The 138,487-nt window shown below is 32.4% G+C and overlaps 6 protein-coding genes across 11 annotated transcripts; 4 read left to right on the top strand and 2 right to left on the bottom strand.

Moving 5' to 3' along the window:
- The first annotated feature begins 17,518 nt into the window (after positions 1-17,518).
- LOC134706398 (glycoprotein-N-acetylgalactosamine 3-beta-galactosyltransferase 1-like) lies at positions 17,519-30,826 on the top strand. The gene is made up of 5 exons (XM_063565305.1): positions 17,519-17,883; positions 24,800-24,846; positions 27,415-27,678; positions 28,621-29,285; positions 29,879-30,826. Coding segments are annotated over exons 2-5 (1,077 nt in total). The 5' UTR covers positions 17,519-17,883; positions 24,800-24,845; the 3' UTR covers positions 30,026-30,826.
- A 7,478-nt stretch (positions 30,827-38,304) lies between these two features.
- On the top strand, positions 38,305-46,760 carry LOC134706397 (uncharacterized). 2 transcript variants are annotated; one of them, XM_063565303.1, is made up of 7 exons: positions 38,305-38,489; positions 41,705-41,876; positions 42,813-42,949; positions 44,040-44,152; positions 44,689-44,826; positions 45,266-45,380; positions 46,104-46,760. In XM_063565303.1, exons 2-7 carry the CDS (start codon positions 41,728-41,730, stop codon positions 46,670-46,672), a joined length of 1,221 nt encoding a protein of 406 aa, XP_063421373.1. In that variant the 5' UTR covers positions 38,305-38,489; positions 41,705-41,727; the 3' UTR covers positions 46,673-46,760. The 2 variants fall into 2 exon arrangements, with proteins under 2 accessions (XP_063421373.1, XP_063421374.1); XM_063565304.1 differs by lacking the exon at positions 38,305-38,489 and adding an exon at positions 38,542-38,647.
- An 11,348-nt stretch (positions 46,761-58,108) lies between these two features.
- On the bottom strand, positions 58,109-61,784 carry LOC134706396 (uncharacterized). Its single transcript, XM_063565302.1, has 2 exons — positions 61,073-61,784; positions 58,109-59,141 (listed from the first exon to the last, which is right to left on the bottom strand). The coding sequence occupies exon 2, from the start codon at positions 59,122-59,124 to the stop codon at positions 58,381-58,383; it is 744 nt and encodes a 247-aa protein (XP_063421372.1). The 5' UTR covers positions 59,125-59,141; positions 61,073-61,784; the 3' UTR covers positions 58,109-58,380.
- Positions 61,785-62,936: 1,152 nt separating this feature from the next.
- LOC134706395 (uncharacterized) lies at positions 62,937-71,096 on the top strand. The gene is made up of 8 exons (XM_063565300.1): positions 62,937-63,055; positions 65,473-65,567; positions 65,849-66,000; positions 66,945-68,151; positions 68,357-68,491; positions 68,872-68,970; positions 69,734-69,825; positions 70,298-71,096. The coding sequence occupies exons 1-8, from the start codon at positions 63,024-63,026 to the stop codon at positions 70,649-70,651; spliced, it is 2,166 nt and encodes a 721-aa protein (XP_063421370.1). The 5' UTR covers positions 62,937-63,023; the 3' UTR covers positions 70,652-71,096.
- A 4,128-nt stretch (positions 71,097-75,224) lies between these two features.
- Positions 75,225-87,182, bottom strand: LOC134706394 (protein disulfide-isomerase A4-like). The gene is made up of 11 exons (XM_063565299.1): positions 87,028-87,182; positions 86,133-86,247; positions 83,466-83,588; positions 82,696-82,778; positions 81,751-81,889; positions 81,160-81,362; positions 80,518-80,673; positions 79,799-79,947; positions 79,075-79,231; positions 78,180-78,416; positions 75,225-77,920 (listed from the first exon to the last, which is right to left on the bottom strand). Exons 1-11 carry the CDS (start codon positions 87,107-87,109, stop codon positions 77,511-77,513), a joined length of 1,854 nt encoding a protein of 617 aa, XP_063421369.1. The 5' UTR covers positions 87,110-87,182; the 3' UTR covers positions 75,225-77,510.
- Positions 87,183-108,516: 21,334 nt separating this feature from the next.
- LOC134706392 (protein AF-10-like) lies at positions 108,517-130,610 on the top strand. 5 transcript variants are annotated; one of them, XM_063565295.1, is made up of 16 exons: positions 108,517-108,761; positions 108,880-108,959; positions 110,368-110,422; positions 111,397-111,506; positions 112,227-112,330; positions 112,791-112,884; positions 113,739-113,852; positions 115,013-115,512; positions 116,359-116,423; positions 119,934-119,997; positions 121,666-121,748; positions 125,078-125,165; positions 125,771-125,859; positions 126,491-126,660; positions 127,490-127,556; positions 128,115-130,610. In XM_063565295.1, the coding sequence occupies exons 1-16, from the start codon at positions 108,641-108,643 to the stop codon at positions 128,231-128,233; spliced, it is 1,923 nt and encodes a 640-aa protein (XP_063421365.1). In that variant the 5' UTR covers positions 108,517-108,640; the 3' UTR covers positions 128,234-130,610. The 5 variants fall into 5 exon arrangements, with proteins under 5 accessions (XP_063421365.1, XP_063421366.1, XP_063421367.1 ...); XM_063565296.1 differs by lacking the exon at positions 119,934-119,997 and adding an exon at positions 118,296-118,359; XM_063565297.1 differs by lacking the exon at positions 119,934-119,997 and adding an exon at positions 116,580-116,643.
- Positions 130,611-138,487: the final 7,877 nt, after the last annotated feature.

The following is a 138,487-nucleotide window of genomic DNA, read 5'->3' as shown; positions in this document are numbered from 1 at the left end:
CCTGAAATTTTCAGATGAATCAGACAACCTGTTGTTGGGTTGCTGCCCCTGAATTGGTAATTTTAAGGAAATTTTGCTGTTTTTGGTTATTATCTTGAATACTATTATAGATAGAGATAAACTGTAAACAGCAATAATGTTCAGCAAAGTAAGATTTACAAATAAGTCAACATGACGGAAATGGTCAGTTGACCCCTTTAGGAGTTATTGCCCTTTATAGTCAATTTTTAACCATTTTTCGTAAATCTTAGTAATCTTTTACAAAAATCTTCTCCTCTGAAACTACTGGGCCAAATACTTTCAAACTTTAACTGAATGTTCCTTAAGGTATCTAGTTTGTAAATTGTATCCGAAGTTATGATCTATCAACAAACATGGTCGCCATTGCTAAAAATAGAACATAGGGGTCAAATGCAGTTTTTGGCTTATAACTCAAAAACCAAAGCATTTAGAGCAAATCTGACTTGGGGTAATATTGTTTATCAGGTCAAGATCTATCTGCCCTGAAATTTTCAGATGAATCAGACAACCTGTTGTTGGTTTGCTGCCCCTGAATTGATAATTTTAAGGAAATTTTGCTGTTTTTGTTTATTATCTTGATTATAATTATAGATAGAAATAAACTGTAAACAGCAATAATGTTCAGCAAAGTAAGATCTTCAATTAAGTCAATTTGACCAAAATTGTCAATTGACCCCTTAAGGAGTTATTGCCCTTTAAAGACTTTTTTCACAATTTGTTCATCATGTTGACTTACTTTAAAAAATCTTCTCCTTTGAAAAAGCTGTATCAATTTCAGCCAAACTTAGGCTAAATGAGTTTCAGAGTATCTAGTATAAATTTTATATTTTATTTCCTTGTATTTCAAGAAACATAGCTCCTATGGCTGAAATAGAACATAGGAGAACATGATTATTTTTTTTGGCTTTTGAAGAAATAGGACGATCCAAAAAACATTTAAATAAATTGAAAAGCCAAAATAATCATTGATGAGAGATTTAACCAAAAGAATTAAGGTGAGCGATTCAGGCTCTTGAGAGCCTCTTGTTAAGTTTAACTAAGGTTTATCCCGAATAATCGTAAACAAATTTAGGCCCAATCCTAAATCCCCGGTATGATAATAAAACTTATGTATAGTATTTATTGTTAATATGATATCGTTCAAATAATGCATGAAATATTTGGCACTGGACTCATGACTCTTGTTTGTATGTCTTCACTTTAGTAGTGATGCTGGAAATCTAAATTTTATTAAAATACCTGATAACGAGTTTATGATTTTAATATCTTTTAAAATATTGAAAAAAGGAAGTCAATTCTTTTAAAATCCTACCTTGCAGTATTCGCGGATTACAGATGATTTCCTAATGCTTGCAAAGTAAAACTTTGGTTGGCTTGCTTGCTTTGTTTGTGTATAATTGTTAATACAAGCTTTGTAAATAAGACTGACATCTTTAAACAATATGTATAGGCATAGTTTATCCTGAATATATTATATTTGAATTTAATTTGGTGTTATCCTATTGTAAACGCTTAATCCAACTGAACTAGAATTGTTTGTACATGTATGTGCGCTCTTAACGAGCATAATACTTGCAACTGGAGTATAAGCAATTTCAGTCAAAAGTCGATTTATATGTTACAGGTTAAATTTGCAATAACAAACGGCATTGAACTAACTGATACTAATAAATGATCACTTTATCAACTGTGTCCCCCATTATAAAATTGCCGTAAACGTTATTGATTTTATTCATGTATTAGCGCTAAAAGACGTGAGACGTCCTGGCGTTAAATAGTGGACACGCTTTGGCGAATAACAATTATCGGACACGTTTGGGGGTTATAAAATCAGACACGTTTGGGGAATATTGGATATTACGGACACGTTTAGGGAGAATAGACACGTTTGGGGGAATTAAGGTTAAAACTTAGTTTGATTGGACTAATATGTACGCATTGGTTCAAGAATTAGAATAACATTCTTTTTCATTGTACCAATTATTTTTAAATATCGGTTGGAAAATGAATTGGAAATATTTCAATCATTGAACGTTGCGCACGATGTTCCTACAACACGACGTCAAAGAGAGTTTTTATTTCTGAAACTTTTGACGTACATTTATTCAATTTGCAAGTTTCATTTGCTTTTTTACTTTTTTTTTATTAAGTTGGTTGATTCTAAATATGTCTCTATTTATTTTGTGATGTCTATTTTCCATGAATTTATATACCTCAAGTTGTGGAAATCGATTAAATAATGTTTACCCTTAATTCACCTTAAAATGTTGTATTGTCGTAAGTAATGAACTTGAAGGAAGGAAAAATGGGACAGAAGTATACGGTTTTCAATAAATGAATTATAAAAAAACTTTAATCGCAGACTGATAAAGATGCATGGTGCATATCATCTGTCATTGTAAATTTTTCATATCTTGATTCAACCCTTATACAAATAGATGTATATCCGACATTCTGCAAATAAATAAAAAGATATGTACCCTTGATTAATTTGAATTGAATTGTATTAAAAATTTGCTTGACACATAACTTGTCGACATACAACCATTAAATAAAATTATAATATTGAAAATATATATCTTTAAAATTATTTTCCCAGTCATTTGAAGTTGCTTATTTTAAAATAAACTAATCTTCTCCTGAATCGTCCGTATAATACGGGGATGCATTAATTTAATGAAACTGTTTTTGTCGCTGTTTCCAATAAGTCTTTCAGTTTCCTCCGTTTCTTGCACAACATGCACCGTGTTTTTTTTTCGATAACCAGCATTTTTTTTTTAAATTTCAACACGCGATTTGTTTTAAGTATCAGGAATATACAATGGAACAAATTTTGCTCATGTAACGTCAAAAAATAAAGCGTTTGGATTTTTCGACGTTTGGACAAAATGGCTACCGTTTAGTAATGTTTCGTGATTCGTGTTCTTTTCTTGTATCTAACTTTTGTTTTGGTGAATTATAAATTACTTATTGAAATATCAGGTAAAAAACCCGCATAAATTGCTTGGACAAATGAAATATCCACTTGGACAAGATGGCTACCGCTTGAAAAACGACTGTGTAGAGATGGTTTTATAGAATCTACAATTTTTGAACTCACGAACAATACGGCAAATGTTTGTTCTTTCGGTAGATTTTTTAGACATTTTTAGCTATGTCTACTTATATAACTACTTTTCAGACGTTAAGTCCACGAAAAACGTCATTGGACATTTTTCTTATTCAAGCTTAATATACAGCCACCGAGTCAAACGAAATTCGACAAAAAAACGGCTTTAGTTTAACCAAGATCTTGACACACTTCGTTGCTTCTGTCAAGTTTCGGGAGAATCAGAGAATAAGAAATAGGATCAATATACATAAGAGATAAAACAGTCAAAAATGTAACGTTGGACATCCGTTTTTCCACATAGCTTTGTTGTTTTAATCCTCAAATATACTAGTTATTACTAAACATATGATTAAGAGCTATAAGAACATAAAGGAAAACATATATTGAATTAGTTTTAATAGTGGTTAGTGTTTGTTGACATGTTATTTTGTTTTGCGGAGGAAATTTCGAAGATTCTGTTTTCAATCATATGGGTTGTAGGAACAGCTAGCGTGACGTTAGTATATACTAATCAATATATAAGTCCAACAAAAATGCTCTTAGTGCAGTGTGGGAAAAAACTAATACCGATAATTGTAATTTTTGTTTAGCACATTTAATGTACAACATCTTGTACTTGGATATAAAGTCACATATAGTAAATATTATTTTTTGGATTATCTAATCACGATACTTGGTTTTCTCAAGTTATAATGTGTTTTCGAACAGAGAACACGCAATGTTGTAGTCTAAAGTATTTTTGAAAACGAATTTAGTAAGAGAATAGACACTCAAGAGATATGCATAAAAACTAAAAAAAAGGGCTGGTACAAAAACAAAAAGAGTATAAAGAAATTTGGTCTATTTTTTAACAGACTAATTCCAATGAATTCATGACAATGGTCATACGTATTGTGTCACCACAACATATTCAGAAGTTCGTGAAGCTGCCCGGCAAATAATTCATGGCCCAGTATCAGCATGTTTATACAACACATTTGTATATAGATCTACGAATACCGACGGACACATTGACGATGGGTACGATGACGACAGAGACTACGGAAAAAAATCAAAAATACTTGACTATCTAAAAGAAATAGATGCATCTACCATTACTATAACATCCTCACGTACACCGCCATCTGGTACAACAAAGATAGGTTCAAGTAAAAAACAATATCGTCTTGGATGGATTAAGTTCGGTTCTCCGCAAAATGTAGAAAATCAAACTTTATACTAATAAACTGTCGTCGGAACTCTTTTGAAAAAACCCATTGTTTTACATAAATAAGGCCGTTAGTTTTCTCGCTTGAATTGTTTTACATTGTCTTATCGGGGCCTTTTATAGCTGACTATGCGGTATGGGCTTTGCTCATTGTTGAAGGCCGTACGGTGACCTATAGTTGTTAATGTTTGTGTCATGTTGGTCAATTGTGGATAGTTGCCTCATTGGCAATCATACCACATCTTCTTTTTTATATGAAGTAAAGCATGCTGAAAGCTATTTTTTCTTCTTCTATGTTTACAATTTGTTAGATATTATATATTTAGTTTCATGCGTTCTCTTTTAAAAGTCTATATATTAACAATTTTCAAAGTATCTCAAGAGTTTCCATTCTCTATTTTATTTAAATACTATATATTAATTTAACAGCTTCCTATAAAGAACTAGAGATTTATAAATCAACGAACTTCAAATGAAATGATTTAATCGGTCATTTGTATGCTGGAGTTTCTTATCGACAACATATTTGTTGAGTTTGGAGGTAGACTTTTCCAACAAATTGTCGGCATTCCTATGGGAAAAAACTGTGCGCCTCTTCTTGCCGACCTCTTCTTATTTTCTTAGTTTCTCCAGACACTTGTCAAAAACAAGAGGATTAAAGAAGCCAGATTATTTAATTTCACTTTCAGATATATTGATGATGTTGTTTCCATAAACAATCCCAACTTTTCTGAGTGGGTTCCATTGATATATCCCCCAGAACTAGAGATTAAAGAAACAACGGACACAGCTTCCTCCACCTCATTTTTAGACTTATATCTCGAATTTGACTTACACAGTCATCACAGTACCAGAATCTATGACAAACGAGACGATTTTAATTTTGAAATTATAAATTTCCCCCACCTTAGTAGCAATTTACCAACTTCACCTGCATATGGGATATATATTTCCCAACTTATTCGATATTCAAGAGCTTGCAGCTCCTACTCAGACTTTGCAAAACGTCACCAGTGTCTAAGTAGAAAGTTGATGAACCAGGGGTATTTCAAAGAACGTCTCGTGCTTCTTCTAAAATAGTTCATCGGAAGGTACCAAGACCTTGTTGATAAATATTCCGTATCAACTTCTCAAATAATACACGATTGTCTTGATGTATAGATTCTGCGTACTGATGTTGTTTATCATCTTAACAATATGTTTTATTGTTCTTTCATGTGTCTTTGTTCTATTATTAATATTACTTTTACTGTCGAATGGTTTTATGAGATATCCGTTTCACGTGGCTCGGTACTTATACATTTTGTCAATGTGTTTATATTGGCTTCAATTTTTTGGTAGTTTGTTTTGTATATGCGACTCTTTGTATTTCTTTTGTTCTTATTACGTGACTCTGTACTTTAAAAGATCCCGTCAGTATTATTTTGGTCAATTATATGTCATTATGATATATTTCTATTATGAATTACTATATACGTTGAACCACAAACGTCAACAATCATTCAACCGCGTAGTGGAATCAACCATTTTTGGATTCTCATAAATTCTACCTATAACTTTTGGACTAGTTTGAATCTCGGTCTATTTCTGTAATTTATTCTTACATACTTTTATTTTTTTAACCCTGTATGCTTACATTGCCTATGTTAATTTTAAAACTGTTTGTATGCACATTGAACGACAAATTTATGTGACGTATAAAAAATTTCTGACGTCAAACACTCAAATCAATCAATGTGTTCGTAGATAGATGTTTTTGTCACGTGTTCTGTTAAATTGTCCCTTTTAAAATTGTTATACGATGATGACTAATGTACCCATATTTTGACTATTTTATTAATTGTGACTGTTTATTTAACGCATCATGTAAATATAACGGAATTTGATGAGACTGTTATCAAAGTGAGAGGGTTAGCGCTATAGAACCAGGTTTAATCCACCATTTTCTACATTTGAAAATGCCTGTTCCAAGTCAGGAATATAACAGTTCTTGTCCATTCGTTTTTGATGCGTTTTGTTATTTGATTTTGCCATGTGATTATGGACTTTCCGAATCGATTTTCCTCTGAGTTCAGTATTTTTGTGATTTTACTTTTTTGTAGATAAGACTACAATTCATGAAATCTAAATGTACATAGAACTATATCCGATACTATATTTTGATTAATGTCACCATAATTTAAAAAATACATGCAGCGTATATTGTGATTTTATATAGCATAATTTACTTACGCAGACATCATGAATGTAACCATGTTCCTTCACAGGGACTCGGTTAGCAGATTAAAATTTTGTTTATCAAACAGTTTTAACTAATGGGATCATCCTCTTGAAATAATGATATTCTATTTATTTATTCAAATCCTTTTTTGTAGTTCCTGTTTATTTGTTTTACTTTATCAACAACTTTTTTTTATCTTTGGCATCAATATTTCTTCGTTTTCTAGCAATGTGTAGTTCTCTATCCCTATCCGTATACTGGAAAAATTCTAAAGGGTCAGGGATCTAAGTCATCATTTTGATAGACAACATCATTCGTGCGTTTAGGGGCATCGTCAGTTCCATTTCAATGTTGAGCGTGTGGTTAGAAAATTATAATACTATATTGCACGATTTATTCGGCAGACTAAATTCTCATAATTGACAATCAGCACTGCTGTCATTAGGGAATTGTGCTTAAGTACCTACGGGACAAAAATTATTTCTAGTTTATTCTGCACAATGCCGATCACTTAGAAGCTTAATGAACGTTGATAGTGCAGGGATACACTCTCTATCTGGTAAATGAAGTCACAGAGGCGCGCCTACCATTTGTAATGGACGAGTATTTCCGGTGACGGATGAACTCGAAAGTGGTCTATTGCCTTCCCTACTTTGAATAAAAAACAATAAAAACTATTTTAAATAACTAACCCATTTTCTTCCTTATTAATTCTTCTGTCAGATGCATGCAGTGATTTTCCGATCATCAAACCTCTTACTCAAAGGTTAAAATATTCAAATTTCCCGGCGAAAGAAACGCAACTGGCAAATGTGTCGTTTGTTCTTCTTTGTAAACGGATATGGATAGAAAACGAAGAAATATTGATATCAACGTTTAAAACGTTTATAATATTAGTGTAATAAACAAAAATAATTGAAAAACATTGATTAACCAATATTTTATCTGCTAGCCAAGTCCCTGTCTTCCTTGTGAATTACTATAATCCCGGGAAAGATAAAAATCATCATTTTTCTTTGTTGACACTATATTAACATAAATTGCACATACACACGTGAGAATAAACATCTGGTATTCTATCAAATGAATCCTCCTCATTTTATTTTTTTGGAAAGTACAACTTAAGTACAACCTTTTCCCCAGCAAATGTTGATGATAAAAAATGTATTTGTATACCCATTCATCGACAATAATCATTTTGTACGTTTTGCTCCCATCTCACATCTATAGAAATCCAACCTGGTATGCAAAGAACTATCTATTTATGAATCTACACTTTATTTTAAAATAGATATTTGCCTTATATAACTGTGACCAATATATGAACATCGACAAGAAAATGTAAACGAAATGTAATGCATACAAGTGTAAGGTCAGATAGTTCATTTATGTCTCACCATACAAACCGCAAACATAAAATATTATAAATTAATGATGCCATTATAAAAAGAATACGAGAGACTGGATAAAAAAAAAAGATAATAATAAATATCAATGTACAGCTAGATTTTAAAATATACTAGTATACAATTGAGAAAAAAAGGTTTAATGATGTAAAAAATACGCCTCGCTGGGCGCAGCTAGATACTACCGCAGAGGTCAAACCCTGAACAGTTGGGACAAAAGTGGACGCAATATTCGCATTTGATATAGGTCTGAATTCGGATTGTTATTAAATATATGACACATAATAGGTTTCTGACACAGAATTACCGTAGTCAAAGAACTTAGAATTGGATATATCATTTGAATCTATTTCAAATTTTATGATTTTGTGCAATACACTATGCTGTTGCGAAATGTGTATAAAAATCTGAACTAATTCCGCTATTTGTTTTGCTGTAGAGTAAGACACTTGTTACAGGCAGAAAATAAATTTGAAGTAGAGAAAGCCCATTTAAGAGTTGTAGACAGTAATGAACAGGTTTAGTTTAAACATATTTATTTATAGTGGATTGGGAAACAAGTTTTGCAACTTATATTAATCCCTTTCCACTTTGCGGGTGCGAGTGCTGTCTTGTCCTCAAGACCATACTCGCAAACGGTGTCAAGGGAGAGCCGAAAATTGAGTTACTGAAATTTTCGTCCCAAACGGGAATCGAACCCGGAACCTTTGTGTTAGTAGTCCGATGCACTAACCACTACACCACGGCTCCTGGTAAGAGACTCGGAGTCTCATGAAAGGTTGTTGGATAAAAAAGAGGGCATGTTAGCAGCATTCAATGATCAAATGGCAAAAATGCGTAAAGAGTTAGATAAAGTTGATAGGTCGAAATTTCTTTACTATAATTGTGGTTAACCCGCGGTCACATTGCTAGAAATTGTCATGCTCCTAGGATTGGAGACATAATAACAAAGTATCGCCTGGACCTTCGGTTAGGCGTACGGATAACCGTAGTCGTATAAATGAATTCCCTGCCAAGTTTCTTATTGATACAGGAGCTACAGTTAATTAGGTGACGGATACTCTTTTTGAAAATTTAAGTCCCATGATAGGCCAATGTACAGCAGGTCACTCAGAAAATAGGGAGTTTTTACAATTATTTGTAAGGCACTATTTTCTGTTAAGCTTGCTAGTTTTCACACTGTCATTGAAGGTGTGATAGCAGGTTTGTCAAGGGAATGTATTCTTGGACTAGATTTTCTGCAAACAAACCGTTGTAATGTTGATTTAGGCAATAAAGTAAAAGGGAAATAGATAATCAACAGATGCCTTTGTTACTACAGGGAAAGTTATGTGATTATCGTGTGGCAGTCAAAGATTAAGTTTACATAGCCCCAAGGTCCGAGGTAGTAATTCAAGGTGATGAAGAACTGAACTGTGATTCAGCTGACTGGTTTTATTGAACCCAATGAAGAAATTCTTGATCGAGTAAAGGGTCTTGTAGGATAGTCTGTTGTAACGTCTGACAGTTCATGTTAGGCTGTTGAAAATAAGTGATAGTGTCCAAGTATTACAAAATCTTGTAATTTTCACATCAGTAACATTTGGCGCTTTCCCAGCTATATAACAACATCCGCTTGCAAGACACTAGTGAATAGTATAGTTACATCCACACTTGATTATGGGAATATTCTGCTGAACGGTATTAACAAAACTACGATGAACAGATTACAAAAGGTACAAAATACAGCAGCTCGTCTTATCATCAGGACAAGAAAACATGAACATATTACGCCGATACTTGCCGATTTACATTGGTTACCCGTCCAATATAGACCACAATTCAAAATACTTACTTATGTGTACTGCGCTTTGAATGGCATTGGTCCTGCGTACATTCGGGAACTGGTCAATTTGCACGTACCAAATCTATCTCTGCGTTCAAGCACAACCAAACTACTTACCGTTCCAAAAGTGCGGACAAGGACGTACGGTGAAAGACAATTCGATTGGGCAGCGTCATCTCTTTGGAATAATATCCCGAACAGTTTTCCTTTAAAAATGTCCTGTACCAAGTCAGGAATATGGCCATTGATATATTATAGTTCGTTTCTGTGTGTGTGTTACATTTTAACGTTGCGACGTTTGTTTTCTCTTATTTTGTATTGTAAATTCACATTGCGATAAGACGTGTCACGGTACTTGTCTATCCCAAATTCATGTATTTGGTTTTGATGTTATATTTGTTATTCTCGTGGGATTTTGTCTGATGCTCCGTCCGTTTTTGTGTGTGTTACATTTTAGTGTTATGTCGTTGTTCTCCTCTTATATTTCATGCGTTTTCCTAGGTTTTAGTTTGTTACCCCGATTTTGTTTTTTGTCCATGGATTTATGAATTTTGAACAGCGGTATACTACTTTTGCCTTTATTTAAGACAATGCAAGTCCTTAGAGTGTTTTAAATCCAAGCTAAAAACTCATTTTTATTGCATTGCTTTTTAATCAGACTTTTCCTTTCTCTTTTACTGGTTTTTACTAGTTTATGTAGTTTTGTATAAACTTTTCATGCATTTTGTTTGTGATTTTTGCTTGTTTTGCATGCTTTTAACCTAGATTGCTATAATTTTTTAATTTGTTGTTTTACAATGTTTTTTTTTTTTAATGGACCTTTCTGTATTATAATAGGCATTTTTGTTTTATATTTTATGTTAGTACTTGAATCTAACACAGTATATTTTTTATGTTTTTGTCCTTGATTTTGTTTTTATTAACATGCTGAATGTACAGCTCCTTAGAGTTATTTTTATTTTTTATATAGGGCGCTCTATAAATTTTCATTATTATTATTATTACAAGTCGGTACTGTGGTGGGAAATTTCAGTGGGCCTGAAGTGGTAAGTCAGGTAGACAATGACAATGATTGTGCTTTTGATAATGAATTGGAAAAGTTATTCGATAGATCTAGTGAGAATCTTGGACATGGACAAAACGGCAAGGTCAACAGAGTTGTTATTGGAATTCAGCATCTTTTTGCCGATCGGATTTGAATCTTGGACAAATATTGTGTAACACAAGATTGACACTGGTGCTGCAAGGCCAATACAGCACCCACCACGGCACACCCCAATAGGTATTAGTGAAGAGGTAGGTCATCATATTTACGATATGTTGAAATGAAACATTATTGAGACTTCGGAAGGACCATGGTTCTCCAGTATAGTTTTGGTTAGAAAGAAAGATGTGACAACTAGGTTTTGCGTAGACTATAGAGTATAGACAGTTAAACGTATGTACCAAAGACGCTTATCATTTGCCCCGAATGATGATTCGCTGGAGCAGTTGTCAGGAAACAAGTGGTTTTCTACTTTGGATTTATGTTCTGGTTAATACCAAGAACAAATAAAACAATCAGATAGCCATGAAACAGCCTTTGCCACACGGAAGGGTATTTATCAGTTTCGCTGTACTAGTATGCCATTTGGTTTGGTAAATGCCCCTGCCACCTTTCAGCGTCTTATTGAGAATGTTATGGCAGGGCTCCAATGGGACATTTGTCTCATATATCTAGATGATAGCATAGTTATGGCTAAGAATTTTTGATGAAATGATAGATGATATACGCAAGGTTTTTGTAAGGCGAGAGCTTAAACTCAAACCCCAAAAGTGTATTTGGTTTGCTTATAAGGTTACTCGGACATGTTGTTTCAGAATCCGGTGATGCTACAGACTCCGATAAAATAGTGTATTAAGGAATGTTCAGATCCCCAGAACGTAACAGAGCTCAGATCCTTTTGTGTGGTTATTATCACCGGTTCATAATATTTTTAACAGATACGGCTAAGAGGTTACACCAAACGACGCGAATTTCTGTGGACAAATGATAGTCAGGAGGCTTTTGAAAAGTCAAACTAGTCAGTGCCCCAGTCCTCATGACTTCTCCTAAACATGTATTCTTGATACGGATGCAAGTAACAGAGCGATAGGTGGTGTTTTTTTTCACAGGTTATTGATGATGAGGAACATGTTATTGCATTTGGGACCCTTTCAAAAACAGAGCACCGGTATTGTGTTACCAAACAGGAACTTCTAGCCGTGGTCCATTTTGTTAAACATTTCCGGCATTTCTTGTATGGTAAGCGGTTTATTGTAAGCTTATCATTAGATTAAAAAAAAACTAAGGGCATCTGGCCCGTTGGCTTGAAGTTATGTTCATACGATATTTTTATAAAGCAAAGACCAGATACCAAACATCTCAATGTCGATGCTTTTATTCGTTTCCTTGTAAGCAATGTGGCTTTGTTGACAACTTTGAAGCAGTTTGCCTAGTCAATTCGATCAAACTTCAGGGGGCAAGGATGATTATCTTGAGCTAGATATACGATAATTACAAGAAACAGACTAGGATTTACAGACTGTCATATGATGGTGTACTACAGACTCAAAACATTCATAATAACAAACCGGCAAACACGGTTGTTCAGTCCCTTTGGTCCCAGTGGAATGTTATAATTGTTCAAGATGGTAAATTGTTTAGGGATGACCCGAAAAAAAAAAGAAAACAAGTCGTCATACCAATGAAGGAAATACGTAAAATTCTTTTTTTTTTCATCAAAACTAAGTTTTATTAACATATTTACATTTGTTAATATATACATCAAATACCGGTACCTTATCCCGGCCTCGTTAACATTAGTATATAGCATCTATAATGGTTAATTATGTTAGTACACAAATTTTCACTAATCCGGATATAACTCATGTCTTCGCCTGAATGATTTTCTACACAAAGATCTTTGTTTACATAGAAGGTAGATAACAAGTGCAGTGCATATAAGGAATATTTGAGTTTGCTCATGATAATATGACAGCTGCTCATTTTGGCATTAAGAAAACTTTGGGAATTTTTTTATTGGCCAGGTGTTCTACGAGGTTCTACCGAGCATTTCCCCGCGTTTCGTGCCGAATACAAAAAAAGATCATAATTCAAGACACTATACGTGTATTGTTTTTATACTTAAATCGATTAAAAAACAAGAGTGCACACACTGAAATGTCTCGCCTTCCTTACTAATCATTGATATTATGTTGATAGACCTAAATATAAAGCTTTATTACAACTGTCACATTAACTCAAGATTAACCAAGAAAACCAAAACATTGATCAATGAACTATGAAAATGAGGTCAAGGTCAGATGAACCATGCCAGGCAGACATGTACAGCTAACAATTCTTCAATACAACAAATAAAGTTGACTTATTGCTTATAAAGTAAGAAAATCAGACCAAGACACAAACACTTAACACTTAGCAATGGACCGTGAAAATGAGGTCAAGGTCAAATAAAACCTGCGTAACAGCCATATAGATAATGAAATATTTCCATACACCAAGTATAGTTGACCTTATGTATAAAGTATTAGAAAAATAGACCAAAACTCAAAAACTTAACTTTGACCACTGAACCATGAAAATGATGTCAAGGTCAGATGACACCTGACAGCTAGACATGTACACCTTACAATCATTCCATACACCAAATATAGTTGACCTATGGCATATAGTATAAGAAAAACAGACCAAAACACAAAAACTTAACTATAACCACTGAACCATGAAAATGAGGTCAAGGTCAAATGACACCTGCCAGTTGGACATATGTACCCCTTACAGTCCTTCCATACACCACCTTTACCAGACCTATTGCTTATAGCATCTGAGATATGGACTTGACCACCAAAACTTAACCTTGTTCACTAATCCATGAAATGAGGTCGAGGTCAAGTGAAAACTGTCTGACGGGCATGAGGACCTTGCAAGGTACGCACATACCAAATATAGTTATCCAATTATAGTACTAATAATAAGAGAAAAAACATTACAAAAATTCTCAACATTTTTTTTTCAAGTAGTCACTGAACCATGAAAATGAGGTCAAGGACATTGTACATGTGACTGATGGAAAGTTCGTAACATGAGGCATCTATATACAAAGTATGAAGCACCCAGGTCTTCTACATTCTAAAATATAAAGCTTTTAAGAAGTAAGCTAACGCCGCCGCCGCAGGATCACTATCCCTATGTCGGGCTTTCTGCAACAAAAGTTGCAGGCTCGACAAAAAATTAAAAACATGTAACAAACATTGTTAAAAAAAAGTGTTTGGAATTCCCTCTTTGGGTACCATTTTGAGGTATTTCCTATGGCAAGCCGTTGTGGAATTATTTCCTTATTTATTAATATTACAAATAATAATTAATATTAATAAATGTTTTTTTTAATATTAAAAAATGATTTATTAATATAAAAAAAATATTATTTAATATTAATAAATGATTTTTTAACATAAAAAATGATTTGTTAATATTCAAAAATTATTATTTAATATTAATAAATAGGATCTATTTTTTAATACGAATATTATCTTTTATATTAATAAAACGATTTTTTAATATTAAAAAATATTTTTTTGATATTAAAAAATAATTTTTTGATATAAGTAAATAAAACCTATTTATTTATATTAAAAAATGATTATTTTTTAATATTGAAAAAATATTTATTACCTTTAAATATTTTAAATAACAAATAAATGTTTCATCATTTGAACAGAAGAAACCAACCAATCAGTAATATTTTCATATTAAATTTTTTATGAAAGTAAATATGACTGTCTTTATTACTTGTATGTGCTACATTTAAAGTTAAGCTCATAATGTAGTATATAAAGCCATTCAATTCAAAATGTCATCTTTGCACAATACTTAACTACCGAGGCAGTCCGCCAAAATCCTGGTTTTTGGTACTTCAGACAACCTTCGACCCCTAAGCCAAGCCCTATAATCGCCGATGGAACTTTTTACGCTAGAACATTACTATTTGAGCAGCTTTACACAATTCATGCACAGTGACGGATAAAAAAAATCATAAGAGGGGGCTCTCTGAACATTAATATTCGCTTCCAAAGCCCGAAATTAGAGCAAAAATTAGCTGAGCAAATCGAAACTGAAAACTTATTCTTTAACTCACATTCCTAAAATCAGCCCAATATCTGAAAGCGTTTAGTAGCAACATTCCAGCAGCACCTGCATAAGGGGTATATATCTCCCAATTGATACGATATTCCCGTGCTTGCATTTCATATCATGATTTTCTTGATAGAGGGTTACTGCTCACAAGGAAGCAATTAAACTAAGAGTTTCAAATGGTGAAGTTGAAATCATCCCTTCGTAAATTTTACGGACGCCATCACGAGTTGGTTGACCGTTATGGAATAACCGTTACACAAATGATATCGGATATGTTACTTACGTCGTAACTACAATCTCCTTCCCTTTCATGATAGTTATCAAAAGTACCAGGATTATAATTTTATACGTCAGACGCGCGTTACGTCTACATAAGACTCATCAGTGACGCTCAGATCAAAATAGTTAAAAAGCCAAATAAATACAAAGTTGAAGTGCATTGAGGACCCAAAATTCCGAAACGTTGTGCCAAATACGGATAAGGTAATCTACTCCTGGGGTAAGAAAATCCTTAGTTTTTCGAAAAATTCAAAGTTTTGTAAACAGAAAATTTATAAAAATGACCATATAATTGATATTCATGTCAACACCGAAGTGCTGACTACTGGGCTGGTGATACCCTCGGGGACAAAACGTCCACCAGCAGTGGCATCGACCCAGTGGTGTAAATAGTTATCAAAAGTACCAGGATAATAATTTTATACTCCAGACGCGCGTTTCGTCTACATAAGACTCATCAGTGACGCTCAGATCAAAATAGTTAAAAAGCCAAATGAATACAAAGTTGAAGAGCATTGAGGACCAAAATTCCGAAACGTTGTGCCAAAAACGGCTAAGGTAATCTACTCCTGGTGTAAGAAAATCCTTAGTTTTTCGAAAAATTCAAAGTTTTGTAAACAGAAAATTTATTAAAATGACCATATAATTGATATTCATGTCAACACCGAAGTGCTGACTACTGGGCTGGTGATACCCTCGGGGACAAAACGTCCACCAGCAGTGGCATCGACCCAGTGGTGTAAATAGTTATCAAAAGTACCAGGATAATAATTTTATACTCCAGACGCGCGTTTCGTCTACATAAGACTCATCAGTGACGCTCAGATCAAAATAGTTAAAAAGCCAAATGAATACAAAGTTGAAGAGCATTGAGGACCAAAATTCCGAAACGTTGTGCCAAAAACGGCTAAGGTAATCTACTCCTGGGGTAAGAAAATCCTTAGTTTTTCGAAAAATTCAAAGTTTTGTAAACAGAAAATTTATAAAAATGAATGTGACCTACCGAATTAGACTATTTAACTGGATTTGATATCACATAAGCAACACGGCGGTGCCACATGTGGAGCAGGATCTGCTTACTCTTCCGGAGCACCGGAGATCACCCCTACTTTTTGGTGGGGTTCGTGTTGTTGATTCTTTGGTTTTCTATGTTGTGTCATGTGTACTATTGTTTGTCTGTTTGTCTTTTTCATTTTATCTATGGCGTTGTCAATTTGTTTTAGATGTATGAGTTCGACTGTCCCTTTTGTATCTTTCGTCCCCCTTTTAGAAAAAAATCCGTATTACTGTGATTTTCAACAATTTATCAAATTCTAGTCCGTAATGTCGGCAAAAATTAGCCGAGCGGAAAGAAATTTAAACTTGATCTGTAGCTCATCGTGGATAACTGACATGCCAAAAATCAGCTCAATATCTGAAGGCGTCAAGATAAAAACTCCGTGTAATGGTTTGTTGCAGAATAACAGAATGACAGAATTAGGGAATGACGGACAAGGGTAAAACTATATGGCACCGACAACTTCGTTGCGGGACCACAAAAAAGCTCCATATCATTGACAAATCTCTTCATGAATAAATGTGCAACTGATATTTTCTATCCAATTCACATTTTAATTAACGGTTAAAAAACTTGAAAGTACTTTAAAATGATTTGCATTACATTAACTTAATGTCAGTTGCACATTCTAAATGCTATGCTAAATAATACTACAGACAATCTTATCCGGGTATAATTTTCAGTCTTATTTTTCACCTGTAAAATCCTTAGTTCTTGATTACCTTTGATTTCATCTATCCAACTTTTTTTTACCTGTACTACCAATAATTTTAAAAAGTTGAATAAATGAGAATGAACCGTACAATCGGTACACTGATTTTCTGCAATATCAAAAACAAACCGACACGTGAATAAACATTGTTCAGTTACTCATTAATTTGTGGTTATTTTTCTATAATATTTATAATTTATGCATCAAATGTCAATCTGTACCATTATATACAAACATTGTTTATAAAACAGCACCCTTCTGGTCATTAGTGGCATATATAAATCCTGAGTATACTGCGAAGTCCTCTGAGGTAGTAGTCTCTAGACGTAGTAGTTATAAAATAACATGTATTTGTATGTTTCATAATGTACTGAAACCTTCCTGATGTCTTAATAACTATCTAAACACTTCCTAGTCTACACTTGCATAAGGTAAGAACATACGTAACTCGATAATTTTATCAACTTGATTTTCATTGATTTTTACAGTTTTTATTAATTAATCTACAATGGGATATTTGGAACTCATTAACCAGTACGTAACTCGATAAAATCACCGAATTTTGAGAATTTGAATACGACTCGAACATGTATATATATATGTAGGATTCAAAAGTCCGATGGTACTCTAAAGTGCGATGGTCACGCACTTTACGCTAAAGTGCGGTGGCTGTTTGTTCGCTAAAGTACGATGGTCTATCACGCTAAAGTGCACTGGACTAAAGAGTAATGTGTAATATGTGCATAAGTATCCTTTATCCTGTTAGCTAACGGATACATTGAAATCATTATTTATGTTGCAGTTTACTTTGCCGTCCCCGTTTAAATATTGTCGATGTTAATAAAAAGAAAAGTCGGTAAAATAAAGGTAGGTTATTGTCTGCTAAAAATAAGAAGGAATTTTGTATTTGTAATTTACAATGACGACTTTGAGAGGAGATGTTCACATTAGTGATAGACTGTGTGAACGGTAAGCTACACCAATTATCCAAATATGTGATACCGGCCTGAATTAAATAAAACATATACATTTTAGTCACACCTAAATTACCATTTTACGTGGTCCTTCTTCCTAGTTTAAAACAATGATCACTAAAGACTACCGGTAATTATAAATCCTATCAAATATGTCATACAACCTTGTACTAGCCTATTACTGCGAGTGCTCTCAGATCTGTTCATTGTGTCTTTTTGTGTCGGGATGTATAAGTACCCGGCCACGTTCACTTGTATTTTTGTCCATCTGATGAGTTAAGCCTTTTTCAACTGATTTGTATAGTTCGTTCTTATGTTGTACTGTTATACCACTGTCCCAGGTTAGGGGGAGGGTTGGGATCCCGCTAACATGTTTAACCCAGCCAAATTGTGTATGTATGTACCTGTCCTAAGTCAGGCGCCTGTAAGTTAGTGATTGTCGTCTGTGTATGTGTTACATATTTGTTTTTCGTTCATTTTTTTTTACATAAATAAGGCCGTTAGTTTTCTCGTTTAAATTGTTTTACATTGTCTTATCGGGGCCTTTTATAGCTGACTATGCGGTATGGGCTTTGCTCATTGTTGATAGCTGTTCGGTGACCTATAATTTTTAATGTCTGTGTCATTTTGGTCTTTTGTGGAAAGTTGTCTCATTGGCAATCATACCACGTCTTCTTTTTAGCTCACCTGGCCCAAAGGGCCAAGTGAGCTTTTCTCATACTTGGCGTCCGTCGTCCGTCGTCGTGCGGCGTTAGCTTTTACAAAAATCTTCTCCTCTGAAACTACTGGGCCAAATCAAACCAAACTTGGCCACAATCATCATTGGGGTATCCAGTTTAAAAAATGTGTGGCGTGACCCGGTCATCCAACCAAGATGGCCGCCACGGCTGAAAATAGAACATAGGGGTAAAATGCAGTTTTTGGCTTATAACTCAAAAACCAAAGCATTTTGAGGAAATTTGACAAGGTGTAAAAATGTTTATCAGGTCAATATCTATCTGCCCAGATGAATTGGACAATCGGTTGTTGGCTTGCTGCCCTCCAATTGGTAATTTTTAAAGAAATTTTGCCGTTTTTGGTTATTATCTTGAATACTATTATAGATAGAGATAAACTGTAAACAGCAATAATGTTCAGCAAAGTAAGATCTACAAATAAGTCAACATGACCTAAATGGTCAATTGACCCCTTAAGGAGTTATTGCCCTTTATAGTCAATTTTTAACAATTTTCATTAATTCGGTAAATTTATGTAAATTTTTACCAAATATTTTTCTCTGTTACTAATGGGCAAGGTTCATTATAGATATAATTGTAAGAAGCAAGAACGTTCAGTAAAGTAGGAACTTCAAACACATCACCATCACCAAAATACAATTTTGTCATGAATCCATTTGTGTCCTTTGTTTAATATGCACATAGACCAAGGTGAGCGACACAGGCTCTTTAGAGCCTCTAGTTTATAATCGCAAGAAGATTATTTTTTTTAATCCGTGTTCTTTAATACTTTAAGCCCTTTAACTTAACCCTGTAGTCCATTGCACTTTAGCGTGATAAACCATCGCACTTTAGCGAAAAAACAACCATCGCACTTTAGCGTGATACACCATCGTACTTTAGCGTAGACCATCGCACTTTAGCGTGACCATCGCACTTTAGAGTCATACATATATATATCTTTATTCTCTCAAACAAAATAACAAAGGTATAGATATAATATATGTTGAATTCGTAACTTTTTTTATTTGCCTAAATTAACGTGTCTAAATTAATCTTATGCTAAGAATAATTGAAGGATAAAAATAATAAAATTGATGGTCATTTGTGTAATTATGATCAGGTTTCCATTGTAATTGAATAAGACATAGACTGTATAATTGTCAAACGTTTTTTACTACCTCCCGCTAATTAAGAAATGAAAAAGTTCTATTAAATTTATATTGAAACTAGAACACACCCGCGAATTCGCGGGCATTCAGAGCGTGGTTTGAAAGTATGTAAAGTGCTGCAGGACGAATTTTGTAAAAGATTTAATGACTTGAGAATTTCAGGAAAAGTATCATAAGTCATAGGTACTTGGGGACAGGAAAATGTATTTTTTCCTTCCTTTATTTCCGAAATTCCCATTTGTTTGGGTTTTCCATTAATCTAATTATCAACAGTATGAACATTCTAGTCAGGAGCCTTTAATTCAGTGGTTGCCGTTGTTTATGTGTTATATATTTGTTTTTCATTAATTTTTTGTACATATATAAGGCCGTTATTTTTCTGATTTGAATTATTTTACATTGATATTTCGTGGCCTTTTATAACCGACTATGCGGTATGGGCTTTGTTCATTTTTTGAAGGCCGTACAGTGACCTATAGTTGTTAATTTCTGTGTCATCTTGGTCTCTTGTGGAGAGCTGTCTCATTAGCAATCATACCACATCTTAATTATTTTTGTGATCAATGAATTTTTGTAAAAGATTTAATGACTGGAGAATTTCAGTAAAGGTATCAAAATTCAAATGTATTTTGGGACAGGACAATTCCTCCTCCTTTTTTCTCCCAAATTCCCATTTTTTTCTATTAATTTTAATAACACATGAATAATTTTACCGCTTATCTGTATATATTTTGAACATTCATTACTTTAAATAAAGAGTATTTGCTTTTTTACTTTCAATTCTCAATAGTTTACTAATCAATCCACGGCGGTCTTTGATACATTATACAGACCCTCTCTATTTAATTAACTTTGTGACCACCGTGGATAGTAAACTTGAAAACGATATCAGATAGAAAATAAACTTTATTCGTAGTATAACAGAAAAAACGCAAACCGGAAGTCTTATCTGACTTAAAATTTCATCCAAGGACGGAAACAATATCCGGATGCATTTTTTTCTATTTTCTCCCAAAATAACTCAATCTAAATAATCATATGAATGGATGACAAATGCGACTTTGCACTGTACCTATAGGACACAGAGGCATGATGATTTATTTATTGTGAAAAGAAGAGAAAACACACAAAATCAGGTCTTTCCGTTTAATAGTATAGATGATGATTAATTTATTGTTGAAAGAGGAGAAGCGACACACACATTTTGAGACTGCATTAATTTCTATATGTTCGGGTTTTTTCGAGAGCACTTTGTGGTTTTGTAGAGTGATAATAGAAATTTCCTTGTATAGCTTAAAATGTTATGTGTCAGGTTATTTACGTTTAAAACAATAAAAATGGTTTTTATTTGCATTGAATTTTAAAAAGGTTGATTAAATTACAGTTATAATCTAGAGAAGTAATTTTTAAAGTCAGGACTACCTATAGATAGATGTGGTATGAGTGCCAATGAGACAACTATTTATCCAAGTCACAATTTATAAAATAAACAATTTTAGGTCAAGTTACGGCCTTCACCATACCTAGTTAGTTTTTTTTCTAATTTTCGTTAAAACCCCCGAATCATTTGTTTAAAAATACGGACAGTTTCACAGTTGCTCTCGAAAAAAAACCCCAGACAATGCATTTATAAAATATACGGAAATTGTGCTTCTTTGCTGGCCTAATCATGTATAGTAATATTCAAAATAAGATGGGTAGTCCTATATAACAATACATTATAATACTGACGAAAAAGCACTAACTGTTAATTGAATTTTTCGAAAAAAACTAAGGATGTTCTTGTCCCAGGAATAGCCGTATTTGACACAACTTTTTGGAATTTTGGATCCTCAATGCTCTTCAACTGTGCACTTTTTTGGCTTTAGAACTATTTTGATATAAGCGTCACTGATGAGTCATATGTAGACGCGCGTCTGACGTACTAAATTATAATCTTGATACTTTTGATAACTATTTACACAACTGGGTCGATGTCACTGCTGCATGATGGACGTTCCGTCCCCAAGGGTATCGACCAGCCCAGTAGTCAGCACTTCGGTGTTGACATGAATATCAATTATGTGGTCATTATTATAAAATTCCTGATACAAAACTTTGAATTTTTCGAAAAATCTAAGGATTTTCTTGTCCCAGAATTGATTACCTAAGCCGTATTTGGCACAAATTTTTGAAATTTTGGATCCTCAATGCTCTACAACTTTGTACTTGTTTGACTTGTAAAACTATTTTGATATGAGCGTCACTGATGAGTCTTATGTAGACGAAACGCGCGTCTGGCGTACTACATTATACTACATTTGGTGACTATGTTTAACGCATATATCCCATCGAACTAGAGATAAAGGATAATACAGATACAGTTAAGTCGGCCTCATATCTTGACTTACATCAAGAAATTGACAATGAGGGTCGGTTGAAAACAAAACTTTACGACAAAAGAGATGATTTCAGCTTTCCAATTGTGAACTTTCCATTTTTAAGTAGCAACAATTCCAGCAGCACCTGCATACGAGGTATATATCTCCCAATTGATACGATATTCCCGTGCTTGCATTTCCTATCATTATTTTCTTGATAGAGGGTTGCTGCTCGCAAGGAAGCTATTAAACCAAGAGTTCCAAATGGTGAAGTTGAAATCATCCCTTCGTAAGTTTTACGGACGCCATCACGAGTTGGTTGACCGTTATGGAATATCCGTTTCACAAATGATATCAGATAACTACAACCCCCGACCCTTTCATGAATGTGACCTCCCGAATTAAACTATTTCCCGGATTTTTTTATCACATAAGCAACACGACGGATGACACGTGTAGAGCAGGATCTGCTTACCCTTCCGGAGCACATGATATCACCCCTAGTTTTTGGTGGGGTTCGTGTTGCTTATTCTTTAGTTTTCTATGTTGTTTCATGTGTACTATTGTATGTCTGTTTGTCTCTTTCATTATTAGCCATCGCGTGGTCAGTTGATTTTCGATTTGTGAGTTTGACTCTCTCTCTGTGGTATCTTTCGTCCTTCCTTTAGTAAAGGCGGAATTGTATGTTTAACGTATTTGCTGCGACTTTTCTGTTTGTAATAGGTCATTTCGGCTGTAATTGTTAGCACGCGCAAACCCGTTATCTATGTCCCGTTTTTTATAACCTCGTTTGGTAAAGATCCGCGAAGTTCCTGTAACCGTTTAGTTACAGCCTCCTCAGAGGAGCAAATGAGAGCTTAACTGTACGGGATGTACAGTGTTCGGGTGACAGTTTTGGGGAGTTTATATAAAAGATATTTTAGAGCCCGTTTCAACGATGATGTTAACATGAAATAGATTGAATCCCAACAAAAATGGGATGATTTTATCAGACATGCAAACAACGCCCACCAGTCAATTGAACTTACATGTGAAATTTCCGACTCTAAAATATCTTTCTTAGGCACAACTATATCTATTAAGGACGGTCTTATATCAACAGACCTCTACTAAAACCTACAGATAAACACCAGTACCTTTCTCCTTAAAGCTGTCTCCAAACACTGTACAAAAGTATCCCGTACAGTTAAGCTCTCAATTTGAAACGGATTTACTCCTCTGAGGAGGCTGTCAGGATATTGTTTTTTGTTGTTTTTTTTTACTAAAAGAGGTTATTAGAAATGGGACATATATACGGGGTGTATGTACTTACAATAACAGCTGCAATGACCTATTACAGTACAAACAGAAGAGGCACAGCAAACAAGTTCCGTTTGTTTTAACATACAACCCTGCTAATACTAACCTTTCACTTTTAAGCAATTAATTGCCAACCACCCAAAATTATCCAAGATCTTTCCCAAACCTCCTGTGTTATATTTTCGGAGATCAGCAAGTCGAAAAAGCCTTCGACGTCTCCCCAAATGAACAGCCAGCTGCAGAAAGGTCGTGTGGTTACAGATGAAGTCTGACTTGCCAACAAATACTGAATACTCAAACACTTACTTGCCACTCCTGTTGGTCTTTGTACACCTAATTTTGCAATTTAACTTCCAAAACCAAGAACTTCAATGTCAATGTGGACTACAGTATAATGGCGAGACAGAACAGCCATTCAACTAACTCATAAATGGTCATCGAAGTGACTACACCTGCAAGCCCGACCTCCCCGTAAGTTGTCATTTGGAATCACCTAGGCACGCCAATGCTGAATTCAAAGACCTGACCATCACAATTAAAGGGCCGACAGACTAGCCCAGTAAAAGTTTTGGATAAGAATGCTAAGGACAATTTCCCCAGAGGGCTTGGATGAAAAAACAGAGAAGGAATCACTCATTTTCACTACCATCACTCATTTTCCTTCCATTACTTGTTTTTAGAAGCTCAGGCTTCTGTACTGGACTTTTACAGTTTAAAGGATGTTTTAATTATACCAGTTTAAATTACACGGGTTCTATTGATTTGTGAGGAATGTAAAAGTATGTAGTCACGTTCAATTATTTGTGATATTGTTCACTTTAAGACTTGTTATATGTATATATATTTGTGTTTAATTATCAACTTATCTCTAAGAGACTGGACGAAGGTGTCTGAAATATTTGGATTTATGTTGATATACAGATGTAGATCGATGTCTTTGTTAATCAATGTTATAGAAGTTTTGCCACAATTTAAAAAAGGTCGTTATGTATATTTCACTGCAAGTCCATATTTTTTTTATCAGGACTATGCAGTACACAATCTATCATTTATCTATTTGATCCAGCCAAGTACAAAAACTAACGATTCCCTTATTCCAATATGTATGCTATAACAAACCTATACAAACATATATGAATAACAGTCTTTTATCTATTGTCTTTTCTACTATAAAATGATTTTTTTTTTATAACATATTTTACGTTATTGTTACTAATTATATAAGGACACCCATGACGTTAATGACCCTATTATATTTTCAGATGACGTGATATCGTATCAGCAATTCGTCGCCTGGTAAATTAAACAAGTATGTATTTTATAATGATGGATTTAGAAAAAGAGTGAACTTTTGTTTTTAGTTAACATACTTTTCAAATAGGAAAAGCACAATTACAACACTAGTCAAAACAACAATGGTTATATTGAAAATGATGATAATTTTACTATGAAAATAAAACTGAAATAGTTTAATTTGAAATGCGTAAGAAATCATTTTACTCAGCATGCTTCAACCAGGAATGACAGGTTACACTTGTCATTAGAAATGTGATAATTGGCATTAAATCATAAGAGAGATGCGAGAGTTACAAAACTGGATATATAACTTATAAATAAAAACAGCAATGACATTGCACACAAAGAAAAAAGACGAAAGAACAATTAAATAGCACATATAGGGAAAGCGGTAGTATTACATTTTCCCAGCATTAGGTTGGCCTTTTGTGTACCCAAGACAGGGCGTAGGAAGTCAACTTAAGAGCGCTGTGATTGGATGTAAGGGTACAATATATTTTTTATTTATCTATGAATAACTGCAGTGTGTAAATTTACAATATAAATTTTAAAACCTATTGAAATATTTTCTAGAGAATTATTCGAAAAGGCTTCCAAAATTTCATAAATTTGGTGTAAAATGACGGTGGGCATGGATAACATAAACCAGCTCCGTTGGAAATTGGTCATGATACTATTTGGCTTCAATTTTTAGAATACAGTAATAAAGTACTAACACCACACATAACTGTTTTATCCAGGTTTTTATTATAAAAACTTGTAAATTTAGAAAATGTTAGTATTGTGGCCTATGGCAGAATAAATAGTACCGTTTTCCCTATAACGAACAACAAAACTAAAATCTGCTCAAAACGAACAAAATTGGTTTCCGGAAAATTTTCAAATTAATGCTTTCTACGTCACCATTCAGAATTATTGGTTTAATATCTTCCTTATTAGCAACAACCCTATATCAAGGTACTCCTGTTATAAAGTGCAAGCTCTGGAATAGTGTATCCGAAGCACGCCTCCAGGTGCGGGAGTTTCTCGCTAGCATGCATTCAAGACCCATTAGTGGCCTTCGGCTGTTGTCTGCTCTTTGGTCGGATTGTTGTCTCTTTGACACATTCACCATTTCCATTCTCAATTTTATCAGCAAGGAAATAAATGCTTCATATGTAATCTCTGCGAGAGATAGAAATCCAAAGTTCGCAATAGGTCATCTCAAATATTTACAGCAATTAAATAACTGATCACACTGAATGGAAACACCATCGATACACCTCTAAATAAGAACAGTGACACTAAATGGTTGAGCAAAATTGAATTCGTTATTCTAATAGTTTAATATTGAGATAAGACGTGGCACGGTACTTGTCTATCCCAAATTCATGTATTTGGTTTTCATGTTATATTTGTTATTCTTGTGGTGTTTTGTCTAATGATTGATCAGTTTCTGTGTGTGTTGCGTTTCGGTGTTGTGTCGTTGTTCTCCTCTTATATTTAATGCGTTTCGCTCGGTTTTGGTTTGTTACCCCGATGTTGTTTTTTGTCCATGGATTTATGAGTTTTGAACAGCGGTATACTACTGTTGCCTTTATTTATTACTAATGAGTGACTAAATATTCGAAAAATATAAAATAGCAATAATACCGAACTCCAAATAAAATTAAAACCTGAAAGTCATTTATCAACGTATAATCACTTGTTCCTCCTGTGAAAAATAAAATCTCAAAAATACTGAACTCCGAGGAAAATTCAATCGGAAAGTTCCTTATCACATGGCAAAATAAAATGACAAAAAAACCCATTAAAAACCAATGGACAACAACTGTCATATTTCGGACTTGGTACATGTACATGAATTTTCAAATGTAGTAAATGATGGATTGAACTTGGTTGTATAGCGCTTAACCTCGCACTTGTACGACAGTCTAATAAAATTCCGTTGTAAACAACTGCAATGTAAATTGAACTAGGTGTGTTGTGTATGATGTACAAATACACAGAAAGGGAAGATAAGAACGGGCACGTTAGAAAAAATGTAATGTATACGATGAGGGTCACGATTACTCCACGCTAAAATGCTCCTTGAGCAAACTTTCTCTGTAATCCTTTCGTTGTCCGTTGCAAGGCAAGGTGTTCATCTCAACCATACGAGCCTCTTTTCCAGTGATAGTTTTAACGTTAACCCTTCATCACCCGTTATTAAACATACAAATAACAAATAAAATGTGGTATGATTGCATAGGAGAAAACTAACCACCAGAGATCTATTGACGTTGAGGTTAGCAACTGTAGATAACCGTCGAACTTCAACAATAAGCAAAACATTTACCATTGAAAAACTTACCTATAGTATTTGAAGATCATGTGTTCTCGCTTTATTTGCTTTATTTTCGCTTTACTCTACACAAATGTCTATCTGCAATTTCTTCCCAAAATTGATAGTTTCTTTATCATGATTCCTAACACGGAATTTAAACATTTAAAATTATTTAGAATAAAACTGATTAATGTCTTACTGTCAGCTTTGATATACAAATTCATAAATTGATATAAAGCATTGAATATGATAAAGTTATCAATCTTGCATTTTTAGTGTTTGGAGAAACAAATGCATCCAGAGGTACTTTTGTATTTGGTATCCTCTGTGGATTTGGGATATCATTCTTGTTACTAGTAACTTGTTTCTCGTCTTTGAGCACATTAAGGAAGACAAATACACCAAACACATTGAGATCGTTTCTTGATATTCGTTCAAGTATGCAAGTGATGACAAACCAAAGGGATATACATGATATAATGGAAAGAAATTTGAGACCTATAAAGCCAGTATTAGTTGATGATAGCCATTTTCATCACGGTAAGTTTATTAATTTTGAATCACGATAACAGGGTCTTAATCACCATCCTCTTACTAAATATTGTTTTGTAAGCATCTTCATTCAGATGTGTGTTTTTCGTCAGATATCTTAAAATTTTAGAATGTAACATTTAGATAATGAGATTTATTTATTCCCTACGCAACGAAGTTGCGGATGGTATAATGTTTTTGACCAATCTGTCGGTCCTGTTTTTGTCACTGCAAATCCTCTTAAACTGCACAATAGAGTTTCATGAAATTTTGTAGATAATTGGTTAAAAGCGTCCGCGTGGAGACCGTGTATATTCAATATTAGGCTAGTAGGGAGGCGGGGCTTAATTCAATACACGGTCAGTAGTGGATTAACGACTTTTGGACTGTTTTATTATTTAAAAGTATTGAAAGTTCTGTTTAATTATGTTATATCAAAGTTGTTGATAATAAATAGTTATTGTTTGCATATATTTGAAGAAGTTTCTTAAAATTGGACACTTGAACACTTTAATATAGAAACAGGAAGATGTGTTATGATAGCAAATGAATGACTGCTATGCTGGTGATACATTCGGAACACAAACCAACAGTGCTATCGACCCTGCTGTGATGGTGATACATTCGAAACACCAGCTAATAGTGCTATCGACCCTTCTATGCTGGTGATACATCCAGAACGCCCACTAATAGTGCCATCGACACAGCATTTGTATAAATACACGACACATATACTAGTCTTATATTTAAAGCTGGACCAGCATTTCAATTACATAACATATCATCAGTGGTGCCTGAATTATAAACAGTTGAAAGTCAAATAAAGGTAATGAAACTAATTTGAAAAAACATCAAGCTTTTACCAGTAGGCTTCTGACGAGCTTCCAAAATGTATGTTTTCCTTATTCTGGTAAATTTTAGTCTTTTTCTAAAATCTTTTATTCATTTCAGATGATAATTCGGTAGCAAAGTACCTTGAAAAGAATATCCGAGTATTATGCTGGGTTATGACTGGCCCACAGAATTTAGATAAAAAAGCTATACACGTAAAGCTAACATGGGCTAAAAGATGCAACATTCTTATTTTCATAAGTTCTGTTACAAATACTAGTTTCCCTACTGTTGGGTTAAATATATCAGAGGGACGGGAACATCTAACTGGTAAATCTATGCAAGCTTTTCGATATGTATATGAACATTATAAAGATCAAGCTGACTGGTTTATGAAAGCAGACGATGATACGTTTGTCATACTAGAAAATCTTAGATATTTTTTGAAAGATTACAATCCAAGTGACCCAGTTTATTTCGGGCAACTTTTTAACTTAAAAAACTTTGTTAAACAAGGTTATTATAGTGGCGGTGCTGGTTATGTATTGAGTAAAGAAGCATTAACTAGATTAGTTGCTAAAGGGAAAAACAAAACATTATGCCAACAAGATGGTGGTAATGAGGACGTAGAAATTGGAAGATGTTTGGAGAATCTTGGTGTTAAAACTTTAAACTCGACTGATGCATTAGGAAGAACTAGGTTCCATTGCTTTAATCCAGAGACTCACTTATTCGGTAAATATCCTGATTGGTTTGTTCAACGTGACGCCAGTGGTGCTAAAAAGGTAAGTTACAATACACCTAACCAAAATGTATTACATATATTAATAAAGCATAGTCGAATCTTCTTCTTCTTTCATGGTTAGGTTTTTATTAAATAAATATAAGCGAACAGCAGAACTTGACAAGTACAAAGTGTATTGTATTCTGAATATGTTAGACAGTAATCAGTTTTAATGATTTTTTATGTAAAAATACGAAGTGAAGTCAGAAAAAAAGTACAAAACTTTGATTGGATATTATCATATGAAATTTAGTTTTTATACAAAACTCATCAAAGATGTTATGTTAATAAACGTTTACGCCAAACAGTTTTTGATTTTTTTCCTGTGTGTGATGCATCGTCGTTTGGTTTGTTTTTCACTTTAGTGTTTCTTTTGTTTCGTTGTCTTCCTCTCATAGTTGATGTGTTTCCCTCGGTTTAAGTTCGTAACCCGAATTCGTTTACTCTCAATCGGGTTATGACTTTCGAACAGCGATATACACTGTTGCTTTTAATTGGCACTAAACTTCCCAACTTGGTATTTAGCTGAACATTGAATACATCATTTTATTGTGTATAATACAAGGTTTTAATAATCTTTTATTGTTTTTACAGGGAACAGAGAGTATGAGTGACTATGCCATTTCTTTTCATTATGTGCCTCCACAAAAAATGTACGCATTAGAGTTTTTCGTATACCATTTACGTCCATATGGAATACAATCAGGACATCAGCATCTGAATTTGCTCGATGGACGTTGATTTCTTTAGCGGAGCTTATCAAACTTAATTTAGTTAAAACTAGTTGGAATAAACATTAAAAGATAAAAATGTCGTATTGGTTTGATACAATTGAGTTAACCAACGAATTATTTACTCGATTGCAGTAATTTACAGACGGTTTAGATGTACGTTTGTTTGACCATTGACCAAAGTTACGGGATTTGTAAAACTGTATAACTTTAAAAATCGAACACAATATAAACTACAAACTGAACAATTTACCTAGTCTAACGTGTACATATTATGCAACATGTATTAAGTGCTGAAATCGATTACTATGCATTCATTATGATGTGTGGGATACCAATTTTGTTGGTACATAACACAGTTTTTCACTTTTTCAGGCTCATGTGAAAAAAAAAGTAAAATCACAAAAATACCAAGCTCCGAGGAAAATTCAAAAAGGAAAGTCCCTGTCCAAATGTCAAAATAAAAAGCTCAAAAACATCAAACGAATGGACAACAACCGTCATATTCCTGACTTGTTACAGGCATTTTCTTATGTAGAAAATGGTGGATTGAACCTGGTTATATAGCTAGCTGAACCTCTCACTTGTATGACAGTCGCATCAAATTCCATTATTTTGACAACGTTGTGTGAACAAAACAAACAGACACAATAGGTTGAAATGTCAAAAATAAGGGTGCAGCAGTCAACGTTGTGTTATAATCTTGACCTCTAAAAAAACAAACAAATGTAAAAAAAAAAAAAAGCCCAAAATGCATGTACATCAAATTTAATAACCCCAATCGTTGCTTTTTTTTATTTTACGGTTTTATTGATCTATTGTCTATGTAAAATCCACCAATAAAGGATTGAAGATTTTAAGTACTGAGACCGAATCCTTACCCTGACAGGCACATGGTTAGATTAACATTAACTCAGACAAAGAATCGCGCGTTTGGCGTCACACAGGTAGATATAAAATAAGTTTGTCTTTCAAAGTATGAACAGAATATAGTGTTTAGTTCTTTGAGGCATATCCTCTGCAGGATATAAGTTAGAAACTTTCCTTGTCCTTCTTGTCGCTCATCTATATTGTGAATGTCTTCTAAAATGAGCCACATCATTATGTATCACAGAAACACAATAGGGCATATGGACATAGCATTAGCAAATATGAAAAACAGAAATACAAAAATTATCATAGAACCATTACACAATGGCGGGATGTATAAGTCAGGAGCCACACCATATGTAAACATAAAATGTCATATACACAAAGTACATAAAAAAAATGAAAAGATAGGAATACAAAGAATATAGAACAATAACACAATGACGAGATGCATAAGTACACAGTCACGTCAAATGGATATCACCAAAAATAGACTGAACAGTAACATTAATATTAAGTAAGGCAAATAAAAGAATTTTATAACACGTTACTAAGATGACTCATTTGATTCCTTAAGATTTTGTTTTCACACCTTTTTGATGCGCCTGTTCTCGCTCATTTAATTCCTTTATATTTTGTTTTCCCACCTTTTTGATGTGCCTGTTCTTGCTTACCCGACTCCTTTAAATTTCGTTTTATTTTACCTTGATTTGCATATTTGATTGATTTAATTTATGAGACACAAAAAACATGGGTAAACTACTGTTAACTCGAATTTATTGGTAACATTTGATATTGTTTCATACAAATACTTTGCATTATTTCAAGGTAGGCAATGAAGTACGTTCAAATTATGGGGAAAAAGTGAAACGAAGTCGTAAATAGTATTAACGGTTTCAAATTTGCCTGCAACAGATGCATATTTTGACAGTATATGTTTCATCGGTGATTTTCCAGTTTAGACATATCTATACGCCTCTTTAACTGTGCAGGATGTATAAGTATAAGTTTTAAATATAGAATGTTCACTCGGAAGAAATTGCTATAATAACTCTTATTTGGGAGGAACCACACTAATTCTATCAGAAAGTACAATGAAGATGATATCGTCAAAAGCTAGACTTTTTAATCGACAGTATTTTTGTTGAGCTTTGAGGAATGATATTTCAACAGGTTGTCGTCATTCCAATGGGTACTAGAAGTGCACCCCTTCTTGCCGACTTGTTTTTGAACTCTTAGAAGTATTCATGCAGAAACTGCTAAAAGACAAAAAGAAAAGCCAATTATCATGTTATCGATGTTTTTAATTATTGTAATAAAGCGGGATGCTTGGCTATCCATTAAACCAGATTAAACCCACCACTTTTTCTTTAAATGTCCTGTACCAAGGCAGGAATATGGCAGTGGTTAGCAAATAACTCGTTTATAGGCATGTTGCTGTTTGTTCTTGTTGTACTTCAGTTTTCCAGTTTCTTTGTTTTCCTCTTATAGTTGTTGTGTTTCCTCGCTTTTAGTTTGTAAACCGGATTTGCTTTTTTTCATCGGTTTATGACTTTTATACGGTATACTACTCTTGCTATCATATCCAAATGAGTTTGGCGTGATATAAACCCTATTCGACCAACAACTTATTACGAACGTTCATATTTTTATCTTGTAGAATTCTCCCATAAAATAACCAGTATAATTCTATGGAACATTGATTCTTTTGATAAACATTGAGTACATTTGTTATGTTGAAACAGAATATACACTGAGTACATTTTTTATGTTGAAACAGAATATACATTAAGTACATTTGTTATGTTGAAACAGAATATACATTGAATACATTTGTTATGTTGAAACAGAATATACATTGAGTACCATTCATTATGTTAAATACATCTTGAATACGTAAGTTACTTTAACCTAAAGCATACCCTTCTAGAGCACCTGAGATCATCCCCAGGTTTTAGTGAGGTTGGTGTTGATCTTTCTTTTGTTTTCTATGCAGTGGTTTATGTATTGGTGTTTGTATGTTGGAATTTATATTTTTTTAGCAAAGTCGTCAAATTACTTTTTATTAATACATGAGTTTGATTTTTTCTTTGGCATCTTTCGCCTGTCTTTTAAGTCGATGTTTGTATAAAACTGATCTAAAGAAGATTGTTCTATTTCCGAAATTCACACTAATAACATTAACGGTACCAATTGTTTTGCACCAGATGCGCATTTCGACAATACATGTCTCTTCAGTCATGCTCGTGGCCAAAATATGTAAAATCAAAAGCTTATATAAGAGATGAAGAGCTATAATCCAAAAGTTCCAAAAAGTATAGCCAAATCCGCGTAGGGATCAGAGCTATGCATGAAGGAGATATAAAAAAGTTTCTTCTTAATAAACCAAAAACATTTGTTTTCAAATCTATAGCAACATTCAGTAAATGGCCCATTACGCAATAAATTGTCTTTAACTGCCATAGAGGGCCAAAGACTGCATAGGAATATCTACAACCATTAGTTTTCTCGGTTGAATTGTTTTACATTATTTATTTTGGGGGACTTGTATAGCTGACTATACGGTAGGGAGTTATTTCATCGTTGAATGCCATCCGGTTATCTATAGTTGTAATCCTTTAGTGTCTGGTCAGTAGTTGTCTTATTGTCAATTATACCGCATCCTCTGTTTTATCTAAAAAGGCCAAGTGAGCTTTTCTATTCACTTGGTGTCCTTCGTCGTCATCCGTCGTCTGTTGTTTGTTGTCCGTCGTCTGTTAATTTAAAAAAAAAAAACTTCTCCTCTGAAAATGCTTGCCAAATATAACCAAACTTGGCCACCATCATCATTGGGGTATCTGGTTTATAAAATGAGTCCAATGATCCGGTCAACCATCCAAGATGGCCGCCATGGCAAAAGATAGAACATTGCGATTTAAGGTATTATATCTCTGAAACCAAAGCATTTAGAGCAAATCTGACTGAGTAAAATTGTATATCAGGTCAAGATCTATCTGCCCTGCTAATTTAGCAGCATTTTGGTTATTATAGATACAGATAAACTGTAAACAGCAATAATGTTCAACAAAGTGAGATCTACACTAAAGGAGTTATTTTCCTTCAAAATCTTACAAAAATATTCTCCTCTGAAACTACTGAGACAAATTTACCCAAAGTTAGTCGATCTTATAATAAGTGTATATAGCTTTAATGTGTTCGATGACCCCGCCTACCAACCAACATTGCCGACATTGCTAAAAATAGAACATGGGGCTAAAATGCAGTTTTTGGTTTATGTCACTGAATCTAAAGCATTTAGAGCAATTTTGACATGGGGTAAAAATTTTCATCAATTTTCAGACGAATTAGACAAGCCGTTATTGGGTTGCTGCCTCTGAGTTAATGATTTTAAGGAAATTTTGCAGTTTTTTGTTATTATCTTGAATATTATATAGATAGAGAAAAACAGCAATAATGTCAACCAAGGTAAGATCTAAAAATAAGTCAACATGGTCAAAATAGTAAATTGACCCCATGAGGAGTTATTTCCCTTGAAGTCAAATTTTTCGTAAATTTTTGTAATCTTTTACAAAAGTATTCTCTTGATACAACTGAAACAAACTCAACCAAAGTTGACCACTATCAGGGTATCTAGTTTTAAAATGTGTCCGATCGATGACCCTGCTTGCCAACCACAAGGCTAAAAATATAACACTGGGAGGAAATGTAGTTTTTGACTTATATCTCTGAAACTAAAGCAAAAGTATAACGGTTGCATTATTTCATGCATCAATTGTAAATAAAAATATCATGTGGACGACACAGGCTCCTTGAAGCCTGTGTTTTTTTTATATAGTAGCTGTCATCTGGATTGTTCTCAGTACAAAATTCATATCCTGATCCTATCTTAAGCAATCAAATGAGGATGTATTACATACATTCTACTTTACAGTAACTGTTACTGATTTATAATAAGATTTCTCTGCATCCTATATTATCCTTGAGGTCGACAATGTTGATGGTTCACAAGGCTGTTGCCAGATAAGTTATACAAGATATATACAGGCATCAGATCAATGACAGGAATGTTTAAATGCTGATGATTTTATTTTTACAAAATTATTTTTTCATTGCAAAAAACATTATCGCTGTTTCCTTTGTAGGAAACACGCACACCGACACTCAAACACTAACACACACAGTTTTTTTTGTCGAGTCAACATTGCTTCTTATTGTATATTGTCTTTCTAACAATAAATTATGCATTGCAATGTTAAGATGTGAAGTTTGTTTTTATAAATGTGAAATTGAAAAAGATAATGTATTGCTAGTATATATTCGAAACATAATCTAATATCGAAGTAGTATAAAGAAGATATACAAACCTCATTCATAAACATTTTCTTAAAATGGGTATTACTTAATGTTTTATCTTCTTACGACGCAATTCATTGACCCTATGACAGCAGATAAGAAATATGTGTGCAGTGATAACAAGCTTAATCGTGTTACAATATGCATTTTCAATAGAGCACATAAACAAATAGAAAAGTACTAATAAACAAACTATAAAACCGCGAATAAACCACGAGTTGAATATATATAACATATACCATTAAATTCGTTGATTGGTCTATGTATTATAAGTATCGAAATATACGATGCAAAAATTTAAAAAAAAATGCTATATGATATTGGACTCATTGTCCTATTCGGATTGATAACGTGATCAAGATCATGGAATGCTAAGCGGTCTTTCACAAAAAGCACAAATAATGAAATTACCAAAAACCAAACGCACAAATAATACAGCTACCTTGTACCGAGATAGCTTCAAGGTGAGCAAAGTTTCCTTGTAATACAAGAGAACAAAATAAAAGTAGGCCAGATGCAGGAAACACCAAAATGCAGATGGGTGCTAAAAACGACGTTTTAGCTAACTAAATAATGATACAATATATTACAAAGCGAGAATCATCATGTGCGATTGTTACAATTCAGTGCAAGATACTGATGCAGACTCAACTACAACACGACTACATACAGAACAAATCAAACATTATGTGATAAACTAGGTAATTACAACTTTTCACAATTACTTATGTTTTATGAAACGTTACAGTGGGACACCATCAAGGTTTCTTTGTATCAGATAATTATTTAGAATGTTGTTAGCCGTTATCTATCAGAAAATTATTAACTGAAATCTCAAGGTTTTTAGTCTATTTGAAGTAACATTTAACCGTTGCTTTCACAACATATTTATTTATAGTGGATTGGGAAACAAGTTTTGCAACTTATATTAATCCCTTTCCACTTTGCGGGTGCGAGTGCTGCCTTGTAGCGGCATTAGCCTGCTCTTTTTCGAAATCTACAAAGTTGTCTTTAACGTGCAAGAGATATTGCTCTCTCTTAACACGAGTCAGCCGTTTATCGTCCCCTTCCGACGGACTATCATCGTTTCCTCAAGACCATACTCGCAAATGGTGTCAAGGGAGAGCCGAAAATTGAGTTCCTGAAATTTTCATCCCGAACGGGATTCGAACCAGGAACCTTTGTGTTAGTAGTTTGAAGCACTAACCACTACACCACGGCTATCACAATATTAGTAAAACTATACCTAATTCAGAAAAAAAACACAGTTTATGCGTTGCTTTCCAATGAACAGTAAGACTATCATTACATGATTTTAATTGTCATACATTTTGATAAAAAGTCGATCTATGAAGTGAAATGCTTTTTCTGAATATAAAACATGCTCACACCTCAAAACCCTATAATATAATTATTACCTGAACTGAATGGTTTACATTACATAATTTTGCTAATTTAAATTTGAGATTGGCTTTAATCAAATACACTGTACTTCTTTACGTACAATCGATCAACTTTATTATGTCTTCTTTTCCGAAAATGTGTTCATATCTAAATTGATTTAATATTATAATAACTTCTTCGTCTCAACACTATTATCACTTTTTTTATTCGCGTTTATAGTTTTACTAAGATTCATGAAGCATGTCTTTCCCATACATACATCTTGTGAAGCATAAATAAAAGAAGATTAAAAAATGATATCTCATGTTTATGCATTTGATAAGGTGCAGTTATTTTATAACGTAAGTTTAATGATTTTTACTCTGACTCATAACATTCTATATATGAGTAGAATATTTTGAAAACAAACACCTTGAAAATTATTTACTTTCCATCCATACTTTGTTTTGACAAGGCTTCAACGTCCTTCAACGTATAAAATTATAAATTACATACATACACATCTTACGACTTTTATGGATTTCTATGATAAATATCTTGTTTTTTTTTGTGTTTTTCTACTTACTTTTAAATGTAAATATATTTTTGATTCCTACTTTTATACATATATTTATTTCTCTTTAATTGTTTCACATTAACTGGCGGACTGACACTAACATAGACAAAAATTATTTTTGCTTATATAAACTGACTGGTCCTTTTTTAAAGATACTTCTATCCTTATTGAATCTATAAAAAAATATATATATTTGACAGTTCCTGACACATCTGTGTAGTCAAAGGCTTAGAAATCATATGTTTTGGAGACCCTCAGCTGTTTAACATTAGCAAAAGAAAGATAGTACTTCAAGAACATTTGCTGTTTTTACAACATAATATTGTGGTATTCGTTATGTTAATCTTGTCTTAAATTTTCAGAAAAGACTGGCTTATACGGTTGATTAGAAACGTATTTGTCCTTTTCGCATGGTTCATGGCTTCTGGCAAGTTTGAGTATCGTTCTTTTAAATAAGATGAGCACTTTGTTCCGGTCCTTTACAATCGTGTCTGATAGAAGACGAACTGGATTGCGGCTGCAACAAGTGGGCTTAGCAATGGTCATCTGTTTAGTTTAAACATATTTATTTATAATAGTGGATTGGAAAACAAGTTAAAGAACTTATATTAAACCTTTTCGACTTTGCGTGTGCGAGTGCCCATCTGTGACAAAGATATTACATTAAGGTCACCCAAATCATGATGGCATATGCTCAAATGACTTTTATCTTCATCATTTGGAACCCTTGGTTCAATAGCTTCATTAGCCTTTTATAAAGGAAACTGTCACGGATTGGAAACGAAAGTCAAGTAAACTGGAAGATATACAGGTTGACACAGAGAAATAGAAAGGCTTCGTAGGGAAGGTTGAATTCGTATTTTTAAAGTTCTACAAAAACCACAAAAAAGTCGCTTTATCTTCCTGCAAGTTATAAATGATTTAATATGTTTAACTGTCCAATATGTTTCTTCGAGAAATCAATAGTTCCTCTCTGACAATTGATGTGTAAAAGGCATTCCTGAACAATTTTCTCTAACATTTGTGTAAAATAGTGTGTTATATAGTATTTTAATTATTAATAAAAATATTTTCCATCCGGAAAATCTTTAAACCTATTAATAACTTTATGATGTATGTTGTGGGCGAATTTTTACCTGTCACAGGTATGACACATAAAGTAGGTCACACATATTTCAAACGGTAAACATGTAAGGAATTTAACTGGGCTGATTGAAAAACTTTATTGAACACCGATTGACAGGAATATTTGAGAGAAAAAAATATACACTTGTATGAATTACACTTTCAGGTAAGTGAATTAATTTTGATATCGATCAAGGTAAATCAATTACGACTATAAAATTTGAATGTGTAGTTGTCGTTCTTTGTGTCTACATTCACATCTATACTAGGAAATAGTAAAACAGAAAATGGCCAAAATACAAAATAACTGACTTATACAACCAGGTTACTTTATTTGACTCGTTTCTGAACTAATTAGTAAAGCTTTTAAGTTTACGTATCACCACATTGTGAACAGGTGAAAATAAATACATGTAGTTATTGTTAGCTACCTTTGTATATTATTTGTTGCGCCACAGGCAACCGATTTATCAATCTGATTTGACACTAAATAAATAGGTTTTCATATAATCTAAATTACTTTGAATTTATAAACACCAGAAACTAAACGGTGATACATAATTTATTTATAGTGTCTTGTAAATATCATATCTATCTTATGATCTCTTATCTTATAGTTAGGCCTCTTATTGCATGTCCTGCTGCTAAATGAACTCTTGACAATTTTTACATTAACTTTAGAAATTATGAGCAAAATCTTCGATCAGTTTCTGAAGTAAATACGTGTATGTATTTGCAAGCTATCCTATACTAATTTATAGATTAGTTCATGTGTTGCCTTACCGTACTTTTCTTTGAAGTATGATGCTGGCCATTTCACTTCTTTTATGTTTAAGGTATTTTTTCCGTTAGAAACTTATTGGAGTTTTTAACGACCTTGACTGGCTATTTATAAAGCCCTCGTCCATTCGGTTATTCTATTATAACTGAATGTTTTCATAAATTTCAAGTCACTTTAAACTTCGTATACTAGACAAACAATTAAAGTTGTTAAGCAAATTCTTAATTCTTAGGAGTTGGGCTTATAAATATAAAATTATATATATTAATAGAAAAAAATATGAGAAGTAAAAAGCATATAAACTCAAAAGGAAAATGATTTCTTCATGGAAAAAACATAACGACATCTTATCTTAGTTTACCACCCTCCCGGTCGTGTGTGAATTTGGAAATGTTTCTGTGCAGTGTTTATTGTGCACCCAATGTCTTCATTAAATAATTCAAAATTTTCTGACTATGATAAAGTCATCTATACCTACAAGCTTGAAATCAATGATACCACCGACACAGTTAATACCACATATAATGTTGACAATGAGGGACGTCCTCGTTTCAACGATTGAGAAATAACCGACTGAAAATTGCGTGGTACTCGCAATGAGCAACACGAAGGGTGCAACATGAATATCAAGATACGTTTACCTTTCTGGAGCACCTGCTCAATCTTAAGCTTTACACTTAGTGTTCGTAGATTACATAATTGTCGTTTTTGTTTTTGCCATGGTTTTTTTGGTCTCTTCGGCTTATGATGTTTGCTTCTCTAAACGATACATGCAACCTCTTTTATAAGAAAATTCATATTGTTTCCAAATCTGTACTTTGCTGCTGTTATGATTTCAACAGCAGATATTGAATAAAAATGTATCATTCAACTTGTAAATTTTTTTCTATAAAAAAAAATGAATCAGTTCAATGAAAGATATGCTGGAAGTCACAGTTCTAATACGTCAAAACCTGTGCCATACATTCTATTCTGGTTACTTGGTTTTCTTCAATAATAAATAAATTCATGTAACAACAATCACGATTGGCTTGACCTGAAACTGACCTTAAATACGTTGACCTTTAACGTATTACACTTTAATTCGTCATTAATAATATATAATACATCAAACGATAAAGGTGTACGTGTAAACATTTATTACGGTCCCATTGAGTTAAAGATTAGGAAAAGTTGTGAACAACTATATTGAAGTGAAATATGTAGATTATCTTTTATTATGTAAAAAAGTTCAGATATGGAAAGCTAAAAAAATCAAGTATTGTTAAGTATAAAAGGAACTGGGCTTGTCGTTGAGAAAACACTATGACGCCTCGTTAATAAAAATGAAAAAGTAGATTTGACCTACAAAACCCATTAGGACTCAGTTGATGTTATAAACTGCGAATATCTATACTTTAACAGAAATTGTCAGACTAAACAACGCTAAAAAGAAAGGATTGAACGGAGATTGACTACTGAAATGATTTTTACAAGTTTTCAGCTAGTTCTATTGACGGTCTCTCCGGCTTTAGGATTTCAATATAAGTTTAAAATATACGCTGTGTAAAGTTATTTTACAGTCTTCAAAAATATACAAATAATAAAGTTTGTTCATATTAAAAGAATACAGTTTTCGAATGAAGTTTCGGTTTTTAGATTTCTTTTAAAATATAAGATGTTGAATACTATATTTGAGCTATCTACATTATATACTCATGTAAACGAGGTATAGGCTATGTAAATAAATATGTCTGAAATATACTTAATAAAATAAATGTGTTCAAACAAACCACAATATTAATATATCTAATAAAGGTATAAATGCTACATACATGTATAAACTGGGCATGTTTATAGTAAACAACTGTTGGTGCAAAATCAGGGGTAAGCGTGTCTCCATACCTACATAAAAGTCAAATAAAGTAAAATCCAGATTTGGTTATATTTTTTTCTCATTAATGAATAATAAAATAATGTAGGAGATTATTTTTTTTGCACTGTGCACTTGCAATCTATAGTTGACATACAGTCAATTTGAGTGTAGAATATGAATGTAATATTTGCCACTGGATGTTAAGCAATCCACAATCAATCAATTCTGAAGATGAAATTCACTTCCTTTGAGTTAGGGATTTTGTTGCATGATTGAGATGAAATGATAAACTAAAACTTGTGTGATTTTTATATGAATTTCTTATACAGTTTTTGAACAGTTGTGGTTCTTATTGTTAGTTAAAAAAATGCATTTTCATTATTTCAACCACAAACTAGTATTTTACGGTATTTAAATATAGATGATATCAGATGACAAGAAACATACACGGATAATATTCACTATCCCCGGGTGAGGTGGGCTGCATAAATATCCAAACTCTTTCCCTACCTGTTTCAGTTTTCCATGTTCACGAAATATTTAACCTGCAGCTAATGTGAAGACAATATATAAATTATTAGATTATATTAATTAAACAATATGCTGGGAGTATTAATGTCACAACTTGTTGATTTATCGCAAGGTTCCCTGCAGCTGCTAAATAATAAAAACATTAATCGCATCAAGTAAAATGTTCTCATACAAGTTGTCAATATCTTTACAAGTGTGTGTGTCCTGTTTTCAGATATGTAAATCTAAGGAAGTACGATGGAATCTGATCCAGTGGCTCTTATTTTAGCCTCCCAGGAGGATGTTTTATCTCATGGACATGTATTGTATGGACTAGTTAAAGCGGGAGAAGATGGAAACTGTGTGGAATCAACGTCACGGATGGTTAATGTTGTTCCAAGAAAGAGGTAACTGAACAAACTAAAAAGAATACAATCAGATATTTATATATGATGATAATACCTTTCTCTCCATTCATATAAATGCTCACGTCTCCTGTCCATCAGCCTTTGGTGTGTAACAAAATATCTCTAAAATAGCTTCACTCTACTATCAGTGTCCATGAAAATTGCCAAGCCTAAAACAACGAATCACTACTAATAGTGTCTATAACAATTACTAAGCCTAAAACAACAAATCACTACCTATAGTATAAAAAAGAAGATGTGGTATGAATGCCAATGAGACAACTATCCACAAAAGACCAAAATGACACAAACATTAACAACTATAGGTCACCGTAAGGCAATAGTGTCCAGAAAATATACCAAGCCTAAAACTACATAACAAAGGACTACCCAGCAACAAATAAAAAGCAACATAAGACCAATGATTTCCTCACAAAAAAAACGATTATTAACGAGTGCCACGAGTGAAACAAACAGCAAAAAAAAAATAAGGAGAACTGGTTGGACAGTTAAATTTCCTCAATAGATGAAATGACGAGGGTGGAAGCAATCACCAGGCACAACACTGTATCTCCCATATAAAGAACAAAGCAACACGGTGAAAATACACACAAACATACATGTACTACAAAAAAATATATTCAAAGAAAAAGATTTTCTGCCTTTAGGTAGGATTGTTGTTTCTTTAACTCTTTGTCTCCTTCCCGTTTCCAATATCTGTTCTATTAACTGCGAATGGTAAACATGTCGCAAGTATTATTATTTTTTTCAGGCAGTTATCGTTAATCTTGATGACCATTTATGCATTTCTTTTGAAATTTTTGAATATAAAAAAATGTTTTTGCATACAACCAAGGATAACAAACTTGAAATATATTTGTTTTTTCATAAAATAAAAATAATATTCAGAGATGTTCAACATTGTCTTTTCCACAGAATTTACTGTATGGATAGCGTAGATGAGCTGATTGAATTCCGTAAAGAATTGTTAAAACGTCCCTTGGTACTGCAGCCCATTATACAGGCAGGCAGTGGTATACAACGACTCGACTGTTTCTTCTGTGTCAAGAAAGGTAAATAGAGTACAATGTTCAACTTTGATGAAGGTATTAAAGAAACAAATGGTACTTGACAATCTTTACGCTTAGTGCTTGGGTTCATTGCGAATGAAGCACAAAGAAGCTTAAGTGACATCTTATAAGTGACATCTTATTCGAACCATATAGAGTTGTATCTAATATTTATATGAACTTCTCAGTTAGTTACCTTTATCTAGATGAAAACACTAAATGCACCCCCTCCCCCCAACACACACCATTTCCACAATTAAGAGGAACTAAAGTTGTGAATTTCATTTTTATTTGTTGAGGTTTATACACCAGTTTCTGCATGAGGGAATGCCTGTAGCAAGTCAGAAATATTATCGATATTTCCATTCGTTTGATGTGTTTCAGCTTTTGATTTTATCATTTGATAAAAGACTTTTGTTTAGAATTTTCCTTGGAGTCGGTAATTTCGTTATTTATTTTTTAATAAACTTTTTATACATCCCGAGGTTTATTGTGATATATTGATATGGCCATTCCTTGAATGATACCGGTATCTTATTACGATTTATTCATGCAAGAATTTTTCGTTTGAGCGTTTGGGATGTATAAATACACAAACACATCCAGGGAATTGGGAAGCTTAGCCCGAAGCCTACTGTAGGGAGTTTCGCGCTTTTTGTACGTTACAGAACACTCCAGGTATAACTCTTTAATGAGACCATTAACACGTCTAATACTCATCCAATATATCTTTACTTTCCAAAGGCAGTCGACATTCCCGTTCTCCATTCCGCTCGAACCATTTGAGATTCCACATTTTTGTTCTCGTTGTGACAAAGAATTAAACCTATCTTTTTTTTTATATAAAGTCGTAAAAGATACCAGGCTTACAATTTTTTACATAAGACATAATCTTCAGCTTGATTTTTATAGAAGCATGGGTAGTTATGGTAAACCAGTTTCATGAGAAGATAATGGAACATAACCTTTACTTTTATATTTATAGAACCATGGGTAGTTATGGTGATCCAGTTTCATGAGTTTATTTTTATATTTATAGAACCATGGGTAGTTATGGTAAACCAGTTTCATGAGTTTACTTTTATTTTTATAGAACCATGGGTAGTGATGGTAAACCAGTTTCATGAGAAAATAATGGAAAAGATAAGTTTGGGTTTGGACATGGCAGCTAAAAGTATGTTCAGAGGAGAACCGATGGTCTTGGAGGTGATATACTTTTTAAGAATATGATATTTTTTATGTGTGCTTATAGCTTAGTATTCATATATGTAGTAGCTACCATAAAGTGACATGCATTTTGAATCGAATGCAGATTAATTTATAAGTAGCTGTATAGAAAAATATAACTGTGCGTATTTACAATGTAGATGTATTCGCATAGTTAGTAGATATAGGAAGATGTGGTGTGAGTACCAATGAGACAACTCTCCATCCAAATAACAATAAATAAAAGTAAACCATTATAGGACAATGTACGGTCTTCAACACGGAGCTTGGATCACACCGAACAACAAGCTATAAAGAACCCCCAAATTATAAGTGTAAACCATTCAAACGGGAAAAGCAACGGTTTAATTTTCTGTTTAACTGGCTGCTCCTAGTTTGTCAATTTCCACGACCCTTACTTACTATGCTCAAAGATGGGATACAGAGAAAATCAAAATACCTTTCTACGCTGTAAAGTATCATCAATGAAGTCAAACGTTTTTACTGTATAATATGAACTATTGCATCTCTTTCAGTTTGCGTTTGGTGATATTTTGAAGAAACATTACTATGGAAACATATCTAAGTACATGTCATCTAAGTTTGCCTACACAGACTGTGAATATGGTGATATTATAATCAGATCATCTCCTCACAGATCATACGGGAATAAAGTAAGCTTAGTGTAATATTATAATAAGATCCTCTCCTAACAGATCATACGAAAATAAAGTAAGCTTAGTGTAATAGTATCCTTTATATGAAGATACATCTAACTGAATTAATCTGTAAACAACCAGTTTAGCATCATTCTGATATAGCTCCCTTTGTGAAATACATAATGATATTCAACATATTGAATTCTTGAGAGAGGGAAAACTTTTTGATAATGTGATAATTATATTAATGACTAAGGTATCTTTATATGGTGATGCTTATTATGTCCTGTTTGAAGTGTAACTGTATTACCTTTTATTAAAAGATTGACGCTGACACCTCATTTACCTTTTTATTTAGGTTGCACAGTTCCTAATGAATTCTTGAGAGAGAGAGAAAAGTTTGTGATAATGTGATAATTATATTAATAACTAAGGTATTTACCTTTTTATTTAGGTTGCACAGTTCAAATTCAGTTTTGATGATGTTACTGCTAGCGAAATTAAAGTAAGGACGATTGAAGAGGCAGCTAAAGAAAAAAGATCCCCAGTGTTAGAGTTTATACCTCAAAGTTAGTATAATTAAACCGACCACATTTAAAACCCATATATAGTTGATACCAGGTTTAAAATTCTGTACGCTAGACGCGCGATTCGTCCCAGAAAGACTCACTAGTGACGCTCCAATCAAAGAAGTCAACATAGCCAAAAAGAGTACGAAATTGAGGACCCTAACATCCGAAAGTTTTTTCCAAATACAGTTTTATTATTATCACCATACCAACAATAAATGCTTATTCATGTCATCACAGAAGTGCTGACTACGGGGTTTGTGAACACCTTGGGGAGAGAAAAAAAGATTTTGGTAAGCAAGAGATAAACTAGAAAATGAAGAAACGATGTTGCTGTCTAAAACCTTGTATGCATTTTAAGATAAAAAGATGATGTTTGATTAACAATGAGGCAGCTATCTATCCGAGACCATAATACGAGGATGTCAACAACTATATGTCATAGCTATCTATCCGAGACCATAATACGAGGACGTCAACAACTATATGTCATAGCGAAGCATTTTATGCTTTAACATCATTGGTTAACTTAGTCAAGTTTTGTCTTTGTGGTTCAGCGAGAGTCTCATGCAATTAAAGACCTTAGATACGGATTAAATTTCCTCTCATTGATTTATCTCTCGATGTCTTTTTGGTTTTGCTGTCATGACTGTAGTGTCTGGTAGATGCATTAATGGTGTTTACTATAACAACATCCTTCATTTTTTATTATCCATCTTTCAGGTCAGTTGACAGATATTTTACCAAACTGGGTGTTCGATGAAGTTGAAGTAGAAGAATCTATTGTATCAACGTCAGATTACCATTCAGATTCAAATACAAGTAATGGCGCAACTGGTGGTATGGTTGTAACTTCACAACCGCAGGAGTATACAAACTCTCGACAAAAATCAAATAGCAATAAACTTTATGTGTCAGTGGACCTTCATGTACAAGAAGAAATTGACAGAAATGAACAAGAAAGTGTGCAAGATTCTGAAAATGATTATGAAGTAGGACGTATTCGCCATTTTCATCAAGGAAGTGGGAGGTCAGATTCGTCAATGGCGGACAGTGGTTATGGCGACATAACAGTACACAATGACAGATCACAATTACATGACAGAAAAAAGCGGACAAAACATAAGTTTCCTCATGATAGAAATAATTATGATAATTATGCATTCGAGGACAATGATTTTGAAGAACCTGAGGAGGATACGATCATTACACGAACTGGGAAGAAAACATTTAGATCTGGGGATATGGAATCTTTGTCTGCCCGAATGTTAATGGAAGAAAGTTATATGTGATGAATTGTGCCATATTTTTGCCAGTGCCATAATATTTTCAATCATCATTGATAATTTCGTCTTTATTTGATTAATGATTTTTTTTCCATATTTAAAATTGAGAATGGAAATGGGGAATGTGTCAAAGAGACAACAACCCGACCAAAATAAAAAAAACACAACAGCAGAAGGTCACCAACAGGTCTTCAATGTAGCGAGAAATTCCCGCACCCGGAGGCGTCCTTCAGCTGGCCCCTAAACAAATATATACTAGTTCAGTGATAATGAACGCCATACTAATTTCCAAATTGTACACAAGAAACTAAAATTTAAATAATACAAGACTAACAAAGGCCAGAGGCTCCTGACTTGGGACAGGCGCAAAAATGCGGCGGGGTTAAACATGTTTGTGAGATCTCAACCCTCCCCCTATACCTCTAACCAGTGTAGAAAAGTAAAAGCATAACAATACGCACATTAAAATTCAGTTCAAGAGAAGTCCGAGTCTGATGTCAGAAGATGTAACCAAAGAAAATAAACAAAATGACAATAATACATAAATAACAACAGACTACTAGCAGTTAACTGACATGCCAGCTCCAGACTTCAATTAAACTGACTGAAAGATTATGATTTCATCATATGAACATCAGGCACAATCCTTCCCGTAAGGGGTTTAGTATCATACCATCATAACATATATGAGAAGAACATAATCCGTGTCATGCCAACAACTGTTTTTAGAATAAATGTGTTTAGTTCCGACGCAAAGACCTTATCAGTGACTCAATATTAACGCCAAAATATGCAATCTTTAATGACTTGACAACAGTATCGTAATTATATCCCTTCTTAATAAGTCTATTCAAAGGTTTTGTAAGTTTATGAGGTGAATACTGACACCTTTGTGCTTTATAAAGAATATTTCCATAAAAAATTGGATGTGAAATACCTGAACGTATAAAAAGTCTGCATGTTGAGCTATATTTACGAATGATGTCTTTATACCGATGATAAAATTTAGTAAATGTTTTGACTAGTTTGTGATATCGAAAACCCTGGTGTAATAATTTTTCAGTAATACATAAATTTCTCTCTTTATATACTATGAAAGCGAAATTTGGAATGTAATTTTGTTTATTTCTAATTTATACATTGAGGTATATGAATTTTTACTCACTCTTAAACATGTCAGACTATTGAACAGTATACACATTTACATATCATTGAATATAAACCTTCAAGATAAAACAAATGTCCTTATGTTTATACAGCAAAACTTTAGATAAACACTAGCTGCATGCACTTATATAAAACTCTATGTGTAAAGCACACTCTTCTTTTTCTCAATTCCGTAACGAAAGATTATTTTTTTTTCGAGTTAGAAGAGAGACCTATTTGTTCATTGCCAATTAAGAGCGAAGTTATCTGTTAGTATTATGTTAAGTTACACGTTTGATTTCAATAGTTCTGTTCCTTAAAAATAGGTTAAAAGCCTATGTATCATTAAAAAAATACCTTGCTTTGCATTGGCATCCCCGTTTGTCCTGTTTAAAGTAGTCTATAATTGGCAAAGGAAACAACTTGTTTTAAAAATAGTTGATAACAGAATCCAATTGGTAATTGACAAAAAACTGTGCTCACAGGTACTTTTTGAATGGTTGGACCCTCCATTTTTATTTTTAATTTTCGTGTCTTTTATTTATGTTTTACTTATAGTTATTCCATTATAATCTATGTTTCAATAAAAGATAGTGAATGGGTAACATATGATGCTTTCGATACAATCAAATATCAAAACATTATCAGCAAAACAATAAGGAATATGAGTACATCAAATAAGTATGAAGGCAATCTAGTCAACAAGTACCTAATGTGTATCTACTACCATGTCAAAGATTTGAGGTGAAGTAAATAGACAAAAGTACCTACATTTCTTTTAAATATGCTTTATATTGCTTAAACATAAACTAATATTGAAGAATATAATCAAACATATACTTTGAATGAAATAAATTCAGGTATTGTAAAAGAATATCCATAATCATGAAAATTTCTATAATCAATTGTTACAGTGTATCATTTCTATAAAATACTTAAAAGAATTAATTGTTTTTGTAATTTCAGATTTTACTATTTGTTCTTTGAATATGACCTTTTTTATATAAACCTACTAAAGAAATAAATGGACAGAAAACTATTTTACTACGTAAGATTACTAATATTTATCGTTTTATTATCCGTCTTTGTGTCCAGGAGCCCATCGAAAGTGTTAGGTTTCATCAGCACAATTTTCTGATTCTAATTCTAAATAAGATAATATTTTACTTTCTCTGGCTTGTTTTATGTGATTATTTTCATCCATGTTCCACTCTGCTCCAATATGACTTAATATAGACAACAACTATTTAGATTTTATCCGGAATACGTGTTTTCATACTTAACTCGGTGAGTAATCAGAATAACAAACAGTTAATCTTACAGATAGAAGAGTTACCTTGAAAACTGAATCATTTGTTGTACATGAATGGATAATATGAACGATTTTGCTTCAAAAGGAGATTCAATGAAAAGATCTGTTTCCAAATTTAATTCCTCTAATCTGTTTCTTTTTCAATTCTATATAAAAGAATTGAAACATAAAAATACAACTCATAATCATTTATCGATATCTAACAGGTATTTGTTAATCTAGTCCTGAAAAATGATTTTAAGTCTCAATATTTAATATTTATGATTTATTTAACATTCCGGGTAGTTTTGTCTTTTATCTGCAATAGTTCCTATATATATTTTATAACCATATAAAATAATTACTTGTTATTTGAAAATGAATATTTTGTATGTATATACATGAACCTATGCAATAAATAAAACTTAAAAACTTGCTGTTTTAGAAGTGACTCTGAAGAAAATCAACTTGTAAATATGGTCAATAATTGCATCATTTCAGTCCTTTACGATCAGATGCACTATATGACTGAATAAAAAGAAAACATTTCTATACGTCAAGGAGAAGTAAGAAAATAAAACTACAAACGACACTTAATTCACCAAATACTCTTTGACTATAGTTCATATGCAAACTTCTATAGATTTAACTGTTCTGGTTTAGTTACAAATGTGCTATACGTCAATGGCTCTATATGCTTTAAATGAATCTTAGATTATAGAAACTTTTTGAACTCCTTGAATAATGGGTATTAAAGATCTATCACCAGCACAAATAAATGCGACAGCAATTTACTGCTGTTCAAAAGTCACAAATCAACTAAGAGAAAAGAAATCCGATTAACAAACTAAACCCGAGGGAAACACATCAACTTTTTAAAGAGAAAAACAGTGCAACAACAGAAACACTGAAGTGAAAGAAAAACAAACATCAACAATCATAGACGAATTATTTGATAACAAATGTCTTTTCCTGACTTTGTACAGGATAGTTTAAGAAATATGGTGCTTTAAAACTAGTTTTTTTAGCTAGGAAAACCTCCCGCTTATTTGGCAATGTAGAAAAATATTGCTGAAATGACAACAATACAGAACAAATAAAAGCAAGAACACATATTACAGAGAAAGGCACAAATAAATAATACAATGATCGGTACAACCTGTATCCTATGAATAACAACGAACATATTCCATTAACGATATCAAACACAGTGACGCATTTTGAAACGAATATATATAACCTGAAATTAGTACCATTATATTCACAAACTTAGTCTCTACAATTACCATGATTATGATGGTATTGAAAAACCGTTTTAAATAAATGATTACTTGGACTATCAATGTTTTAACTATAGAGAATTTAGAAAGTTAAATCGAATATACTGACAAATAAGACAATTGTTATAAACGTACAAAAAAAGTCCAGAATTTAAACCACAAACGACAAGACGTGGTTAAAATGTCATTCGTTACATAAGACGTAGAAAAATAGTAAAGACTAACCATATACCTCATATATTATTGTTTGTTCATTCCATGACTGTTTCTGGATCATATATCTGTAATATATACAGAGACTAGTGTTATACAACTAAGTCTGTATAAACATCTTGATATTAACGACTGTGCTTTTACTTACGTTTTCTAGTAATATATCTCTAATTTTGGACAAAATAAAACTATTGAATCAACAATTCATCGGAATCGCAAAAATAAAAAGATTATAGTACGACGGTTTTTTTTACAACCGAGAACTTTTAAAATAGAGAATGTCGTTAGTTATGACAAACCTCGTTTCAATGTTTTACAGATTTACAATGAACTGCAATGATCATATTAAAGTAACATATAACCCAAACCAGACTGAAATTTCTTAAAGGACATGTGTTGAATAGTTAGAATCTTCCATTCATACCTCAGAATGAGATCCAGAAAAAAACCAATATACCACGTTGAAAACAACCGCACAGAACCCCCATAAATATAACAACTACGTTACAAATGGTGTCATATTCACAAACTTTATATAAGCAAAATACTATCACAAAAAAATGTACAAATATCTACCCTCTAAAAGGTTATCTGTGTTGTTATATTTTATATTAGCTAGATATGTCCTTATTCTGATGGATAATCTCAATTACATCTTATATCTTATACATATTACCTGTGGCCAAATATGTCAGTGATGTACAGGCTGTACATAAAAATATAAAAAGTTATGGTGTTTTTTTTCATTACTGACTATAATGAATGACAGGTGTCTGGGGTATTTATCTGAGGCAATCTCACTTCTAAACGAGATAAATTGAATACTATCTATATACATTATCACTTTAATAAATGGCAGACCGAATGTTTCACTCCATCTAGCTGTCACAAAGAAAGATGGACCAAATTATAAAGAGGTCGTTCAGTATTGGATTTCTATATTGTGTTTTGTGAACACATCTTAGTCTTCGGTTTTGTCTATTCTTCTATGGTTAATGGTTGTTTATTTGCCCTTGGGTTTTGTAGAGAAGGCTGCATCTTCCTGAGGAACAGAAACGGTAATGTTTAATTCTAATGCATTCCGTTTGTGAAAATAATTTTCATTGGACGTTGACAAATATTTGGAATGGGTCAATTCCACGTTTACCTGTCCGTAACTTAGAAAGCCACTAATTTGAATTCCGATTTTTTTTAGTATGTAGTTTCTCACAAAAAAAAACATGAAAGTCACATTTTGAGCTTCTTTAAAGTGTTCTGTTTGTCAACGTTGAAACCATTCTGAAGCGCATGGAAGGTATAAATGCTTCTAGAGTTTTGTGTTTGACATTGGGAGTATACACATGGCGTAACATTAACACCCATTAAACTTTTTTTTTGTGATATTTTGTACGTTCAAGTTATGTGTATATAAAAAAAAACTTTTCACAAAAGACCAAATGACACAGAAATCAGCAACAACAGACGACCACTGAATTACAGGTTCCTGATTTGGAACAAACACACATAACGAGTGACGAACCCTCCCCTTACCTTGAACAGTGGTGTAACAGAACACAATAACAAACAAAAATCCCAATAGAAATCAGTTGAAAAAGCCAACCTCAGATAGATACAAAAAAAAAATACATCTAACAAAAGAACAGAGTGGACTTTGACGAGTACTTTTACATCTCAACAACAACAATACGCTAATTACAGATCTGGGAGTACTCGCAGCTACTGAGGCAAGTTCAAATCTTATAACAACCGATATAAGAAATTATGTATCTTAGACTAAAATAAATGTAAGTACTGATAAATACGATTTTCAAAGGCTAAACGGATAGGCAGATGCTATGCTGCTTATCCGAAATTGGAAGTTGCCAATAAGAAAGATGAATTATCATCTTTCTATTGTTAGAAAATGCATAAAATAACACCCTTCAACCTCAAACGCTATTTTATCTTCTTGTACGTGTCTACAATAAAAATAATCAATTCTATTTTTTAGAAATTTACAAAAACTAGGTTCAACCCACCCCTTTGTCATATTATATACTAAGTCAGGAACAATGGCAGTTTTTATCAAATAATCCGTTTCTATGTATGATGGCGTTTGTTTTTGTTGCAGTTCAGTGTTTCTTGTTGTTCCGTTGATCTCTTCTTATATTTGATGTGTTTCCCTCAATTTTAAACCGGATTTATTTTCACTTAATCGGTTTTTTACTATTAAACAGCGTTATTCTAATTTTGCCTTTAGTTTTCATTGATTCTAGATTGAATTCGTCCATCTTTGTTTAAAAAAAGATAAAGATGTGAGGAAGGTTTTCTTGTTTCTTTTAAGTTCACTTTAGATATAAGAGATGCAAGCACTTACAGAAATGAATTTTATTGCAATCTGTATGTGTTTGAGAAGGGTTTGCATGAATTGAATTCAGCTCCAAATGAATACACAAAAAAAATCCACCAGTAGGGGTAATGAAATTTTCTTCACAATCGGGAATATGTTTAAATTAAATGTGGGACAATTGGGCCTTGTTTTCATAGTGATTATTTTTTTTATTATAGTATGTAGCAGTTAGTTACATGTTACTATCCAATGTAACTTATAAAATGTGAAGAAGAAAAAAACATAAAAAATGATGATAAACATGTTTAACATATTTGTATTTTGTTCAATAGTTTGTACATAAACTAGGTCGTTTTTTTTATACCACATCTTGTTTTTATATATATCATTATATCACATATCTTCTTTATATATATATCATTATACTAGTACCACATCTTCTTTATATATATATATATATATATATATCATTATACCACATATTGTTTGTATTTATATAGAAAATTATATTAGAACTAAGGTATTGACATATGTTTTAGAATTAACGTTACGTTGTTGAAATATTTCATAAATCAAAAATGTTATATTTTTAGCTCACCTGGCCCGAAGGGCCAAGTGAGCTTTTCTCATCTCTATGCGTCCGGCGTCCGGCGTCGTCGTCCGTCGTCGTCGTCGTTAACTTTTACAAAAATCTTCTAATCTGAAACTACCAGGCCAAATTAAACCAAACTTGGCCACAATCATCATTGGGGTATCTAGTTTTAAAAATGTGTGGCGTGACCCAGCCAACCATAGGGGTAAAATGCAGTTTTTGGCTTATAACTCAAAAACCAAAGCATTCAGAGCAAATCTGACTCGAGGTAAAATTGTTTATCAGGTCAAGATCTATCTGCCCTGAGATTTTCAGATGAATCCAACAACCCGTTGTTAGGTTGCTGCCCCTGAATTAGTAATTTTAGGGAACTTTTGCGGTTTTTGGTTGTTATCTTGAATATTATTATAGATAGAGATAAACTGTAAACAACAATAATGTTTATCAAAGTAAGATCTACAAATAAGTCAACATGACCAAAATGGTCAATTGAACCCTTAATGAGTTATTGCCCTTTATAGTAATTTTTTTACCATTTTTCGTAAATCTTAGTTAGTTTTTTTTTAAATCTTCTACTCTTAAACTACCTGGCCAAATTAAACCAAACTTGGCCACAATCATCATTGAGGTATCTTGTTTAAAAAAAAATGTGTGGTGTGACCCGGCCAACCAACCAAGATGGCCGCCATGGCTAAAAATAGAACATAGGGGTAAAATGCAGTTTTTGGCTTATAACTCAAAAACCAAAGCATTTAGAGCAAATCTGACTGTAGTAAAATTGTGTATCAGGTCAGATCTATGTGCCCTTAAATTTTTAGATGAATCGGACACCCGTTGTTGGGTTCTGCCCCTAAATTGGTAATTTTAAGGAAATTTTGCTGTTTTTGGTTATTATCTTGAATACTATTATAGATATAGATAACCTGTAAACAGCAATAATGTTTAGAAAAGTAAGATTTACAAATAAGGCAACATGACTGAAATGGTCATTTGACCCCCTAAGGAGTTATCGTCCTTTATAGACAATTTTTAACAATTTTCATAAAATTTGTAAATTTTTACTAACATTTTCCACTGAAACTACTGGGCCAAGTTCATTATAGAGATAATTGTAAGAAGCAAAATTGTTCAGTAAAGTAAGATGTACAAACACATCACCATCATGAATCTATCTGCTTCTTTTGTTTAATATTCACATATACCAAGCGCCTCTAGTTAAAAATCAAAAATGCATTAATCTTATGATTAAAACAATATTTTTGTTCATACTTTTTAAAAATTAATATCAAATGTACAATAATTAATTCTTGTTTTTTTTGCAAAACCAACAACAGTGACCTTGTTTGTTTAAGAACATTTTACTTCATAAAATAATGTGGGACAATAACTTTTCATGTGGGACAATCAGAACTCACAAATTTTAAAACGTGGGAAAATCGGGAATACCAATCCACCAAACTAGTCAATTATTTTCATGATAAAGACAACACAACATTTCTTTTTATAAGGACGAAATTGCTCCAAATTATTTTTATAAAGGTGTAACACCACTAATTCGGCCAGAAAGCACATACCAGAAAGAAACCATATTTAACGCAAAATAGTTCCTACGCATGAGTGTAACTTTCAAAATATGTAGGATATTTAGGTATTTTTGGCATCAAATGAAAGCTGAAGGACAAGTGATTATTGTAGAACACTTTTCGACTTTTAATTTTTAAATATTTAAAAAACTGCAGCAAATTTTAAAAAGAGGGTACATTTGGTCTGTTTGTCAGATCTGAAGTACCTGTTTTGGTACATCTGAAGTTCCGGGAACCAGTTCTTTCTTATATGCCATGTAAGGTATGTTGATTTTTTTCAGTAGAAGACACCATAAAGTGTTGCTTTGACATGTAATGATTGCCACTTTATTTGAACTTAAAATGAAAGAGGTGTGCCTGGTTGAAATGGAGGAATTTAACATAGAAAGTATTGGGACCATGAATTAGTGGTGTACTTCCTAAAGAGAGATGATTATCTTGCTTTTTTTGTTTATTGCCATATCAGATTACAAAGCAATATCTCCCTCATGCAAAGCTCTGATTCCTTTCACTGATTTGGCTATACTTTTTGGACCTTTTTGATTATAGCTCTTCATCTTTTATATAAGCTTTGGATTTCAAATATTTTGGTCACGAGCATCACTGAAGAGACATGTATTGTCGAAATGCGCAGCCGGTGCAAGAAAATTGGTACCGTTAATTTTATTACAACATGAAACATACTTTTATGAAACTTTTATCTATAAATATCCAACATGGTTATATTACAATTTCACGATTAAATGTTTATAAACGCTATTATTATTTTTGTCAACACAGGCTTGCTCTGTTTGATGGGATGAAAGAATGACAAACAAACAAATATTTAAGAATTGAAAACTGTCATTTATTATTAAAATGACGAAGAAGCAACACAATGAAAAACATGTATAATGAAATCAATAAATCATATTTATAAACAACATATATGGTTATAATGACAAAACCTTATTGACCCATCCCATCAAAGATGGGGTTACATTCGCCCATCAGAGATGGGTTACATTCGAATATAAACACTGACATATTGTTTAACCAAATAAAACATGAATACACAATACCCATTATTAAACAAAATTAAAATATTTCAATTTAAATTGGTTCAAACATAATGAAAAAATCCGAATTAGCTATCCAGGGAGGGATGGTGGGTATAATTTTTAGTTCCAAAATTTTCCTGCCACTTCTAACTGCAACTGAAGCGCCTTCTGAGATCATATAACATGATCAGGGGAAGGAATAACTTGGTATTTGCGTTTCTACCAAATAAGAACAAAGAGTTATGCCGCTTTCCATAGTACCGCCTAGTTTGCCAAAAAATCATTTTTAATAAAAATTAGCATTTTTGTCAACACAGGCTTGCTCTGTTTGATGGGATGAAAGAATGACAAACAAACAAATATTTAAGAATTGAAAACTGTCATTTATTATTAAAATGACGAAGAAGCAACACAATGAAAAACATGTATAATGAAATCAATAAATCATATTTATAAACAACATATATGGTTATAATGACAAAACCTTATTGACCCATCCCATCAAAGATGGGGTTACATTCGCCACAATATTGTTACCCAAAGCCTTCCTTGTACCAATATCCCCCATCCAAGCCAGTGATAAAAAATTCTAAAAAAAAAAAAAAAAAAAGAGTCATAACTACCAAAAATAGGAAAAACAAAAATGTCAAAAATGAAATCACAAATCTGAATAAAGCTACTTCTATCTAAGAGTATTCATTCTATAAACTAAACGATAACTATCCCATGATTATAACGAATTAAAAGAACCTAAAAAAAAAAAAAAAAAAAAAAAATGATAATGGCTGCCGGAGGCCCCTGTCCCCATGGCAACCAAAGCCAAATTTATACATATATTTACATTGAAAATTCTAATTTTATTTTATCGTATTTATTTTTATTATTATTCGTATATCTATATATTTTTTTTTTTTTTTTTTTTTTTTTTTTTTTTTTTTTTCTGCTTAGTTTAAATTCTTGAAAGATAACATCATTACCCGCATAGTTTATTACAGTGCGTAAATTTAATCACCATCTTTACGAGATTCCTTAAATTTTATGACAACAGGTCGACCAGAGTTCACTCCATCGTCAGCTGCAATGACAGAAGGGGATGATTCCTTACTGTTAGTTTTATAATTTCTCTGAGAAATTGGAAAATATGTCATAAAATTGCATGACCATGATTGCAAACCTAAATACTTTAGTTTATTATGTGTTCAATTATCCTTGAAAATAATGGTAGCAAACGATTGTATATCTGATAAATATCTCAACTTAATTATACCAAGAACAAAATAAAACAAATCCAAAAAATAATAAAAAACAAAAACAAAAAGGAAAATACAAAAACAAAAACAACAAAAACATAAACAAAACAATAATCATATACACTATACAAAATATTACCGTAAGTCTGTAAAAGGGATTGAAAATAAAGAGGCCCATGTCCCCATTATATTTCGTAATCACAGTTACCAATATAGATACAATTAAAAATGAGTATTAACTATACTGTCAACAAAGTTATTACACTCTTATACATGTAATGAAAATACACTTCTAGATCTAAACATGATTACCCGTTTATGGCACAGTGGCAAGAACAATGAACCCTTCAACGTATTTCATGAAAAGAACAGCCTTGTGTCGTATCAGAGGTCCAGATCCCCAGATACAACATCAAACCACATAAAACAGATTCAGATGTTAAGGACTGGTATCAGGGCCCCCTTCTATTTGTGGAGTTCGAATCGGCGTTCTCGTGTTTGGATTGTTGGCAATCCCTCCTGCTGTGGTCTCCACCGCAAACCTGGCAGGTGTGCTCGTATCTACAAGTTCTTGCCGTGCAGCCTGATTCATTGTTCAAAGCATAACAAAACCTTTTCTGTTTAAAGGCTGGAGCCGTGAGGCTTTGTGTAAGAGAGGGCTGTTTCGTGGCATTAGTTTTCCCAATAAGCCCCATAGCTAACGCCACATTGAATATTTCCCCATTTACACCATCCCATGGTAAGTGCAAAGGGTCTACTTCCCTCCACTACCTATATGCTTGATCATAAAAAAAAATGCAGCCTCAATTCCAGCTTTTTCTGCCAAGTTTGCAATGATAGTCGCATATTTCATCAGCTTCGGGGATTCAGTAGGGTATTTTTCAAAATAAATTGCCCCATAAATGCGAAAAGCTTCATGCCACTGTGCCATTGACTCAATTTTTGCCTTACTACTACTATTTTTAACAAATGTTAAACAATCATCTTTCTCTATTGGAACATACTAACAACTCTGGATTCGGATTTCAAGAAATCCTCCAGATTAATGTATTTGTTAGACCAAATATCAGCTTTCAGTTTTGGGTCCACACCCAAAGCCAGTGGGCGTGATAAACCCTGGCCTCCTAACTCGTTTGAACATGTACCTGTGTTTGGAGTGCCCTGTAGAAGATGGTTCACCACCTGTTGACTCGGAGATCCTTCAGTTGGCATGAAACACTGTTGACCGCTTCTGCTAATCACATTTGAGCAGAACGGATGACTGCTCTCAGATGATTGTTTATCAATAATATTTGTTGAGTGGGACTGGGATGATGTCGTCATCTCTGTTGTATTACATGTAGTGGTATCTTGCCTTGGTGGACAAATGGAATTAACACATTGGTGTGTTGGTATCAAAGTTGGATCTGGTGAGTTTACATTCCTGCCTTGAATAACACCAGTGCTTTTGGGTATTGTAACTACTGTTTGGGTGATAATTGGAGTTGCGACCGTCAATATTCTCAGAATTTTGTCATCACTATACGTATTTGGATCAATTGGATTGGACTGTACAGGTGAATTATCAGCTGACAGCTGGCCGGAATTAATATTTGGATTTGAAGAGCTTGGTACAGAATTGTCTATAGATACACCCAGTCCCAAATCTGAACTGCCTAGGTTTTCAATAACTTCTCCAAGCCTCTGTGTGCTTTTCCGTTTACGATTACATCTTTTTGGTTCTTTGGATGGCATTTCTGATAAAACGGTTGCTGGAAAAAGAACACAAGATATATTGAATGCATGATATAGAACTACCATATCAAAATAAGTGCCATAAGAACATTTTGAACATATTTATACCATATGCACTCTTTTATACCATATATACTCTATACCCTTAAATTCATTTAAGTGCCATGTGCACCGATTCTTAATATTATTTTTTATTAACCACAACAGAATTGACATTAATATGTACCCTAAGCACTGCCCATCAAAGCACCATTTTTACTAGAGCGTCACAAATTCATCTAAATACTATTTGCACTCAAAACTAGATACAATGAGTACTCAAACACAACAAATCTATCTATATGCCATATGGGCATGCTCCTCAACGCACCATATGTACTAGAGCCTCATAGAATTCATCTAAATGTTATAGGCACCCATCATGCATACAAATATGTACTCAAGCACAACAAAACTATATAAATGCCAAATGGGCATTGCTCATCAAAGCACTATATGTACTAGAGCCTCATAGATTCAGATGCGCTTGTGTTAAGTACATAAATGTATCCAAGTACACTATTTATCTAAGTGGCTCATCAAAGCACCATTTGTACTAGAGCCTCATAAATTCATGTAGGTGCCATAACACCTGTTTAAAGTACACAATGTATCCAAGTACACAATTTAGGAAAAAATAAAATAAAAAATTAATCATATTCTATACATATAAAGTACCATTTGTACTAGAGCGTCACAAATTCATCTAACTGGGAAGCTATATGCCTCAAAACAAGATACAATAAATACTCAAACACAACAAATCTATATATATGCCATATGGGCATGCTCCTCAACGCACCATATGTACTAGAGCCTCATAGAATTCATCTAAATGTTATAGGCACCCATCATGCATACAAATATGTACTCAAGCACAATAAAACTATATAAATGCCATATGGGCATTGCTCATCAAAGCACCATATGTACTAGAGCCTCATAGATTCAGATGCGCTTGTGTTAAGTACATAAATGTATCCAAGTACACTATTTATCTCAGTGGCTCATCAAAAGAGCCTTATAAATTCATGTAGGTGCCATAACACCTGTTTAAAGTACACAATGTATCCAAATACAAAATTTAGGAAAAAAAAAAATAAAAAAAAAATTATGATATTCTATATATGTGTCATATGCACTATTAACTAATAAATATGTGAATTCTAATGACAATGATTCTTGGTGAAAAAGTCTACATGTATAATGTTACACTTATAACAAAACGCAAGAAGATTTAAGCTCTGTAAATATACGCAGTTCTGTTGCCAGTATTTAATTGCCCACCTAATTTGCTATGATAAGGACTGTTAAATAAATTTCTCTTAGTTGTTTTCATGAACTCTATCAGACTGTCTGAATGACCGTTAAAAGTAATGTAATATGCAGCTGTGTTTTAATTTGTTAGGGATAAGGTTGTTAAATAATTTTATCTTAATTGTTTTATGAACCTTAGCAGACTGTCTGGATGACCGTTAAAATTGATGGATGATGCAGCTGTGTTGTTACTATCATGACTTTAATTACAAGCCGTATAGTTTATGAGTTTGTTTATTTATCTTCTGCTCCTATGTGTGTTCCCGATTCGATACAACCACACTAGAAAGTATCCAAAGAATATAACGTGTTGTTATCATAAAAACTGTTATAATGATATGACACTCCGGTTAAAACCCTAATTTTAATATAATTATTATTGAAACAAATCATCCTGGTATAAATATATCATACATGTAGTTGCATAAAACTATTTCTGGCACATAATACCCAAATTATACGTCCAGTTTTGAAAGAAATTGAACATTAAATCGCATTGTTCTGTACAAGCATGTTTATGGGGAATTTCCCTTGAACTTAATATAGCTTTTAACAAATAAATAAATAAATAAAAACCTGTCCAATACTTAACTGCTATTAACTTTCTTTATTTCATAGCTTGAATAATTGACCCTCTTATATTTCGAAAATATTTTGGCATGCCAACATCATAGTTAAAGTGAACACCATCAACATAGTTATTGCGATCCGAATTTTCACCCCTGTTATTTTCCAGTAACGACAATGTGGTTGGTCCTTTATTTGTGCTTTCAAAAATCTGTCAGTCTTAATAACTAAATCATTATACACATTTGATGCAATGACTCGTGTCGATTCTCTTGGTAGAAGTTGGCATATTGTGTGTTACTGACTTAATCTCAAATCGGGTTGTCAATGTTTGGGATAATAAAATCAGCCGTAACCCCAATTCCTCTGTCGTATCTTCTGAGGCTCCTAATATATCCAAATCGTTACCACTAATGTGAACAATTACATGTTCTGGACGATTTTTCTCTATGAAAGACAAAATAGTTTGCACATGATCTGAATTTGAACTTTTCCGCCGCCGATCCCAAGACATTTTACCTCACACTTCATCAAGTTGAAATTATATAATGCAGGTCGATCATAAATAAAAGTTCCCAATCTACGAACGTGTGAACTACCAACTACGACAATTTTCATCGTAAAATTATACAGTCTCTCTAATTAAACTATAATTTTATTTTCTGGCGCTTCAGCTGACCAAAATCACTCACTGGATCTAATACAATATTCTCTGGATACTTTTTCTTGTACTTATATAGGAACCGTTCTGTGAAAAGTAATACAAGAAAAACCTTTCAATAAAATTAGACTACAATGTTCTTTAAACTCTAGAAATCTCAAGCAGGTAGATGCAAATTACGACAAATTACGGACCTATAAATTACAATGTCAGATAACATATTAAAGTTACCTAATTAACTACAGACTGAATATAATCCTTTTTCTTCTCAAGTCACAATATAATCGTATTATTTAAAACACAAATTACGCAGAATGTAATATAATTTTTAGTTCCAAAATTTTCCTGCCACTTCTAACTGCAACTGAAGCGCCTTCTGAGATCATATAACATGATCAGGGGAAGGAATAACTTGGTATTTGCGTTTCTACCAAATAAGAACAAAGAGTTATGCCGCTTTCCATAGTACCGCCTAGTTTGCCAAAAAATCATTTTTAATAAAAATTAGCATTATTATAAAAAAAAAGGAAGAATGTTGAATAAGAAGTGCCTTAGTCATGTTAGTAAAGTTGGTCTGTCCATTTGATTTTATTTTTCAATCGAGTTAAACATTTAAACATTTAAACAAATTTACATACATACAAACTGATAACTATTAATGGCTACTGTCTGGACTAAAAAAGATATATGTTAGTGTTCTAAACAGTATTGGTTTTCTTTTTTTTCAATGCAAAAGTTGTTTTTTAAATTCGTAAAATGTTATGTTTATGAAGTTAACAGTATTCAAATTATTTTGTGAATACTAATATTCGATTTACTCTATAACAGTTGTATTATTATTGTTTACTTGATTTTGATATTTTTCTTAACCCTTTAATATATAAGGTTTTTTTTAAATAAAATGTAAACATATCAATTTGAAAAAATATTTTTGGATTCGCATTTAATTTACTATTTCGTAAGAACGATTGTATTGGGCGTCCATGTGGCGATTTTAAATAAGGTGTAAACATATTAATTTGAAAATATAATTTTGGATGCACATTCAATTTACTATTTTGTATATGAGAACGTTTGCATAAGGTGTGTATGTAGTGATTATATATATAAGGTGTAAACGTTATCGATTTTTTCAAGAAAGACAAAGGTGATAATAAATCGGACTTGAAGATTCAAGTGATAATTAAAATCGTTGGCAACCGCCTTAACAACATCAATAAAAATCAAAGAAAATATCAGAATTTTCGGAGGAAAATGATGTTAAATTATTGTTAAAAACAAAAGAAAATAGAAAATACTATTTTTCTGAAAGAAAATGACAGAAAAAACGGAAAAAGACAAGAATTGGTAAATATATCTTATGTATTATGTAATTAAAAGTGAAGCCTAAAGTAAAAATTATTCAAAATCATTCGAACTAATAAAAGAAATGAACTTAAAGAATGTATGTGCCTATTCACTACAATTTTATAACAGAAGTAAATATTATCCTTTTTAAGCCTATATTATCTTCTATAATAACATTATACAATAATGTAACAATAACAAAAATCGAGAATGGAAATGGGAAATGTGAAAAAGAGATAACAAACCAATTTAGGAGTTTTGTTTTTTTGATATCTTATTTTGATATTAACCAAAAATGTTTTAACCAAAACGGAAGTTTCAAGTAGATACGGCATGTGTTGTTTCACAGACGTTTAACGCATTTAAAAATGACCAATCTATATAGATTAACGTGTTGCCTTGTCTTTTGATTTTTGTGAAACGTCGGGGTACTGCTGCTTAGTTGCTTTCCTCTCATAAATGACGTGTTTCTCTCGGGTTTGATTTGTAGCCCGGATTGGTTTTCACTCTATCGATTTGTGACTTTGGAACAGCAATATACTACGGTTGCCTTTATTTTTCAAAATCAAATTAACAAAACTTTGAATTTTGGAAAAACTAATCCCTTTCTACCTCTGGAATAGATTACAATAGCTGTATTTGGCAAAACTTTTTGGAATTTTTGGTCCTCTTCAACTTCGTACTTTTTTTGGCCTATTAAACATTTTTGATCCGAGCGATCCGAGTGTTACTGATGAGTCTTTTGAAAACGAAACGCGCATCTGGCGTAAATATTAAATTATATTCCTTGTTTCTATGATGTGTTTATTTGTAACCACTTGGTCGATACCACTGCTGGTGGAGATTTATTTCCCCGAGAGTATTTCCAGCCCAGTAATTAGCACATCTATGTTTACTTAAGTTATCATTGATATGTTAATAATCATAAATTTTCTGTTAACAAAACTTTGAATTTTGGAAAACTAAGGCCTTTCTACCTCAGGAATAGATTACCATAGCTGTATTTGGCAAAACTTTTAGGAATTTTTGGTCTTCATTGTTCTTCAATTTCGTACTTTTTTTTGGCCTATTAAACATTTTTGATCCGAATGTCACTGATGAGTCTTTTGTAGACGAAACGCGCGTCTGGCGTAAATATTAAATTATATTCCTTGTATCTATGATGAGTTTATTGCTAGCTTGAACATTGTTAGACCATACCAATTTAAGTTTGTGCACAGATCCCTGACCGGTCATATCAATTTAAGTTTGTGCACAGATCCCTGACCGGTCATATCAATTTAAGTTTGTGCACAGATCCCTGACCGGTCATATCAATTTAAGTTTGTGCACAGATCCCTGACCGGTCATATCAATTTAAGTTTGTGCACAGATCCCTGACCGGTCATATCAATTTAAGTTTGTGCACAGATCCCTGACCGGTCATATCAATTTAAGTTTGTGCACAGATCCCTGACTAGTCATATCAATTTACAAATTACTGAACAGAATGTATATGTTAGTAAAACACTGTCAATATCAAATAAGTATAACAAAATTACCAAACTCCAAAACAAATTAAAAAAGGAAGAAGTCCATAAAACTGACAAAATTAAACGCTTTCAAGTTTATTACTGTAAAGTACGCAGGTACATTCGAGTCGATTACTTTTATGTTATTTTACTTTTGTCCATTTTACGTTGTAAATGTAGTTTAAATCTTACAGTGCCAAATAAACCTTTCCTTGGAAACAGCTAATATTTCCAGCCCTTCCTTCATTTAAACGTGTTGCAAGCATATCAACTATTTCTAACATTTACAAATGAAACATAAACTGGTAGAATAACGTATTCCATAATAAAAGGGGTAAGGTAACTAGCAGAAATCTCTGTGTCTCAATCCATATAGTATTTCTGTTGTTTTTGTGTCATATAACTGTTTTGAATAAAACCAAAACCAACTTTACAAGGTTATTCTCTATTTCTTTTATAAGTGAGGTATTTTCATTTCATTTACTTATCTTCAACTTTTACAATTTTACTTTTCCTCAGTATTTACTGCATTTACTTATATTCAACCGTCGCAATATTAATTTGCAATTACCTCTTACTTTATTTACTTCTATCCAACTTACGATTTTACTTATGTTTAGCTCTCACTTCATGTACTAATACTCGATGTTTTCTATATTTACTAAAATTCAGTTTAACTACATTTACTGATATTTAATTTTTACAAATGTATATGTTTACATTCAACTTTTACGAATGTACTTACATTTAACTTTGCTACATTTTCTTGATAAATTCAACTTTTATTACATTTATGTATATTTAACAGTAAACACATTATTTTAAGCAAGTATTTTCAACTTTTTCTACATTTCGTCATATTAATCAACATTTTAATACACCAATTTTTTATTTTTGTCATTACAGGAAAATATCAAAGAAAACAAAGACTGGTTCAATAAGCACGACAGATGGAACGTCAGATATTTTGGACATCGTTCAACCTCCACTCATCGGCAGAGGTAGAATTTATAAAACTCAGAATAAACAAAAATAGCTAAATTTGTAGGATTTTGTCAGAAGCTACTATAAAACATCTTTTATATAGTATAAAAAAAAACCAATAGTGTGTTTTTCTCATAATAATAATATGATGAAAAGATCATGGTCGTCTTATACAGTGACAATTTTAAAAAAATGATTCAGTTATACGTAAACGTGATTCAGTTTTAAGTGAATTTGATTCAGTTATGTGTATAAAGAATTCATATATTTGTTAAACATGTTTATTTTTCTATTTTAGGTTTTTGCAGAGATGAACCATTATCACAAACAGGAAAAAGGTTACAGTTAATCAAAATGTTGTGTTTGACTGTACTACCTATCTTAGGGTTATGGGGATACACAGTATATACTCTGGCAGATAGTATAAACAGCAGAGAAGAAAATAACAAGGTCTTAGTCATTGTAGTATTTTTAATATTTACAAAACATGAGTTTCATACATTTTTGTAGTCATTGTAATCCTTAACTATTAATTAATGGTATCTGTAATGTATATTATACTTAAGTGCAGTAATAAGATGTACAAAAGAGACCCTCAAAGTAAAGAACTGCTGTAAATGCTATGTATCTTAGTTTACGCTTTTTGTGTATCATAGGTAGAAGGAATTGTAATATATGGATTATAAGTACTTTCGATTAAGGTACAAATGTAACATAGCGCGCGGTTATCCTCTTTAAATGTCTACTTTAAAGATGATCTGGTGATACGTTCAACTTGAATAGCAAGGTATTGAAGAATTCGAACGTTGAAAAAAGGTTTAACGATTGAACTTTAATCCAATTAAACGTAAAAGAAAATAATCCCAAAATGCGCGCAAATGTTATGCACCAACAAATATCAAGAAACTATTGCTTTTTCTATAAGTTCTCACTGTTCTAACAACAGTCAGATGAAACTTCTATAACAACGCCTCGACAACACCTATACGTGTATGACGTCAGAGGACGGGTGAAAAACTTTATTCTTGGATCATAAATCACAGTATTTCGAACATGTATTGAAGGTGTTTAAAAATAATTAAGAGACTTAAACAAACAAAACTCAAAATAAGCTATTGTGTTCAAGATCGCCATAAAATGTTACATGTTTCAAATTTTATCCGAATTTGTATTATATTATAATTGTATTCGCACTGTAATAGCAATTGTTGTAAATGTATTGATCTCAATGACTTAACTACATTTGAATCATTGAGTGACTATATATTTCTAATGTGCCTTGAACTTATTTTGTTTTTACATACAAAATTATTTTTTAAATCTTATGTTGAATCAACAAATAGTAAGACATTAGCATACATAATAATTAGAGATGTTTTTACTTCCATTTCTAGCAACGTTCTTCTGTATACTATAGTATCGATGTGGGTCAACTGGTACATCGTTTACAAGTCGAAAGGGATATGAGTGTATTGTATCTAAGTGCCCTGGGACCAGAAACACGGACATTCCTGTTAGCAGAATACTTCAATACGGATAGAACTATTGATCGGTTGTCGTACTGGCCCGGTGATCTCGACAAGGCCAATGGTGCTATGTTCTTGTCGAAATCGAGTTTTCAAGACTATCTTGCAGGGCATCGACAAATTTTGAGTCCAGACAGATTTTCAATTCAAGATGAAATTGATTTTTACTCCAGAATCATTGATACAACAATTTATTGGTTATACAATACAATTACGGAATCTAAATTTTCTCTGGTCTGGAAAATTCTCGTCGCGTATCAAAAACTTGCAAGTGCAAAGGAAAATGTTGGTGTTGAAAGAGCTCTTGGTACCATGTTTTATTCTCAAGGTGGATTTGAATCACATTCTTATTTCGAAATGTATAACAAAAAATTGCACAGCTTTCGGGCTCATATGAAAACCGCAGGCATGTACTCCGAATTTGTTGGTCAAATATACAATGTAGGTCTTCAAAATACTGGGACTAATATTACTTCCATCATCGAAGCTTTCAGGAAAGAGATTCAAACATCCGTTGAAAATACAACCGTTCTTGACATGCGTAAATCTAGATATTGGTTTGATAACATGACCATATACCTCGATACTTTGCTAGATATCCAAACTCAGATGGCACAGAAAGTTATCAGTATTCTAGATTTGGCTATAGATAATTTAACAACTGACTTGGCTGTTAACGCCGTTTTACTGGTTGTTGTTATTTTGATGTGTCCTTTGGTTATCATGGCAACTGAAAGTTTGACCAGTAGTATTCAGATATATGCCTTAACGCTTGTTGACAAAACAAAAGAATTGACTAATGAAAAAGAACGTACAGATGGACTGTTATATCAAATGGTACCGAAACAAGTTGCAAATCGGCTTAAGCGGCAAAAGAAAGTAGAGGCAGAATATTTCAAGACAGTGACTATATGTTTTTCTGATGTCCATGGATTTGATCGTATAACAGTAGAGCTTACACCCATGGAAATAGTTAAACTTCTTAACTCCCTCCATAGTACAGTTGATAATATCTTGGATGATTTTGATGCGTATAAAGTAGAAACAATTAATGATTGCTACATGGTAGCTTCAGGTAAAATAAAACAATTATCTAATGTTTTGTTATTAAGAGTAACATGGTGGCAGTGAAATTAGTTTCCATTTTTTTTTAATTGTTTCATGACATATGATTTCTCATAATATTTGCTATAATTCTATTCACGAGTTTGTACTATTCATTTTTAATTAATTCAACGACAATTCAATTAGATGATTCTTATATCTCTTTGTAATTAAAGGTTTACCTCAACGAAACAAGGATCGCCATGCATCAGAAATTGCTAACTTTGCACTAAAAATGCTTAACACTGTATCAGAGATGAAGTTTTGCAGTGGACACCGGTCAATTGAACTCAGAATTGGAATAAATTCTGGTATGTACATTTAGGTTAACTTTCATTTATACAAAAATGTATCATTAAAAAAAAGAAGAATAGACAGGAAACGGATAAATGATCAACATGAATCAAGAATCCGTTGAATTTTCAAATAGATAACTAACTTTACTATGATTGTTCTGTTTATTTTAAATGTTAAAACTGCTGTTCGTAAAAATCTATAAGTAAAATTAGTTTGATGAGGTGCTTCGAATTATGACATTATTATGTTGGCAGAACCTCAGTGTGTCCAAATGTGAACCAAATTTAAAAAAAGAGAAATTAGAGACATTTTGGAAATAGTTTTTACTAAGTAATTTTACACACACAAAAATGCTTTGATAGCTAAATTTATATTAAATGTATTTCTTTGATAGGTCCTTGTATGGCAGGTATTGTGGGATCAATGATGCCAAGATATTGTCTGTTTGGAGACACAGTTAACACAGCATCAAGAATGAAGGCTTATAGCAGTCGTAAGTTCACAGTTTTGGAAATATTGTTCTATTTGATAACACTAAATAAGTGCATATTGTCGGAAAATATATATTATTCGTTAATATAAAAAAATAAGAAAACGTGGGATGATTTCTAAGAAGACTACTTTCATCCTAATACCATATGACGTAGAAGTGGTGAAAATGTAAAACATTTAAATCGAGAAAATTATCGCCTGATAAATGTACAAAACGATAAAAGAAAAAAATGTGATATGCAGCAGAAAACGACAATCACTAAATTACAGGCTCCTGACTTGAAAGAGGCACATGCAGAATGTGACAGGTAAAACGTTTCTGCGGGCGTCTAACCCTCTCCCTAACCAATGGCAGCGGTGTAACTGGACAACATAAAAATAATATATAAAAAGGAGTTAAAAAAAAAAGGATCATATGACCGAGATAAAGCACAAAAATCAACTTTGAAAATTTCAAAGACACAAAGTACAGTACGAATGGGATTTTGAAAATTTCGTAATTTTGATTTTAATTTCTCAGTATTGATAGTAATAAATGACGACTAGTTCTAATATCATTAATAACAACCATAGCAACTTATCCATGGGTGATGATATTACATTGTAACAATAAATGAAACGGGGGAAAATACAAACAATTAAACTAAAACACAAACAAACGGTTCCAGTTCTTATAATACCATCTCCCCTTATCCATAGCCAAGACGAAACAATATGATCCTATTAATTACGTTTTTATATACATGTACAATCTTCCTCCTCAGCCAACAAGATTCACATTAGTACTTCAACATACTTACTACTAAGTAAACTAAAGAAATTTCAAATGAAGAAGCGGGGAAGTGTTTCTGTTAAGGTGAGTAAAAATAACTAATTAAATTTTGTGTTGAGTACTTTTTTTTTATTCGGTTTTTGCCATGGTATTATCAGTTTGTTTTAACCTATCATTTTGAATACCATTTTAGTATCTTTCACTTTTCTTTCATCAATTACTTTTCCAATAAAAACTTTCAACGACGAGGTATAATAGTCAAAGTGAATAATCAACATTAACATCTGACTGTCACACAAAAAAAAAACAGAAATCACAAATCACAAAGCAAGAGTATTTGAGTCTTAACAATATGAGTTGCTGGAAAGACATTTAATATAAGATATGCTTCAAGTCGAAATTTTGTCGTCAACCCATTATCTATTTGTTAACGTTCGATCGCTCAGAAGTATTCTTTTTTTTAACCACAGCAGTCTCATGTAATGCATTTGATTGTTTGAAAGTTTATTGTAAAAGACAGGAATAAAACTTCAATTATACTTATCTGTTTTCACAGGGAAAGGGTAACATGATAACATATTGGCTTGTGAAGAGCACAGATAGTTCTGACTCTAAAGATGTTGATCTCTGCTCTGATGATGACTCATGTAAGCAGGATAATGAGAGCGGTGAAGAAGCCGAACTTCCAGGAGAAATAACAACAGTAGAGGACCCCCTGTATAGTGCCTCCCTTAATTATCCCATGCCAGGCAGACATACTAAATGCTCCAATAAAGATGAAGGTAAAAACATGGCAAGAGTGGCTCCTACAGTATCAGAAAAGGGAAAGAGGGTTTCACCTAAAATGAAAGAAGAAGAAGACGACGACGATGACGACGATGAAGACGATAAAGATGACGACAAAGATTAAAGTTGTGTATTTAGTATTATTTAGAGTTGTATCCATCCATCTTATTATCTTTATTATCATATTTTTTCTCTTATCGTCAATGTCTTAATTGCTCATCAATCAACAGAGGTGAACATATGGATTTTATTATTTCAGTAATGGTTTTGGTTACGAATCGATTCTTATATTTTTGTTTCTTCGTATTTCTCCACAATGGAGGCAATAATCTTGATTTCAATTGCATTAGATGGAACACTACTATTTCTCAGCCCATGCATACAGATTGCATATGTGACATTGAACTGTTTTGCAAGAAGAGTGAAAAGTATAATACTGTTAAATAGATCAAGATTAAATTTGATAATGAGTATGATATAGTAGTCGTTTGTAAGGTTTTAAGAAACACTGAAATAATTGTCAGCTTTGAGTTACTTACATATATGGTACAATACACATGATATCTTGGTGTTTTTATGTCTTCTTGTTGTTGTTTTACCACTCATTAAATATGTTCCTCCATTTGGATAATTAAAACATTTTAGCAAAGTTTGAAACGCATCATATATAGGTTCACAAAGTTTATATACTGTTGAACCCTTCAACAACAATTCATTGCATTCGCCCTAACTAGTGAAAAATAAATCCCCATTTAATGTTGCTTTTATTTTTTTAACATTTCAAACTCTATTTATCAGTAAAAATGTAACTGGATCAAGTTCTATAAACTTTGCAAGTATTACAAATATGAACATTTTTATTGATTCATAATCACGTCATGATTTTAAGATACCTAACATACTATGAAGGGTAAAATCACAAAAAATACTGAACTTCGAAAAAATTCATAAAGGAAAGTCCCTAATAAAATGATGAAAGAAAAACCTCAAACACATCAAACGAATTGATAACAACTGTCAAATTCCTGACTTGGTACAGACATTTTTTTTCTGTAGCACATGGTGGATTAAACCTGGGTTTAAAGTTAGCTAAATCACTCCCTTTTTATAGTTCAAATTAGGTTTTAATATAATTTTCATTAAAAATCAAGTCTATAAAAGATATTTTAGGAATGACTGTAATATTTTTCTTTTAATGGTGAAATTACCTCTGAATTGTATTGCAGATTTTTGGAATATAATAATAATAATACTCAGAGGCAGCATAGTCAGACAATAGGTAATATATATGCTTTCTTTTACATTGTCAAATATCTGTAAATCTTGTCTGAAGAACTATAAAGTCTTAGTCATATTAAAGTGATTCATAATTAAAAATAAAATAATCATTGTAAATACATATAGAAAAAGGGAGCTAGATCTTTATTCATTACGCTTGAATAATATTAAATTGCTGATGGTAAATATTTTTAAAATTAAAATACATATAGGCATTGTAGTCATTTTGAATAAGTTAACCGCCACGGAAATAAAAAAACATGTATTAAAAATATACAATTGTCCGACTTCCGTTCTTACTTTGTATTTATATTGTAACCATACATGTATCATGGATTCCATGTACTGGTAACACTCGCTCGTTAAAAAGTTTAGGACAGATGTCATAAGTGGAGCAGGAGTTACTTGTTCCTACTGGACATCAGAGTTTTCCTCAGTTTCAAATTACATTATTTTTTTCATTTTAAATTATGTATAGTGTGTACCATTATTCGTCTATTTATATCTTCTATACGTGTCTGAGATTATCCTTACATTTGCAACGTGATGTCATGTTTATTTAATTTTTTAATCTTTGATTGCCCTTTTTTTTTTAACAAAACTCGGAAATTTGAAGTTGAGCAAACTTGATAGTGTCTTTGAGGTATAATTTAACTTTTTTTTAAATTAAAAGGAAGTAAATAAAAAAAGTTTTAACACGACTGTCTTTGTGGATGAGTTTTTTTTTTTTGGTAAATGAAATTTAAAAAAAAAAAAACATGTAACAGCAAGTACAAATTAGGCCCAATTTTCAGCAGGGTTTCTTTAACCTTGGAAGACTTTATTAACTTATTCTTACTTCTCAGTATCAATTTTTTTCTGGAGTTCAATTTCTGAATGGTTTTCGTAGCTTTTAAATAATTGTCCCTTCCAAGAGTTATGCCTCACAGTAATGAATTTACTTTTACTACATAAATTTTTTTAAATATATAGATAATATGGTTCGGCATACATTCCGGCTTTTTTTCTCTCACATCTACGCAAAAACCATCATTTGGGATTAAATCATTATCGTTCGAACTTTCTTTGCACAAATGTGAAAAGAAAAGTTTTATTTTTGCATGTTTTTTTACCCGTTCCTTTCTACTTGTATCATTGGTAAAACAGAAGGGTAATATATTGTCTTCATCTGTACTTTAATGCTTTGCTAGGTATATCAATGTTCTTTTTAAATTATATGCCTGTGTATTGTTTATACAATAAAAATAAAAAAAATATTAAAAAGTATGCTGTGCAATTTTGTTGCCTTTTATCATTCATAAGTAGTTGTAATTAAATTTGCAGATGTGTCTCTATCAGAAACATGGTCAGTGTGTACAATTATCATTGCATTTGTTGGTCAAATCAGTAAACGAAAGACGAGAATATTTGCGTCATATCAATACCATTTTAATAAATGACACAGTAGTACATCTTAGTTATGATCTGAGAAAAATTAAGTGATGTCGGGGTTTCCTTCCATACAATTCTCCTTCTTTAATTGCCTTCAATCATTGTGTTCAAGCTTAACAATGTCACAGTAATGCATTCATTGTAAACCAGTGTTTAACAAAAACAAAAACAAACTCCTAGGAAAATTCAAAACGGAATGTCCGTAATCAAATGTCAAAATCAACAGCTCAACCACATCAAACGAATTGATAACAACTGGCATATTCCTGACCTGCTACAGGCAATAACTCATGCAGTAAATGGTGGATTAAAACTGGTTTAATAGCTAGCTAAACCTCTCACTTGTGTGGCAGTCGTATAAATACTATGTGTGAACAAAACAGATATAATAGGTAAACATTTCAAAGATACAGGTACATCAAGAATCTTAATCACTATAAAAACAAACAAATATGTTACAAAAAAACACAAAAAAGTCATAAAGAAAAAGCACATTAGCAAAACCGAAAGACAGGAATACAAACATTTACACGGAATTTTTATAAGTACAGAGGCACGTCATGTGACAAAGCAAAACAAAAAAGCACCGTGACAAAGCACATCAGTAAAAACGAAAGACAAGAATTCAAAAAATTTACCACAGCATAATAAAACAATGACAGGATGTACAAGCACTAGCCACGTCAAATGAACACCACAAAAAAAACCGAACAAAAACAGTAATATCCACAAAGGAAAATAAAAGAATACTATAACACGTTATGAAGATGATAAACAACATCAGTACCAGAATCTATACTTCAAGACCATTGTGTATTATTTGTTAAGTTGATACGGATACTTATCAACAAAGTCTTGCTACCTCCCGATGAACTTTTTTTTAGAAAAAGAACGAGACGTTCTTTGGCATACCCCTGATGCATCAGCTTTCTACTCTACACAATTGACACAATTTTCATGTTTTTTTTCCAATCCCTTATAGACCTGTTATAATGGTAATATTAGTTTCAATGTTTGACCCAAGTTCATCTCAGACTTGATGAAACATTTCTTAGCCTATTGTTGACTTGTCCTGATACTACTAGTATCTGGCTTATTTTCGGTTTTCGGTATAAAACAAAAACGTTTTGTTGTTTTTACTCCGTGGTTTCATCTTTGTCCAGTTGCTTATTTTGTAGTTTACACCATACTGACTATAAATCTTCGATATATTTACAGCAACAGATATTACTAGTAGATGTAAGGACAGAACCTGATCATAGCAGTCAGTTAATGGTTTCAAGCTGGCTTTATGCAACTACTAGAATTTTTGATCCATAAAGTTTTGCATTTGTTATCTAGTTAAGTACTGATTTAATAGTATGTTCTTTTATGTACCTTTAATGAGTACACAGATCTAGAACAGTTTATTCAGATAGGTTGTCTTGGTTTGAATGTCATTGAAACAATTACCACTGGAGGTTATTCAAACAAAATTCAATCAGTCAGTCAGTTGTGTAGACAAAACATGTGTGTTTCTTGAATATAATGAACTTAAGATAAAAGCAGTATCTTTTGTGTGCTTATTTTAAATGTTAAAATGTAGTGACAAGTGTTCCAAATATGAGCCTTTATAATCGTTAAACACAACTTGAGTTTAATATGGAATGACATAACAGTATTTTCTATCATGATTTCCTTCATAGAGGGTTGCTGCTCAAAAAAGTTGAAATTATTCCTTCATATTTTTTTCTGGATGGCATTATGAGTTGGTTGAATGTTATGGAATATCCATTTTACAGATGATGGGTGACATGTTCCTCAAGTCTTAACAACAACCCAGTCCCCTTTTCACGAAAGTAAACTACAGAATTATGACTTATTACCAGGTTTGTACTAACATGAGCAGAGTTGACTGGCTTTTTGTATATTTGTAAGAGTTTTGATCATCTACAGTCAGGATGTTGATATACTTTCTCATTAATTGTGCATAAGATATAACAAACAAATTTTAATGTGAAAAAATATATATTTAAACACTACCATACACCAATCAAAGTTTCTCATATATACTACTCATTATAATCATATAAATTTCATAAATGTTTATAACATGTATGCATCAAACAACCTATAGAAAAACACTATGTGAAATGTAAAATGTAAACATTAATGGATTCCCATGGTCACAAAAAGTACTTCCATTAAGGCGTAGGCTTCAATATATAGAAATGTAAAAGTATCAAAACATTATTTGGTATAAAGACGTCCTCATCATAATTAATTATCAATAGTTCAGAGGTTATACTGATCATCTGGTTTTTAAATCTGAACTCTGGTTTTCATAAACTGTGCAAACTTAAATTAAATATTTAACCCTCCCATTTTTCTCATGACACCTCTTTGGAATGCAAAGGAACCATAAATTCTGTTATCAGAGAATTCCACAATCAGAAATATCAATTTGAATAATATATTTGAAAAATAAAGTAATATTCTTGGACATGTAATAAAATATTTAATTATCAATGCAATATTCATTTCAGTAGATTATCAATTAACTTAAATTATTTCAAATCACTAAGATTAAAAATAAAATTTTGAAAGAAATGTGAGCCATTTCAAATTAAATGAGCACCTAAAACCAAAACAAAACAAGTAATAACAAAGTCAAAAACAACACAAAACATACATCAATGTAGACGGTTCAAAGAAAGGATACATCTAACAACAATATTCAGTGTGTTCATACTTATCATGTTCATGAAAATGGTATGACGATACTATAATGTTAAAAAAATAATCCATGGCACTTGCATCAATAAGTCATAACAATAGATTGAATGTACTTCTCTGAAGAATTAAATTTCTTCCTGTACTCAACTGCAGCCAACATTGACCAGTAAGAAATAAAATTAGAACAACAACCTGTACTACAGATAAAGCTGCATGAAAAACTATAACAAATGGAGCATAAAAAAAATGCTGTAGATTAAGTAAACGACATCTATTTCAAAAATAAACATCAAGGTAGGTTAACATATCAGCAGGTTGCAAATGTTTATTTTACATGTGCCTCCACTCTTTACAATGTAATAATACAAAATAAATATCTGAGGATATATATTAGAGTAAAACATCCTATAGGCTTCTAAATACAGAATAAATTTTGCTTCTGCTGACAAGATTGCATCAACTGGCCTAGAGTAGTATGTGACAACTTTTATTTTTTTAAATTTAGAAAAATTCATGACTAGTTTTAACCTATATTGCCTAAAATGTATTTACTGTTTCTTAAGGTAGAACAATACAAAGATTTTTTTACTTCCAATCACTAACCTTTGAAATGCTGTAACTTTCTTATGAATGCATAGAAAATAATAAAATAGGTATATATTGATAGATAAAAGATTGATCTTTTAAATGAATGCAATACTTTTATTATGTAATCATTATGTAATCAATTATTATGTAATTAGTGGCAAAATCTGGGCAAGTTCACTTGAATGAATTTAGCTCTATCATCTCTTTAACTATACAGAAAATTTTAACGAAATCTTAATCAACACATCATGGGCTTCAAAAGGATGTCTCAGATTGTCTCTATGGTATTCCATTCTCTCATAAATCTTTAATTAGTGTAAACATCCTAACCACATAAAAGAAGATAATGTTTAATTAGGTGTAAAATTTGTTCTATACATTCTATCTGAAATCTGAGACACCCTTTTTTACATAATGGCCATAGGAACAACATATAATAAAATCAATCCTCTAGGGATATCTATGCAGAAGCTAAATTCATTTGAAAGTGAAAATTTGGTGAAAAATATTTTGGACACAATTAACATTATTATTGGTTACATAATTGTTGCATAATACTAACATTGCATTAATTGGAAAGAGTAATCTGTTAGCTATCCAAAACTACCACTTTTATAAATTTTCAAGCATTATTAAGAAAGTTGCAGCATTTTAAAACTTGGGAGTTGGAGTTATAAAATCTTTGTATTGTGCTACCTTAAGGAGGTAGACCTCGGTAAAGGGAAATAACTCTTAAAATCATCAGTACGTTTGTGTTAACCATTTTCATAAATATATTCTAAGCTTCTAGGTTACATAGATTATTTCTAATCTGTTTCAGGTAAATGCTTAAGGTCTACCCCCTTAAATACTTGTAGGTCATTCAATTGTAAAAATTAAGCTGACTTAATCCTGAAAAGTTCTATCATATGTCAAGGCACATCTATAAAATATTTTAACCTGACATATTAAGTAAAATTTCACAGCTATGACTATAATTCATCCTTGGACTTAAAGGAAACTGCAGAATGTTCCTTCAAAAACTTTTCAAATCCTTCAACTGTTCTGTCCCCTTCAAATTTCATGGGTTCAGATTTTTTATTTGCTGGTGCAAAGTAAATAGTAGGGAATCCCTCTGCTGTAAATGGGTCAGGAGAATCATTTGCTGTAGCATCCATCTTGGCAATCACTAAGTTTTTCTCATTCTTCAACTTTTTAGCCAAGTTGTTATATATTGGTTCAATTTGTTTACAATGTCCACACCATGGTGCGTAAAACTCAATCAAAACATCTTTAGTTTTGTCCAGAACCACAGACTCAAAGTTTTTACCTACAACCACTTTAACATGTCCTGATTGTCTCTTTGGAATAGCCTGAGATTTGATGTATGGCTTCAATTTTCCTGAAACAACAAGATTTGTTTTTCACTTAAACAAGTTTTCCTCAATTAAAGGGAAAGAATCTTAAAAACAAATATTTTTTGAAGCAATTTCAAAATTCAATGAGTTATATTTAAACATGAAATTTTTTTTTTATAAAAACGTATTTTTGGATAGTCATTTTTTTTCTTTCTATTTGACATATGTTTGAAAATAAATACTTCTCAGAACAATTAACTTTAATCCTGTTAAGCGTTGTGCATATAATGATAAAGTACAAACCTTTCATAAACTTTTGTAAGAATTCTTGTATTTCCTCACTGTCAAACTCCTCCATAGGTTCCATGGGGTAACGTTTACCGTCCATTGAATGACAACCAATGTTGATCTCCTCAGGGGAATCCCCTAAACCAAACTCTTCCAACATGTTCTTAAAGTTCTCTTCATCAGCGATAGCAAATGTGATGTTATCAAAATCTTTAGCAATCTTGGCAATCTTTGTTCTCCACAAATTTGTTCCTAAAAAAAATAAACAAATCTTGTATTATTGAAATAAAGTTTATTTCAGTATCAGTACATTCAGATTTTTAAAAATATCAATTAATATAGGAATTAAGGCATTCTGTCATTTTTATTCTTGATCTGATTATAGATGAATATTTCATAATTCAAGTTTTGCAGAATTTAACAATTACCTGTATGTGACTATTCTGTGGATAAGTCAGATAAGAATTCAAACTATCAAGACTATTGTTGCATTTGATAAGCAGTAGATAAAGAGTTCAACTATTATTTGTCTTCTGTGGGGTCACTTATTATCATTGGCATCAATTTTCATTAGACGAGAAACATTGCTATTTCAAGAATGCCCTATAGCACAATATTGTTAAGATTTGCTATTTCAAGAATGCCCTATACCACAGTATTGTTAAGATTTGCTATTTCAAGAATGCCCTATAGCACAATATTGTTAAGATTTTGCTGTACATATCATTAAGGCTTGAGAAATATAGCCATTCAATAAATAAACTATGGCTGTTTCGATATTTTATCAAAAAATTGAAATTCAAGATCATGTTTTCCCAAAAGTGAACCTTATCTTCTGTGACTTCAGTCTTATTTGATAAACAGTCAGATAATAGTTTAACTTTAGTAGGACTCCATGTTATAATCTTACCATCTCTGTGATCAAAGGACCAATCTACAGTATAAAACACTAAACATAGAGGTCTTTGTTCTCTGTAACGAGGCTCCGTGTCATGGTCATATTCACCAACCAATGGGAAGGCATTCTTCTCAATAAATGTCTTCAATTCTTCTTCAGTGAAATCTTCCTATTAATAAAACATTTTAATGTAATTTGAAATGAACTCTTCCTTTTATTAAGCTCATTTATTTTTAGTTGATACTCTATTGTTTATCCTTTGATTTATGATGTTTATGCAAATGATTCCCTCATTTTTAAAACCACATATATTTGAAATAATTCTTTCTACTCCAATATCTTTGTTTTAAATTTTATTTAGTATATTTACTTATGGAAAAATACACACTAAATTCATTGTTAAGTAACAAAAAAAGTTATAACAAAAGTAGAAATTAGAAGCAGTAGGCAATATAAATATCCTATTTTAACTTATTCCAAACAATCAAAAATAAAATTTGTTCATACCATTTATTAACTCCACTAATAATTGTACTAAGTCATCCTTCCCCTTATCAACATGCAACATTATTTCAAACTTATTTTTTCTTAAATTCAAAAGAATTTATAAATAACTTTTTTGTTTATTATAAACATAAGCTATTATATTATAAACATTCATCATTTAATATTTCAAAATCAATAAATGAACATTAAACTTTCACATAATTAATATGGATTACAAATAAATACTTACTTTATCTAAAACATGTCGTTTAGGTTCATATTTTGTCTGGAATCTTTCAGCCACAAAGATGACAATTGATGGTTTGTTTATACCATAATGTTTCCATATGTCCTTGTTAAAGGTATGTGCAAATCTGAAAAGTTCTCTTGCTTGGTTTGCTAGAGGGGAGAAATAATCAAATGTAAAGATAAATCACACGTACACAGGTTTACGTCTCAGTTTGTATAAATATATGGAAACAGTATGAGCACATAATTTTTTTTTTATAAAACTGTCTAGTTGATTGCAGTTTTTAAAGTTCTAGCAAAAACTATCTTATCCACATAGAAGTGCCATGAAATTTTAAAATGGTTCCATTGAAGAACTTTTAGCAAAATACACTTTAACATAAATGTTAAAGAAAAATATAAAAGATATTGTTTCACAACCACAGAAAGATGCCAATTCAAGTTGCTCTCTTGGCCCAATGTTTTTGTAAAACCACCCCTAATAAAAAGGTCTCTCAAAGAAAGATAATTTGTTGTGTAGAAAATTATTTTTATGGCACAGGAATGCAACAAGAACTTTTCAGTCTTGTTATTTGGTAAAAAAAAATGTTCAATACAAAACAAAGAATAAAGATTTAAAACCCCATAATACTTTTCTGTATACAAAATATTATCCAAAAAAAATGTTGCAAGCTTTTGAAACTTTTTGTGGAATGCTGTAGATTTGAAAAAGATACTTACCCACATCCACTAGAATGTCGACTCTCTTGTCTTCTACACTTTCAAAAAATCCAATCACTGTTAATTTATCCTTTTTCATATAATCCTGTACTTGTTTCAATCTTAGGAATACCCTTGATGCCTCTTCTGTTTGTTTAATCATGTAATTAACTATTCCTGAAAAAATCAAAAGAACAAATATAATACAATCGGGTAAAATGCATTATACAATTGTTCGTATACTGTGGATTCATTAATTTTCTTTGGATACCAATTTTCGTGGATTTCCTGGGGACAGGGGAATCACAAACTTAAATGATCAACGAATTATATAATTTCTAAGGGAATGTATGCAGACTTTGGAAAAACCACGAAATCTTATATCCACGAATATGCAAGATTTTCACAATCCACGAAAATTGGTACCCACGAAAATAAATGAATCCACAGTAAACAGAACACCAATGTGATTATTTGCTTATTTTGGTCTAAGGAATAAAAAGAAATGTTCAGGTTAAAACAAAGAAACAATTTTCCTATCTCATAAGTCAGGGATATTTAAGATTTCATGAATCTTTTTAGGAATTTTATTAAATTTCGCTATTCTAGTTTGAAAACTACCGTATGGACAGGTGTCAAACATTCCATTTCTAAGGTACAAACCTTCATCCCTTGGTCCTTTGTACTCAGAATCACGACCTTTACGGAATATTTTCAATGTAGGATACCCTGAAACGCCATATCTGCTGGCAAGTTCACTATCAACAGTAGCATCAACCTTTACTAAAGGTATAGGTGGGTCGTGGTTCTTCAGTATTTGAGCTGCTTTTTCATATTTTGGAGCAAGAGTTTTACAATGTCCACACCTACAAAATTACTGTCCTAGTTAATTGGATATTTGTCCTATCAATAATCAATGTGTTTCGTACAACTTCTCTTGGTTCTCAAAAATGTTTCCTAAACTAACAATTTTCTATTTCTATTTCTATGCTATATCCATCCTCAAATTGGGGGTTTATTGAAAAAAAAACTTTCAGTGATCAAGGAATAAGGTAAACAAGTTGAGAAAAAGTTTAATGCAAGGATACTGCATACACTGTGAATGATGTAATTAATTAATGAAAATATGCTTTTTTGTAGGTAGAATTCCTTTATTGCCAAATAAATTGTGTCAATTTTTTTCTTGTCTGATAACAGTTTGTGATTTTCAATATTTGATTATAATTGAATATTATATATATAAAAAGAACATACCATGGGGCATAAAACTCTACCAGAGCAATATCTTGGTTATTAATAAATTCATCAAAATTATCTGTCTTGAGTTGTACAACAGCTGCAGGTGGAGGTTTCCAGTCTGGGGAGGCCCTCTCCTTCATGAAAGCAATGATTCCTGAAATTACATATCAATGAGAATTCTAAAACTATTTCTTCTACCTCATCATTTATAATTATGAACAAATAAACTCATCATAGATACCTGGACTAAATTTTGTATATACACCAGACACACTTTTCGTCTACAAAAGACTCATCAGTGACGCTCGAATCAAAAAAAGTTAAAAAGGTCAAATAAAGTACGTAGTTGAATAGCATTGAGGACTAAAATTCCTAAAAGTTTTGCCAAATACAGATATGTTAATCTATGCCTGAGGTATAAAAGCCTAGGTATTTAAAAAATTCAAAAGTTTGTGAACAGTAAATTTATAAATATAACCATATCAATGATAATTCAACAATGCATTGTAAAAATATCCATATCCACAGATAAAAGAGTACTTTTTTTAAATCCACTTGTTTTATGATAGTCATATGATGTGAGTGAGGGTCAAAAATGCCACATAAATAAATGCAATAGAGATACAGTGTTTTATATATATTTCTATTATAAAATATGTTTTGAAGTCAAAACAGAGATAGATAAAAAGACTGCATTAACAGTAACATGAGTAATAACAATGGCCAGAAAAAATAATTATGCAGTATTGAAAGATATTTAATTATATATGATTGATATATATATATATATATATCTTTATTAGATGTTAGATGTTAGTTGTTTGACATCCATTGACACCTGAGTCAGTTTGGTTACATTTTTTTTAAACTCTGAAAGATTATCTGAGTAGTACAATGTAGATATTCTCAATTTGACAACACTAATGTAAAAAAAAGTTACTATATTGAACATATAGCTACCTTCACTTTCTCTTGGTCCTTCATAATCATAGGGTTCACCATTCTTAAAAAACTTCAATGTTGGATAACCACTTACTTCAAATCTGTAAAAATAACATTTTTAATAAGGCTTTCTATAAATAGAATGTAGAAATGGAATGTGATTAGATATGAGTGTTGATCCATAAACTGCTTTATCTGTAATTATACTCAACAGTGTCATTCTTGCAATGCTGCATACTAAGAAAGTATATATATATATATATATAAATAGATCTAAAGAAAACAAGTTAATTAGTCTGCAGGACTTGAATAACTTCATGAGAAGTAAAAATAAATCATTAATACCATATTCTATGAATTGATGGAAAATAGTGTTTTCACAAGTATTAGAATAATCACTTAGAGTTCACAATAACTCTTATGTCTTCACTTCTTTTTTAATACAAAATGAATTGCATGTACACAATTGAAATGCACTATATGAAGTAAAATATATCAGCCATTTTTATACAGGTCTGATCTTAGGTTTCTATAAATATTTAACCCCTCAACATTTAGGTATAAACACAAGTAACCATTAAAATGAACCAAATATTTCTTAGTGTTACCATTGTTATTAAAGTAAAATGTTTTTTTCAGTTAAACATCTTGGCTATAACATCAAAGTATTTTGACTGAGAAAAGGATTTATCCACAAAAATAAATCAAATCAGTCCAGTGTTAATGAAGATAAAAGTGTAACATAAATTATAGTTATAATCTTGAATTAATTAGACAATACCATTTACCTTTGACCCAACTCCTTGTGTTCAGTAGCATCTACTTTACCCAATGCTACAGGTGGATCACTTTCCTTTAAAGCCTTGGCAGCTTTGGCATACTCTGGAGCCAAAGATTTACAATGTCCACACCTGTAATATGTTAAAACATTCAAAAATTTTCATCCGGCAAATACAATAACATACACATTTCAGTATTTCAATACTCAACTTTCTCATATATATATTTTCAAAAGTTTGTTCTAAATATATTTGATACTGATAAAAATAATTATGAGACTATTATTTAATTTCAAACGAGAATGATAATTGTTTAGAAAATAATCAGTTACGGATATCAATATTTCCAGTTACGCATATCAACGTCAATAAATTTTTATCAGTTACCCTTATCGTTGTGTTTTTTTGGATTGCTGATTTCTTTCTTAGGCGGCTTAACTATGACAAAACACGTCAATATTCCCGTTTCAAATTTAGTAATACATTAAAAAAGACAGGAAATACCGAAGAATGATGCATATTTATTGCAAAATCGACAAAAGAAATATTTACCTGAAACATCGTCTGCCATCTTGGGATATACGTAACTGCAGTTACGGATATCAGTTTTACCCCAGTGAACATGATAAATATTAAAAAGTAAATGAGTTGCAACTTGTGACAAAAAACTCTAAATCTTAGTAACAATGGTTCCGTCTTATTTTGAAAAAATATACTACTAAGGATTGATTATTTTCATTGGTAATTTATTTGCATTGAGAATACTTTGCTGGCTTTGATCAGGATACTAACTAGAGGCTCTTAAGAGCCTGTGTCGCTCACCTTGGTTTATGTGAATATAAAACAAAGGAAGCAGATGGATTCATGACAAAATTGTGTTTTGGTGATGGTGATGTGTTTGTAAATCTTACTGTAATAAACTGTCTTGCTGCTTACAATTATCTCTATCTATAATGAACTTGGCCCAGTAGTTTCAGTGGAAAATGTTAATAAAAATTTACCAATTTTATGAAAAGTGTTAAAAATTGACTATAAAGGACAATTACTCCTTAGGGGGTCAATTGACCATTTTGGTTATGTTGACTTATTTGTCAATCCTACTTTGCTGAACATTATTGATGTTTACAGTTTATCTCTATCTATAATAATATTCAAGATAATAACAAAAAACAGCAAAATTTCCTTAAAATTACCAATTCAGGAGCAGCAACCCAACAAAGGGTTGTCCGATTCGTCTGAAAATATCAGGGCAGATAGATCTTGACCTGATTAACAATTAAACCCCTGTCAGATTTGCTCTAAATGTTTTGGTTTTTGAGTTATAAGCCAAAAACTGCATTTTACCCCTATGTTCTATTTTTAGCCATGGCGGCCATCTTGGTTGGTTGACCGATTCACGCCACACATTTTTTAAACTAGATACCCTAATAATGATTGTGGCCAAGTTTGGATTAATTTGGCCCAAAAGTTTCAGAGGAGAAGATTTTTGTAAAAGATAACTTAGATTTACGAAAAATGGTAAAAAATTGACTATAAAGGGCAATAACTCCTAAAGGGGTCAAATGACCATTTCGGTCATGTTGACTTATTTGTTATTCTTACTTTGATGAACATTATTGCTGTTTACAGTTTATCTCTATCTATAATAATATTCAAGATAATAACCAAAAACAGCAAAATTTCCTTAAAATTACCAATTCAGGGGCAGCAACCCAACAAAGGGTTGTCTGATTCGTCTGAAAATTTCAGGGCAGATAGATCTTGACCTGATAAACAACTAAACCCCATGTCAGATTTGCTCTAAATGCTTTGGTTTTTGAGTTATAAGCCAAAAACTGCATTTTACCCCTATGTTCTATTTTTAGCCGTGGCGGCCATCTTGGTTTGTTGACCGGGTCACGCCACACATTTTTTAAACTAGATACTCCAATTATGATTGTGGCCAAGTTTGGTTTAATTTGGCCCAGTAGTTTCAGAGGAGAAGATTTTTCTAAAAGCTAACGACGACGGACGACGACGGACGACGACGACGGACGCCGGACGCCAAGTGATGGGAAAAGCTCACTTGGCCCTTCGGGCCAGGTGAGCTAAAAAATGTGAGCTTAAATCATTTGCTCTATTAGAAGTAACAAAAGGTTTAAAGATAAAGGAAGATGTGGTGCGAGTGCCAATGAGACAACTCTCCATCCAAATAACAATTTATAAAAGTAAACCATTATAGGTCAATGTATGGCCTTCAACGAGGAGCCTTGGTTCACACCAAACAACAAGCTATAAACATAATAAAGGGCCCCAAAATTACCAGTTTAAACCATTCAAACAGGAAAACCAACAGTCTAATCTATATCTATAAAAAAAAATGTCAGGTTTTAATTGTGTGGTACATTTGTATACCCCTACCGATGAAATAAATTTAAAAAAATGGTATTCAAGAATATTAATCAGTCCACACTGACAGCATATTATTTAACTTTGCTAAAGTAAACGTACTGTATTAAAGTCGTTTTAACTGGCAAGGCAATTCTTACAATTAAGTGGCATTTAATTTATTATCATGATTATACGCCTGCCTGTTATAAATGTATTTTAGGGAGAAAACTATGATCACTTATAAGGCCATTTGAAAGTCTTATTTTATGTAAATTACCTATGCTTTAAATAACTATTTCAACTTACCAAGGAGCATAAAACTCCACCAATATTATACCATTTGAACTTATAGTGGTATCAAAGTTGTCATTGGTAAGAACTAAAACATCGTCTTCTTCTTGGACAGTAGTATCTATTTCATCTTCAATTTAAAAGTATTGATATAATTTATATGTACAATATATAAAAAACTTTATTTTATCAGTCTCAAATGTGAAATGAAGTTAAAAGTATGAAGGAGTAAAGAAGAACTTTCTTCCACTCTAAATATTTTTAGAGAACAGTTGACACCTACTGTTCTGTACAATATAGAACAGTTAACCTAGTATAGTTATGTAAATAGTTTTAACCACATTGCTATATCAGCATAATAAAAATCTACCTACCGGGATACACCTTATCGCTATTCCCGGCTGACCCTGCCGCTTGAACTTTTGACGTCAACAACAATCACTTTTCAATTGTGGCGTCAGATATTTTGTTTTATGACGTCAACATTTTACGGGAACCTGTGTGAAATCCAGCAATGGCGGATAAATAGCGATAAGGTGTATTATTGCGGAGATCATAAAGTTGAAAACTTCATTTGTCACTTCATAATTTACTTTGTATTAAATTACAAGTTTATGATTTAACTATGAACTATGAGCATAAAATCATGACGGTGCCAAATACGTATACTTTGGTCGTTAGCTTAAATATAATGAAACCATGGCATGACATTACATGACATAGTTGTGGATCCGTAGCTCAAAGCCTCGGTTCATATTGCGGATCTTAAAATGATCAAAAGTTCCAAATAGCTACGGTTCCGCAGTTCTAAAGACGTCACAGACAGTGAGACACAGTTAAAAAAATTATTTATAAAATGTCGAATTTCACTTGTCATTGACTAAAATTATGTTAAATAAAACAAAAATACCTTCATCATTTGCAACCTCTTCGTTGCAAATTGTGCATTTCAAAATTGCCACGGAAATTGCCAAAAATACTAGCAGTTTCATCTTTTTGCAGACCACTATTTTGGTGTGCCTAACAACTTCGCCGGTGCGTTAACAGGAACAGGTGACGCAAAAAATAGTGCAGTAAAATGTCGAAGCTGTACATTTTAAAAATCACTAAAACAGGAAATCATCTATAATTTAAATTTATTTCAGTTTTATATTATGATATTATAGTCTTTAAGATACAAAATTGCGATTAAATGAACTTTGGATTTGCGCTCACGAATATATTAGTGTATTCCGGATTAGCCAATCGACTCATGCCAAGTTCGAAAACGTGGTAACAAAACAACATTTAGCTTTATAAAAAAACATGTCTGATTTTTTGCAATTTTTATGGCATCTTTTGGTTCTTGGTTAGGACCCCCTTTTACAAATGACTGGATTCGCCCCTATCTGCATTAGGCGCGATGATGGCATGATTGATATCTAGACTATTTTTGCCGATTTCAAGTTTCTTTATTATTATGAGGCTGACTTTATACAGGATCTTCTTAAGAAGAAAGATAAGTAGTTTTTCACCTCATAAACTTACAAAACCTTTGAATAGACTTATTAAGAAGGGATATAATTACGATACTGTTGTCAAGTCATTAAAGATTGCATATTTTGGCGTTAATATTGAGTCACTGATAAGGTCTTTGCGTCGGAACTAAACACATTTATTCTAAAAACAGTTGTTGGCATGACACGGGTTATGTTCTTCTCATATATGTTATGATGGTATGATACTAAACCCCTTACGGGAAGGATTGTGCCTGATGTTCATATGATGAAATCATAATCTTTCAGTCAGTTTAATTGAAGTCTGGAGCTGGCATGTCAGTTAACTGCTAGTAGTCTGTTGTTATTTATGTATTATTGTCATTTTGTTTATTTTCTTTGGTTACATCTTCTGACATCAGACTCGGACTTCTCTTGAACTGAATTTTAATGTACGTATTGTTATGCTTTTACTTTTCTACACTGGTTAGAGGTATAGGGGGAGGGTTGAGATCTCACAAACATGTTTAACCCCGCCGCATTTTTGCGCCTGTCCCAAGTCAGGAGCCTCTGGCCTTTGTTAGTCTTGTATTATTTAAATTTTAGTTTCTTGTGTACAATTTGGAAATTAGTATGGCGTTCATTATCACTGAACTAGTATATATTTGTTTAGGGGCCAGCTGAAGGACGCCTCCGGGTGCGGGAATTTCTCGCTACATTGAAGACCTGTTGGTGACCTTCTGCTGTTGTGTTTTTTTTATTTTGGTCGGGTTGTTGTCTCTTTGACACATTCCCCATTTCCATTCTCAATTTTATTTAATATCCTTAAATTTAACTTTACGTTCCGCTTTGAAGGTGATGTTCTCTCACTAAATAATTCAAAATTTGGTGACTATGTTGAACGAATCTATCCCATATGGAGATAAAGGATACTACAGATACAGCTAAGTCTGCCTCATATTTTGACTTACGTCTAGAAATTGACAATGAGGGTTGGTTGAGAAAAAAAACCTTTACTACAAAAGAGATTATATCAGCTTCCCAATTGTGAACTTTCCATTTCTATGTAGAAACATTCCAGCAGCGTCTGCATACGGATAATATATCTCCCTATTGATACGATATTCCCGGACTTGTATTTCCTATAAGGATTTCCTTGATAGATGATTGTTACTCACAAGGAAGCTATTAAAGCAAGAGTTTAAAATGGTGAATTTGAAATCATTCCTTCGTTTGTTAAATTTTACGGACGCCATCACGAGTTGGTTGACCGTTATGGAATAACCGTTTCACAAATGATATCGAATATGTTCCTTATGTCGTAACTACAATACCCTTTCCCTTTTCGCGAATGTGAACTACAGAACTAGACTATTTACAGGATTTGTAATAACATAAGCAATTCGACGGGTGTCACATGTGAAGCAGGATCTGCTTACTCTTCTGGAGCACCTGAAATCACCCCAAGCTTTTGGTGGGGTTCGTGTTACTTAGTCTTTAGTTTTCCATATTGTGTCTTCTGTACTATTATTTGTCTGTTTGTCTTTTTTGTTTTAGCCATGGCGTTGTCAGTTTATTTTCTATCTATGAGTTTGTCTCTCTCTCTCTCTCTGGTATCTTTCGTCTCTCTTTTTTCAGCACTGTCCTTGGTGTCTCTTGAAGTCGGGTTCTACATCTATATCGTTGAAATGCAAAGGGTCTAAGACCCATCACGCAAGTACTAATTTGGTCATTCAATATGGTGCTCATTAAAAACGTATTTACATGTGAAATTAAAATCAAATGTTTGTTGCGTTGACTACTCTGTTAAATAAGTTGTGAGGCTGTTCTTTAATGCCTCTGCATCTTCTATATTTAACAGTCTTATTGGTAGAGTATTCCAGTCTTTGATGGTACGTGGAAAGAAGCTGTATTTGTAGGTGTTTGTTGAGGTTTGAAGGTTTCTAAATTTGCTTCGGTGGTATTGCCGTGTTGTTCTGCCTTGTTGTTCTACATAATTTATGGCTATCTTTTTATGTAAAGCTTTGTGAAATAAGCAAAGCCTTTTTATTTTCCGTCTTATTTCTAATGATGGTAGTTTAAGCTCCTTCAGTAGACTCGTAACTGATTAAGGTTCTCTGCTGTATTGATGTTTGATGAAACGTGCTGATCTTCTTTGCACCATTTCTATCTGTTTGATGTGGTTTTCTTGATATGGATCCCATGCACTGCTTGCATATTCGACATTGGGTCTGACAATGGCTTGATATGCTCTTTTCTTAATTTCTTCTGGTAATTTGCCGGTTATCTTACAATATGTATTAACCCTTCTGCACCAGGAACGAGGACGACATACCAGGTTTGTGCATCTGCTCATAATATCATAACCAAATTTTACATTTATTTGTCCATGTGCGTCTAGATCTATCTCCAACCTGGCCATGCAGCACCGTAGCCCGAGGGTATCACCAGCCCAGTAGTCAGCACTTCTCTGTTTACTTGAGTTATCATTGATATGTTCATAATATTTTTTTGATTCGAGCGTCACTGATGAGTCTTTTGTACACGAAACGAGCGTCTGGCGTGGATTTAAAAAAAATTAATCCTGGTATCTATGATGAGATTATTTGCAACCACTTAGTCGATGCAACTGCTGGTGGAGATTTATTTCCCCGAGGGTATCTTTACTTTCCGCTGTATAAATGACGTTCTCTCACTAAATATTTCAAAATTTGGTGAGTATGTTGAACGCATCTATCCTACCGAACTAGAGATAAAGTATAATACAGATACAGTTAAGTCTGCCTCATATCTTGTCGTCTTATTCCAGAAATTTACAAGGAGGGTCGGTTGAAAACGAGCTTTGCGACAAAAGAGATGATTTCAGCTTCCAAATGTGAATTTTCCATTTCTATCTAGCAACATTCCAGCAGCGCCTGCATACGGAGTATATATCTCAGAACTGATACGATATTCCCGGGCTTGTATTTCCTATCATGGTTCCCTTGGTAGAGGGTTGCTGCTTACAAGGAAGCTATTGAATCAAGAGTTCCAGAAGACGAAGTTTTAATCATCCTTTTGTTAAGTTTACGGACGCCATCAAAAGTTGGTTGACCGTAATCGGAATATCCGTTTCACAGATGATATATAGTGATATGTTCCTTATATACTAATTATGTCGTTATTACAATCCCGTTCCCTTTCAAAGAATGTGACCTACTGAGCTAGACTGATTAACAGGTCTGCACTAACATAAGCAACACGACGGTCCCCACATGTGGAGCAGGATCTGCTTAACCTTCCTGAGCACATGAGTTCACCCCAAATTTTTGGCGGGGTTCGTGTTGCTTAGTCTTTATTTTTACTATGTTGTTCATTGTGTAGTTTTGTTTAACTTTTTCTTTTTTAGCCGTGGCGTTGACAGTCCGCTATTCCCCCCCCCTCTTTTATAGAGCAATCTTTAATGAGGGACTTTTTCAAAGGCTTTGGCAAAGTCCATTATGATTAAGTCTCTTTGAGTGTTGTTGTTATTATTTGCTGCGTGCTCTTATTTAAGTGAATGAGATGAGTTGTGTTTAACAAGAACAAGACCGAAAGAAGACAAGATGGAGGTCATACAGTATATTGTTCTTTTTTTATCAATTATATACTGAAAAGCATATCAGATTCCTTTCCCATTAGATATACTGTCCCATCGGACATAAGAACGTTTTTAAAAGGTATTGGTAAAAAATCTTATGAAAAAGAGGAAACGGGGAGGTTTGATGGTGATGATATAGACCTTTCATACGTTAACAAAAATTATTCGGTTAAAACTTCAACTGATTCTACTAGGGCTGTGTATTCAGCATTTTTGTCCTTGTTTTGTAATCCAAATACTATTTCAGTCCATGTAACTGTGAAAGGAGTTGTACTGACTGAGCCTTTATCGATCTTTATCCAATTCCTTTTTTGGTATTTAACAATAAAATCTTTAAATTGATCATTGACTATTCAGTCTGAACGGATGAAAAAAAGTAAACAATGCCTTTAACTACAAAAGCGTTTTTTTTTTATCGTTAATGAGACTTTTCAGATAATGCTAACGCTAGCTTTTTATGTACGATACTAGTAATTTCACACTTCAAGTTTTTTAGAAAAACTGTCATTTGTCCAATTACAATTTTGTTCAGAAAAGCGGCATATTTTACATTTCTCAAAGATGCAATGCAATTTTTTGAGGGAATGGACGCCAAATTTTCATTTCTTTAAAGATACCAACTCCTCTACTGATTGAATCCGTAATGTTTGACTTCGTGACGACAGACTGGATGATAATACCATACATAACTATACCCTGTTTCGCTCACCTTTGTCTATGTGCATATCATACAGAGGAAACTCTCTAACATTTCTTTCGAGAATTGACTTCATTATTTTTTAGTCTTGTTAGTTTCTCTTCCGTAGTTTAGATTTTGCTCAGATGATAGGTTTGCACATCTGCATAAGTATGATTAACAATAATAAGTTAAACAAACATACATTTTAAATAAATGATGACAAACACTGCCGGGCATGATAACAAAACTAAAGAAGTACTAGATGAACATGAATACACATAATAGTTTAATACATTTTTTTTATTCTGTGTAGATAAGTTTACATTTAGCACTGGTATTAAAGAGATAATAGTAACTGCAATTACGATTATCCCAATATGGCGACGGCAGATATAGGTAAAATCTTTACAGTCATTTTACTCAAATGTAGCATGTTTTTGTCACTAATTACTCAGCTGCAAGATTTTTCTATACTATTACGTCATATTTGAATCGTAACGGTGCACTGGAATGGTCTAAGCGCTATGAAAATGCCGTTGAAAAATTCGGGATGATAATCGTAATTCTATGGAATTTTTCTTGTTTGATAATCGTAATTTCTTTATCGGATAATAGTAACTGAAAAATTAAATGTGTCTTTCAGCATTTCAATGGTATTGTGTGTATCAAAATGCAAATGTACAGTTAATTGATGGTATTAACGGGGGGGGGGGGGGGGGGGGGGGGGGGGGGGGATAAAGAAATTAACAGGTTAAGATTTAAGACAAATTTACTTATATATCTCTCGATTCATTGGCGTTTTTTTACGAAACCGTGATTTCTTGTCCCAGCTACTTTAAAAAAAATGTTTTTGATCTTAACAAGTAATTTTTTGTGCAGTCAGTACATGGAATTAGATTTAACATTTTTTAAGCAAAGAAACATACTTTTTTTTAGAGGGACTAATAAGCTATGAATTCCTGGCATTTCCCTAGATGCCCTATTCAACATTCATGCTCATTGCAAGAGAAATAAACACAAGGGTCTTACAAAAGAAATAATGTTTAAATAACGTCACTTTAATTGTTGACAAAAAAGAGCACATCAAATAGACCAAAGTGATACCGTAATTTTGTTAATGTCCACTTCGAAACAATTCAAATCTACTTCAGTATCCGGTTTTAAAATTATGAGACAAAAGCAGTGTACAGCTTAATACGTGTTTTGATGAATATAATCATTCTTGTTACTATTGCAATATATATGGAGATTGTGGGAAAAAAAAACATGTAAATATGTCCACTACAAAACGGTCACCTACGAAATAAGTATTGGAGATTTTTATGTTTTTTAATTCTATTCGTGCAAAACAAATAACAAGGGTTAGTTTCATGTAATTTTCAGTATGTTATCAACTTAGTATAGGGTTGATGTCAACTACGAAACTTTTTGTCCACTACGATCCAAACGGTGTTGTCCACTCGACACTCATGAAATTGTCCACTACGTAAGATAAGTTGTACGTTCATATTTGAAGTACTGTCTAATATTTATCGATAAAAAAGGGTTTTCACATTTAGAAAAAATGAGATCTTTCTAGTTTATAAAGTAAAACAAACTGGAATGTCTATAGGAGACATTAAAATGCAATAAGATGTGCGTTTAAAAGCAGTTTCGTATTGGACAAATGTCCCCAGCGAATTAGTACATACATTATGAAAATGATATCAGTCAGGAGTCTTTTTCGTCAAAATTATTTCGCCATTACGCCAGTTCATTTTCACAATCGTAGAAATGGAAGCCATTGTAGGGATGACGCGCTACCAATTTTGCTCTTGGAAACCGATAAATTCATCTACTAACTATACAAATCCTTGATTGCACCACTACGATCCGTATATGTCAGTTGTATTTTAAAAGACAAATGTATCAACTAGCTAATGAGCATCAGTTAATAATCTTGTCTGCATTGATTCAACTTAAAACTATTGTCTGATCGGTTGTCAGGTTGAATTTTCGAAAATTCAGAAATATTTACAAAAATTCTAATTAAATATTTCGTGGAAGGGCAGACTATATTTTTTTAGTGTATGAAGACAATAAACCCTAGTTATCACACACAAAAAAATCGAATTTTTCGAAGATATGCATTTTCATCATCCAACTTGAAAGACTGTCGTCAAGTACTTTCAGTAAAACAATAGCTATTCGAACACACCTTCTCTGTTTTTGTGACTCATCAGATAGGTATTTCACTTGACCCATATATTTCATCTTTTAGTACTGTGATTTTTGGTGTTATAAAGTTAACCTGTAGCTTTAATATATAAAAATGATAGAATCTGAAGCGAGACGATGTATGAAATATTTTTACTTTGTACAATATTAAAACAAAATATTCAACTCAAACACGCCCTAACATATAAAGGTGCACTCGATTTTCTCTTTTCGATACAAATGTTACCCATTTTTGGAATTTTTTCTTCAGTCACATAATAAGAGGGCAGACATGAAAATTACTGAACTAATAGATTGATATGTTTTCCGTCCGTGGTATTTTTTTTCAAAAAAAATCGGAGGTTATGCATTTTCTTCATCATACTTGAAAGATACCCATGTCGTCGACTTGATATCTTATTGTTCTGTTTAACTATGTAGTATATAAATTGAAAACTTATGCAAATGGTGCTTTTAAAATAAAACACCTCGTAATTGAGAAGAAAATTGCAATTTTGTTTGTTTCTATTAACTTTTAAAAGTTTTGTCACTATGGTAAACAATACAGAAAACATTTATCGACTTCTCTAACAAAGAGCTTCGATTCTTTTGTTCTATTTCAACCTGGTTTCCGACTGAAATCATTTTAAGGAGTATTTAAGATTGCACTTTTTAGTAACAAACAGGTCTACAATAGAGGTATTCAAAATAACTCTATAAATAAAAATTTCGACAAGTATATTTCTAATTTTCATAGGTCTGAAATTCACACTTTTATTGAAAAATGCCCTTTTAACAGACAACAATATGCATTACCTTTTATTGTATACATGTTGGAGGCCGTACATTAACCTATAATGGTTTACTTTTTTTAAAATTGATATTTGGATGGAGAGTTGTCTCATTTGTACTCACACCGCATCTTCCTATATCTATGTACGTGTTCAATATATTGTCAATGAAGCAGCTGTCGGGTCAGGTATTGTGGTAAGTAGATATTCTATTTTTTTTTCAAAGTTTCAATGTTATGTGCGCGTTTAAGGTGTTTTTCCTACTTCATTATGTCATAACAGGTATGGACTAGAATTGAACTAGCAGTCGCTTCCCGGGGAAAGAAATAGCACACATAGCCACCTGCATTAAATGATTTAAAACAATAATTACTATATTAACTATGTTTTCATTCAGGATAAATCAATGTTCTTTACCAGTCTTTGGGCCAGCTGAAGGACGCCCCCGGGTGCGGGAATTTCTCGCGACATTGAAGACCTATTGGTGACCTTCTGTTGTTGTTCTTTTCTATGGTCGGGTTGTTGTCTCTTTGATACATTCCCCATTTCCATTCTCAATTTTATTAAACACAAATCTGATGTAGGGTGACACATGCGTTTCCCCTGATAAAGATTGCTTTATATCATACATTCCTATAAAATTGCCTCATCGCTCATTCCCATATTTTGTGACATTCCTAGTTCTTGGGAGTTTTCTGTATTTTAACATAATTCGTGTTTTTCCCATATCCAAATTTCTTAAAGAATGTTCACCCTACCAATTTTATGATATAATAGTATGTAGCTGTTTTCATTAGAACCATTAATAATATATGCACAAAAAGATACATTGTGTATGCCATAAGATGTTGAAACGTGATTAATTCATCACCATAATTTCATCATGTGCTATCAGATATACGTTTTTAGTGTCAATATAAATAAAACACTATCCAGTTACGATTATCTTCGCATTTTTTAATACCATAATTACGATTATCTTTTATTCAGAGTTACGATTATCATCCCGAATTTTTCAACGGCAATTTTCAAAGCGCTTAGACAATTCCAGTGCACCCTTACGATTCAAATATGCTGTAATGGTATAGAAAAACCTTGCAGCTGAGTAACTAGTGACAAAAACATGCTAAATTTGAGTAAAATGACTGTAAAGATTTCACCTATATCTGCCGTCGCCATACAGGCGGACACAAGTGGACACAACGCAATTTCTATATAAAACTTATAAAATTTGCTGGCTACAGGTGGACACAGCTGGACACAGTGCTTTTTCAATATAAAACTTCTAGAAATGAGGGGATACAGGCGGACACAAGTGGACACAACGCAATTTCTATATAAAACTTCTAAAATATGCTGGCTACAGGTGGACACAGCTGGACACAGTACTATTCCTTTATAAAACTTCTTGATATGGGGGGTTACAGGCGGACACAAGTGGACACAACGTAATTTCTATATAAAACTTATAAAATCTGCTGGCTACAGGTGGACACAACTGGACACAGTGCTATTTCAATATAAAACTTCTAGAAATGAGGGGACACAGGCGGACACAAGTGGACACAACGCAATTTCTATATAAAACTTATAAAATTTGCTGGCTACAGGTGGACACAGCTGGACACAGTACTTTTTCAATATAAAACTTCTAGAAATGAGGGGATACAGGCGGACACAAGTGGACACAACGCAATTTCTATATAAAACTTATAAAATATGCTGGCTACAGGTGGACACAGCTGGACACAGTACTATTCCTATATAAAACTTCTTGATATGGGGGGTTACAGGCGGACACAAGTGGACACAACGTTATTTCTATATAAAACTTATAAAATCTGCTGGCTACAGGTGGACACAACTGGACACAGTGCTATTTCAATATAAAACTTCTAGAAATGAGGGGACACAGGCGGACACACTTGGACACAACGCAATTTCTATAAAAAAAAACTTCTAGAAATGAGGGGACACAGGCGGACACAAGTGGACACAACGCAATTTCTATATAAAACTTATAGTATCTGCTGGCTACAGGTGGACACAACTGGACACAACGTAATTTCTATATAAAACTTATAAAATCTGCTGGCTACAGGTGGACACAACTGGACACAGTGATATTTCAATATAAAACTTCTAGAAATGAGGGGACACAGGCGGACACAAGTGGACACAACGCAATTTCTATATAAAACTTATAAAATTTGCTGACTACAGGTGGACACAGCTGGACACAGTACTTTTTCAATATAAAACTTCTAGAAATGAGGGGATACAGGCGGACACAAGTGGACACAACGCAATTTCTATATAAAACTTATAAAATATGCTGGCTACAGGTGGACACAGCTGGACACAGTACTATTCCTATATAAAACTTCTTGATATGGGGGGTTACAGGCGGACACAAGTGGACACAACGTTATTTCTATATAAAACTTATAAAATCTGCTGGCTACAGGTGGACACAACTGGACACAGTGCTATTTCAATATAAAACTTCTAGAAATGAGGGGACACAGGCGGACACACTTGGACACAACGCAATTTCTATAAAAAAAACTTCTAGAAATGAGGGGACACAGGCGGACACAAGTGGACACAACGCAATTTCTATATAAAACTTATAAAATTTGCTGGCTACAGGTGGACACAGCTGGACACAGTACTTTTTCAATATAAAACTTCTAGAAATGAGGGGACACAGGCGGACACAAGTGGACACAACGCAATTTCTATATAAAACTTATAAAATTTGCTGGCTACAGGTGGACACAGCTGGACACAGTACTTTTTCAATATAAAACTTCTAGAAATGAGGGGACACAGGCGGACACAAGTGGACACAACGCAATTTCTATATAAAACTTATAAAATATGCTGGCTACAGGTCTACTATGTCTCTGTAAAGATGTATTGTCTTATATTACTTTTGTTGTGCATAAGAATTAGAAACTGACATTGCCTGTTTACTTGATGTAATACCGGTGTCCTATAGCCATTCTTCCCCCATGCCAAAATTTCCGCATGATCCAACTTTTCCCCTTCAGCGTTGTAAGGGGAAAACTAGGATCATGCCAATATTTCCCCCGTGAGTAGCATGATAAGCTAAATTTTCCGCCTTGTATAATATAACGTCGGCGACGTCACGAGTAAGATTTTTAAATGATAGTAACTTTTTTCTCAGTTTATAGTTACCAAAGCTTTATCGTGTGAATATACATTTGATATGTATTTATATGTGTTTTTCTATGTTGTGATGTATAATATTGTTTCAGAAAAAGGGAGAAGGTTTGGCACCATTAAAACTTTTAACGGCCCTCTGCAAATGTATGAACCTGGTCACGAATCTTATGAACAGTAGTTGTCGTTTGTTTATGTAATTTTAAAATACGTGTTTCTCGTTTCTCGTTTTTTATATAACTTAAATAGAATGGTTTTACACTAGTATTATATGTCTCTGGTTTGGCTTACTTGCCAACTGACATGATTAAAGAAAGCTTTGTTGAATTAATTGCCGATGCTCCATCTGACCATGGAAGTGTTATATTGACGATATTGTCAATATAATATTTCCATGATCTGACGATAAATGCATGAGGTCTGCCGATAATATATTGGAATTTCATTTGGATGGCAATTGAGATTTTCACCAAGCATTTGGGCATCACCCCTGACCCCGAGGAAAAGAGAACAACGAATGGTGTCGAGTCTTTTAGTGCCTACCTGAACGAGCAGTTTCAAGCTAGCCATCATACCATATTGTCTTTGTCGATGTGCTATTGAAACTGAAGACAACATCTTACATAAAGATGAGAAGTCTAACTGTAACATCACTCGTTCGGAAGTATGAAAAGGAGAAGATGGACTCCTTCCTGAACAAAAAAGAGAACTTGTAAACGGTGAATGTGCTGCTATGGACTTTGCACGACGTGTTGGCTACAAATATTTGCCAGAACTGACTTATGAACTCATATCAAGATATTTTTGAACATACGTTTTCATATATACATTTTAATGTTGTTTTTTACTTACGATGACTTTTAACTTAATGCATATTAAATTTTTTATTATAGCTTTGCTTTCGATCAATAGGTATTCCTTAATTATTTGCGGAAAAGTAATAATTTATTTTTTCCGGAATAGTTACTTTTTTTCCGGAAAAGTAAAATATTTATTTGCGGAAACGTAAACTTTTTTTTCCGGAAACGTCATCTTTTTTTCGCGGAAAAGTAATGCCAATTTGCGGAAACGTAAAACGCCGAGGCACCGCCTGTTGAGCAGTGTACGCGCGGACGGTAATTTGGGACTTTATTTTAAAAAAAATATCGTTTATAATATACATCATGTGTACATTGATATACTATATTTAATTACTAAACTCATACGTGTAGTCAATTTTATATACTACCAATTGTTTATGAAATATATTTTTCGTGCAAAGAATGATATTTAATTCCAACCAAAGATTTGAGGAATAAGCAATTTATTGAGATATATTTTTCCATCGGTAAAATTTGAAAAATGTAACTGTGTACTACTTGTCAATAATAATGGATATTTCAAAACATTTAATTATTGATTCACAAAAATGAACGCACTTGTCGATCGTTGGTATGGAAAGATAGAAAGATTCGGAACTAAAGATAGTCACATTTAAAGTATTTATTTTGCACAAAAAAAAAGTCAAAAACTGCCAGATCAGTATACGATCTGATTTAAATCCAGCGTCCGTATATATGTGCACAATGGTACTTCAGTTAAGATTTGATCGGAACGGACGGATTTTTCTACATGTTCTACAATTTGGTACAACGATTGAATATTGTTAAATGCATACATGTATATGACCTATAGATCGAACTTGCTTTGCTGCGTCGAAAATGCGAATATAAAAAAATCATGCAGGAGATTTCAAATAAGCCCAATTAATATGTGTGAAACTGAAACCGTAATTCTGCTGTAGTGCACGTCGATCGTATCTGTAACATGAAGGCGTATGGTAACTATACTACCTTACTTAGTTCAACAGTAGATAACAACCCTTTCTTTGTGTATTATACACTCAGGAACATACATCTGACTATTTTGCATGGATTGGTATTAAATGTTACCTTTTCAATTGTAGTCCTTAACCAAATGCGTTTTCTTCTCCATCTGAAAGGCTTAATTTTGGATCAAGTGATCATCGAAGTACGGATGCTAGTATTTATAATTCGGCTAGTCTGGATGACTTTGTGCGATACCCGCGTTCCGTATTCATTACTAGTATACGGTTTAAACATACATGTATAATTTAAATTTCAGATCCTTCAGTTTGCATATAAATATGATATTTAAATTTCGTATGGCTTTATAGTACAACCCGCGAAACATTTTATTTGATGTCACCAATGGTAAACATGTAAAATGAAACAATAACTTACCATATACCAAGGGTTTGTATAGTTAACAAATACAAATCCTTGCATTTACCAATATAAACTTTTGTTGTATGTTTAATATACAAACAGAAATCGACCCTAAAAAAGTAACAATACAAGCTTATAGTATTTTGAAGCTTTTTTGAAGCATTCAAATATAATGAAACGTACGATATTTTTTACGAATACAAAGATAAAGCAAGTCTGCCCAAAAATGATTGATATTCAGTCAAAGAAACATGTATAGTGTGTTCATTGTAAACGTAAACCAGAATGCGTATAGATGTCTCTACGTATAACAGTCACAAATCACTTCTACGATTATAAATCAGCGATTTACCAAAGATCAATGCATTTGAGTGGGGACATATAGTTGGAACCCCACTTTGTCCTGGGTTGGGACACCCCCCCCCCCCCCCCATCCCCCCCGCCCCCACCCCTTTTTTCAAATGGCTGGATCCGCCACTGCCTTATTAGGTAATTCAAATTCTCGGACACTTAATTTTTTTCCAGAACACGTTATGGTTAATATCTGAGCCATATAATACATGTATTATACTATATGGGACTATAATACTTTAGTATAATAGTCCCTGATTATATTCTCTGTTGATATGCATCCTTCTTTTATTTTTAAAAGTCTTGGGTTTTTTTTAAACACTTTACACCGTATATCGGCACTGCCGATAATCTTTCAAAAAGCAAATTTAAGTTTCAACCTTTAAAACGTATATGTCACATAATTTGACCACATGACAAGAAATTATACAATAAACATTGGTCACGCACGACAGATTCCGATGTAAAACACGTGCCGTCACAATAGCGGCCCAAGACTACGATATATAGTTCCTTTTAATTACAGTGTATTTTGCCTTAATTTTTTTTCTTTCCCTTCCTCACTCATTTCTTAGATTTTTTTGGGTGGAAATGGAAGAAGAGAGGTGAAATAATTGTTTGCATGTTGTATTTAAACTGATTTTGATATGGAATGAGTGATTAGGCCAAGTGCAAAAAGGTAATATTTAAAGTTTTCGGAACATCTCTTGACTTGTCAATAGGGGTATGGATGTGTATTGGCTAAATTTGTAAGATGTGTGAAAGCAATCTTTCTGAATTTTGGATATATTTTTGGACTTGAACTATACATTACACACACAAAAAACTAGACAAAAAGATTCGGTGCAATTTTTTTAATGATACAAAACGTTCTAAAGAACTGATAGAGGAATTAATTGTGGTCTGTGGCCAGCCAGTTTACGCGCATCAGCGCACACAGTTTTGTCGAATAGGCCAGTTGCATGATTGGAGGAAAGTTACCGAAAACCACGCCTACCTTTAAACTAATACCCAATCAAATGCCTTGACAGAGATTTTTGTTGCGTATTCAATATTTGAAAAAGTTTAGACTCTTAATTCAAACTTAGAAGTATAGAAGTATAGAATATGCCCGTAATGCAATTTTTCAATAAATTTAAAATATTATTTCACGTACCTAGTGAGGAAAAAATACAAATTAAAAAAAATTGCAAATTACAAATATTTCGAAATCCTTGATAATGCCAGAGACATAATGTATTATATGTCTCTGATTATGCTAATAACAGAATAGAAACTAAGTGGATATCATATATGAAAAAAATGTTTTTGATAATTACGGTGTGATCTGCGGTATGAGTATGTTCAATATTATAGAGTCATTATAATGCACAGTTAGAGATAAATAGGTGTCAATATTTATCAAACGGAAACCCAAAGACCAGTTTCAACAAGAATGCTTATCTGTTATTACATAATTGCATAAAACTTAATGTTGTTGTATTTTCAAAAAGAATTAATAATTTGAAAACTACTTTTCATAATGACATATTTACCTTACTAAATTCATTTATATAATATGCAAAATGAATATAGATGTGGTAGTCAGTCGCCACTTGCCGATTGAATCTGGAAGGTGGCAGGATTTAAAGAGAGAAAACATAATCTGCCGTCTCTGTGACACAAACAACATTGGTGACGAGTACCATTACAAATATGAATTGTAGAACATTTTAACTATAGAAAGATTTTTTTTTACGGAACTACTGTTAGTCAAACCCTAATATTTTTAAAGTTGATCAACAGTTAAACTCATCAAATAATTCCTTTAAACTATAAATTACACGAAGAAAGCCTACGAGTAAAGTACAAGTGAATATATCATAAAGATTATATTTAATCCTGATTCGTCCTTGGAAATGGAAAACTCTGGATTCCCTTTGATATTTACCTGAGAGATCATAAAAGAAAAATCTAACAAGACTTTCAAAAGTTTGTGAAAAATGAATAGAAATAAAAGATTTTTGTGTAGTCGAGTAACAACATTGCATTAGCATGATTAGGAAATTTGACCAAATCAATGAAACTAAATTTAAAAAAAATAAGTGCACATCTTTCTAGTGGCGAAAACCACACATATCGAGTTACGTCGACGAAAGAGAATAAGTACATTAATAATAATTATGATGTCAATTTCATGAAATTATAGGGTTTTAATTAGAAAATAATCTTAAACATGATTCGTGATTCCCCATGTATATATAGATTAAAACAGAATTATGATTTTTATTCTTAAATTAAATTCTGAAATACAAAAGCATGGCTCTGATACTTGACAGTTCAGCGAACACTATTACATGAAATACACGATGCTATTGACCGAACACAAATCTGAGAGATTCAAATTGTAAAATCAGCCGCTGGACGGTAGAATTTCTATCAATCATTCAACGATATTAAAAGACTTTTGAGTGTAAAACTATAGTGACTGTCAGTCCATTGCGATATTACACAGCTCTTTTACAAATTCTGAAGAAGAAAAAAAGAAAAAAAAAATAATGTTCCCATGGGAAAAATATATCTTCCCATGGGAAGAAATTTAGTTCCCATGGGAAGAAAAAATGTCCCATGGGAAGAAACTATCTACCAATGTTCCCATGGGATATTAAAGTTCCGATGGGAACTTTAAAATTCCCATGAGAACTTTTACTTTTCCCATTGAAACATTTACTTTTCCCATTGAAACTTTTACTTTCCCATGGGAACTTTAACTTTTCCCATGTGAAATGTACTTTTAATCAGCTGTGGTGACAATAGTGACAATGGTGACATGTTGGGACATATGGGGAAATTTAACATTTTTGATTATCTATCACTTGGGCAAAAAATATTTTTGATATCTTGTAAACCGACAAAGTCAGATTTGCCAATCCTGGAATGGCAAATTTTTCCCGCACAGGGTTTAATAAATAAACATAGGCATGCAAGGGCGGTTATGTACTTTATTATACAAATAACGCATACCGGTGCCAACTTTTCAAAATGCCCATGGGGGTTTTGCGTGCAAGATGGCTGTCATAGTCCTAAAAAACCTTCAAGGGGGTATTCAAATACATTTTAATTTTCATACTCTCATAAGCCTAAAGTCATTGTAAAATTAATTGTGTTGTCTAAAATGTGCACACAATTGCTCTTTCAAAATTTGAATTTGAGAGCCTCCATGGGGGAAATCCCCCGCAAATATCGACAGTTGACAGGTATGTTATATTTCCCAATCTCGTTGTTGTGTATACTGAAAAGTGCTATAATTCTATACGCATGGAATTCATGCTACTATTTTCTTTTGTTTACTCTGTATGTGCATGTTTGCACAAATAACTTTGAATTCAATTGTAACCTTTAGTATAAAAACAGTATAAAGGAAGGAAGAGATGAGTAACTTCGGGAATGCAAACGCAAAAACCAATTTTCTGTGTATACTATATAAGTATAATACTATTAGTCCTAAGTATACTGATTTGTATCACTACAATATAAAAGTTATTACGGTGCGGTTGAATTTCCTGTCATTTATTCATCATCCAGACACGAACTTGTTTCAGAAAAAAATATCTCGGCCAGTGTACATTAACCTCAGTTTCAGGTATAGAGATGTGCTCTTTTTCTGTGACATGTGCTTTTGACCATCCACAAGAACTAACTGGCTATTTTTCTTGTTCTTGTATTTCTAAAGTTTTTTTTATAAATAATTTGGAACCAAATCGAAGGCCTGACTAACGAGTTCTGTCCCCTATTTGTTTTAAGTTTGTAATAGATTCAGATTAAGTATGCTAATAAGATATGTGCGCATAAAAAGTGCACACAAATCTCAGTGTGTAATTTTAAATTCTCAATGTGTGTTTTCAGTTAATCTATTCTCAGTGTGTCTTTTTGAAATGTCAGTGTGTAATTTTCAATTCTCAGTGTGTAATTTTCAATTCTCAGTGTGTAATTTTCAATTCTCAGTGTTAGTTTTTCATTTTTGTAATCTCAGTGCGTCTTTATGAAATCTCAGTGTGTATTTTTTTTTTAATTCTCAGTTTGTGCTTTGAAGTTTTTAAATCTCAGTGTGCTTTGTTGTAATTCTCAGTGTGTAAATTTTTCGAAAAATGGTTTAAACATAGTTTTGACGAGAACGGCTTGCCATAATTTTGTTGTGCTTGCTCACAGTTACTTGAGAAAATTGTAAGGATGCCATGGCGCCAAATAAGAATAGTCTGGGATCCCGGCCTATTCTGAGTTCGCATTGCAATGACAATTGGAGACAGGAACCTAGGCTACAGATGAAAAGCGAGTTCTGCCCCCTAGTTATTTAAGCTTGTAATAGATTCAGATTAAATATACTAATTAGATATGGGCGCATAAAATGTGCGCACAAATCTCATTGTGTAATTTTCAATTCTCAATGTGTGTTTTTCAGTTTATTTCATCTCAGTGTGTCTTTTTGAAATCTTAGTGTGTAATTTTCAATTCTCAGTGTGTAATTTTCAATTCTCAGTGTGTGTTTTTAGGTTTTTTGTAATCTCAGAAAGACAGTTCGTCTTTATGAAATCTCATTGTGTAATATTTTATTCTCAGTGTGTGTTTTTAGGTTTTTTAATCTCATTGTGTTTATTTTTTAATTCTCAGTATGTAAATTCAAAAAAAAAATGGTTTAAACATAGTTTTGACGAGAACGGCTTGCCATTCTTTTACAGCACATTTCACGTTATCATACAAAGACTGAATCGCAGACAGGAACTTTCCATTTATGCCCGTTCCTTGCAACTTCGTTTCTCTCTGAATCCGTTCTGTTAATCACACAGTACTTTGCGAGCCATGAATTAAAACGAGTATTGAGAACATGGCAATATATTTTACTAGGGACAGATATTAATGTAAGTACCCGGTAATTTAAAGGAATCGTTCTATCTTCAGATCCAGGTTTAAAAACTGGATTGATTATGCTTTTAGTCCATTTATCTGGTACCTTTCCCTTAATCAGTTTTTACCCATTTTTGGGCAATTATCGTGAAAAAAAATCACAGTTACACAATTTAACTTTTTTTCAAACTCTCAATAAAGATGAAGGGGACCAATCTGAATAAATTCAACTCACAAAAACTATAGGTAAGTGTTAATACAAGACAGTATTATCAGATTTTGATGCTTTTTCGTGTCAAATTTACCATATTGACAATTTTTTATTTTTTTTTATTTTTCTCTCTTTAAAGAACAAAATGCATATTTTTCAACTCTCTTGCTATAAATGATTGAAAAAAATACATATTTATGAAATTTGAAAAGACAATTAAAGGTATATGGAATGGGTAGGTTTCTGGTAAATTATTTTTTTCTGTACCGCTCACCCATTTTTCTCAAAATTTCACTAAAAAAGATTGACTTGATTAGTAATAAAATTTGTAAATTTCATTACTCAAAAACTATTTATAAGATAGACAATTCTTTCACAGAGTTAAGTTTGATTATGATAATTTTCAAATTCATTGCTATTTTCTTCTTATATCACATGTTTTGGAAATAATTCTAGAACAAGATTTCAATGAGACTGAACGAGAATGAAATGTCAGAAGAATACATCCTTAAGCTGGCATTTGGTTAAATTCCATGATTGAACTTCATTTCTAAGTAAATACATGAAAAAAATCGTCAAAAGTAGTATTTTATCCTGAAACTTGCATTTGAAGAACTAGGGAGAGGTGTTTGAGAAAACAGGCCACTGGAAACGTCTACTATTGCTTGCAGGAAACAGATTATGGTTCGGTTCCTTCCGTGCAATATTGGTACTAACAACTCTCAAAAAAGAAATGTTGGTACTTGAACTTGCCGGGATCGTTTTTCTCCGCTCGAAACCGCCACCCAATGTGAAGCATAGCCGACATCCAGCATGTGGGTGTTCTAGACGCTGTAATTGTACTAAGGTAGAAAAATAATGAAAAGTAATATGTATTTGAAATTCAATTTGTTTTAGATTCGTTTAGTCTATTTTACAAATTATATAAACGTAAATCCAAGGAGTTTGTTTTGAAAGGTGACAAAGAGGGGAAGTAACTCAAATTGTTGTAAACAACTTTCGTACATACACTAGGCCGTTATATTATTTTTCTCGTTTGTATTGTTTTGAATTGTCATTTCGGGGCCTTTTATAGCTGACTATGCGGTATGGGCTTTACTCATTGTTATAGACCGTACGGTAACCTAATGTATGTGTCATTTGGTCTCTTGTGGAGAATTGTCTCATTGGCAATCCAACAAATGGAGGTGTTTAACTACCTTGGCTGGGTTATTGCCCTCGCACGGTCGAATATGGCAATCCGCATACCACATATTTTTTTTTATATTTGAAATACACAAATTATTTACAACCTATAAAAGCTAAGGTTATTAGTGTGTTTGACACCAAAGCTGTCAAGAGAAGCCATACAATTAATGGGTCAGTTAATTTGACAGCACACACAGCTAGTTAAACGGCCCTTCCTGGTCATTGTAGCTAGAATTACGAATTTGCTGCCGTATTTCAAAGGAAAATTACTTAAGAAATCAGTCTGATGGCTTAGGAATCATAATGAAAACGGATCATTTTCGGAATTCCTGGGTAACTTATTTAACGGACTAGCGAGTATCACAGGTAACCCTGAGAATTGTGAAACACCCACAGGATACAGGTCAGTTGACAGAAATGCAGCCGCCTGACAATTTCTTTAATATAGCGGAAAAAAAAGGAGGAAATAAAATATTTTTAGCAGTTTGAAATAGTGTTATACTAAAATATTTTATATCATTTAGTGTTATACTACATATACTGCTATAAATATTTTATTTCCCCCATTTTTTCGCTATAATTATGAACATTAACGCCAGGCGAGTGTGAAACGTCTAATACGCATAGATATCTGATAATTATCTAGGTATATAATACATATTCTTACTTTGAAATAGTTGCATTGCCATTTGATTTTATTATCAATAGTCATGAGGACCAATTTAAAAGTCGGCTCTACACCTTCAAGTGGTTTCCCTGTACCCTGGATTAAAAGATTGTACGTGCGCATGCGCATTTCGTATTTTAAGTTCATTACAATAAAAGTTGCAAGAATTAGGCCAACGCAAGTTTGTCCCTTTTCATACTTCATATAAGGGTATAATATTGTATTATATTGACGATTAATTCACTCAATATCTTGATTATATCCAGTAATGATTTAAAATTTAAATAATTAGTATAGCCATTGGTGTTCTATATGGATGTGTCCGGTGCCTTAACAATGCAAAAAGAGATTTGCAGTATAATTTATTTATTTAAGAAAATTGAATCTGATTGAATTTTCAATTGTGTCATTTGTCATGTGGTCATTTATATTAAATCAAGCATCTATGTTAAACTGAATTACTGTATTCAGTATTTGTAATTTATCGTTGTGTCCATGTGTCCGGACACAAAATGCATGTCAACTATATTTTGCACCGAAACCTTGCCACTAATGAAACTATATATTAATCTAAATTTTTACTTCGTTTCATTAAGCAGGGCAAGTTGGCAGGATAAATAGAAACGGGATTTAACCTTTTTCACGAAAGAGTCGATTTGCTAGTGGGTGATTTGTTCTGCTTCCCTATTTCTGGATTTTACCCTTTTTCATAAGTGGTGCAAGTTGGTGAAAAAAATGGGGCGATTTGTCAGTAGGGCGAATTGTCATGAATTCTCGTCATTTTTTTTTTATTTTATTTGTGATTCAAAGAAAGTAGACTTTAGGAATTTTCACTTTTAATACCCATTTTTTACTTTCCGAATAACAGTCGTACTTGGGGCCTCTAGTTTGTTTCCTTTCCTGTAAAATGTAAACAAATCCCATCATGCACTATAATTTTATTTTTAACGCGCGTGTGCAACGACCTTCGTAAGACCGGAAACCTTAAAGGAGAAAAAATGAAGACCAACACGTCTTCATGCTTGATCCTTGAAATTCAAGTATATTTATGCCGATCAGCATGAAGGAAATGGTCGGCGGATGTTGTGTATGTTCCGATGAAAGAGGATGGGCCGAAAACCCCCTTGTTTATTGCGATGGACAGGGTTGCAATGTTGCAGTCCATCAAGGTTTGTCATTTGTTATTGTTTAGTTGCCGAATATTCAGTTTCGTAGCAGTCGATCGGGAAAGATCGGTTATTTACTAACTTGAGTGCTAAGAAAATATTGTGGTTTTATCTTTTACAGCATGCTATGGTATTGTGCAGGTGCCAACAGGGCCATGGTTTTGCAGAAAATGCGAATCTCAAGAAAGGGCCGCAAGAGTGGTAAGTCCGCCATTTTTTGTTTGTTACCGGAAGCACGTTGTTTTGTTTTGGTAAGAAAATATTGTTATTGTAATAGACTGACACTAGTAATGTGACAGAAGCAGCAGCACCTTATGATGAAAAAAGTGAAAATGGCAAATATAGAAAGCAACATTCCTTTGAATTAAATCTTTCTCTGATACTAGCAACTGGACATAAATTGATAATTTTACTATTTTATGAGGTTGAACTGACAGTGTATCCCAATCTCTGTCTGAGCCACAAAATGTCAGACATAAATCATTCTGCAAACAGAATTTTTTGGATTTTTTGGTTGAATATACAGGGATCTCTATGGATGATAATTGAAAGACGGAGGAACTTTCACCATCATAAACCATATCTACCCGTACAGTGTAGCGCGATCGAAAGTATTTCATCCCTCCACCTAAGGATAGGTGAACATGCTAATCAATGGCTTATTTAAATTCTATTTATTTGAATTTTCATTATACATTGTAAATACTATAGAGAAGTATATATATTTTCAATAATTCATTAATTGCTGTTTGTAACCTTTCAAAGACCAAGCCCTCATGCCCCCTCCCTTTCCTTAGTCGAGAATGACAAATAGCTATCACGAAAGGTCCCCATGTAGTTTTCTTGCTTTTTTGGTAATTGTTATGGGGGTTAAAATTATGTGGAGCTTATTTTCACGGACACTGTCAAATTCAGAAGTCATGAACCCATTACCGGTATGGCTGGTTTGCAGCAACAACAAAACGAGTTGTAAGGGTTATGTAAAAGGTGAAAAAGATTTGTAAAATGTTGAAAAATGAAAAGGTTTTAAATGACTTTATCTAGCAAATCGATGCTATGCAACATGTATCTTTCGAGTCTGAATAGAAACCAGAGATGCGGATGTATCAATTTGATTGTAAACTACGAAATGAATTCGGAATTACGATACGATATTTCTGTGCAGGAAATATTAAAAGTTTTTACTTTTTAACTTTCAAAGTAATTCTATATTATCGTAACAATACAGCAGTACTCGAGTTATTTGCAATGAAATCATAATTACAGGGAAAGAAGAGGTAACTTGAGAGGTTCAAATAAACTTGGATTGTTGAAACCTGAGTAATTAAAGTTAACTCATTAGGTTCACATGAACTCAACCATGTATCAATAATCCTGGTATCTATGATGAGATTATTTACTGCCTTAAATATTTAAAGGCTGAATCATTTTAATAATCTTGAGTACTGCTACTATGGCCAATTATCTTACCAATATCCCATCAAATATTCAAAATTTTGAAAACTAAACTAAAGTGAAGGATTATCATGATTATTTCTGTAATATAACATTTGAGTAGCCTCAAAGGTAAAAAACATAAAGTCATCCTGAGCATGATGTTTCTTTGCAGAAATGTGAATTATGTCAACAGAAAGATGGTGCCTTGAAAAGAACAGATTCTGGAGGTATATTATTTTCTGTACAATGTCAATATAATGTGTGAAATGTGTTTAATTTGTTATTCATGTTTTTAGCCATACTGTTATCATTCTTTATCACAGTAAAATTGTGTCATTATCTTAGTTATGTTTATGGTCATGATAATCTTAGTGATATTGACAACACCACACACAAAGGCCAAGTTCGGATGGAACTCAAGTACTGACTCTAGTTCCATATGAACGGTAAATAATTTTGAAGAGTAAGGACTCTAGATTACCGGAAATACAAGGCCCCTACTCTGAATATGTTTACATTAAAATTTGATTGGATCGACGTCATAACATCCGGGATATCGAGTCGATCTCTAGTAACCCTGCCACAACCCAGGGCTCATTGAGTTCTAATGGCGGGAAAGCTATATCCAATCATAACAGGTGTTATATGACCATGTCAATCCTATCTACTCTAGATATCCTTCCGAATTTGGCCAAAGACATAACAAAGGAGTTGGTAGATTTAAACACTGTACATGTATGATGAAGCCAAAGGAACATTGCAGTCTTTAACAGGAAAATTAACAATAGGGAAGGAATAAATCTACGATTAAATGGACAGAATTAGTGTCCATAGGAATACCTACTACGTGTCGATACACTTAATTGCAGAAACATACATATCTGTTCAATGTTCAAGAGAAAATTTAAAGCTTCAATTGATTTATACATTCACAATTCCAGTAAGTGTATCTAGCATACTTTCCTTTATTGTTTATACAGAAAAAGGCTATAAATGAATTTAAAGTCTTTTTTCTGTAAAGAAAAAGTTACAGAAAAATGAGAGTAAGCTAGATGCCATGATTACACAATGCATGAATTATTGGTCTCCATTAAAAGACATAAAACTAAACATATTTGAAATTGATTACTCTCTCAACAGTATTTTTGCTAAGTAAGATATTGTTATAAGTAGATGCTTTATTTTGATTTTCATATTTCAGGATGGTGTCATGTTGTATGTGCTCTGTTCATACCAGAAGCATGGTTTGCTAATGTTCAAACAATGGAACCAATAGTTCTAAAAAATCTGCCTCAAGAAAGGTTTAACAAGGTAGAACATTATGATTGATTATGTTTAAATGGATTACATCACACTATACAAGCGTACTGGTATATTCTGGTGTAGGTGGGTAAGCAAATAGGCACCTCTGATCATGTAGATATACCATGTATTGTCTACAAACCCTACTTATCTGATGAAGTTGTCATGGCTTTGAATATTCATAAAACATGACCAAGTACAAGTAGTGTCACTGTCTTACCTGTACGTAAAATCTGTCACTAATATAAAATGAGTGCTGGTAGGATTGACAATTATCCACTGAAGCTGAAGCATTAAAAGTAGTTTGATTCATCAGATTATTATACAAAACAAAACAACTAACAAAAACACAAAGTACAAATCTAACAGTACTGACAGTTACTAAAAGCTATTTATCAATAAATTAAAATTATTAAAATTGATGAAAATAATTATGTATTCAAGACCAACCATTTTAAAGCAGGTTACATTCATGACATTGCTGTGGAATACAGTCATGTGTATCAATTTGATACTGAAAACTTTTTCCTGACAATGACACACACTCGAAAGCTGTCAAACTGAAGTAACACTACAATTGTTGCTAAGCCTTGATGGATCTCGTACAATTTATACATAGAATAAATAAACATGAACGATATCTGACTAATTGATAATTACAAATGTAGGTATGAATATAAGTAGAATCTGAGCATGTAGAAAAATATTTACTTTATATTGATATTTAAGATTTGCTATGTATGTGAAGAGAAGGACAGAGCAAGCAAAGCATCTACTGGAGCTTGTATGCAGTGTAATAAAAATGGATGCAAACAATATTTCCACGTTACTTGGTTTGTACCTATCTAAATAAAAATAAGGAGTTAGGAATTAACCCATTGAAGATTACGATAAATGCATAGCCTGACTATTGACAGATACATGCACTGTTTAGCATGCTGTCAGTATCTTATTAAAGGATAAAATATTTTATAAATTAATTCTCTGGTTTGAAAATAGTTATTGTTTGTATTGTAAAGGCTTTTAGAAAATTCAAATCTTGTGATGAACTTGTAATTTTGGGTTTCAAAGGAAAATATGTAAAAAATCACAAAATTCAATGTTTAAAAGAAAAAAATCTTAAACATCCAATATGAAAATGAAAATTTGGTGAAGGAAATGTTTGTTAATGTTTTGATATATTTTATTTTACAGTGCCCAGGCCCAAGGTTTATTGTTTATGTTTTTGATACATTTTATTTAACAGTGCCCACCCCAAGGTTTATTGTTAATGTTTTTGATATTATTTTACAGTGCCCAGGCCCAAGGTTTATTGTGTGAGGAAGCTGGTAACTATGGTGACAATGTCAAATACTGTGGTTATTGTGATTATCATTACAAAAAATTAGTAAGTTAACTTATATGTAAATAGTATATTATATTATTTCCACACTATAGTGTGGGTCATACTGTAAATTAGTCCTTATTTGATGCGTTATACGACCCACTAAATTTAGACTTAAAATTTATGTGTGTTTATGGTTTTTCAATTGATTTAAATTTTTATATTACATTTAAACAACATACATGTATCAGTTGTATAATATGCCACATGATAAACATATTTAATGGAAATATTTGTCAGAATTACTCTCAACCATATTAATCATTGTCCAACTATTGGAAAAAGGTCTTAATGTGTCTTAAGGTTGTCCCACTTAGTTGCAAAATAATGATTAGAATTCTATAAAAAGTTGGATTTGCATTGTTACTGACTGAATTTTCCCAGAAATGTTTTGAACATTTCATGAAAATTGTCCTTTTTGTCATGCTGGAAAAATTTGACTAATTTTCGGCACATTGATGAATAATTAACCCTGACTTCAAACTTTTTATGCTGCTTGTCTTGGCCTTTTATATCAGTCTAAATGGTATACACTTTGCTTATTGTATAAGGCTACACAGTGACCTGTAGATAAAAGCATCCACATCATTTTCATAATTGTCTGATCTAGCAATTAAACCAAAATCTTTCTTTTTTATGTTGACCAACTTTTCATGATAAGGCTAGCAGGCAGAGCATTCATGTTGTACTGACACACTTATCTTGAACATATAAACACTTTATTGAAAAAAGATTAATGGATGTCAGTGAGTGTATATTACATAAATGATACAAATCTAGAGATGTTACTTACTCTTGTTTTCATTTTAGTAAAATGCAAAAACATGAACATTAAAAATGTCTTGTTTAATTTTTAGAAAAAAGATGCCAATATAAAGATCATTCCTCCATTTAAGCCAATACCAGCAGATAATGCCACCCCTGACTCAACACCAGAGAAAACTTTCCCAAGCAACTTTGATAAAATGAAGGTAAAATGTTATTTAAGGTGCTCTGACAAATGATTTTCATGTGCAAATAAACTAATGCTGAGGCAGTTGTTGAACCAGTAGGAGAAAACAAATAATCAGATTACCTTAATTTCTTTTTCATTTGGTAAATGAATCTAAATAAAACTTTTACTGAAAAATGCACTACAAACCAAAGTTTTAAAGTGAAATATATCAGATTTTGACTAAGTACATGTAAAAAGATTTGGCATTTTTTGTTGGGGAAAATGGATATGAGTTAGATTTACACAAGACAATAATCTTCAAATTTTGTTAGAAAAACATGAAGCAGCAGTTTTCAAAAACATGAAGCAACATCGGAACTAAACACATTTATTCTAAAAACTGTTGTTGGCATGACATGGGTTATGTTCTTCTCATATATGTTATGATGGTATGATACTTAACCCTAACGGGAAGGATTGTGCCTGATGTTCATATGATGAAATCATAATCTTTCAGTCAGTTTAATTGAAGTCTGGAGCTGGCATGTCAGTTAACTGCTAGTAGTCTGTTGTTATTTATGTATTATTGTCATTTTGTTTATTTTCTTTGGTTACATCTTCTGACATCAGACTCAGACTTCTCTTAAACTGAATTTTAATGTGCGTATTGTTATGCGTTTACTTTTCTACATTGGTTCAAGGTATTGGGGGAGGGTTGAGATCTCACAAACATGTTTAACCCCGCCGCATTTTTGCGCCTGTCCCTAGTCGGGAGCCACTGGCCTTTGTTAGTCTTGTATTATTTTAATTTTAGTTTCTTGTGTACAATTTGTAAATTAGTATGGCGTTCATTATCACTGGACTAGTATATATTAGTTTAGGGGCCAGCTGAAGGACGCCTCCCGGTGCGGGAATTTCTTGTTACATTGAAGACCTGTTGGTGACCTTCTGCTGTTGTTTTTTTATTTGGTCGGGTTGTTGTCTCTTTGACACATTTCCCATTTCCATTCTCAATTTTATTGTTACGTTTTTTTATAGCTTTATATCTGATATAGTGGACACTGGACAATTTCAAAAGGCAGGATATAACTGACTGATCTGATGTAATTTTTGCAAAAAATGTTAATACATAGAAAGATTGAATCAATCATGAAAGTAACAATGCTGGTAATCATTTAATGTATTCTTTATTTGCAGCCTAAACAAAACAAAGCTGAGGCAAAAGGTTCAGAATATAATACACAAACAGTTCGTCCATTTTTATCTAATTTTCCATCGCCTAGTGCCATTAACAATGAGAAAGCAAGACAGCCAATTACTACTCCACCCTTGTCTAATACAAGTAGTGGTATTGGGACAGATTCTTCTGCTGTTAGTCCTACAGAGTCTCCGTCTCAGGACGATGCAGAATGGCGGGACAGAAATAGTGAAGATCATTTAATAAATGTTGTTGATAATTCTAGTAACTGTTCTCCTAATTCTGGGAAAACAGAGAAACTTTTCTCTGCCGATTCTAATTTCTTGTCAGGAGGACCTGATTTATCTAATAGTGCTCTACCTCCTCAGAACAATGTTTTTACGGGAAATCTGGAGAAATTTCTAGCCTCTACAAAACAAGCTGAACCACCGCCTGAAGAAGATTCAGATACAGAAACAGAAGATTTAGATCCTGGGATACCTAAACGTCCAAGGTCAAGGTTAGAAAATCATATATAATCTAGTTGTTCGTCCCTTAACTTGTTAACAATCTGAAAACATGAAGAAAGTTCAAAATGCAACCAAAATAAGTTTTCATAAATTTACATTGATCCATAACATTTAGAATTACTTTCACCCTCAATTTATGCCTTAGGGACAAGCTGTGGTTTAGAAATTTATTTGTTTGATGTGAGGGTATATGTTAATGGGACATCAACCCAACAACTTAAAAAAACCAGGAAGAAATCTAAATTTCTATATGTAGTCTTCCAGAAAAAATTGGTTGGTGTTTACACTATATCAATATATCATTAAAATGATGAATTATTGCATTTTTTTTGGGCAATAATTATATGCACATTATACTCAACCTTTCAGTCTATTGATATCTCTGGATAAATTGACTAAACCAATTTCTTGATATTCAGGAGCAGTTTAACAGGGTATAGTCTTGGGTGAAATTTTATCACAATACAAGAGATTATTATTGGACATACAGACAGAACTTTGTATAACGATTAGGCTGTGTGATAATTATGTGTTGAAACACTGAATTTGCCATATAATGTCTAGTAGATATTCACAGAAAAGTTTCAGAGTAAATCAACCACATTCACCAAAATTTATCATGTTTATTGTCAAACATTTTGAGACATTTTTAACTGAATCATCTTGTATAACAAATAATTTATCCACAAGTTTTTTGAAGACAGAATATCTTTATCTTAAATACATTTTTTTTTAAATAATTCAGCTTTATTGTACTCGATATTGTATAATTGGTTTGTAGTTAGTATTGAAAATGACCTTTTAATCAAGTACTTATAAAAGAATACTATTTACAGGTCTTTAGATAAGAATAGTAAAAAGTGTAAAAGAACAAAGCCAGCTGTGATAAAGAAAAAACTAGGTGCTAACTCTCCTCCTCTCTGTAAAAAGAACAAATCTAAACCAGAAACTACACAAGCATCAAGGTTTGTATAACTAGGTGCTAACACTCCTCCCCTCAGTAAAAAGAACAAATCTAAACCAGAAACTACACAAGCATCAAGGTTTGTATATCTAGGTGCTAACTCTCCTCCCCTCAGTAAAAAGAACAAATCTAAACCAGAAACTACACAAGCATCAAGGTTTGTATATCTAGGTGCTAACTCTCCTCCTCTCAGTAAAAAGAACAAATCTAAACCAGAAACTACACAAGCATCAAGGTTTGTATATCTAGGTGCTAACACTCCTCCTCTCAGTAAAAAGAACAAATCTAAACCAGAAACTACACAAGCATCAAGGTTTGTATATCTAGGTGCTAACACTCCTCCCCTCAGTAAAAAGAACAAATCTAAACCAGAAACTACACAAGCATCAAGGTTTGTATATCTAGGTGCTAACACTCCTCCTCTCAGTAAAAAGAACAAATCTAAACCAGAAACTACACAAGCATCAAGGTTTGTATATCTAGGTGCTAACACTCCTCCCCTCAGTAAAAAGAACAAATCTTAACCAGAAACTACACAAGCATCAAGGTTTGTATAACTAGGTGCTAACACTCCTCCCCTCAGTAAAAAGAACAAATCTAAACCAGAAACTACACAAGCATCAAGGTTTGTATAACTAGGTGCTAACACTCCTCCCCTCAGTAAAAAGAACAAATCTAAACCAGAAACTACACAAGCATCAAGGTTTGTATATCTAGGTGCTAACACTCCTCCCCTCAGTAAAAAGAACAAATCTAAACCAGAAACTACACAAGCATCAAGGTTTGTATAACTAGGTGCTAACACTCCTCCCCTCAGTAAAAAGAACAAATCTAAACCAGAAACTACACAAGCATCAAGGTTTGTATATCTAGGTGCTAACTCTCCTCCCCTCAGTAAAAAGAACAAATCTAAACCAGAAACTACACAAGCATCAAGGTTTGTATATCTAGGTGCTAACTCTCCTCCTCTCAGTAAAAAGAACAAATCTAAACCAGAAACTACACAAGCATCAAGGTTTGTATATCTAGGTGCTAACACTCCTCCTCTCAGTAAAAAGAACAAATCTAAACCAGAAACTACACATGCATCAAGGTTTGTATAACTAGGTGCTAACACTCCTCCTCTCAGTAAAAAGAACAAATCTAAACCAGAAACTACACAAGCATCAAGGTATGTATAACTAGGTGCTAACACTCCTCCCCTCAGTAAAAAGAACAAATCTTAACCAGAAACTACACAAGCATCAAGGTTTGTATATCTAGGTGCTAACACTCCTCCTCTCAGTAAAAAGAACAAATCTAAACCAGAAACTACACAAGCATCAAGGTTTGTATAACTAGGTGCTAACACTCCTCCCCTCAGTAAAAAGAAAAAATCTTAACCAGAAACTACACAAGCATCAAGGTTTGTATAACTAGGTGCTAACACTCCTCCCCTCAGTAAAAAGAACAAATCTAAACCAGAAACTACACAAGCATCAAGGTTTGTATAACTAGGTGCTAACACTCCTCCCCTCAGTAAAAAGAACAAATCTAAACCAGAAACTACACAAGCATCAAGGTTTGTATATCTAGGTGCTAACACTCCTCCCCTCAGTAAAAAGAACAAATCTAAACCAGAAACTACACAAGCATCAAGGTTTGTATATCTAGGTGCTAACACTCCTCCCCTCAGTAAAAAGAACAAATCTAAACCAGAAACTACACAAGCATCAAGGTTTGTATAACTAGGTGCTAACACTCCTCCTCTCAGTAAAAAGAACAAATCTAAACCAGAAACTACACAAGCATCAAGGTTTGTATATCTAGGTGCTAACTCTCCTCCTCTCAGTAAAAAGAACAAATCTAAACCAGAAACTACACAAGCATCAAGGTTTGTATATCTAGGTGCTAACACTCCTCCCCTCAGTAAAAAGAACAAATCTAAACCAGAAACTACACAAGCATCAAGGTTTGTATAACTAGGTGCTAACACTCCTCCTCTCAGTAAAAAGAACAAATCTAAACCAGAAACTACACAAGCATCAAGGTTTGTATATCTAGGTGCTAACTCTCCTCCTCTCAGCAAAAAGAACAAATCTAAACCAGAAACTACACAAGCATCAAGGTTTGTATAACTAGGTGCTAACACTCCTCCTCTCAGTAAAAAGAACAAATCTAAACCAGAAACTACACAAGCATCAAGGTTTGTATATCTAGGTGCTAACACTCCTCCTCTCAGTAAAAAGAACAAATCTAAACCAGAAACTACACAAGCATCAAGGTTTGTATATCTAGGTGCTAACTGTCCTCCCCTCAGTAAAAAGAACAAATCTAAACCAGAAACTACACAAGCATCAAGGTTTGTATATCTAGGTGCTAACACTCCTCCTCTCAGTAAAAAGAACAAATCTAAACCAGAAACTACACAAGCATCAAGGTTTGTATAACTAGGTGCTAACACTCCTCCTCTCAGTAAAAAGAACAAATCTAAACCAGAAACTACACAAGCATCAAGGTATGTATAACTAGGTGCTAACACTCCTCCCCTCAGTAAAAAGAACAAATCTAAACCAGAAACTACACAAGCATCAAGGTTTGTATATCTAGGTGCTAACACTCCTCCCCTCAGTAAAAAGAACAAATCTAAACCAGAAACTACACAAGCATCAAGGTTTGTATAACTAGGTGCTAACACTCCTCCTCTCAGTAAAAAGAACAAATCTAAACCAGAAACTACACAAGCATCAAGGTTTGTATAACTAGGTGCTAACACTCCTCCCCTCAGTAAAAAGAACAAATCTAAACCAGAAACTACACAAGCATCAAGGTTTGTATAACTAGGTGCTAACACTCCTCCTCTCAGTAAAAAGAACAAATCTAAACCAGAAACTACACAAGCATCAAGGTTTGTATAACTAGGTGCTAACACTCCTCCCCTCAGTAAAAAGAACAAATCTAAACCAGAAACTACACAAGCATCAAGGTTTGTATAACTAGGTGCTAACACTCCTCCTCTCAGTAAAAAGAACAAATCTAAACCAGAAACTACACAAGCATCAAGGTTTGTATAACTAGGTGCTAACACTCCTCCCCTCAGTAAAAAGAACAAATCTAAACCAGAAACTACACAAGCATCAAGGTTTGTATATCTAGGTGCTAACTCTCCTCCTCTCAGTAAAAAGAACAAATCTAAACCAGAAACTACACAAGCATCAAGGTTTGTATATCTAGGTGCTAACACTCCTCCTCTCAGTAAAAAGAACAAATCTAAACCAGAAACTACACAAGCATCAAGGTTTGTATATCTAGGTGCTAACACTCCTCCCCTCAGTAAAAAGAACAAATCTAAACCAGAAACTACACAAGCATCAAGGTTTGTATAACTAGGTGCTAACTCTCCTCCTCTCAGTAAAAAGAACAAATCTAAACCAGAAACTACACAAGCATCAAGATTTGTATAACTAGGTGCTAACTCTCCTCCTCTCAGTAAAAAGAACAAATCTAAACCAGAAACTACACAAGCATCAAGGTTTGTATATCAATAAACTATATATGCTTCTGTCAGGAGTCATTTGTTATTGGACAAAAATATTTTTATGTTCCTAATATTAAGATGTGCAGCAGACATAATTCACTTGACAAGTGGTGAGCTGACCTCAGTTTGACCCTTTGAATCAAATTCCTATGGACATGTTTATAGTGTTCATTCTCAGCATTTTCAAGTGTCTAGGTCAGTCGAAATAAGTCTGTCAGTTGATTGAACACAGTTATCTGCTATAAACCCAAAATTTCCTTCTTAAAAGAGTAATAAGTGCTACCTTTTTGACACAAAAAATTACAAAATGTTAAGATATTGTAAATCCTTTTAAAATTCCTTTATTCCTTGTCAAATGATTAGTAAGAATAACAGAACTTTTTCAGTGCAAACAGGTCAGTTTGAATAACACAATGACAAGCTATGTATAATACCATAATTTCCATATCAGTAGAAATAAATCATACTTTTATGTACTCTGGACTATGCATATATAGGACCATTCATTTTAAAACATAAAACACTATAAAATAATTTGATAAAGAATCCTGTTAAGAATTCATTTGCATGAGAGTAGAAGCATTATTTTTATGCCCCTGTCAGTGGAGGGTGCATCAAGTTTTACCCTTATCTGTCTGTGTGTCTCAAATAAGTTTCTGTTTCCTTACTGGTTTGCTTCAATCATATGATATGAAACATACTGCTATTTACCACTAAAACAGATCAAGTTTAAATTTGGGTGTCATCACTATTATCGTTTTAAGTTATTCCCCTTTATAAATAATTAAAAATTGAACCATTGCTGAATTTCTGTTCCGTTCTTTAACTTAATTCTGCCTCAACCAAATGTTATGATACTTGTACACATTGCTTATTTCCTCAAATATCAGATCAATACAAATTTGGTAAGCAGCACTTTGATTGTTCTTGAGTCCCTCTATAATGTTACTTGCAAGCAGGTTGCTTCTAAATTAAGGAATTATTGCTTAATTTCAATTGCATCAACATGTTTGGCCGAACACAGTGTAGTGTTAATTGTATTTTTGTATACATGTATTTGTTTATCTCTCATGACATCATCTTCGCTAGCTAAGGGTTACAATCCACTCCCGCTCTCTTCACCCTTGGCGGATTGAGCCAACATTTGTGATAACAATGTTGCGCCATCTATCGGAAGATAAAAATCACGCCCATTCCGAAATTCATCATTATTAACCAATGGTAACACTTGAAATCTTCAAATTGGAGGTAAAAACACGGTAGCGTCTAGATTCTACACACTTGGTAAAGCCGGAAATGAAAATATATGTCAACATTCATGCATTTGTGCACGAAACATACACAGGAACTTCTATTGGTTGATTAAAAACATTCAAGTTGTCACTAAATAGTCGTATGTTTAGGGATATAAAGACTTGTTGCACCATAAACATGTGGTAATTGTTTACAAACACTTTCTTCATTTACACCTGATCATGTTATAGGCGCTTTTTGATTGGATGCAGCGAGTTTTTACTGCATTCAATAAAAATGCTTACCTTGTATCTCAATAATTTGGCGAAGATGTCATGACATGTCTTCTTTTCTTATTGTAATATAAAAGATAAATATGTATTTAATACCTGTATTTGAATGTAATTACTTATGTTTTTTTAATTATAGTTTTTCTGTATTTGGTGGAAGTCCAGTATTTCCAACTCTTGGAACATCAGGATCACTACAACTCCCATCATTTGTCAAAACAGGTAAAAAATACATTACAGCAAAATGTATATTTTACTTCAATAAAGAATTATGTTTTTTATTAGCTATTTGCCTAAAATGTCAGTTAATGAGTAAAGACAAAGAAAGGATTCAATCTTTTTACCCAACAAATGATGAGACTATTTAATCACGTTTTGAAGTCATATGAAACGAGTGACTGGTGAAAAATAATGTTTATCCAATTCTTGAACCAATGCATGTATATATCATAAACTAAGTCCTCTGTGCACGATTTTATCATTTTTTATGCAAATATATCGTATAACCTTCATTTTTTTCTCTCTCTGTCTGCTATGATTTAACAAATATGGCTGCTCATTAAATGCCGTGTTTTGAAGCCGAAGTTTACCAAATTTCACCTTATAGAAAACAATCAACAAAAAGCATGGTATTGAGCACATGTTTAACATGTACAATCAGACAATTGTTTATTTTGATGACAGATCCATGCGTATTGCGATCACCGGATTTTTACGAGGATGGTCACCCTAAGGTCACTATGCATACGGAAAATATGTCAGGGAATTGGTTCCTTCAAGGAAGCAAAGAAAAACAAATAAACTTCTTTTAAATGTGGACAAATTAAAGAATTGTCCTCAGAAAAAAGTATATGTACATAAGTTGTATAGCTCTTACAGGTATGGGAGTTTCTCACTACATTGAAGACTCATTGGTGACTTTCGGCTGTTGTCTGCACTACAGTCGGGTTGTTGTCACTTTGACACATTTCCCATTTCCTTTCTCAATTTTATGCATTTAGTCATAAAAAACACGCATAATTTTTTTTAATTTGGGGTTTCATATGACTTTAAGAACATCACACAATACAATATAGAACAGATTTGTCCAGATATATCACTGAAATTTATATCACTTTTCAAACTTAAATTCAACATAAAAAAACACATATTTATAGATTATCGTTGGTTATCTAAATGAAATTGATTTTCTTGCTCGAGCCGGTCACGGTGAAAGCGAGAAAAGCAATCAAGTTGAGATGAGCAATTTTTTCCCTATTTTACCTATGACGAGTTCAATTTCATTAGCAACACCATGTGGCTTCTTAGTTTCTAGCAATTATTTTCCATCTCAAGCGAGTAGCATGCTATAAAAAAGTATCACAAAAAAAGATCAAAGGAAAAAAGCACAATTAGCGATTAATTATTACCCATTTTCCTGATCTTGGAATTTTTTGTTGTAATTTTTACACCTAAAAATGGCTCTGAAGAATTCAAATGAACCATCTAGCTTGCTTATGGGAAGGTTAATAGTTATATTGCATTATTTTTCATTGGTAGCACCAAGCAGTAACTTAAATATGATAATGACATACTGTGGATTCATTTATTTTCGTGGGTATCAATTTTCGTGGATAGAGAAAAAAAGACGTTTCGTGGTATACGTAAATTCGTGGATCGCTGATTACAAAACAAACAAAAAATTCAGTGACGTAATTCGTGAATTTCTTTTTGATTTAGGGGATCATATAACCTCCTTGGTTTGATCAATAATAAAACAAACAAAAAAGAAGGAATTCATTGAAAAAGTTTTGAATCGTCAAAATCCTCGCTTGGTCATTTTAGGTTAAAGTGTTCATTGAAAACTTCTATTACAATAATGGACAAAGACAACTAATTATTTGTTTGTTTTGTAATTTATAAATGCTTGTCGGAATTCTATAAAGCAATCAAAACTTTATGATCGAAAGCTCATTTCCCTAATCACGATATAATAAACAGTCATACAGTACACACAGAGAGGATGTAATCTCATACTCCCTACACTGTGTACAAACTTGGTGTCACACCAGGAAACTCCAGCAACTTTCTCCAAATTTTGGGAGGAAATTGGGAGAAACTTGGAGTAATTCCTCCCTAAAACTCCTTAAATGTTTATTACCTTGGTGTGGTTTCTCCCAACACCATGATTTTTTTTGCTATGTTTACCTTTGAAGTGTGCCAGTAGTTGATGACTACAATAAACATTTCTTGTGTTTCCTGTCATTAAATGACAGTCACAAAAATGATGAAAAGTGTGAGATTTGTTAAATTTAATCAGAGATATATTATAATCTGATTTTAATAAAGAATCCTGCACAAGTTATTTAAAAATACTTATTCAAAATATATTCAGCATTTGTTCTGACAGTGTTGGTTTTTCATACCTAAGGAACATAATTAAAACAAACAAAAACATCTGTAAGTGGAGTATAATTAATAGAAAATAAAGACATATCTTTATTGAATTTATTGATTTTTTGTTTATATATTATATGTATGAAATTTATCTACATTTTTTTATTTTATTCATTTTTTTTCATTAATTTTATTTTTTAAACCATTTATATATTAATATCTATATGTTTAAAATGATTTTAATACAACTTATTGTAAATATCAAGTTGCCATTTTTAATTATGAAATTTTGAAAGAATGAAAATAATTCTCAATCTCAAAATACTTTTTGTATATAATTTTTAAAAATCATTTCATTAATTTTTTTTATAGCTTTCAGAAATAAAACTTAAAAGGAAATGGTTGAAATAGGAAGAAGTGAGAAAATAGTTGACATGTAATTTTATGTCACTGTCAGACCATGTAGTCATGCTTTGTTGATTTTTATTACTTTTACCTGCAATCAACAGGTCATAAAACCCTCCCAAATGGGAGTAATTACTTGGTGTTTTTTGGGAGGGAAAATCTGTGTTTCACAGTGTGACACTGTGTTACACCAGAATCAGTGTTGGGAGTATGAGATTACATCCTCTCTGTGTGTACATGTATAAGTAAAAGGTGTGAAAATAAATGTTCCTGTCATAAACAAATATCACCTATGGGCCATATCCCGGTACTGAATCCTATTGATTTTAAATCACTAGTAAACCAAACTATGACACGGTAATTAACAACTTGCAGTTATTTTCCATGAACAGTTTTAATCAATTTTAAAAAGTAAATTATCACTGATATTCGATACATTTATTATTGATTTAATCAAAATACTTGTATTTTCTTTCAATAAAAAAACATGTGTTATGTTACAATGTTTATCGCTATTCAACACTATACTAGAACTGCATAACATAAACGGAACTAAACATCCGACTCCATACACATTTATCGGGATTATTCTTCGTTGAATTCTTAAATTCGTGGTTTGCTGTGACCCACGAAACACACGAAAATTGGTATACCACGAATAAAAATGAATCCACAGTATATGCATGTCCTCTTAAAATTACATGCAGTAACTTGAACTTGACATGGTCTCTTAAACTAAATCATAACATTGTATTATTTTATTTTGGTAGCACCCAGCAGTAACTTGAACTTGACATGTCCTCCAAAAGTCTTTCCATCTGTAGCTTCATCTACCTCAACAGAAGTCAACCAAACAAGGTCAGTATCTATACAGGAAGTAAAACATGAATACGATCACAAATCAAGACATGTTATGGTGTAATACCACCGTTGATTTCCTCCTATAAGCCTTTGTTAATTATACACTTTTCAAAAAATTTTGCAAATAAAGAAATACTTGGCATGAGTTTTATCCTGTCCAGCACTAAAAAACAATTTCACATAATATTTCATGCATATAAGAAATAAACCATTACTGGAAGTTAACCAATCAAATTTTCACCCATTTTCAGGCTGTGTACAAGCTATAGTAACCTTGTAACCTCAACGGAATGAAATGTAGGATTAATTTCATACAACTGTCAATTTCAAGGGACTTTCTTTTTCAACCCTTTTTTGTATGCAACAGGATGTGACACTGATTTTGTGGTATTAACTTATGTTATAAATCTATGAAAAAAAAGGTAACTCTGGTTATTTCATTTTATGAAAGATATTATCAAGCAATATATCATATATATATATATATTTTTTCATTTAAATTAGAATGTAATCCATATATCAAAACATAAAATTCAATTTGTTTCATTGGTACAAACTTAAAACAATATATGAATTTAAAGATTATTGATTTGATTTTTCAGCGAGTTCCCAGCAACAATGGAACAATTACTTGAGAGACAGTGGGAACAAGGATCTCAGTTTTTAATGCAGCAAGGACAACATTTTGATAGTAAGCATCAGTAGCTTAATAGTTCTATGTAAACATGGTTATCTAACCTTATTTGCTGTAATAGTTTCCTTTAGGATCAGTTCCATAGCCATTAACATAAGCCTGAAGTGAAATGTCATTTTATAAATATCGTGAAAAAATAAGCTACTCACGTCTGGCGTATGTATTTACGAAATTTCAATTCTGGTATCTATGATTAGTTTATCTAAACAAAATGTTAGGGAAAGAGTTAATGTTCATAGTCAGTAGATATTATAAATTTCAAAGTATCGTCAAACAAGAATTTTTGGCTTTACATATCTCAAAATTACTTCCTCTATGCAACTTTTCATAAAATTCTCCCAAACATAAAAGATAAAAGAGTTAATTATGTCAGTACTGGGGAAGAACTATGATGAACAAGTGCTTTAACCTGTTAATTTCTTTCCCATTTTATAATTTATAAATATCATAAAGAAACCCATGATTTCCTGCATAACTGATTTCACCATGAGGAGCTTACTACTTCATGCAAATTTGAATACAAGTATTTAATTATCAAAAGGTATGATGTTAGGTAAAATAAATATGACACAATAAACTTCTGGAGAATAGTTGAGAAATATGTTATGTAGCATTATTTATTTTCCAGTTGCATCCTTATTAAATTGTTTACATCAATTGAAAAATGAAAACCATAGATTAGAGGACCATGTAAAATCGTTAACAGCCAGGCGAGATCATCTGTTGGCTGTCAATGCAAGACTTTCTGTACCATTCTCTGCCAACACTACAGAACAAGGACCAGCTAAAACCAAAGAGGTATAAAACCAACTCCTACATGATAGCTAATTAATATATTACTTGGTTCAAAGAAGAATGCTGTATGCAATAGTCTGTGTACATGATGTAGAAAAAATACACAGCAAGTTTTTAAAATGAAGGCTACTGATACCCATTCTAACTCAATCTTAATGTTTATTTATATGTTAGTTTGTTAATACTGACTCCCTCAAGCTACTAGATTTATTTAAAATGTGTATAAAAGAAAATGTTGGATAATATCAACAGAAAATAAAAACAAAAAAGATGATATCTGAAGTTATGATACTATCTTCAATAAGCAACAAGTTTGTTCACAATTCGTAGAGTTATCCAAAAGTATAAATTCAGAAATTATTGCGAAAATGCGACTGGGTTATAATGGCATTAAACTTGCATTTTGAAACTTTTTATACGAGTTAAACAGAATTTTTCTCAATGATAAATTGCAATAATAACACGCAATAATTTGTGAATTTACAGGATTATAAAACTGTAAAGGAATTTTATAATATATTCCAAAATTTGATCAACAACAAATTCTTTAATGGACAAACACAAATTAAAAAAACTACTACAAGATTCATGGTTTTGTACTGGCATGTTAAGTTATGTAGTTAGGTTAATCAATTTTAAGTTGTCATAGTGTGGTTGCATCACATTGCATCCAGTAGAGCCCTTTATTTACAGTTAAGAAGAAAATCTAGCTAAGTACAGTACTCTGTTATATTAACACTGAAAGCTGTGGTTCAATATTGACCAGTTGATAAGAGTTATACACCAGAGAACAAACATTTAATGAAAATTCTTCATACTAATTATTTTTCAGGAAGTGGTATTACCATCCGCATCAACAGTCTCATCAACAACCATGCTGTCATCCACAAGTACTACAGGTAGGAAGGGGGTTTTATTTATGAAAACAGGTTTCTTTATTGTTACTTGAATTCCTCTTGTTTCATTGGAATGAAACTTATACGAATGGAAGATATAAGGATTAAAGGTTTTTTGGGGTAGAAGGTTCAAGGTCACTGTTACTGAGTATAGATTTTGTTTGGAAAAATTATGTACAGATGGTGATTTAAATTTCCCAAGAATGATTGGAATGAAACTTAACAGATCAAAGATAAAAGAATGGACACAAAGCTTCTTGATTTTATGTGTGATAGGTCAAATGTCAAATATCTGATATCTAGAAGGAGAAAAATGTGGAAACAAATTTCCGTACTGAATAAGTTTCCCTTGCTTGTTCATATTGAATCTTGATGGATGATAAAAGGGGAGTTCTTGTAGCCTTTTCAATGTTTTTACTTAACAGATGAAGAACAAGCAATAATAGTACATGTTTCTCACTATGAATGTGAGTTTGGAGAGATTGAATTCACAATGCCAGTGTTTAACTGGTAATATATCCGGTACAAAAGTTATTGATATAAGATTTTTATTTATTTCAGGAACAACATTACCTAGCAGCAGTTCAAATTTGATCTCATTCAAGCCTCACCAGACAGCATCAAAAACTACAGACTCATCTCATAATATATCAGGTCAAAATAAAATGGACGACACCTGACCAATCCTTGTTATAGAAGATTATTTAAATTTTGTTCTTTATAGATATTTAATAATGTGCCATCAGTTAAGTTATTGTTGATTCACCAAGTAAGATTTTTGTTCTGGTATAATCCAATTATTGTCAGGTGAGATGGTTCATTAATAATTGACATTGCATCCTGTTGTTTCAGTGGCCAGACAATAGATATTTTACTTCTTAGGCACTTCCTGTTAGAGAAAATACTGCAATTAGGTATTATCAGGGTCAGATTGAAAAACTACTAAAGGAAAAATATTGTGGAGTCAACCAAATAATACCTTTCTTCCAGTTTACAAAATAATACCTTTCTTCCAGTTTACAAAATAATACTTTTCTTCCTGTATGCAAAAATTGTTAAAACACAAGAATTTAAGTTGTTTTACAACCTTTGGACATCAGTTCCCAAAGAAAGACAAATAAATGCACAGTAGTAATTAAAAATATCAGGTTCATTTTAATACCCAAAATATACTGTTACTTTTTGCATTGATTGTTTGAATATGGAAATGAAATATTGTCAGCTATAATTATCTCATGTGTAGTAAGAACATTGTTTATGGAATGCTCTAGAACAAATCTGTAAATGTACATAGTTAAATTGCAAAGTACACATTTTGTAAATTCTATTCATGACATTAACATTATCAAATTGAACCCCCCATAATGTCAACATTTCACTAACAAGTCACTGTTCCTTTCTACTTTCTGTTTGTAAAATTGTTAACAACCAATCAAAGTTCTGCCTCAAATTTTGTAATGATTTGAACCATTATCTCAAAACCCCATGATGACATCTGAGAATACACAAGAACATTGTCAGAACCTGGTAAAGACACAATCTTTTTATGATATTGCAGTTCATCAGCTCAGTGAACATGACTTTATAGACAATGGAATAACAGGGTAAGAATGGATCAGAAAATTTTAAATTAAATTCTATGTTTTTAAGTAAGGCACCACAAGATAATGGTTAGCATGGGCGAGTCTTACTACCTCTGTTAAAATCTTGTATTTGCTTATTCTTGCCCTTAATGAAATTAGCAAATACCTGTAAAAACCAATGTCTGAGGTAAATGGTTGATTAAAAACAAAAGGGCCATGTTGTCTCATCTGGATATTTACATTTGCTTGAGAAAGTAAGAGTTTATTACATAACTTGTTGTTTCTACTGTCAATTGAAGTAAAATGATTATGTCTACACCTCATATTTATCATATTTTATATTTTTGAAAAGTTGAAAATGTTAATGGTTTATATTGATTGGCATTGCTTACAGGTTTAATACATTATTGACTAGACAGTATTAACTTATGCTGGTTAATTGTTGTTTATTAGAAGTAAATAAATTCAATTGAATTCAATTTTTTATTTAAAGTTGATATTCAATGATCAGAATATAAAACACAGAAAGTAGTGAGCTTTTCAAACCAATAACATAAAATATATAAGCACATATATACAAAAGTCATACTAAAAAGCTCAACTTGTTTGTTCAACTATTTCTCCTAGATGCAATATTTCTACAATAAAGAAGAACTGGTAGTGGGAACATTCTACATAATGTTTTAAAATGTTAATAACTTAAATGTTTATTTGCATTGACATTAAATTTTCAGTTAATCAATACCTATTTATATACTAGTAGTATTTTCAGTACATCAAGCTAAACAACTGCAATTTAATCAATTTACAACAATTTTAAGTGCTATTCATTTATCAAATACACTTTAGAGGGAAATCATTGTATGTTTTTTATTTTCCCTTTAGGTTATTTATCCACACAATGCAAAGTTTTTTTGGTGATTTCCTTGCGTGTGAAGTATTTTTTCCTAATAAATTGCTCATTCAAAAAAGTTTTACAAAAAATGAGTTCACGATTTAATTTTTTTTACTTTTACTACCTGAAATCATATTACCTCAGAATGATTCATCTAAGTACAGATTTCATCTATGTAAAACAGTTCCCATATCTGTTGGCAGCTACTGAATATTCATAAACACCTTGGTCAAGGTACCGTTTGATTGGACCATATCAAATAAACAGACTAACAAAGGTTTCTTCGTAAAAAATAAAGAAATATGATTTTAAATATTGTTTTTTTATTGTTTTAACTTGTAAATTTTAAGCACTTTACTGCTATTTATTTGTAAATACTGTATATATGATTTGTATATAGATTACTTTGTACGTGTGACAGAATGTGTTATTTTATTGTATTATAGGCATCCTTTTAATTCTTTTTTAAAGAGATTATAGTGAATCAACCTAATGTTGTTGATTTAACCTTATCCATGAAGTTATTAAATTCTACAAGTTCATGTCTTATTCCCAGAAATAAACTTCCATTATCAAAAAGAGTTTTTCTGTAATTTGTTTATAAGAGGGAATATTAGTTTAAACATATTTTATTGTTCAAAACAAATGGATTAGCCACAAGTTTTTGAACTTGATTCCGTCTTCTCCAATATTGTCAAATGTGTTTTAATTTTCAACAATCTTGCCTATTTTTCTGCAACCAAACAAGTTATTGATATATATTAGGAAAAGATTTGAAATTTTACACATAAAATATAGAATGACATAAAAACAAATCCCAGCAGAATTCATCTATAATGAGTTTATACGTAACAGAAAGTCCCTAATCCAATAGCAAAATAAAAAGCTCAAACGAATAGATGAAAACTGTCTCATTCCTGACTTGGTAAAAGCAGTTTTAACTGGAGATTCAAATACACGAACAACGATGTGTGAACAAAACAAACGAACAACTGGTAGAAGTGTCAAATATAGGGTTACAGCAGTCAAAATTGTACTTTTTATCTTAATCACTATAAAAACCAACAAATATGTCAACAAAAAGGCACAAAGACAAGGCACACTAGCAAAAATGAAAGACAAGAAAACAAAAATTTACCATATCACAATAACACAATTAATGTCAGGATGTTAAAGTACTGAGCCACGTCAAACAGATTACCAAAATTAGACTAAACAGTAAAAGTAATAACTTACAAAGAAAAATTTAAGAATACCATTATGAGTCATAAAGATGATAATAACGCCATTCCCTCGAGTATATACTTCTATTCCATCATGTATTATTTGTGAAGTTAATACAGAGTTTTGATCTTTGTACCTTCCGATGAACTGATATAGAAAAAAAATGAGACTTTCTTTGACAAATCCGGGTTTGTTCGTCAACTCTCTGCTCTTAAACTCTGCTCTTAAATATCGAATAAGTTGGGGAAATGTATATTCTATATGCAGGTGAAGTTGCTTTATTGCTACTAAGATGGGGAAAATTCATAATTTCTAAATTTAAATTGTCTCGTTTGTCATAGATTATGGTACTGAGATGACCTTGTATGTCAAATTCGAGGTATAAGTCTATAAATGAGAGAGGAAGCCGTGTCTCTTGTTTCTTTAGTTCTGGGGTATATACAAATGGAACCCAATCAGAACAGTGTGAATTGTAAACAGAAAGAACATCAAATTAGGTTTACATCACATTTACAATATTTGTTAACATCACAGAAAAAAAATAAACTTCACGTACAAGTTGATTTCTTCTTCTTAAAACCTGACGATCACAACTCGACCAATGCACCTAATTATGCTGTTATTTTAGACAACAAAACAAACCTATGATTTATAAAAACTAAAATATACCATATTATCGGAGATATGTCAAATTACAGGAATATATTACCTAAGCAGTATTTTGCAAACCTTGGAATTTTGGCCATCAATGCTCTTCAACTACTTTATTTGGCATCTGTTTTTATAACTTTTTTGGATTTGCACATCACTGACTAGTCTTTTCTAGGCGAAATGCGCGTCTGGCATAAACTCAAAATTTAATCCAGGTATTTATGATAAGTATTGTATATTTGTTTATGCTTTGAAATTGACGGATCATCTTGAATCTTGTACAATGTATTCGACTACATGCACCATTAACCTTGACATGATTTATGAGAGGACGAAGATATCCAAAGTGACAATCGTGGCCATACAATAATGATGGAAAGATATACAATTGTCCGAAAAAATGAAGCAACAAGAACATTAAACAAAACCTGGGGTGAACAAGTTCTGTTGTGGGATTAGCAGTTTCTGCTTCGCTACTTGTACCATTTATATTGCTCATTAAATATGAAAAAACTGTTGAAAGTCGGATTCGGTGATGTTACAGTCAAGGCATTGAGGACGGGATTGTGCTCGTCACATATAAATGGTTGATTTTCGTTGTAAACCCGTTAACCGCTATTTTAGGCTCACCTTTTATGGAATACACACAAAAGAACAGGCATGAAAAACAAGTATTGTGTTTAAACTTGGTGAACATCAAACAAATGATTTGTCGATTTTCCCCCGCATATTTTTATTGTCGCAAATTGGGTTTACCTAGCAAAAGTGCTATCAATCGATCATAACTTTTGAGCACGAAATTTGAAGAAAAAAAATAATGTAGTTTGACAGTTAAAATACGAGGGCATTTCTATTATCGAAACATTGTCATTTAGAGTGCGAGGTCTGGATAGCCATAAAACCAGTTCCACCTACATTTTTTTCCCACCAAGTCAGAAATTTGCCAGTTGTTTTCAAATAGTCCGTTTTTTATGTTGGTGTTTGTTTTGTTGCATTCCAGTGTCATGTTGTTACTTGTTTTCATCTTTTAGCTGATATCTTTCACTAGGTTTTAGTATGTAACCCGGATTTGTTTTATCTCAATCGTTTAATCACTTTTGAACACCGGTATACTGCTGTTGCCTTTAATAAATTTGGTCTTCAATGGTTACAAAGTACACCTACATTTAATGTTTTTGTTTCTTCCAGCATTATGCTGGAGGATTCATTCCCCTCTATTAGGCAAGCTATTGTACGCTAGTAGGTAGGAAACACTGGTCATTTTGCTGTAATTTAAGATCAAGAAGCCTATATACTTTAATTTTGGGAACAGGTGGTTGCAATTGACGTTGATTTGTATACAACCTTCAATCAGTACAATTAGTTCACTGTCCGCAAACTAATTAGCCATATCTAACTATTGTCTGTCTATAGATTAATAAAAGCATTATATAAAACTTATCATATATGAACTGTCATCCTGTCACATACAATCAAGCTTCAAGGACCATTTAGTAATGGCATGATTACATTTTAATACTTTGTTCTCGGATGCTACAAAACCTGAAAATAGATAAATCATAATCCGATTTACTTTTGATAATGGAATGTCTATCCATAGTAGTATGTATATAACCTCAACCACAAGTGTACACTTAAAAACATAACAGTTGGTTTGTTTTTCTTTTGGTTTTGTTTATGGTTTTGTAAAACTTTTTTTTTGAATTTTAAAGTTTATTTCTGAAAGCATTACAAAATATTCCTAGCATATTTTTTTTAAGAACAGACAGATGACAAAGTAATATTAAAAAACAACGATTATGACAATGGAATGTAAGAAACAGTCATAGATGATATTTTTTCGTTGAATAATCCAGAGTTCTCTAAATATACTTCAGAAATTTACCCAAACGAACTTACTTTAACTAAATCTAACATAAACAGCAGCAGTTGTCCTTTTCTAGATTTAGACATTTCAACTTCAAACGGGAAACTTCACAATAAAATTTACGACAAAAGAGACGATTTTTCATTTCCTATTGTTAATTTTCCTTTTTTAGACGGCGATGTGCCTTTGGCTCCATTATACGGTGTTTATATATCGCAACTCGTTCGGCTTGCCCGTGTGCGTTCTGATGTCTGATTTTAACGAACGTAATCAATGCATCACTGCTAAATTGTTGTGTCAGGGATTTCCATACCATAAATTACTTAAAACTTTTACTAAATTCTTTCATAGATACAAAGATTTGATTAGTAAATTTGGCTATACATGTAGAAAGCTTATTAAAAACGGTATTTCACATCCTAAATTTTATGGTAATATTGTACTTAAAGCGAGGAAATCACTATGTTAACTTATCGAACCTTTAAACAAACTTATAAGTAAGGGTTATCGTACCAATATTGTAATTAGATCTCTGAATATAGTTCACATTGGCACTAATATTGATTTTGTCATTAGCAAATTAAAACATAACTAAATTTCATTATCTTTTGAGGCGAGATGTATAGAGACACAGACACGTTAACTTTAATTTCTATAGAAGTCGCTCTTCACTATACTACTACCTTGGGATACATTTATTTTTGGCATTGCACAACTCATGTCTTCTTTGACTATTAATGACGTTAAAATACTAAATCCCTGTGATGTGTTTTAGTCGATTTTAGTCTCTGATGCATGATTTTTTATTATTAATTGGTTTTGGCTTTTAACTAGCTGTCAGTAACTGCGAGTACTCTCAAATCGTATTTTCTTGTTAATTCGACCTGTTGATACTGTTTATAATGCTTTTTTGTTATTTTTTATTTATATGGATCTTGTCTGTACACCAGCTTTGATTATTTGTAATATCTTCAATTTTTCACTTATTCTTACAACATTTGTATAAACTTCAAGATTATAAAAAAACGGGTTTTTTCTAAAGTGAACATTGATTGGTTAAATATTTCTCAGTGATGTCCTGTGTTTGAATTTGTTTGTTAGCTTTTTGGTCATGAATGTTTGTCTCTAATATTTAATTAACTGTGCATTTGTATTCAGATATCGCAGATCAAATTTATTCGTTCATTGTGTAATCATACGTTTTTTGATTGAGTTAAGTCTGCCAATTGATATTTTATCGTATGTTTTTCTATGTTGTGATGTTATGCTATTGTTTCAGAAAAAGGGAGAAGGTTTGGATCCATTAAAACGTTTAATCCCGCTGCAAATGTTTGCACCTGTCCTAAGTCAGGAATCTGATGTACAGTAGTTGTCGTTTGTTAATGTAATATATACGTGTTTCTCGTTTCTCGTTTTGTTTATATAGATTAGACCGTTGGTTTTCCCGTTTGAATGGTTTTACACTAGTAATTTTGGGGCCCTTTATAGCTTGTTGTTCGGTGTGAGCCAAGGCTCCGTGTTGAAGGCCGTACTTTAACCTATAATGGTTTACTTTTTAAATTGTTATTTGGATGGAGAGTTGTCTCATTGGCACTCACACCACATCTTCCTATATCTATATAATCGTTTTGACAAAGTAATTTTAGAAACAGTCAATATAATTTATGATTCGAAAAAGTAATTTTAGAAACAGTCATAATAATTTATGACAAAGCGATGTTACAAACAGCCAAATGACAAAGTAACGTAAGAAAAACCACATGATAAAGTATTGTAAGAAACAGTCATATGGCAAAACGATGTTATAATAATCGAACGGCACATTTGATAGTTGTTCAGATCAGATGTACATATAATTGTTCTAGCAAACTTATGCAAACAGTGCGGTCTAATATGCAATCAAAGGTATGTTGATTTTTTTAGCACAAGACAGTAAGTGTATAATTTTGACATGTAATGACTGCCACTTTATTTGAATTTAAGACAAAGTAGCCATAAATGCCTAAAACAGAATGTTAAAACGGGGCTATGAACTAGAGGTTTTTTGAAATTTGTAAAAGTAAAAACAAGCTTTACGACAAAAAAGTAAGTCTTTTGGATTTTATTGAGATTTTAAGACTGCTATTTGTCTTTTCTCCGTTTTTCGGTTTTCAAGTTAGGACGTATATATATGTGTATATATAGTCCGTTGGTTTCGACTTATGAGTTTGAATGCTACTTATGTATTTCACTTCTCTTTAACCATAAAAGTTAACATTATGATATATTTAGAGGGTTTAAATCATTTGAATATCAAATATATTTTTACCTAAAGTAAATGTCAACCTTTTATAACTTCTGAATGTATTTAAGATCTACAAAACTAGATTATAACCAATGTCAAGGATTTCTGGAGAGAGAGAAAAAAAAGTATATATTTTAATTAGTCTAATGTTTTTTTACAATGAGTTTCTTATTACATAGCAGTTCGATTTATATCTTTCTCTTAAAATTATACATATCATAAATATTGCGTTCACCCAGATGCTCTTACTTACGTAAATCTATACGGTTATTTTCTAAGGGTCAAATGTTCCAATGTTCTATCCATTCCCATTTATTCCATCCTATTAATTTCCACTTAGCTATTCTTTCAATTATATTTTGTTCCGAAAACCCCCAGTCGTGAAATAATAATAAATGTCCATTTTATTGACTCTGTGTCATCAATACACAGTCAAGAAAGATACGTATAATCTCCGTATGTCTGTCCAGTGTCGTTTTCCACAGAATCACAGACAGTGACGGGATAATACTATTATAGTTATATGTCCTTTGAGGAATATTCATATTTTTTCCTTTGAAGCTTTGACATCTGGCGATCTATATAAAAATACAGATAGTTTTCCTCCATTATATGGAGAGTGAAATAACAAAAATATCTACGTAAAACTAGAAGGGGCATTCTATTTTTATTTTTTTAGATATCCATTTTGCAAACAAAGCTGCGATGACATGGTCTGTTACAGCTGAAGACCATCAAAGATGATCTGACATGATGTGATTACATAATCTTTTACAGCCCAAGACAAACAAAGCTGATGTTACTTGCTGCAGAGATTGGTCCGATTACTTTCAATGTAATTGATTAAATTACAATTACTTTGTCATTTGTACGATTAAATTAAATTAATGATTACATCATTTCTAAAAGTGTCTGATTAAATTAATGATTACATTGGCAAAGTAATCACGATTACATCTGATTACAATGAATAAAAAAAAACATTTTGCATGATGGGAATGAATAAACGTTTAATATATAACTATAACATTTTTTAGAAAGTATTGTGTTTGCTATATTATAAAATGATAACTTCAAACTTCATCTATTTAAAAAACCTCAAAAGTTCACTTCATACATACATGAACATTGTGTCACTGGTTACGACCCATTGCACTTTATCATCATTAATCTCTGAATTATTTTGACTTCAATTCAATAGCTTTATAAAAAGCAATTGCTGTTTGTCTTCTGACATATTCGAGACTTTAATTTATATTTGTTTCAAGGTGCAGTTTATGGGAGTTAAAATATGGATGAAATTGTACCAGTTTAATCAAATTGTAAACAAAATACAATTGCTAAAACTCATGGCATTTTACATGTCCAGTCCAAATACATACCAAAATTTGCTTATTTTAAACAAGATATTTGTCCAACTTTTAATTAATTTTGTGCTAATTGAATAAATTATCACATGTCTGATTTATCTATTACCATATACATGTATATTGTCCTACAGCTATACTCAGTTGGTAATTGCAATAAAAACAAACCTTAATTGGTTTCCTACCTGTCAATTCAAAGATGACAAATATCACAGCATTAACAAAAAAATATAATTAAGGGTTAAAGAAAAGTATTACTTGAATGTAACAGTTATTATCAAATATACATATATGTACATCTTTAAATTGTGAAGATATGTACAATATTTTTTATTAAGGCCAGAAACACTTAATTGTTCCATATGTCTCTTCTTAGGCTATTGATGACTTTTCAATACTGAAACAGTTTATTTTTACTGAAGTATACAAACCAATTGTCATGTTTTATATAAAAAAAAAGTAAACCAAACTATCTTTTTAAACATGTTCAATATAAATTGAATAAGAATAACAAAAAGTTTCATTTATTGACCATAAACACAGTTTAAGATTTTTTTCATTGTAATCAGAATGTAATCATAAAGTAATCAGGATTACAGGGCATTTTGAAAAGTAATTGATTAAATTAAATTACAAGTAATCAGATTTTCGGCTGATTAATGATTACAATGATTACTTGAAAAATTGTAATCAATTACAGCTGTTTAACGATTACAATTACAATTACCCCAACTCTGACTTGCTGTAATGACATGGTCTATCACAACTGAAGTCCATCAAAAATGGTTCCAAGTTTACATTTCTCACCTTCAATATTTACCTGTTATTATTAGGTCAATATGTTTAGCTTTATTAAACATATTGTAGCCAAATATACTTTGTCAGTTTGTCATAACTCTATATCAATGCATTGTCATGATCTCAAAACCCACATACTTTTAAATTTATGCAGATTTTACATAATCAAACGCAAAAAAATTGAATGCCTAATATTAAATGTGCAAGGTTCGCGTATGGCCCAAAATGGCCTTAAATATAAACTTTATTATTAATCACAAAAAAG

Source organism: Mytilus trossulus, chromosome 2 (assembly GCF_036588685.1).
Source record: "Mytilus trossulus isolate FHL-02 chromosome 2, PNRI_Mtr1.1.1.hap1, whole genome shotgun sequence".
NCBI lineage: Eukaryota > Metazoa > Mollusca > Bivalvia > Mytilida > Mytilidae > Mytilus > Mytilus trossulus.
This window is presented reverse-complemented; position numbering and strand designations above follow the sequence as displayed.

Coding starts and splice junctions, on each gene's coding strand:
- LOC134706398 (XM_063565305.1), top strand. Junction 27,679..28,620: donor TGATAGCCATTTTCATCACG/GTAAGTTTATTA, acceptor TATTCATTTCAG/ATGATAATTCGGTAGCAAAG. Junction 29,286..29,878: donor ACGCCAGTGGTGCTAAAAAG/GTAAGTTACAAT, acceptor TTGTTTTTACAG/GGAACAGAGAGTATGAGTGA.
- LOC134706397 (XM_063565303.1), top strand. CDS start 41,728: ATGGAATCTGATCCAGTGGCTCTTATTTTAGCCTCCCAGGAGGATGTT. Junction 44,827..45,265: donor ACAGATCATACGGGAATAAA/GTAAGCTTAGTG, acceptor CTTTTTATTTAG/GTTGCACAGTTCAAATTCAG. Junction 45,381..46,103: donor GTTAGAGTTTATACCTCAAA/GTTAGTATAATT, acceptor TCCATCTTTCAG/GTCAGTTGACAGATATTTTA.
- LOC134706396 (XM_063565302.1), bottom strand. CDS start 59,124: ATGCCATCCAAAGAACCAAAAAGATGTAATCGTAAACGGAAAAGCACA.
- LOC134706395 (XM_063565300.1), top strand. CDS start 63,024: ATGACAGAAAAAACGGAAAAAGACAAGAATTG. Junction 65,568..65,848: donor ACCTCCACTCATCGGCAGAG/GTAGAATTTATA, acceptor TTTCTATTTTAG/GTTTTTGCAGAGATGAACCA. Junction 69,826..70,297: donor GGGGAAGTGTTTCTGTTAAG/GTGAGTAAAAAT, acceptor CTGTTTTCACAG/GGAAAGGGTAACATGATAAC.
- LOC134706394 (XM_063565299.1), bottom strand. CDS start 87,109: ATGAAACTGCTAGTATTTTTGGCAATTTCCGTGGCAATTTTGAAATGC. Junction 86,248..87,027: donor AGAGGTTGCAAATGATGAAG/GTATTTTTGTTT, acceptor TTTAAATTGAAG/ATGAAATAGATACTACTGTC. Junction 79,232..79,798: donor AACGACATGTTTTAGATAAA/GTAAGTATTTAT, acceptor TTTTATTAATAG/GAAGATTTCACTGAAGAAGA.
- LOC134706392 (XM_063565295.1), top strand. CDS start 108,641: ATGCCGATCAGCATGAAGGAAATGGTCGGCGGATGTTGTGTATGTTCC. Junction 108,960..110,367: donor AAGAAAGGGCCGCAAGAGTG/GTAAGTCCGCCA, acceptor GTTTCTTTGCAG/AAATGTGAATTATGTCAACA. Junction 110,423..111,396: donor GAAAAGAACAGATTCTGGAG/GTATATTATTTT, acceptor TTCATATTTCAG/GATGGTGTCATGTTGTATGT.